General features: G+C 36.9%; 4 protein-coding genes and 1 pseudogene across 13 annotated transcripts; 1 reads left to right on the top strand and 4 right to left on the bottom strand.

Annotated features, from left to right (window-relative positions):
- Window positions 1-2,431: 2,431 nt before the first annotated feature.
- LOC148880505 (Transducin/WD40 repeat-like superfamily protein) lies at window positions 2,432-19,218 on the bottom strand. 4 transcript variants are annotated; one of them, XM_088962429.1, is made up of 7 exons: window positions 18,082-19,218; window positions 15,453-15,741; window positions 7,598-8,086; window positions 6,597-6,818; window positions 6,419-6,491; window positions 4,461-4,571; window positions 2,432-2,968 (listed from the first exon to the last, which is right to left on the bottom strand). In XM_088962429.1, exons 2-7 carry the CDS (start codon window positions 15,567-15,569, stop codon window positions 2,601-2,603), a joined length of 1,380 nt encoding a protein of 459 aa, XP_088818555.1. In that variant the 5' UTR covers window positions 15,570-15,741; window positions 18,082-19,218; the 3' UTR covers window positions 2,432-2,600. The 4 variants fall into 4 exon arrangements, with proteins under 4 accessions (XP_088818555.1, XP_088818556.1, XP_088818554.1 ...); XM_088962430.1 differs by having other exon boundaries at window positions 18,095-19,034; XM_088962428.1 differs by having other exon boundaries at window positions 15,453-15,611; window positions 18,082-18,907.
- A 16,379-nt stretch (window positions 19,219-35,597) lies between these two features.
- Window positions 35,598-103,521, top strand: LOC148880504 (ARM repeat superfamily protein). 5 transcript variants are annotated; one of them, XM_088962427.1, is made up of 39 exons: window positions 35,598-35,876; window positions 35,970-36,183; window positions 36,342-36,437; window positions 36,537-36,654; window positions 36,736-36,909; window positions 52,229-52,399; window positions 53,298-53,353; window positions 53,488-53,577; window positions 53,692-53,840; window positions 59,480-59,562; window positions 59,651-59,779; window positions 59,973-60,032; window positions 65,301-65,469; window positions 70,141-70,280; window positions 70,427-70,528; window positions 73,421-73,601; window positions 82,428-82,528; window positions 82,621-82,773; window positions 82,868-83,024; window positions 83,386-83,546; window positions 83,723-83,804; window positions 83,907-84,078; window positions 88,182-88,257; window positions 88,424-88,597; window positions 88,707-88,775; window positions 89,150-89,254; window positions 90,713-90,802; window positions 92,351-92,562; window positions 92,674-92,884; window positions 92,990-93,172; window positions 93,304-93,399; window positions 93,514-93,581; window positions 93,655-93,994; window positions 97,411-97,626; window positions 97,931-98,614; window positions 98,721-99,130; window positions 100,558-100,819; window positions 101,836-102,003; window positions 102,895-103,521. In XM_088962427.1, the coding sequence occupies exons 1-39, from the start codon at window positions 35,717-35,719 to the stop codon at window positions 103,123-103,125; spliced, it is 6,513 nt and encodes a 2,170-aa protein (XP_088818553.1). In that variant the 5' UTR covers window positions 35,598-35,716; the 3' UTR covers window positions 103,126-103,521. The 5 variants fall into 5 exon arrangements, with proteins under 5 accessions (XP_088818553.1, XP_088818552.1, XP_088818550.1 ...); XM_088962426.1 differs by having other exon boundaries at window positions 59,973-60,047; window positions 82,624-82,773; XM_088962424.1 differs by having other exon boundaries at window positions 59,973-60,047.
- A 1,071-nt stretch (window positions 103,522-104,592) lies between these two features.
- LOC148880503 (FKBP-like peptidyl-prolyl cis-trans isomerase family protein) lies at window positions 104,593-111,439 on the bottom strand. Of its 2 annotated transcripts, none has more exons than XM_088962422.1 (7): window positions 111,115-111,439; window positions 110,031-110,121; window positions 109,740-109,945; window positions 109,068-109,177; window positions 105,727-105,835; window positions 105,561-105,637; window positions 104,593-104,820 (listed from the first exon to the last, which is right to left on the bottom strand). In XM_088962422.1, the coding sequence occupies exons 1-7, from the start codon at window positions 111,161-111,163 to the stop codon at window positions 104,701-104,703; spliced, it is 762 nt and encodes a 253-aa protein (XP_088818548.1). In that variant the 5' UTR covers window positions 111,164-111,439; the 3' UTR covers window positions 104,593-104,700. The 2 variants fall into 2 exon arrangements, with proteins under 2 accessions (XP_088818548.1, XP_088818547.1); XM_088962421.1 differs by having other exon boundaries at window positions 110,031-110,124; window positions 111,115-111,412.
- A 2,559-nt stretch (window positions 111,440-113,998) lies between these two features.
- LOC148880502 (U-box domain-containing protein 17-like) lies at window positions 113,999-115,256 on the bottom strand (annotated as a pseudogene). The gene has a single exon (XR_016109609.1). The product of XR_016109609.1 is annotated as a U-box domain-containing protein 17-like (transcript).
- A 3,006-nt stretch (window positions 115,257-118,262) lies between these two features.
- Window positions 118,263-121,135, bottom strand: LOC148880501 (Protein kinase superfamily protein). The gene is made up of 2 exons (XM_088962420.1): window positions 120,330-121,135; window positions 118,263-119,444 (listed from the first exon to the last, which is right to left on the bottom strand). Exons 1-2 carry the CDS (start codon window positions 120,811-120,813, stop codon window positions 118,855-118,857), a joined length of 1,074 nt encoding a protein of 357 aa, XP_088818546.1. The 5' UTR covers window positions 120,814-121,135; the 3' UTR covers window positions 118,263-118,854.
- Window positions 121,136-133,476: the final 12,341 nt, after the last annotated feature.

Genomic DNA, 133,476 nt, shown 5'->3' with positions numbered 1-133,476 from the left:
ACATATTTGCATTTGTACTCCTTCCAAATTGAGACTTAATTTTTTTTACTAGCAGTCCTGCCAAGGAGTGGCCACATGAAATAGTATGAAGATGAAAGGATAAGGACTTACTGCCTGAGCAAGTGGGATGAAAGCACAGTTCAGATTGGGTCTACCCCTTCTCTATTAAATTTACTTTTGTTTGCTCATACTCATGGGATCTTAATTAGAGGTGACAGGATCTGATGTGCCTCACAAGCACATCCACCGTGCATTGGGAACATCTCCCATGAATAATACTAATAAGTATGGGAGATGTTCCTAATGCACGGTAGGATATGCGTGTGAGGCGTCAGATGTGAGGAGCAGATCAGGTCCCCAATAGAGATGTAAACATCCAAAGAAATGTATTTCATGGGAATGGAGAGATACTCTACCTTTTATAGATCTGCTCATGAAGGGAACAAGTTGGGTAGGCAATGAGAATCTTATAAAGTTCTCGAATGAATGATATGATTGACCAAGAGAGAAACATATGGAAAGAAGATATCATTAGATGAATTCAGTTTGGAAATTTACCTCTGATGGTAATTTCTCTGTGAAAAGTGAAATATAATGAGGAATGCCGGGAGGGGGGGCAGCGATATTGTGGCTAAACTGTTGAAAAAATTTGGAACCGAAAAATTCCCCCAAAGATTAGGGTTTTATGTTCTTGGCTATCAGTGGCAAGCTACCCACAAAAAATAAGCTTAGGGCGAGAGGTCTTGGTATAGATGGTAGTTGTAGTCATTGTGGAGAGGAGGAAAACATTGACCATTTATTCCTTAAAAGTAATCTCTCCAATCAAATTTGGATGACTGTGAATGATGACTTCCCAGCCCCTAATGATTTGGATTTGATAGTGAGAGATTGATTGATGGAACCAAATATCGGGGATCCAATCTACAATTTATGATCGAATGCACAAAGAAAAACCAGCAATTCTGTTATGGTTTATTTGGAAAAATAGGAAAGATTAGTGTTTCAATAACAATCTACTAACTATTATTCTCGATAGAGCTACTAACTATTTGAGGGACATTAAGACTTTAGAGAATAAGGAAAATGATAATATGAAAGTTGGGAAGTCTATTGAGTGGAAAATCCCAAACCAGAGTCAATAAAAATCAATTTTGATGCCTCTTGCAATGTTAATGGCTGATTCCCTATAGCATGTATTGCCAGGAATCATCTTGGCTCAATTCTTGATCTCAAAGCAACTTAGCTGAAACTTGGGCAGCTTGGGAAGTAATCAACACTGTTGTTGACTTCAAGGGTTTCCCAATCATTATTGAAGGTGATCCAAAGGTTGTCACTGACTGTCTAAGGAAAACCGTGAAGCTACCATGGAGACTGGAGAATATCATTGCAGAGTGTCTTAGTGTTTGCTCCCAGATAAACTACAGCATCAACTTTCGACACGCATATCATGAAGCAAATCAAGCAGCAGATTGATTAACTCGGAATGCTTTGGTTAGAGGTTCTATTTGTATTGAATGTATCCCTCGGGATCTTAGTTTTATTTGTTTTTGTGACTCCTGGGGTTGTGCTACCCCTCGTAACTTTCTTATATTTTACCCAAAAAAAGTGATAAATCCACCTTCATCTAATCCTTTTGGGTTGGGTTCAGTTGAGTCTAGATAAGATTGGGATCAGCTTGTGTGTGTGTGAGAGAGAGAGAGAGAAAGAGCATGTCCCAATCCCAACACCTGATAGGCAATTGTGCAAAATCAGTTCTAAACCAGACCTATAACGTCTATAATCTGCACCATGGGTTTGACCTATTGGAATTGACACCTATAATCTAACCTGCAATTTGACCAGTTCGGTTTCGATCCGACCCATTATGGAATCTTGAAGATCAAAGATGAATACTGTTGTTTCTTGTTGGTGGGCTGAACAAGTCCCAATTTGACGCCAAAGAATTATAGAAATTTGGAGCAAAGACAGTCGTTGGAAGCCTGCAGTCCAAAATCTCATTTAGGCCGGGGCCGAACTGGAAAGGCTTAAACCGGACATACGTTTAGTGTTTCTGGGAAAACACCACAAACACATCATATGCAAATGTGTTGGAAGATCTTGGGCTTAGGGGTTCCCATAACCGGGGGGGATGCCAGTAGAGTTCAAAATTTAGATGGCCCTAGCCCTACTAGCCCATACTACCGAAAACTTTTGAAAACTATTAAAACGCATCGGCAGGCCTAACTCACCAAATTCTGATTCTGCACTCTTGACAATAAATGGAGCCCAGAAACATGCAGAGTTGGGGCGATCAATTTTCATTTCCACACCCGAATTCAATCAATTCAAGCACAATCTTGCAGAAGTGTGTTAGGCTGTTAGCTAGGTAGCAGAGTTGGAAGCAGAATGTTGTCAATGCATCCCAGGATAAAATAATCCGAGCATACTAGTCTTGGCAAGGATAGGTAATGCTAACATGTAATCAATATAAAAATGCATGAACATATTACATTGCTAAAAGAAAAAAGGAGAGAATATCAAGGAAGCCACCAAAAATGTCCCCTCTTAAAATTACAAAATCATTATATTTGCTCATTACAGCTGGAAAATAAAAACAACATTCATTCATCTGAGCTATCTTCACTAGAATCTGGGAGCATGGGCACTGAGGCACAACAGAACATCTCTTTGTCCTTAAGGAGAAGACGACGTCCATCTGAATTCCATTTCAGATCAGTAATGGTAAGTTGGGGCAACGGAATATTCGCACAGTATGCACCAGAGGGGGTCCACATATACAGGTGTGAGCTTCCAGTGCACAGAACAAGACGTGCGCATGTTGGGTCCCATGCTGCTGCACGAATAGGTTCTTTCTGTACCAAGATTGCAGCAAGCTCAAGATGACGAATGTCCCATATCCAGAGAACAGTTGGCATGTTATCATTGCGAGTGAAGAGATACTGGCTGTCGGTGCTCCATGACAATAGACCTGTTAATTGGAGATAATTTGATCAAATCACAAATTACTGGATTCAGTTACTTGCAACCAGAGAAAGGGATCTTTGAATGTTAAGTATTTGAGGTCATATCAGTTCTCAGAAAATAATTAACTTTTTCAGTTAAATCACAAAGGCAGTACGCCAATCACATTAGAGTACATCAGGTAGTTGCACTATTTATTGTCTCTCACCAGGAAATCTCCTAAAAGTTTACTGGATTGTTGGGAGTGAACATTAATGGATTTTTGAGTAATCTACCATCTTTTGCTAATCCAAGACAATGCCATAAATTGGATGGATAAAATCACTAACGTGGTCACTTTAGTATAGATGATCTCCAAGGCAGAAATAAAGTACCATTTGCCAACTCCTTGCATGTAGTAGATGTGTGTATGGATTTAATCTTATGCAGTAGGTATATTTCGTATGGTCCATTAAAAGGCAGGTTAGGCTTCACCCAACCACATAAAATGGCAAACATCCTCATCAAAGAACATAGTTATGGTACCTATTACAACTTCAAGTACAGCAGTAGGTATGCCTATTACAACTTCAAGTAGTATCTTATGCTCAGCCAAGGCACCCAGTGCGAGCAGATGGACTCCTAAACAAGGCTGGGTAAAGCCTAACTTCGATGAGTGCTCCCTAGGAATCCAGGACCATCAGGTGTTAGTGGGGCCTTAGAGACTACACGGGATAGGAGTGATTACTGCATCCGTAGCATGTTGGAGAGGCTGTAGCAGCAAGTGCAGAGATATTTTCTCGCCTACAATGCCCAAGAATCCCCAAATGTAGAAGGCACAGAGATCAATGCCTCTGGATCCTTGGCAACTTAGAGATCATATTAGGGAGGTGGAGTTCTATCAACTCGTAAGTAGAGGTGTAAATCGGGCTGTGCCGCCCGTGGCCCAAAATGATGGTCCGCAGGCCGTGCCAAGCCCGACACGATCATGCGGGGCGGGTATATTTATATAAATTATAATTATATAATAATATATAGTATATAATATATTAACAAAATAAATATTTTTAAATTTTATTTTACTTTTATTTAATTATTGTATATATATAAGCAATTTTATACACAAAATTCATATAAAACTAAAATTTTAAGTTTTTTTACAATTTTTTTAAATAAATACCTTTGGCCCGATGCCCAGCCCGACCTGGCCCAAGGCTTGGCCCACGGGCCAGCCCGGCCCGCGGCATGGAACAGGCCCACATGGGCCTGGGCCGTGGGCCGACCCCCAAATTTTTCACCGGGGAGGGCGGCACGGCCCATGACGGCCCGCAGGCCAGCATGGCACAGCCCACTTTACACCTCTACTCGTAAGGTGTATTGGTTGAATTTTCTTTTTTCTTCTCCTTCCTTGGACCTCCCTCTTTGCACCAGAGAAGGTATCATGTAACCGCATTTTCTCCATTGATAAAATCTTTTAATCTTGTCACAAATTAATAAAAGAAAATAAAACAATGGCTTACCGATGCCTTGTTTAGGGTTTGGCTTGTCTACAGGAGGCTTTTGAGAAGGCAAGGTAATGGGTAGGTCCATTACCTTGTACCTGACTCTATAGTGTCCCTCTGGAGCATTTTCTGGAAAAGTTGAAAAAATAAATAAAAAAAAAAAAGAGTGAGATAGAATTTTCACATGCACCTCAAGGTAATCAAGTAAACAATAAAAACAACAAAAATAGCATATCAAAGATCATTGGTTCCCTACATTTTTAATAGGGAAGAAAAAGCCTGGTTACTGCAAATTCAGGTGGACTTCAAGATTGGCAAAAAGCATTGCAAAGTTCAAAAAGTGAGCAAGGGAAGGGATAATAAGAAATGATCAGATGGGGGAGAACACGTCAGATTGTGATGTAACTTTAGTTCGTTGGTTTTATTTCCCATACAATCAACAATATAAAGCTTTGACTACTGTTGCTGATTAAAAAATTAGTAGTAATAACCAATGTACCCAGTACATAAATATAGCATCTGCTAAAACTTCCCATTAGATAAACTTCTAAAAGAACAGGAGGAAGGCTGGTCAACGATAAAAGGAGGAAAGCTACTCAAAGAGCATGGTAATTATTGAGGAAAACTCGGGATAATCTCTTAGCTTATTTATCCTTATATAAGTAACAAGCCAGATTATATATGCTTAAGGCCTCTTGAGTCCTGATTCAAACAATACTAGGAACAATCACCTTAAAATTAGAGTAGTGACAACCTTAGACTTCTAGGTAGGTGTTGGCTGTTATATATCTAAAATGCATCCGTAATTTGACAAGGTTTATCTTGGAATTGTAGACCTTATTCATTACAGGACTTGAGTGATGATTATTGATTGATTAATTACAGCTTACAGGACTTATTTGGGGGTTGTTGCATAGGCAACTGAGCTCAAGTCAACAATGAGATAGAGAGCTTGCCAAGACATGATTGGTAGACAGGCCAAAATAGATAAAAGAAGTATGAGAATGACAGTTCAGTTTGCTACTTTCCTCCAAACACAATTACTTTCAACTTGGAATAGTTGTCTTTATTTTCTTTTGAATTTCTTCAAAATATATATAGTGCCCTTGTATAACATTTTTTAATTTACTGAATGACCAAACCACCAACAGGTTAACTTCCAATCACTTTATATAACATAGATGAGAAGCTGTTCCACTTTTAAGCATGCTTTGATACAATACCTCAATAAATAGATACAAAAGCTCTGTAAAAAATATAGAAAATCATTACATTATAGTTGCATTTCCTGGATAATATTTTTAAAGAAACGAGAAGGGATCGTAACATGGTTTTCTCCAACATGGACATTCTGATTTCAGTGATTTCTGAGATCAAGATATGATTTATGGAATTGATTGAAACCATCATTTTCTGCAAAATTTCAAGTCCTTAAATCATTTTCTAAACTTCAAACTGCATTTTGTTTTTGTCTTCCTTTTCTCATTTGGAGGCTAGATTTGTACCAAGTAACTTTTCATCAGAGCGTTCATTGGTCACCCATCTACATGAGGAAACCATTCCACATTCCAGTTGACTTTCCCTTATATTGTCATTATTTGTAGCTACTCCTAAGTCCTCTCAAATGTGTTACCTTACCTCCTGAATCTGTCCTTTCTAGGCTTGCCACTCATCCATCTCAATAGTACTACTCATTTTATATACAGAATATTCTCCCAATTTTGAAACCAAAATTTTGACATTTTTAAAATTGGATAACTCTCACTCTATAGAGTCCAGATTTCTCTCTTTTGCTGGCCATTTGTTATCCACTTGACAAAAATGGGGACCAATCCATGTTGAAGAACAAACTGATAACTTTTCTGACTTTTGAAAACCACTGAAATCAAAATTGTGTGGGTCCAGTTTCTTAGAAATCATCCCATAGGAATCTGTTCATGTTAGAAAACACCCCCTAAGAAGTGACAAGTGCTCACCAGAATTGCCCTGTATGAAGTCGTCACTTATACGTAATTCCGACATATCGAGTTGCAAGGGTTCATCCACCTCCTGCCCAAATTTCAGAAATACCAAGATTTGAAGTAAAAAAAAAAAGTGCAAGTTCTCAAAAAAAAAAGTACAAGTCCTATGAAATTTTAAAAAATATATATTTACCTTGAAAACAGGGGCACTACAAGGAGCACGGACTGAAGATAAGTGCATGAATTCAGCAAATGTTTTCCATGTCAGGTGATTCAATACCCGTAGCATCTGGTCATAACTCCCCGCTGCTAGAAACTGGCCACATGGGGACCAAGAAACACTTTTCACACCTAATGCACTTTCATATGCTTGGTATTTAAATAAACACCTCCCATCTGGAGAATAAATCAGAACCTGCATAATACCACACTAGCTCTAAGATTTCCGTGCTTCATCATGGCCTAAAGCATTTTAATTTAGAAAATACAAACTAATTTTACACCAAAAGCACCCTGTGCACAAAATCCTGATGTATAAATATACAAAAGACGATATGAACATTTGTACACACTGCACAAAGATCAAACACATTCTTCAGAAAGCATAGCCTCCAATATTTCCTACTTTTTAATACATTCAGCAAAGGCATGTTGGATTGGTGCCAACAATTCAATGGTTGCAAAATATAATACATACACCCAAAACTAACTTGACCATATGACATTTCCCATTTTGTTTGAACCTATCACATTTTCCAAATTCCAACTGCCCAAAGCAACAATAGTAATAGGATGTATGCAATCATCTAAGCAGCTTAATTTTTCATCTAGAGATCTCTCTTTAAGAATGAATATGGCATTAAACAGGATGGAATGGAGAAATAGGATTCATGTAGCCAACCCCATTGGGATAAGGCTTGGATGATAATGATGATGATGAAATGGGGACTAAAGAAATGAATCTGAACTGAATGGATAGAGCATATTTCGCTCCTAGAAATATTCTCTGCAACTGAATGACTAAGAAATTTAAAACAATGTCATATTTATATATAACAAAAGAAAGCACGAGTCCATAATCTCATAAAAAAGACTCAGATATTGTTAATGGCAAATATTAAAACCAGAACTCGTGAGGTAATGTTAGGCCGATAAGTTTCAAAATAAAAAATAGGGTAAAGATCATATTTACACCTTATACTCAAGAGGTGAATCCCAGATCACTATAGCACTATCATCCGGTGACCATTGAATATCAGCTAAATCTAACGTGTCAACAGCAAAAACACCCATCATCTCCCATGTCTGACAAGACAGCAGATTAATATAGTCTTTGCAATCACGTCTAGTGCAGATGGCAGCAAATTTTCCGTCTTGTGTAAAAGAAACACCCTTAGAAGCATGCTTTGGCCATTGTACATGTATGCAGGCTGTGTTTACCAGTGACCAAACTGTTAGACGTAACTGAAAATCTGATGTTGTGAGTATGTGACGACTGTCAGGGCTCCACCTTGCATAAGCAATCCCAGCATGACCTTCATCTATTTTGCAGGTCCATTCAGGCTGGGTTAATGACCATGCCTGTATCATTGGTCTCTTATAAAGACCACATAGTATGTACTCAGAGTCAAGAGCCCATTCGATATAGCTTATCTTATCCAAGCAAGAAAATAACTGTACAACCTGAATCAGAAGAAGGAATATAGAAACAAAATAAGAACTAAGACCTTCAAATAACACCGATATGGAAGCAAGGAAAGAATCCATGGGAACAAAAATCATTTTTCGCATTCCTACACCAATTTCAGAATTTTTGAGTGATAGGTACCTCACAAATAGGATTTGTAAGTTTTCCAGAAATTTACTGTTACCTCAAAATTATCATTTACAGTAACTTTCAGACTATCTGTGTATCATCATCTAAGCGTTGCCTCTGCTATATGAGGTTTGCTACATAAATCCTGTCATTCCAATCTCCTCAGTGTCATATCCATTTTTGAATTATGAACCCTTAAATTTATTTCTTACTGCTTCAACCCATGTTCTTTTTTATCTGTCCCTGGCTCTTCTAGCTCCCCCCCCCCCAACTTGTAACAGATCACTTCTCTTACAGGTACTGTAGATGGTCTTCTTTGTAGATGACAAAACCATTTTAGTCTACTTTTTTAAACTTGAATGGTAATTTTATTAACAAAATGAGAAAATTGTTACAAACATCCCAAGGAGAGGCACGAGATGCAACCTCTCCTTAAAAAAATTACAGATTAAGCAAAAGAGAAAGATTACAATGCAGCCCAGTACAAATTTCCCCTAATAACCCCTTGTTTAGCAAGGAAATCAGCCAACGCATTTGCCGACCTTCCCACCCACTGTAAACTAATGCACATGTTTCTTGTTAACCACTTAGCTTTCTTTAAGAGATCCCTGTAGCACCAAACCCCTGAATCCGAATCAGCCAGCCAACCCACAACTTTAGAGTCCCCTTCAATTATTAAATTTTCCACTCCAAGTTGATGTGCAACTTGAATACCTTGCAGGGCCGCTAACAGTTCAGCCCTATTAGAATCTTCCAAACCTATTGGACCAGAGAAAAGAGCTAATATGTTGCAATCCTTATCTCTCAAAACTCATCCTATTCCAGAGGATCCTGAGTTACCCTGATTACTCTCCCATCAAAGTTCAACTTTACACTCCCCTCAGGCAGAGGAAACCAGTCAGCAACCACCCTATGTTTTTTGGACAAGCTCACCGCCACAACTATCCAACTTCTACAGAGGTCATCAAAGGAAAAGGATTGGAAGGAATCCATAGTCCTCAACCAATGTATTGTTCTTGTCAAAATGCAGTCCTTGACACTTTGGATGTTTCTTTCTTTTTCCTGAAAAATTCTTGCATTTCTTTCTTCCCAAATTGTCGATATGGCCGCTGCTTTGATACATTTCCACATGCTCCACCCCCTTTTTGTAGCCACACAAAGAAAGAAGGTTCAAACAGTAGACAAACATCTGTAGGTAGGGTCCACCTGCGCCCAAACAAAGCAAAAATCCAATTCCAGATAGCTTCAGCAAAAGGGCAAGATAAAAGTAAGTGGAAACAATCCTCACCATTCGCATTGCACAGAATACACCTGTTAGGAGACAAACACATGACTCTGCAAACAATCCAAAGTATTGATTTTTCCATAAACCACCTCCCAGCAAAACACCATAATTTTAGGGGGAACAAGCCTAGTCCAAACCTCCTTGAACAGGAAAACCTTCTGACCAGAAGAAGAACAAAGGGACTTAAAGGAAGCACAAAAGAATGACCCTTTTGGATGGGGGCTCCAAATCCTCCTGCCCAATTGATTGGGGTCCAAAAAAAAATCACCCAGAAGATGAAGAAGATCTGAAACACATGGAAGTTCATAGTCCCTTGAGCCTCTTTGAAACCCAAAATTCCAACTTAGAGACTGAGGAAGGACAGGAAAGGGGAGGAATGAGAAACAACATTCAATTTAAGCATGGAGATGGAATAAAGGGAAGGAAAGAAGTCCATTAGAGCTGAATTACCCACCCAAATATCTTCCCAAAATAAAACAGAGTTACAAAACAAACATCGTACTTGATAAAGTTCAGAAATAAGGAAGGATGTCATGAATTGCTTTCCAAGGAGTGGATGAAGTAGCCTGACGTGATACACCAGTATTCCAGACATTTTCCAAAGAACCATGAATATTATCAATCACCTCATGCCACAGTCTCTCTCTCTCTCTCCAATGGCCATCTTCATAGTCATTTCCCCAAAAGAGCTACAGTCTTAAGGACTAGATTGCCTAAGTTCAAACCACCTTCTTCCTTGCTCCTACACACTACATCCCACCTTATTAAATGGTCCTTTTTCTCATCCCCTGGTTCCCAAAGAAAGTTCCTCATCAATCTCTCCAACTTCTCGGCCTCCCTAACAGGAATTCTAAACACCGAGAGATAATAAAATGCCAAGTTAGCTAAGGTAGCTCTCAGCAAGGTTATTCTACCCCTATAGAGATATAACTCTTTTTTCCAAGCTGCCAACCTTTTTTCAAACTTCTCCAATATTGGATTTGGGTCCCAAAAGCAACTCCCCTTTGGGTTAGCACCTAGAGGAAGGCCTAGCCGCCTACGTAAGACAAAGGCCAAGAAGAGCTAGTACAATCTAAACACTCTGCAATAGAACCAATAGCCCTCTCATCCGTATTAATGCCCACCACACAGCTCTTGTCCAGATTTATCTTCAGATTGGAGATACTCTAGAAGTGTGTTACCAAACCTCTTAGATTCCTCACCTTACCCAGGTTGCCCCCTTCACAGAATTATTATGTCATCAGCAAAATGGAGGTGGGTTACCAAAACTCTATTTCTACCTATCCTCCAACCCTTTATTACATCTTCCCTATTTGCTTTTGTGATTAATTTACTAAAGACATCAGCTACGAGGGTGAAAAGAAAGGGCGAGAAAGGGCCACCTTATCTTGGGCTTCTGCAAACTAGAAATAAATCCCTAACCATGCCATTGACCAACATTGAAACGTGGCAGGAATTGACACAACCCTTCATCCAATTACACCATCTTTCTCTAAATCCACAACTCCTTAGTACCTCAATCAAAAAATTCCAGTCCACCAAATCATGAGCCTTTTCTAAGCCCAACTTACAGGCAAAACCTTGTCGACAAGACCTCCTCACTTCCTCCATACATCCATTAGCTATCAGGATTTGATCAATTATTTGTCTCCCTTGCACAAAAGCTCACTGGGCTTGACTAATGATGGAGGGGAGAACTTTCCTTTAACCTCAAAGACAATACCTTATCCAGAATTTTGTAGATACACCAAGGTAAATTCAAAAAAATTAATCTCTAACCTTACCCTTTCTAGTTTTCCCACTCATCCATCTTAACATTCGCATTTCTATTACACTCATTTTTTTAGATATGGTGTTTCTTGATTGTACAACACTCTGGGCCCATAAGCTCATACAACTTTATTGGCCTTACAACCCTTTTATAAAATTTTCCTTCTGGCCTGAATGGTATTCTCCAACTGCATAAGGCTCCAGATGCACCCCTTTATTTTGTCCATCTTGACCTAATTTTGTGAGTGGCATCCTCCTCGATATGGATTCTCAAACCGAGGTAACAGAAAATATCACATTGAGATATCTCCCCAGGTCTCTAATCCCAAGTGCATCCTGATTTGCACTCCTATTATTGTTAAATTCACATTGCATATATTTTGTTTTAGTTCTACTTATTTAAAAACCTCTTCTTTCTAACTGCCTTTTAAATCATCGGTCTAGCTTTGTTTTTTAGCTTCCTTTCTTGTCTGTTTACATTTTCCAAGTTTTCTACATTTTTAGTCTTCAACAATCTTTATAACATGCATATTCTGCTTTGATTATATTGTGGACCTTCTCTTCATTCCGACAAACGTCTTTTTCTACCTTTATTTATATCATTAGCCACTTTAAGTTACACGCCATTAATCTCTTCATCTTTTGCTGCCTTTTTTAATCTAATGAACCAATTTTGTGTTGCTGATCAAATAAAATAAAATCATTGTCCTTGTACTATCATCTTGCCTCTAAATTGTGTGTAAAGAGACTGGGCCGAATGGGCCCTAATAGCCTCTCATGTGATATCCTTTATTTTATCTTTTATTTTATGTTGATGGGCCTCACTTAATGGGCATGTTATTTGTTCTTGCTTTACTTTCTTTATGTAACTGCCATGCTGGCCGCCCACTTAAGGGTATACTTGTCATCATCAATTTTTAAAGATTAATAAAAAATAGGGTTAGAGGAGAAGGGTGATTATTCGACTTCTTCTTCTCTTACCTCTTCTCTTCGCCATCTTCCTCTCTTATGTAGTTATTCAGATCTGTTCTATTCTGCTAATCACTAAATTTAATCTTGATATTAGAAGACTGATTTACATCTTGGTATCAAAGCGGGTTCAGCTCTTCTTTCTTCTTTTTTCTTTGTTCCTGCACACTCTAAAATCAAGAGAGTGTATGGAGAGATAGGTTCTCTATAGTATAGAGAATCACTTGCCTAGTTGGTATAAGGGTTTGGAGAGTTTAGTTCTGGCCAAATTTTGCCAAGAAGTGATGTTGTTTTGTTGCTGCCCAAAACCCTAGCCAACTGGAGAGTTTCGAGTTACCAGGAAAGGTGAAGCTTGGGTGTGGCGCTCTGTGCTTGGAAGGTGTCTTGTGACTGCTAAAGGAGGGCGATTCAGGTTTGGAAGAGTTTGGGTTACTCTGGTAGGTGCGGCAGTGTCTTCTCTCTCCCGCCCATTTGTTGGACAGAGCAAAACCCTAGTTTTTCAAGCACCCGCTTTGTATCTCGGGATGTCACCTTTGCAGAGTTGACTCCCTTCTTCAGTATTCCTCCTGAGGGGGAGAAATCTAATGAGTAATTTGCTTTGTCTCCAGCTGTTCCGCTTCCCATTCCTTGTGAGTCCGATCATGAGGTGTCCACCTCTTCCACTGGACCTACCCCTGATGTCCCTGCTCCCCCTCCTGCTTCTGCTCTTGCTCTCTAGAGGTGGTACCAAAGGTGGAGATTCAGACATGTGCAGGTTGTTTCCACTCCTTCAGAAGAGCATCTTGTCACTCTCATCATTCCTAAGGAAACAGGTCAGCCCTCTACTGACCCATCTCTGACTGTTCCAGACCTTGATCTTCCTATTTCTCTTCGCAAGGGCAAGCGGAAGTGTACAGCCCATTATATATCCAAACACTTATCTTACAGCCTTCTCTCCCCTTCCTACTACTCTTTTCTTGCCTCTGTTTCTTTCCATGTGATACCCAGGTCTGTACCGGAAGCTTTATCTCAAGCTGAATGGAGGGATGCTATGATGACTGAACTTGATGCACTGCATAAGAATCATACCTGGGACATTGTGGACTTGTCGGAAGGAAAGAAACCAGTGGGTTGTAGGTGTTTACTATTAAATATCACTCTGATGGCTCTGTTGAGAGGTTTAAGGCTCGGTTGGTTGCTAAGGGTTACACCCAAATGTATGGCATTGACTATCTGGAGACATTTGCTCCTGTAGCTAAGATGACTTCAGCCAGGGTTTTACTTTCTCTAACAACTACTTTTGACTGGCCCCTACACCAGTTTGATGTTAAGAATGCCTTCTTGAATGGAAAACTGCATGAAGAGATCTATATGTCTCTACCTCTAGGAGTGTATGGGAAAGAAATGAAAGGCAAGGTGTGTAAACTACACAAATCCCTTTATGGTCTCAAACAATCTCCTCGTGCTTGGTTTGAGAGATTTCGGACTGCTATTGTCTCCTTTGGCTACATTCAAACACAATCTGATCATACACTATTCTTGAAGAGAGATGACTCTCTGGTGACCTTCTTGATTGTTTATGTTGATGATATTGTGGTCACGGGTATGACATTGAAGAGGCCAGCAAACTAAAAGCATTTCACAACTCTGAATTTGACATCAAAGATTTGGGAGATCTTCGGTATTTCTTGGGCATTGAAATTGCTCGATCTAAGGATGGTAATATTCATATCTCAGCGCAAATATGTCCTTGATCTTCTTGCTGAAACTGGTAAACTTGGAGCTAAACCTATCTCCACTCCCATTGATCCTAATCATAAGCTTTCTGCCACAGATGGTGCACCTTTGTCTGATAAAGGAGTGTTTCAGAGACTGTTTGGGAAGTTGTTATACCTTTGTATGACTCGGCCAGATATTTCCTATGCAGTAAGTGTTCTCAGTCAGTTTATGCATTCTCCCAGAGATACTCATCTAGTTGTTGCAGAAAGGGTTCTGTGCTACTTGAAAGGTACTCCAGGGAAAGGTATTCTATTTGTTAAGCATGGTCACATGAAGCTGGAAGCCTTTACTGATGCAGATTGGACAGGATGTATTGATGACAGAATGTCATCCTCAGGTTATTGTGCTCTGGTTGCTGGGAATATTGTTTCTTGGAAGAGTAAGAAACAATCAGTAGTTGCTAGATCTTCAGTTGAAGCAGAATACAGGGCAATGGCTCATGGTGTGTCAGAATTACTATGGTTACGATCCCATCTAGAGGAGTTGGGTGTGGACTATTAAAAACCAATGATGCTCTATTGTGACAACCAAGCAGCTATCAACATTGCACATAATCCTGTTCAGCATAATAGAACTAAGCACATTGAGGTTGATAGGCATTTCATAAAGGAAAGAGTCTCTTCAGGAGAAGTTTGTTTACCATTTATCACATCAGAAGAGCAACTGGCTGATATCTTGACCAAGGGAGTTCCCAGGGGGAAATTGAAACACTATATAAGCAAGCCGGGCATGATTGAAATCTATGCTCAGCTTGAGGGGGAGTGTAAAGAGACTGGGTCGAATGGGCCCTAACAGCCTCTCATGTGATATCCTTTATTTTATCTTTTATTTTATGTTGATGGGCCTCACTTAATGAGCCTGTTATTTGTTCTTGCTTTACTTTCTTTATGTAATTTCCATACTGGCCGCCCACTTAAGGGTATACTTGTCATCATCAATTTTTAGAGATTAATAAAAAATAGGGTCAGAGGAGAAGGGTGATTATTCGACTTCTTCTTCTCTTACCTCTTCTCTTCGCCATCTTCCTCTCTTATATAGTTATTCAGATTTGTTCTATTCTGCTAATCACTAAATTTAATCTTGATATTAGAGGACTGATTTACATCTTTGTGTTAATTTTTTTTGTCCACATAAATTTTGGGACTTATTAGATGTGCTCAGAATGCATACCTAGTGATTATCAGATGTTATTGGTATGGCACAAATAACCAACAACAACAACAAAAACTTCACTACATAACAAAAATTGGACTTAAATTATGTATTGTTGTTCAGGTCAGATGCAAATTTTCTCCTTTTCTTCAACAAATTTATTTTCTATGATAGTTTCACATGAGAAACAAATCAAAGAAATAAAATAAAATGCATAAAAGTCCTGATATAAGCCCATTAATTCTAAAATTTGGATCATAACTTCTTAATGCAACCAATGTTTTGAATGAAGTAAGTACCTTGAGTGAGAGAACATCCCGAATCACTAGGCGATAATCAACAGCAACAGCAAGATAACGTGCATTTGGTGAGAAACAACAAGGACCTGTCTGTTTATAAGCCTCTGTGAACTCCATTAATAACCTCAGCAAAAGTAGTGACACTGAGATCTCAAAGCTCTGGTTTCGAAAGCAACCAGGTTCTAATCATTTTCTGATAAACTGTAATCAATGAGAACCCATATCTTTTTAATGTGATAGATTGGTTGGCCTTGAATTATCCTGAATTACCTTCTCTTTTAGCTGCAATCTGAAGCATGAATTATACTAAATAAGGGAATGTCTCTACAGTTTAGAACATAAGTATGCCCCAGATTGGCTCCTGAACTGATTCAATATATGGCAACCTACATTCTTCAAAACCTAGATTCTTGGAGCACTTGAGTCATTGAGAAAATTTATGGTAAAAGAAGTTTAAATATTTGAATGAAATATATAAAAATAATACACACACACACGCACACATACACATACACATACATACATACATACACATATATATATATAAATGCTATGACCAGAACCATAGGTACACAGGTAGCCCCGGATCAGTAAATGTAAATCACAACCAACATTTTCATCTGTGGTAATTTTTTATTTTAATGGGCTTGCCTATAAATGTACATGAAAGGGATCCATATTGGAAATGATCAGAGACCTGGGAATTAGAACCATAAGAGTAAAAATTGGCATTCGATTGATTGATCGGAATCAATACAAATAAAATGGATGTTGCGAAGAAATAAAATGGGGGGGGGGGGGGGTAATATGTACATGTATACGTACATATTTGAAGATGCATATTGTAGATTGATGTATAATACAGTACAACTTTATTCAATAATAGATAGTGTGGTAGAAAGGTTCATATTTTTCTTTCTACCATACTATCGAACTTCATATACTGCAGATTCTAGTCCGCTCATTCATTTAGGACATGGAATATGAATCCCTTTCATTCCTTCAATTATTGATAAGAACAAAGATAAGAAGTCAAGTTTCATTCAAATTAATCATTATGACTGACTGTTTTTACGTAGATGATAAGTAAAAAAGCAGTAGGAACTAGAATGAACAGTGCAGTAGCAATAAATGCGAGAAGGTAATATTTTATTTACTCCAACATCTTAAAGCACTAAGCTGCCTTGGGAAGAAATATACATAATTCTACGTTATTGGAATAGAAAGATATCCACAAATTGTAACCTCATATTATTGGAGGCAAAATCTTATAACCCTATAAATATGAAATACCAAGAAAAAAGATGTTCACAAGGACTTACAAGCAGGAAAAAAAAAACGCATGAGGGTGCATATTGTGTGAGAAAGTGAAAAGACAAACTGCATGGACATGTAAAAGTGGCATAGTTGTCAAGGCGATGCCTAGGCGACAAGGCGCTCTTAGGGGCTCACCTCGCCTAATCGCCAAGTAGTTTTGTACATTGTGTTATAAAATACTTTTGTATTCTTAATTGATTGAGATTATAATTATAAAATAGACATTATTAAACTAAAATGTTCATTTTGTTTGTATATAATTATGTACCAGTTTCTTTTTATTATTTTCTTTTTTGTTAGGATTTAATTAACACACACATTGCTAAATGCTGCATTGAACTCTCAAAGACTTCAAAACCTGAACCAATAAGTAAGGAAGAACTTAAAATTTTATCAAATCAACACATTAAATTTTTCTTCTTTTCTTTTTTGTCCTGTGGAAAAAATAGGGGTTCAGCCTCTTTTTTTATTTTCTTTTCTTTCTTCTTTTTCTTCTCATGAATATGTTGATTTTCTATACTTTAACATGAAGTTTATACTTTTCTAATGAAAATCATGGATAATTATTGAGGAAATATGGTTATGGAACCTAGGAACTACCCTAGGATATGCGTTTTTTTACTTATTAAAAAAAAAAATCCATTGCCTAGGCAGGCACCTAGGCAACTAGGCAACAAGGTGCCCCTGCCCCCCTATCGCCTAGCCTCGCTTTGGCACCTTGAAAACTATGAAAAGTGGTGTAAACATACTGTGGCACTTAATCATTGGAATTTGATCATTTTTTAAAGACTAGTAGATAGATTTTCCGTGACAAAAAATCATGATGATCTAGTCATATGACCTAATTTCTTCAAAAAAATATCATATAACCTAAAGGCTTTGAAATAAAAAGCAATCAATATGGACCGTAGATATGCTTATTTACTATTTCTAACAGAGAACCTATTAGGCTCCGGATTATTCAACGACAGAAAAAAAAAAAAAAAAAATCTCCATAAATGTGTAAAAAACGTGAAGAATCTAGATATCAAAATGCAGAAAAACATTACTTGTTTATCTATTTTATAATATAAAATTTGTATATTTGTAAACACGCAGGTTTTTGTATCTGATTTTGCTTGAAGTTCTTCCCTTCTCCTCCATGCTATATTTCCGGTTACAGATTTGAAGATATTCACTTCTCCTCCATGTCATCTTCTTGGAAGAAGCACCAAGAAATGACACAGTGACACAGAAAAGCAGGGTTATTAATAATAATTTGATGGAACGAAGATGCACCAAACCAGTGTTACGGAGAACGCCAAAAAATCACCTTAGAAGGATACATTGAACGAGTGCACAGATTTCATGGCTATCGGTGAGAAAGGAAGCTTGAGGGTGAACAGATCGATCCGAAAACCAAGAAAGAACCTGCAAGTATTGTTGTTCACTACCCTCAGAGAGAAATGCTTCTGCTGGGTTACTGTCACTGTCACCTGACTGCCATTACCGCTGTTATGCAAGACTCGAGGTCGGAGAAAGAAGGAAAAGAAAGCAGAGGGGGATCGACGGGAAACAAAGATGGTTTCTCATCTCTACCTTTTGTTCTTCCTAGAAAATGCTTTTTTACATTTGTATTCTCCTACTGTCTTTCCCTTCTCGCTATGCACAAAATCCTCTAGTCAAAAAATCTCAACACTTCCTCTCCCGTGTCTAATTTGTTTCTTGCCAACAATGCTTCCTCCTCAGTTTTCCATTCTCTTCTTCCGTTTAGAGACTTCATGATATCAATGCTTGTGTTCCTATTTTTTTGTAACAGGTAACGAACCTATGCAGCAGAAAGAACCCCGTGGAGCATCTTACCTGCAATTTGCAGAATACTCTTCCATGCCATTCCGGCTAAACCCTTTGTAGCTGACAACAAAAAATAGTTGAAGTTCAGGAAACAAGAAAAGCAGCTCGAGACTCACAGTCGGAAGCCACAATCCTCGATCCTCCTCTAGGGTGCATGTGAATGTCCCGCCCCAGACCCCCAGCGGTTCCTCGATCCTCCTATAATCCGAGCTCACTCAACCCTCTAAAACCTCTTTGCCATGATCTCGATCTAGGGTAAAGAAAACTGTTCCAGTGATACTGAACAATTCAGTCCGAACCAGAGGGACCTTGGTGGGGAACTGGGGATGCTTAAGAATCGATACCGGATCTGCTTAACCCGTGTAGTCCACGGGTAACACGGGCAATTCTTGGCTCCTACCGTGGCCTTTTGCCGGTTGCCGGACTCCGACCACCTGTGATTTTGAGATTTTCATGACTAAAACGTAAATCATAAATCATAAACCCTGACCCAAAACCCCTTTAGTTGGACGCATGCTCAGATGGGTAAATGGGTCGGTTTCACCCAAAGCTAGATGGCTTCAAATTGACTCTATAGATAGGGTAACCAACCCCACCCATGCAAGTTACAAAGTATGAGGATTTACGCCATCCAATCGGATTCAAACTTCAAAGAATTGATTTTGATTGGCCTTGTGTAACGGGGCTTAAGTCACTTCGGATAAACCAACCTATAAATTTCAAAACACTTTGGGATGTAAATACCTAAACCAAACACTTATGGTTATAAAGATCACGGTCTCATTTGCCCATTAAATCACTCAAGTGAATTGATCATTTTTCTTTAATTTAATATTTGATGTATAAATTAGGTAATGTAGAGAAAGTATTGTTTGTAGACTTCAAATTATAATTATATAATACTAATAATAATTATTATTATTATTACTATTATTAAAAATTTAGTGTAAACATTTTGTCAATTAGATTTCTAGTCAATCACATTTGATAGTTGCAATCAATTTTATGTACTTATGACATTTATTGTAAATGAATAAAGTGCATATTTGATTCATGTCATGTGGTGTGTTTTTGTATAATACCTTTAAAACCGGACACTTATGAGATTTGTGTTGGTTTAGAACGTTCACAGCCAGTGGGTCGGTCTAGGGAGACCTATCCTGATAAGGCTGACACTGATGTACCGCCAAGTCGGTTGGGGTGGTCTATCTCTGCCACTAGGGTGAGACTCGAGGTACATGTAGTGTGGGATCAGTTGAGACCTTGAACCAGACCAGAATTCCAGTATTGCCCTGGACTTTGGCGATTAATGGGAAAAAGTGGCATGTTACACCTGACCCCTAAACTCGATTATGGCACCACACTAGGTGGCAGATTAGGCCATCTTTGATATGCCAATCAATGAGACCCTTAGAGGGGGTCAAAACCCGGGTATGTTGAGATGGTTCATGAACTCATATGAGTTGGTGATCATAGTGACAGGATCAGCCCCTTTGTCGGACAAAGGTAATGATCGAGGAAATGCACTCTCTCTGATGGAAACCAAAACTGTCGACAGTTGATTTCAATCGTTGAAATTTTGTTTTGCAAAATATATTTATATATTATAATATATATAGGTTTCCAAAATTGTTTGCAAAATGTTTTAATCCCTAGGGTCCATGTAAGAGGAGAGTGCAGCACTATACCTTGCAGTCGGGGGAGAGGTCCTCCCATGTCGGGCAGTGTTTGATCATTATGGGCTGAGAGGATAAGTGTAAGGCTATTAAGGGTTAAACCTAATGGGTTAATCTTGCATCTGCCCACAGTCATTGGGTGTTACAAGGTGGTTTGGTCCAATGACCATTTAGTGTAAGTGTTGTGCCCATAGAGTTCATATGATGGGCTCAAGGGGTTCACTGGGCTTTCTAGTGAATTCGGCTAGGCCTTGTGACAAAGACTGAGCCGAACCCTTGTGGTTGATGTGTAGATCAACATTTGGGTCCCACGCCATACAGAAAAAAGCTCAACTAAGCAGCAATTTGGAAGGCTTAAGTGAGCACATACACTTAATGGGCCAAAAGCCCAAAACGAGCTGGGCTAATTAGATTAGCTTGAATGGGGTGAATCTAAGATATGGACCAACCTTAAAAGATAAGGGAAAGTCCCTATCCACTCAGTAAGAGTCTAGATTTGAATATGATTCAAAACTGGAAACTCCTAATCAAATTAGGAGGGTTGATCATGGTCTGTAGATTAGATAAGGACTCTACCTTATCACTTAAATGGATCAACATCTCCTAATGGGATTAGGAGTTTATCCCTTTAGGGTTATAAAGGGAGGAGGGGGCGGCAGCCTCAAAACACACTCATCTAAGATACAAATACAACACAAAAGAGAGAAATCAGCATATAGTGATACTGCGCCAATTTCTCTCTGTCGTCGCTGCCATTAGCAGTTCATCTCCACCTACGTGGGAGTCATCAAGAAGCGTTATTGATTTCAGTTCTTTGGGAAAGAATTGAAAAGAAGTTGTGCTCACTTGTCGTCCAGTGGGTTCTTGCAAAAGATCCAGTTCTTGTGAAGAACGTTGTTGATTCTGCTGCGCCCTTTTTAGTGGGAGTAGTCTTTGGTGATTTTTTTGGGCGTGAACACCTTCATTGGGGGATACTAATTCTCCGTATCAGGTATTTCCCTCTCCTACTGCTTTGTTCAAATCTAGTTCGGTTCTTGATTAAAGATTGATCATTGAAAATTAGTTTTCTAAAATAGGGAATGTGATGTCTAGTCAATCACATTTGATAGTAACATTATTAATGATGCACTTTGTGGTTATGTAATTCATTCACATTTATAGTTTTAATTTTTAATGTTTAAAAATGTTAAGTTAATATATACTTTTGTGTCAAGGTAAGTTTGGCATTGCTTAAAAATAGGTGCTTATTCAATAGGACCACACCAATAAGCAATTATTTGTATTTGGAAAATAAATTCAAATGAGTGCTTATTCCCAAGGATGTACTTATTTGATAAGCTCAATTTTTTTGCTTATTTTTAAGTGCTTGTTTCCTTTTTGGCTCTTGTCTAGGCATGTCTTTTTGAAAAAAAACAAAAAACTTATACTAACCTTGTTTGAAATGAGTGTTTTTTTTTTCACCAAAAGCTTACTAGAATAAGCACTCCCAAACTCCACCTATGCTCAACAACATATGTAGGTTCATATATATATAGTTCGGATTAGATCAATGACTTGTACGCGTGAACAAACTCAGTGAAAATATATATATATATATATATATATATTTCATTGCATGAAAGACAAGTGTCAATACTCTATCTATCTCTCCTCTAAACACTTCTCTCTTTTTTCATTGCATGAGAGACGAATGTCAACACTCTATCTCTCTCTCCTTTGACCACTTCTCTCTTTTGGTTTTTTTTTCTTCAACCCTTCTTCCCACTCTCCCTATTCATCTTCCCGTTCTCAATGTCCATCTTCAACCTCTCAACCTCTTTTTTTCTCTCTCACTCCCCGATTTAGCAATAAACAAACGAGATAACTCGCAAAAAGTGTGAAGTTAAACGAGGAAGCAAAACCTGCAAGCAAATGAAACCCTACACCTGAAAAGTAGGAGTTAGAAGGGAACAAACAATTACATTGATTGTTCTCAAACGCATGGAGTTTATTCATCTACGACAAGGATTTTTTGTCTACAGTTTGATTTGGCGAAGATTTGAGCATAAGAATAGTCAACCAAAGGAGCTTCCATCGAGAAGAATTCGACCAAACTCCTTAGAGTAGTAGATTAATGAAGAGGGGATTCACCCCATATTTGCTTTGAAACCCTTTCTCGTTCTCCCTCTCTCTGTCTTTGTTCTTTCTTTCACTTGCAAAGCATCTATAATGGCTTCCTGGACTAATGCAGTGCTTCACCTTTGTTACAAGGGGGTACAGAATGGGTGAGGCCAAGCCGGAGTTGATAGAGCGGTCTGGGAAGCGAAGGCAGAGATTGAGTTGCCATGGTTGGAGGCGGCATTGCGCAGTGCGTGGGAGGAAGGAAAGGGAGTGGAGGAGAATGACAGTTATGGCCTTGATCCAGACGTCGGCAAGGCGGCTGAAACTAACATGTTCGATAGTGGCAACGCCAACGAGGGTTTCCTATTCAAAGCTAAAGTCCTTGAGACATTTGAGTGAAATCACTAGGTGAAGTGGTGGTGAGGATGATTTTGAGCTACCATTACAGGGAGGCATTGATGTCGGGATTTGTTTGATAGAATCCATCACAAGTGACTCTCTCATCGTCTTCTTCCTATTCACTAATTACACTTCTTTTTCTTCTTCCTCTCTATTGATGTTGGAGCTACCGCTGTTGCCGTACTTTATATCTTTGCTTTCATTTTTTTTTCCTTTTGTTCCTTTGCGATTATAGGGACTTCTCGTCTTTCATTTTCCCTCATCTTCCCTAGTCCCTGGCTTCTCCCTCATACACCTTGTGTCAGAATTCAAAAATAAGAGTTACAAATGCTTTTGGATGGTCAATGTCCCTAACATCAATTTAATGACTATTTGATCCTCTCATTGGATGGCAGTTGTCAATATATGAATATTTGCACAACATGGCTGTACACAATAGCACCACTATGGTATATTTGATGCTTCCTTAAAAGACTTTTCGTGGGCCACCGTGGCAATAAGAAGATGACAATGGCAAAGTTCCCTAATTTTAACAAAAATAACTAGTTGTTGTTGAAGCACTATAATGTAATTTTAATCGTTATCGTTTTCAATTGGTATTGTTGAAAGTTGAAAATTGAAAGGCCTTAATGTGTTAGTATGTTCATTGGCACATTGTGATTTTGCTACCTACCATTCAATTATTGAAATTTGCTTTATTTCCTAAAATTGTTCTATACTCAAGTCATGTAACAACTCGCTCGGGCGCCTCTTGCTAGTATTTGACCATATGGGTTATGGTTCCAAAAACCTATAATCAATCCCTACAAGATAAGTAGGGGAAAATTCCCAATTAGTACCTTGCACTTTAGGCCTAGTGCCACTTTGGTCCCTACACTTTAAAGTACAACAATTCAATACTCAAACTTTCAAAACATGCCAATCTAGTACCTAATGTTAATCAACTCGTTAACCAAATGTTAAGTATAATTTGGAAATACATAAATGCCCTTTAAATGTAGGTACTAGATTGGTTGATAAAGAAAACTATATGATGCTTGAAGAGCATTTATGTCATTTCAAAAGCTATTTAACAACTGGTTAACGGATACTAGATTGGCATGTTTTGAAAGTCTGTGGACCAAGTGGCACTAGGCCTAAAGTATATGATATTTAATTGGGAATTTTCCTGAGTAGGTACCAAGTTTTACTCTATAAGTCAACCTACTCATGCTCATTCCTTCCTGTCTTCCCCTTTTTATTTCAAAGGGCTACACAATGGGAAGGGGGCAGAGTAGCTCATCCCCCATCCCCCCATTATGCCCAACAAATATAAAATCGTACCTGTTGGACTCCATCCAATTTGCCATCCACATTAACAATATAAAGGAAACCGACTATATTACCCCTATTGTTTTGGCAAGTGTTGTTCTCCTTTATGTATACGTTTTCAATGAAGTAAATCTCCACCCTATCTGTCCTCTTTATCATCTAACAATGTCTCTAATCACTAAGATAGTCTATGAAGATATGAACAAAATCACAAGAGATTCCTAGTATGGGTATAAGTCAAATACCCCTCACATTTATGTGCGGGCGTAAGAGAATTTTTGCACCATATGGAGAAGGGTGGGCTTGGCTTTAGAGATCTATGTTTTGTCAACATTGCACTCATCATGAAACTAGTCTTCAGGTTATTAACGAAAGAGAGAGGCCTGTGGTTTGACATTCTAAAGTCAAAATACTAGGATCATGGCTCCTTTTGGGTTGTCGAAAGGAAGTTAGGGTGTTCAAGGATTTGGACAAGTATAGTGGACATTAGAAAATATTTTATAGTGGGAGACAAGTGGCTAATTGGAAATGGTTGGAAAACCCATGTTCTCTATGACTCGTGGCCTTTTCAGAATGACGCTTTGCAACATGTGGTTCTAGAGGGGTCTATGGACTAGAATTGTGCAAAATGGCAGACCTAATCAATGGAGAGTCAATGGATGATATGCTTATTTGGAGATGAACACCTCATGGGAAGTACACAGTATATTCAGGATACAAAATCTTGGTTTAGGGAAAGCCAACACTTCAAATTATTCATTTGCCCTTCAGAACTTATCTTGGAAAGAGCTATGGAAGAATAAATCTGTACAACATTGTGTCCTCTTTTTTTCCTATGGTGTTGTTTGAAGGGTGTCTTACCTGTCAACACTGAGTTAGCACTTTGTTCAAGCAAGGTGAATCCATTATGTCCCATTTGTAATGAGAATACTAAAACAATGGAATACATCTTTTTCTTGTGTACACCTATCCAAGTAGTTTGGTTAGGCATAGTTAGTCTCTTCTTGAGAACGATGGAATATCAAAATCATTCTTTTTACAATTGGCTAAATAGTTGAGTGACTTTGAATAAGTAGAGGATCTCTCCCGGTGCTTATGTTCTAGACATGGGAATTATCATCCTGTGGTATATTTGGAAGGCTCGTTGCAAATTGATGTTTGAAGGAAAAATTATCTCTATTGTCATGGTTATCGAGTTATCTCAAGCCTTGTTCAACTTCTCATCTCCAAGTACTACCATTTCTATACCAATGCCAACTGTTGAAGACAATGATATCAAATGGACAAAATCCCCAACCGGTATGTTAAATGTTAATGTGGATGGGACTACTCGTAACCTAGTGAGTGGCATCGGTATCATTGTTCAAAATATCCTCGGTGAATTCTTAGCGAGTAGAGCCCTAAAATATTCCTTTAAAAATGTTATTGAAATGAAAGTCATTGCGTTTAGAGAGGGCCTTATCTTAGCTTCATAGTTGAATATTTCATTTCTTCAGATTGAGGGTGATGCACTCTCCAATGAACAACTCCTATTGGACGGTTCTCATGAGCCTCGTTAGTGAATTCGTACCATCATCGCAGACTATATGACTCTTTTAAACAATTTTACACCTGTGCAAGCCACTCTCACTCTCTGCGCCCCAAACAAAGCAGCCCATGAGTTAGCCTAATATGGTTGCTCTATTGCAAATTGTTTCACTTGGTCTACTTGTCTGGACTTCTAAATCCCAATTGAAAAATAAAACAAATATCGAATTTTTTATCAACAAGGGTGTACCATGTACATGTCACACTAAAGCTATAAAGGTCATATATGACAGGTGAAAAAAACTTCATATAGATACTTGTATTAAAACAAAACCCTACAATGAAAAAATGTGAGGGGGAAGTATTGGGTTTTTCATGGTTCGATTAATTGAATTGTGGGCTTGTTAGCCCTTTTTTAACCAAATTGGCACCATTGATTATTGAAAAGATGGCAAATCACACTAAAGCTATATAGGTCAGTTTAACCACTTGGTTTTCTTTTAGGTTAACCGAAACCAATTTGGTATCATCATTTTTCAAAAAGCATCAAACAAATCGGTACGGTTAATTGGATTTTTTTATTTGTTTTTCTTAGTTTAATTCAATTTTTTTAGTTTTTTTATTGAGCACCTTTGTGGAAATATGCTTAAAGGAGTTATTTAGGCTCATTTTGGAATATGTACAGTGCAAATATGACTTATGTTGTAAGATACAAGGTTTTGCACTACACGTTTATATTTGTACTCTTTTCAAACTTAGTCTTGGGTGTTTTTGAACAACTTAAACAGTCACATATTAAAGTTTAGAGAGATAAGTGTCACTACCCCTTTGGGGATGGCAGCATGGCAGGTTTGGGGAGGGTTTTGTAAATTCTAGACACAACCCGCCTCCCTAAACCTTCCAACCATATCCGCTCCTAAACCTATATTGGGTTGGATTTTGATATTCCAAACCCTCTTCACACATGAAAATGCAAAACCCTCCCCACATTCCAAGGTATGGTGGGTTGGGTTTAGAACCCATATATAATTTCCTAATGTTTCTTATTGTATATAAGCAATAAATAAGTGAGATGACATTAGCAAATACAAAAAAAAAATACAATTTTTGGTTAAGATATGTAAACAAAAGATCATAAACATCAAATATCATTTGCATACAATTCAAAATATTATTAAATTCAACACTTATATACATAAAGTTCATACGTTTTCTAACAATATGCCCATACCTGTATGGGATGTAGAATCTCAAAACCTGCACACACACCCAAATATGGCATTCAAGAAAAACACACACACACATGGTAGTAGGCACTTGACGAGTAGGGTAGAAATTGCCATCATTGCCATCCCTACCACCAGTAAAGTATAGGGTGACAACTTGTAATTTATTTATTTTTATTGGCACGAAACATAAACATATCATGATATCTATAAATTAACTCAAGGGTAAATCTATTAAACTACCCCTATTACTCACGAAATTGACAAACTGTACCCTTACTATTTAGTTATTGTCTTAAGCTACCCTTAAGTTTTCTTACAATTGTCTAACACCTCCCTTGTCGTTAATTTTCCGTCACACTTTGTTCACATGTGCCATCACGTGAGCGTTAATTATTTTAAAATTCCTAAAATACCCTTACTATTCACCATCACCGGTGGCAATTACAATGACGATGGAACACCACGACCACCTCCTGGATGATGGAACACCATGACCACCTTGATGTCTTTAATTCTCCGCTCGCTCATCACCCAAATCACTTCTCTTTCCCAACGTGGTATCACCATAAAAGAGCGGTTCTACATTTGCAACCAAAGATCTTGGCCAGATGATTGTTGCTAAGTTGCAAATGATTAATGGGCATGACCACCAGGGGCGGAGCTAGGAAATTGTTATAAGGGGGGCCAAAACATAAATGAAGTATGGATGGGCCCATAAGGGGGGGGGGCAACCATTGAGATGGAGAGTGGAGAGAGGATAAAATTTACATGGAAAGCTGTTTTTCAATGGGGAGTTTCTAAACCATAGCAGGGCCATGGCTCCCCTTGGCTCCACCCCTGATGACCACATCGTTGATGGAGTTGGAAAAGCTAGTTGAGTGATAGGTTGTTTGGTGGCAAGGCTAAATTCCATTGGCTTCTTCGTTGTGGTTCGATGATTGACGAGAGTCGAAGTCAGAGTATAGAGCTTCTTTATCTGATGAGCTTTGTTAACATCAATGAGAGCTCATTGACATGGTCATTGCTCTCTTCTAAATGGAATTAAGGAGCTTGAGGTCCAAATGAGGATTACAAATCAAACTCTTCGGTTGACTTGCGAGAGCAAAGCTGACTATTCTGCACTATTTTCTCTATAACTATGCCGAGGAGAAGAAGCCAGAGTTAATTTTTTATCCTTTGACCTTTCTCTCTCTTTCTACTGGACCATGGAAATATGGTCGCACCTCTGAAGGGATCCCACTTCCTCGCTTTCAGTCTCCTCATGTGTTGGCTTCTTTCTACCTTGAAAGTCCCCAAATCCATGAGATTGTAGTCCATTCTAAGGCTTTACTTCCATCATCTTGACCCCTCTGTTCAGTTGTCAATGCTTAAATCTCATGGTGCCATTTTTATTCCATAATTCACAAGGTAGGGAATCATCATCTCATGAGACCTGGCATCAAATACTCCGAGACCCGACAAATAAAAGGACTACATCGCTTCCGAGATCCTAACTCTTGAATCCTCCGTGCGCCTTTTGTTGGTATTGAAGGAATGTGAAAGTGGATCAAACTTCCTCAAACAAAAATAAAAAACCAATCGATCATCCCAATACCTTTCATCTCTAAAGGTTAAATCCTTCCCCAATCAAGAATCCGAGGTTCCATCGGAACAATCCAACCCGCAAATTGAACTGTCAACCAATGTCTCTTTTTGCAAACCTAAACTCTGATGACTATGAATGGGCTGAGGTAGTCATCCACTCTGAGCTCGGTGTTGATGGTGACTTCTTGCCCATACACTGACCAAGATGTGCAGCCAGGGGTGGGCCTCTCCGCTCCCCTCCTCCTCCTCTCTCTCTCTAACCCTACTCAACATAGTAGCCAACTTGATGAGTGATTGAGCGCAGAGCCTTGGTTTGATTTCTTCTGTTTTCTCATCATCATCATCATCATCAACTCTCTCTCTCTCTCTCTCTCTCTCTGACAGGGATGGGCACAACCCCACTCCCATGGCTCTTGCTCTCTCTTTACCAATGGCGGCAACTCTCACTCTCATTACTGGCAGTGGCAACTTGTTGAAACAATCATTCATTTTTGATGACCTCGCCATTTGTTATAGCGATTGTGGACTGACGAAGATGCGATTGGCCTCCTAATTGACAGTAGGGCAGATGTGGATTGATGAAGCTGGAAGAGGAGATACATGTCGTTTCAATGACTATCACCGTCAACACCAAATCCTCTCCCACAAAGAGCAATGGACCAATCTACATAGTCAACTCAGTTTTATTTTGAATTTTTGATGAATAGTGAAGGGCAAATTCGATATTTCATTTTTTCTATTACTATTTAATGGCATGTCAATTGTCAAAAAACTTAAGGGTAGTTTAAGACAATATTTAAACAGTATGGGTACAGTTTGTCAATTTCATGAACAGTATGGGTAGTTTAAGAGATTTACCCTTAACTTAAACATACCCAAATGTTTTAAATTAGACTTCTATCTACCTTGTAGGCTGATTCCATTTGACATAAACATACCCTCTATATGTGAAACACAACCATTCTTTTTTGGCATTTAACAAATAGACACCTAAACAATAATACCAATTTTGCATTTCATGAGTTCATCAGGAATTTTGCCTAAATATGTACAATACAAATGCATACAAAATACAAGGCTTTGCACTCTACATATTTGTATTTGTACTCCTTCCAAACTGGGCCTTAGTTGTTTATTTTATTAAGTCTTCCTATGGGTTTTGTCAAAGCTCCAATCCGCAATTGATTTAGGCAAGCAAAAGTAAAGGTCCACACAAGATATTTAAATACGTATTGAATCCATCACTAAAGGCCCGAAGCCCCAACAATTTGAATACCTTTTGGTGCCATGACTTAATCATCACTATTTGGTCTTTTACCTTGTGACAAACTAGGAGTCAAATTTTTAGAATTGAAGATTGTATTAAAATTGTATTCAAATCGCCAATTCCGGTTCAACTCGGGCACTCAATATATAATCCTCACTTTGATTACCAAATCCTTTATCTCTTTCCTTGGTTCATTATATGGGTGAAGAAATTAGTCTTCAATAATGGCTTGTCAAATTGCCTTTTCATGTCAATCTTTGAAAATAAGAATTATGACATAGTGAAGAATGATGAATAAATTGTTTTTCTCCTTCCGATAGTATTAGAGCATATACCAAATCTCAATCATAATGATTAGGATCTAAGAATGTATATATGAACAATGAATGTTACGAATCATTGCTCGATGTAATTTATGGGGTTAAAGCTTTATAAGTGAAGGGCTCCAACAACAAAAGATCATGATAGTAAATATTCTTACATTTTGTTAGTTTTACTATTTCAAATAAAATTAAGAGCAAAAGAGTCACAAGGTACATTTAAGTCCATTTTAAATCACCAGGTTATGTTTAAGTTAATTCATGAAACATTATTTTATGTTTAAGTTTTATATGTTTTTTGGATAAATTACAATGACCTCCCTATACTATGGCGTTAGTAACAATTGCCCTAAGAACTTTCATTTGTGACACCCACCAAACTTTCACTTTGCAATAAAATACCTTCCATCAGTTAGAGTCCCATTAGTTAACTTTGGGGAAAAAAATCAAGTGTTTATTTTTTTTAATCCCCAAACTACCATTTTCTTATTTGGGAAAATTCTGAATCAGTACCTTATACTTTAGGGGTTGTGTCAAGTCAGTCAATGAACTTCAAAATGTGTCTATGCAATACCTTAAACTCTCAAATTGTGTGTAATAGGTCCATATTTGTTGATAGACATTAACGAATAAGTCAAATGATAGAAATACCATCAAGTGTCACATATTTTTTTTTATCTGCAACTTCCACATAAACCAATTAAAGAGTTGAGTAGTTTGAAATGGTAGCACTTCATATGTGACAACTATGGTGGAGAACTCAACAACTTGTTATGTGGATAACGAAAACACGTGAACCATTGCTTCTTCATTTCTCAACTGAGTTTACCATGTTCCGATATTTCTTCCTCATCTCCATGTTACGATTTTTGAAAAACTCACAAGTGATTAGTAAGGTTTGGATAGCCATCGGCTCATGTTCAATTGCAACATGTTTGATCTTGTAACATACCTTAACACTTAGACAAAATGGGTAAAATTGCCAAAAAAAATACCACAAAAGGTAATATTTCCATTTTGAAATTACTTAATGCACACATGGTGTAACTTGATGGTGTTGACTGACGTATAGGCCTATTAGACATAATTTGAAAGTTCAAGGTACTACAGGGACACATTTTGAAGTTCGGTGATTGACTTGACACAACCCCCAAAGTACAAGGTACTCATAAGGAAATTTCCCTTCTTATTTATTTGATCAATTCATGATTCGAATGATTTTTTAAATATAATATCGAAGCCCCTTTGATTGCGCTAACAAATCCTTAAAGATTTGTGGCTGAATTCAATATTTAGATGAAAATAGTAGAGTATCATGTCTTTCTTTATTAGGGAAAGGAGTGGATAATTTTATTCAGTAAGTAAAAGAAAGACATTCATGTCAAGAAGGTAAAACAATAGTTTAAAGAAAGTTGCTTTCTATGGTGAAATGATTATTGTTATCTTAGGTGGTTTTACCTAGAAAAAGTGGACCTATTTTTGGGACAATTAGAGTTTAAAAGAAAAGGGTAAGGAAAATTCCTCATATTTTTTGGATCACTACCCTTAAAGTAAGGTTAATATACTAATATTTTTGGGAAAATTTCCTAATTAGTACTATGTACTTTGGGCCTAGTTCTACTTTGGTCCCAAAACTTTAAAATGTGACAATCCAGTACTCGAACTTTCAAAATGTATCAATTGAGTACCTATTGTTAACCAACTATTAAATGGCATTTGAAAAAGACACAAATGCTCTTTTAGTGCCATATAATTTTCTATTTTTTTAACAACATCCAAACGTTGACAAAAAATTAACTGTCCTAAATCATTGCATATTTTATTAAAAAAAGTTGGGGTGCAAATTACCCATTGAGATATGACCCAACGTTGTTTGAATAGAAGCAAGGATTTGGGATTGTTAATTTTGTTATCAATGTTTGAATGGTTGATAAAGAAAATTAGATGACACTTAGAGGGCATTTGTGTCTTTTTCAAATGCCACTTAATGACTGGTTAACAATTGGTTAATGGGAGGTACTGGATTGACACGTTTTGAAAGTTCAGGTATTGAATTATCGTATTTTAAAGTTCAATGACCAAAGTGACACCTACGACCATAGTACAAGGCATTAATAAAAAATTTTCCCTATTATTTTATTGAAAAAGTATGGGTGGAAGTCGGGTGGGCTAGGGCGGTCTGGCCCGGCATGACACAAAGGCCCATGTGTCGTGCCAGGTTGTGCCAATTTGGGTCAGGGGTTCGACTTTCATCAAGAATAAGGCTTGCTCAACCAACTCAAGTATCTCAATTTGGGAGGCTCGGACGTTGAAAGGTTTCAATCGTTGAAATCAAGTTGGGATTTTGAACTGGCAACCCGGGTAAGTCAAATTAGATTAATTTTTATCATTTTAAAATTAAAAAAATGTCGTCTCTTTTAAAAACCGATTCCCCAACATGTTCACCATTGATGTTATTCAATCGCGTCATGATAATGTTAGCACTGATGCGATTGATGTCGATGGAAGTGGAATTTCCAACATCGTTAATGATACTAGGGGAAAAATGAGGGCCTTTAAGTTGAGTAGCCCGGTCTATAAATTTTTCAAATTAGAGGATATTGAGGGGAAGGAGAAAAGGGTCGCTTGCCAAAAAATGTAGGAAAAATTTAGTTATCGTTAGCAATGGTGGTACGGGTTAATTGAACAGACATCTACTCATACATGAGAAAGAAGAAGATGAAGAGAGAGAAACAACCCAAACACATATTGAGAGGGCGAGTAGTTTTGGTACTTTTAAATATTCACAAGACAAAAATGAAACAAGAACTTGCTAAGTATATTTTACATCCAGAACAACCATTTATATTAGCTGAAGATCCAAAGCTAGAAAAATGATTACATAGTTTTATAAACCCACAATGTAAAAAAGTTTATAGGAATATTATAAGAACTGATGCTTTAATTTTTTTTATTCATATAAACAAAATTTAATTTCTTGTTAGCAAAACTGAATTCTAAAGTTGCAATTATTTTGGATGTTTGGACTTTCAAATTTAATATTAGTTATATTTGTATTGTCGGCCATTTCATTGATGAAAATTAGCTTTTGAATAAAAGAATTTTAAGTTTTATTAGGCTTGAATGGCCACATAGTAGCCCAACTATTACTACAATATTTTAAATACTTTGTGTGCTTATGGATTATTTTCTATTAGTTTTGATAATATTAGCAATAATGATTATGCAATAAATATTTTAAAATCTCAAGTAATACCATGCTTAAATGGTAAATTATTTCATATTAGATGTGCATGACACATCTTAAATTTATGTATTCAAGATTCCTTGAAAATTATTTGTACTCACATTTAAAATATTAGAATTTGTATTATATATATAAAAAGTTTAGCGGCAAGAAAATAATAGTTTAAATATTTATGCCAAATTTATGGTTTAAAATATAAACATTTTATATTAGATATAAAGCATAGGTGGGATTCTACCTATGCTATGTTATGAAGTTGTATATCTCATAAATAAATTCTTTATGATTTTTATAATTCAAAAATGCCTAATGATATGATATTTGAAGAAGACTTGGAAATGACAGTCTTAATAAGAGATTTTTTAAAATATTTTTATGATGCAACTAATGAATTATCTATAATTTATTATCCAACTAATTGTAATATACCTTATCAATTAATGATAATTAGTGATTGTTTTGCAGAATATAGAAATATCCACAATTTTAGTGTATTGTTGAAATAATGGAAAATAAATTTAAAAAGTATTAGGATAATATTTCTCCCTTATTTTATTAAGTACAATATTATTCCCTAGGATTAGGAAAGATTGTTTATATATTTTACTTGAATCATATTGTGATAATATGAATATTGATGTAAGAAATAAAAAAAGAAGAAATTAATAATCTATTATTTGAAATGTACATTTTGTATGAATCTAAAGTTGTAGGATTCCTACAACTTGTTCTATTTCTAACCTTGAGCCCAATGGTAAAAGATAATTTTTTTTTATTTAATAAGTAGAAGGCAAGAATCTGCTAGTTCTACAATAAGTTTATTTACTGGATTTAATTTTTATTTACAATATTTTTTTTTCTAATTTAGGTGAATGGTCAAATAATTTTGATATTTTAGCATGGTAGAGTGAACGTTCAAAAAATTATTAAGCTCTTATCGCTTTGATACATGATCTACTAACCCCTCTAGTTCTCGATGACAAAATAAGCTGCATGAACGATGAAAGCATAAAGATGTACATCTGCTTCAAGGATTGGTTATATGCAGAAGATTTATTACAAGACAAATGAGGGCATGATACTATACAAGATATTTCACCCAAAGCAAATGATGAAAGTCATGAATGATGATTCATGAATTTGGCTACTTGTAAATAATTTTTTTGTCTTTTCAAATTATTGTAATTGTTTTTAATTGTATTTAATTTATTTGATATATATATTTATAAATTTTTAACAATGTATTTTTGTATTTTTAATTTGCAACCATATTGTATTTTTTATATTTTATTAATTTATTAATTTTCATATTTCATTTATCCAAATATCCAATGATCAAACATTTTATATATAATTTGTACCATTAAAATTTAAATGAAATAAAATTCCTATTTTTATTTCAATTTGTTATTCCATCTTTCTTATTTCAATTTGGTTAAGTATTTTTTTTTTCATTTATGTGTTAGATAACTTATAATTTTCATTTTTTAAAATTTTAAATGGTTTCCAATTCCCAAAGTTCAAAAGAGTGTTAAATATTTTAGTTTTACAATTTTATTTAGAAAAGAAATAAAAAATTTCAAAAAAAAAAACAACGTAGTCCAATTCGGCCTAGGCCCGTAACATGAGCCCGCTTGGGCCGACCCCAAAATTTTCATTAGGGAGGGTGACACAGCCCGTGACAGCTCACGGGCCAGCACAACATGGCCCGCCTTTTGAGTGCGCTGCCCACTGGTACACTTCCAGAAAAGGGAAATAAGTGTTTAGAAAAAGAAACTAATTAGTAATGGCTTTGGCACATGGCACCTAATAATAATCTAATACTTTTCTAATTAAACAACTACCATTTAAGTCATTAACATACAATTAAACTGTATACACATATATTATAATTTATCAATGCACATGTATAACACACCGGGCCAGACTCGAGTTACGCAAGACATCAACCCGAACCCAATCTGAAAAATATAAAAACCCGCATTTTCAAGCCCAAGGCCCAAAAAATCAATTTAACCCGTGAAAAAATCGGATTGGACCGGTCGGGTTCGGATTAAGCCGCGCCCAATTTGCACCCGTATGAAAAATTTCGTTGTAAGAAAATTAGGAAATGACAAAATTCTAGTACTATAGTCATGTGCAACTGTTTAATTTTCTTCACCGTCGAGGATTTTGACTATATTAGGATGAACGTGGGTAGCCCGACATCCAAACCCGCGAGTCGTGACTCATGAATCATGACAACTCCTCCCCCCAACCTTGGTGACAACGGGATTCGATCCTAAATCTCCCGTGCGGTTGGCGCCGTTATAGGGTTTTAGGGGTTTAGGGATTAAACAAACGGTCTCCTTGCAAAAGCTCCTGATTCTTCGAAGCGTTATTCTTGCAAGAGCTCCTAAACCTCCAAAGCAATATTCTTGCGAGAGCTCTTGAATCTCCAAAGCGGTATCAACCATGGCTACAACGATCGCTTCTCAGTTGCAGGCAATTAAGTCTTATATAAAAGCTGATTCAGAACCCACCAAGAGACCCTTTACTCGGCCTTCCATCATCTTCAATCCCAAAGAGGCTGCCGACACCGACCTTGACACAATACTCTCTATTGCGCTCACAGGTAAGCTCGACTTACTCATCATTGTCTAGTTGTTATTTTTTTTATAGTATTGGTTGCTTTAATATATTATGTTGTTTTAAATCGATTTTGCAGGTTTGGAGGTTCTAATAGACACGGACGAGCGTTTTAGATGTTACAAAGATGCTTTATTTAGTCAAAGGAGTGGAGAATTAGATAGAGAAAGGATGAATGCGGAAGAAAATAGCCGCATTGACACATCGATTAATTCGTATTTGCGGTTACTTTCCGGGCACCTTCAACTGCATGCTGCACTGAAGACACTTGAGTACTTAATTCGCAGATACAAGTAAGCATTAAATTCTGTTATTCTATGTTGAATTTACCATTTATAAGTTTTAGCGGGTTGAGTTGTGTGCCATCTAGAAAGAAGTTACTAGTGGATTACAGGGTCATCTTCCTCGCAGTTATGTTTAATTTGAATTATTTTTGTACTTTGGATTACAGGGCCCATGTCTACAACACAGATGAACTGGTCCTCTGTGCTTTGCCTTACCATGATACCCATGCTTTTGTTCGGATTGTGCAATTAGTAGACTTGGGGTAAGGAAACTATTCCTTGTCAAGAATGTGTCATTTAGAAAGAAGTTACTGGTGGCCTTTGCAATGCTTATTCTCTTCCCCTCCCTTTTCCATATGCAGAAACAGTAAGTGGAGATTTCTTGAAGGCACTAAAGTCTCAGGTGCACCACCGCCAAGGAAGATTATAGTTCAGCAATGCATCCGTGATATGGGGGTTTTGGAAGTTTTATGCAACTATGTGAGTTTTTCCCATCTCACTTGATTATGTTTCCCTTTTTTAATTATGCGGACATCGCATATTTAATTGTTTCTATAACAGGCGATGCCATCAAAGAAGTCCCGGCCTTCAAGACCAGTGGTTAGCTTTTGTACTGCAGTTGTTGTTGAGGTTCTAGGTGCCATTCCATCAGTTGATAGTGATAAAGTGAAGAGAATCCTCCCTTTTGTACTTTCTGGACTTAACCCCACTACAAAGGGAAGTCGAGATCTCAAGGTAAAGCATAATGATTTCTTTGTATGTAAGTTGTAGTACAAATTCTTATAATCCATTATTGTATTGCTTATATACAGTCAGGCTATTATTATTTTTTTTCCACTTTCCATCAAGTAAGCCTTATAAATTACTAAATTGGAAGTTATAAGAGAAAAATGCCACACATGTTTTCAACCATGGAGCAGTGCCATAAAAGGTGCACACTTAGACTCATAGGTACGTCTTGTTTTGTTAGAGCGGACCCTACTTGAGCAAAGCTGCACCAATCTGGAGTTTTGCTATATTTTGATGAACGAACCTTGATTTTGGTGTTGATTGTGCAATTTACTAGGTTGTGGTGCATAGCTGTGATGATGCTTAGAATCTAAACAGCCTTGCCAATAGAGGACTTAAATGTACAAGGCTACAGCCTTCATGCTAATAACAAAATACTCTAACCAATTGGGCTAATATGCTTTTTGAATTAGTCTATTTTGATTTGGATGCTCTTGCATTTTAAGTTTTTTTTTTTTCTTTTCTTTTTTTTTGTTTTTTTTTTTTCAAAATGGCATTGGACTTCTTTTAGACACACACCTTAGGTTGTAGAAGCCCTTTGTGCTTTAACTGCACTTCTTGCTTTTAAAACACTGACATGGAGAAGGGATGGTTGCCTAGGATGTATGTTATATAATATCACTAGTTTGAGATTGACTTGATATGACAACATACTTTTACAGTTGATAAGACATTTGGTGTAAGGTAGCTCACTACAGAACTGAAGTCACCATAATGGTTAGATAGGGTTATAATATATATATATATTGTCCTCCTTGCCCACTTGAAGATTACTCCAGCTTCCCTCGCTAAGAAAGAATCTCCATCATTTGCTATCTAAAGGTCCATCCCAAGCTTTTTGCCTGCAGTCATCCTATTATCAGTTTAGAGTCTCCCTCCAACTCAAAATTTTGAAATCCCCATTGCTTGACCAGCCTCAAACCTTGAAGTAGGGCCATAGTTTCAGCACAACCTTGCTTCTTGTCTGCAGCTTTCAGCCTGCCCTCCCCGTCTCTGAATACTCCCTCAACTCTAGAGGGCTCTATGTTGCCCAATGAGCTTTCACCAAAGTTCAATTTTACTCTTTGTTGTGCTGCGGGTGTCCATTGCACATGAACCACAATTTTTGCAGTTGAAGAATTTGCCACTACCGATCGCCCCTTAAAGACAGGGCTATAATTTAAGGAGGAATTAACAAATGGGTAAAGGAAAGAGGTTTCCTTTCTTTCCTTTTTTTTTTTGAAACAGAAACCGTGGTTAATAATTGTGCAAGATGGATGCCAAATAGAAACTGATTGATGTGCAAGATGGATGCCAAATAGAAGCTGATCAAAAAGAGATGGATGCCAAATAGTAGGAGGAGAATACCATAAAACTGTGCCATCATTTTTTTTTTTGATAAATGAGAGTAGTTTTATTAATTAAAAAAATAGTAGTACATTGAGCCTAGGAAGAGGCACGAGGTGTTGCCTCCCCCTAGGACTGAGTTATAAACACTAAACAAACACAAGCCTGAAACACAGTTACAAAGTGGCCCAAAACAGATCTCCCCTTGACACCCCTTGCTTGGCCAAAGAATCGGCTATTGCATTTGCTGATCTGCTGACCCACTGAAACCTGACTGACATATTCCTTGTCAGCCATTTAACTTTCTTTAACAGATCCCTGTAGCCCCAACAAGCTGTCTCTGGACTTGTCAACCAGCCCACTACTACCTTGGAATCCCCTTCTACTATCAAATTATTCACTCCAAGTTGACTGGCCATCTGTATACCTTGTACTGCTGCTAGTATCTCTGCCCTTACAGAATCACCAACACCCACTGGTCCTGAAAATAGAGACAACATGTTGCTATCTTTGTCTCTCAGAATCCTTCCTATTCCAGATGGCCCTGGGTTACCTTGGCAGCAACCATCAAAATTCAGTTTTACCACTCCATCTGGTGGGGATTCCCATTCAGCTTGTGATTTGTTCTTTGTGGAGACTGTAGAAGCCACTGATGCCAAGTTTCTCCTGAAGTCATCAAACGAGTAATCTGCCAACAAGTGTGAAGATTTTAGCCATGAGACTGTCCTTGTCATTATGCATTCCTTAATTTCAGCAAGACTTCTTTTCTTTTCTTGAAATATTCTAGCATTTCTCTCCTCCCATAAAGTCCACAAGGTAGCGGCTCTGATACATTTCCACATTAGCTTCCCTCTTTTTGTCAATCTCCTAAAAGCAGCCGGAATGAACAGTAGCTTTACTTTGGAAGGCAAGTTCCACCTGCACTGAAATAGTGCAACAACCCAGTTCCAAATATTGGTAGCAGAAGAGCATGATATCAGTAGATGGTTACAGTCCTCACCCTTCACTTTACACAAGAAGCACCAATTTGGGGACAAACACAAGTAAGGTTTCTTCTTTTGCATGTTTTTCATCGTATTGGTTTTACCCAAGTAGGCTACCCAACAAAATACTGCTATTTTAGCAGGAATTGGCCTTGACTAGACCTCTTTAACGTGGAACACCTGAGAGGAGGGATTGGAGTAGAGGGCTTTAAAGAAAGAAGCACAAGTGAAGGAGCCAACCGAGGTTAGAGACCAAACCCTTTTGTTCAGGTTAGGGGGGGGGTCCAAGCACACTAAGTCTAGAAGCAACAAGAGCTCTGAAACACAAAGAAGTTCTTCATCCCTTAACCCTCTTCGAAACCCAAAATTCCAGTTTAAATCCAAAGGGCCAATCAGGGGGAACATGGCTTCTTTCTAAAGAAGGAGATGGAATAGAGAGAAGGAAAGCGGTCTTTTAGGGGTTGAGTGCTCACCCAAATATATTCCCAAAAAAGAATGGAGTTTCCAGAACAAGCATCATACCTTACAACTTTGAGGAACTTTGGGAGAATGCCATGAATAGCCTTCCAAGGTGTTTTGAGCGAAGCCCTTCGGGATACCTCCGCGTCCCAACCTGATTCAGAACAGGATGGAGATCACAACCTTCATCAGATCACAACCTTCACAAAAGATTATTATGTCGTCTACTAAATGAAGATGGGTTACTGAAACTCTATCTCTACCTATTCTCCACCCTCTTAAGGATCCGACCCTATCCGCTTCTGAGAGAAGTCTACTAAAAGCATCAACAACTAAAGTGAATAGGAAAGGTGACATGGGGTCACCTTGTCTCAGACCCCTGCTAGCTGGGAAGAAACCGTTAACTACTCCATTGACTAGGAGTACAAGCTTCTTATGGTAATAAGGTCTCTCTGTAAATTCCATCTCGATTGATTTCTGAATTTGTATCTGGCTAAACCATCAATAGTAGTATTCAAATTTGTAAAATCCACCTCAAACTGAAGAACAAGGGGCTAGTAAGCAAGATCTCTACTAGTCTACTGGGCATCTGCATTTGGAGTAGACAGTTGTAAGATTTCTTGGTTTTCTTGTTGTATGGAGCTCACAGTAAGTTTGTTTTGAAGAATGCATTCAAATAATCTAAGCTGGCCATTGGTAATCATTTTATTTATTTATTACTAGCTTGAGTGATCTGTTGTTGGTCAAAAAGGATTTATTTCTTATGTATTAGGTTAGGTATTGTGGGTTTCATTGCTTTAGCTAGATATACTCAGATGATTGTAATGCTTCTTTTGGATGTATCTTCTTTTAAGATCTATGGGAATCAGACCTGCTGCCTGCAAATGGGTTGGGTCAACCTCACATACTGGAACCAATATGAGGATTGACAGTGGCCTATAGGAATCTGTGTACCATCTTAATGAGATTAAGGGTAAATTTTCTATTTTTTTGATAAGAGTAATTTCATCTTTTGATAAGTATAATTTCATTTTTTTTGATATGTATAATTTCATTTTTTCCCAAGTATAATTTCATCTTTTTTGATGAGTACATACTCACCTTTTGGATAATCTGTATAATTTCATATTTTATTTTTTATATGAAATTATTCTTACAAAAAATGAAATTGTACTTATAAAAAATGACATTATACTTGTATAAAAAGAAATTTTACTTATGATAAAAGGGTCAAGTTTCTGATTTACCTGTGCAGATATGGTGGGTTCCTAGAAAGCTAAATTTAATTGTGGGTGGACTAGCTAAATGGGGTGTGGACTCTTGTCATTGCTATGATAAAGTTAAAACCCTATGCATGTCTGTTTTTCATGTCGAGGATGGGGCTTTATTATTAGTTTTTTCTATAGCATTATGCATCCTTTCATGTACAGAGACTGATGTCTCTTTAAGACAACTAAAGTTACCTTAAGGAGAAAGATAGAGACCATGTAAGTTACCATGTTGGTTATTCATCAAAGAATATAGAGACCATGTTGGTTAATTCTGGTATTGAAGTATAGTTTATTTGGTAATGAGTGGAGAAATTTGGTTAAAAGAGTGGTTTAACCAGCCTTCCTAGGCAAATGGTTCTGGTTATTCAATACACAAACTCAAAATCTGTGGTGGAAGTTAATAGTGGAGAAATTTGGTTTCAGCAATGATGGTTGGGACCTGGGCAGATCTTCTGCTTCTTATGGCTGTTCCATCTGGAGAGGGTTAGAGAAGGTGCACTCAAGCTCTTTGAGGGGGGTGAAATTAAAAATAGGTGATGGAAGTAGGGTTTGTTTTTTTGGCTAGAAATTTGGTGTGGCAACAGGGCACTGATGGAGGAATATCCATCCCTATCTTTAATAGCAGAGGCTTGAGACAAGATTTGATGAATGTTTTCCAGGCTTTTCACTCAAATGCTTCTTTGCGAAGAACCTTAAATGCCACATTTATTACCCTTATTCCAAAAGTTGACGGGGCCGTGAATATCAAGGATTTTAGGCCAATCAACTTTTTGCACAGTTTTTATAAAATCCTAGCTAAAGTGTTGAGTGAAAGAATGAAAGGGGTGTTAGGCAGTGTAATTTCTAATAACCAAAATGTCTTTGTCCCGGGGAGGCAGGTGTTTGACTCGGTTCTCATTGCTAATGGACTTATTGACTCTAGAAGAAGAGAGGGAACTACGGGTTTGATTTGTAAACTTGATATTGAGAAAGCCTATGACCATGCTAACTCGAGATGCCTGGATTTTGTACTCGAAAGAATGAATTTTGGGCAACAATGGAGAAACTGGATAAAAGTATGCATTAAATCCCCTAATTTTCAATCTTAATCTGCAGGGTTTTTTTGGCAGTTTCAGAGGCTTGAGATAGGGTGATCCCCTCTCTCCCTTGTTGTTCATCTGTGTCATGGAAATCCTCACCCATTTTAGCAAAAAGGCCGCAGCCTCTAGTTGTTAGGAAGGCTTTGCAATTTCTCTTGAAAGCAAAGTTCAATCGAAGATGCAAGGTGTATCAGAAAGGCAATTTTAAGAGATGTATCAGGATACACGTTGGATACACATAGATACAAACACAAATCAAGATACACATAAATATGTTAGGAAATTCAAATATATCCTAAAAATCAAGGTTTAGAATGTTGATGTCGATGGAAATGCTGCTTACCAAAATATAGGACATATGTTGGAAATGTCGAGGGGAAATATTGTAAAAATTAGCGACATTGTGGAAATATTATGAAATATGTGGAAATATGCAATGATATTTTGTAAAATGATAAAAGAAGCATTAGTACATATTTCTAGACTATTATCTTATTCCCAACCATTATATAAAGCTAAGAAACTAAGATCAATAACAAATTAGTAAATGACGCTTTATTTATTTATTATGCATTTTGATGTTTTTACAAGGTTATCTGATATTTTCTTTTCTTATTTTTAATTCTGATTTATTATAAATTCTAATATATTTATTTCACACTAGTAAATAGAAATACATTTATTCTGATTTTTTAAATAATAAAGTTATAATACATTATGTTTTATTATAAATTTAATAAACTGATTCTCCTTTTTGTAGTATTAAGATTATGATAAATTCTGATTTCTTATAAAACTTAATGAATTTATTATGATTTTTAATACCAAACTTATAATAAATTATGATTTAGTATAAAATTTAATAAATTTATTCTATTTTTATATTAAATGTAGAATATGATTTATTATAAGATTTAATAAACATTTTCTGATTTTAATAAATCTTTTAAAAAATACTAACTAGTTAATATTTTATTACTTGAAAAATATTTTGTGTTTTATATTATAAAGTAATTAATTTATTCTTTTGTTTTTATATTTTGTTAATTCTTTTTTATAAATATTTTATTTGAAATATTAAATATAAATTATTAATGGAATAATTTATATTAATATATTGTATTATAATAATATAATGTACTGATATATTATATTATTAATGTACACTAGTGTAAATCTTGTTGACATAATAGGAAAAACTGTCTTTATTTTGGTTATTCGGACCAATTTGGTCGACATTTCCGAAATAATGTAATTTTTATATTACCATCCATTTTCATGTTGGTGAGCCTCGACATCGACATACGTCGGGCCACATTGGTGACATTTGAAACCATGCTAAAAATACATTACTAACAATGATTACAAGTTTTAAATGATTGTAACTAAGTCATTTAAATGTAAAAATCCATAATTTAATAATTTATTTAGTGATGGAATAATATGAATTAATTTATATAATGATTGGGATACAATTAATAAATGCTGAAAAATGATGGAATAAATAAAATGTGAGAAAACAAAAAAAACTAAAATATGAATTTGTATACATCAATTTTCAAATAACCAATATAAATATTATGTGTGTACATCAATTTATCTTAATATTTAGTAGAATATAAATTTTAATAATTAATTCTAGCATTTATTAATAAATATCCTTTAAGAAAAGAGAAAATTTACTTAAAAATATTAACGCATACAACCATAATAAACAAATGGGCATGGCCTAGTGGTAAGTTATGGTTGTCAAAACCTGTGACTAAGTTTCGATTCTTGCCATTGTTTAAAGGTTGTAGTTTTTATACCAACAAAACTAAATTAATGAGACAGGATTGTTAATTAGCTGAATTAATAAGAGAATTTGAATTAGGTGCTAAAATTCAAATTCAAATTTAAAGTATGAATAATTAACTATCTAGTGAAAGAAAAGTTAGAATTAAATCATAGTTTTCAAGGCACCAAGGCGAGGCTGGGCGTCAGGAGGCACCTTGTCGCCTAGTCGCCTAGGCGATGGAATTTTTTATATAGAAAACATAGATCCTAGGGTAGTTCCTTAGGTACCATAGCCATATTTCCTTAATGATTATTCATAATTTTCATAAGAAAAGTATACTGTTCATGTTAAAGTATAGAAAATCAACATATTCATGAGAAGAAAAAAAAGAAGGAAAAGAAAATTAAAAAAAATATAGGGTTTAGGTTTTAAAGTGTTTGAGGGTTCAATACAACATTTGGCAATGTTTGTATTGATTAAATTTTAACAAATAAGAAAATAATAAAAACAAATCAGTTTATAAACACATAAAATGAATATTTTAGTTTAATAGTGCCTATTTTATAATTATAATGTCAAAAATAAAGAATAAAAAAATATTTTACAATACATAGTACAAAACTGCTTGGTGATTAGGCGAGGCGAGCCTCGAAGGGCGCCTTGTCGCCTAGGCGTTGCCTTGACAACTATGAATTAAATATAGAAGTAATTAATGAGATTAATGAATGAAGGGTACTTGGAAAAATCGTGTATCGGGCTGTATTTCTAAATGTTTCGTGTATGAGGCTCTTGTCGGAATGATACATATCGGCCGATACGGCCCGATACATTGCAAAATTTTGAACCTTGCCTGAAAGGGAAAAGGTTAACATCCTCTAGTTTGCAGATGATATCTTATCTTTTGTTGATGCCTCTCTGAATCGGTTGGAAATGGTACTTGGAATTCTTAGTTGGTTTGAAGTGGTATCTGAGCTGAAGGTTAATTCGAGCAAAAGTCAGATTATCCCAGTGGGCCATGTCTCAAATTTAGAGGATTGTGTAGAGGTGATGGCTTGCTAGGTCGAGTTCCTTCCGGTGAAGTATTTGGGGCTGCCTCTTGGGGCAAAATGGTCTTCTTCTTCGGCTTGGGTCCCAATTATTGAGAGAATGGAGACAAATCTGGTGGCTTGGAAGGCAAAATGTCTGTCCTTTGGGGGTAGAGTGACTTTGATCAAGAGCACCCTCTCTAACCTACCTACTTACTTTCTCTCTCTCTTCCCTATCCCAAACAAAATAGCAAAAAGATTGGAACAATTACAAAGGAGTTTTTTGTGGAGAGGTTGGGAAGATGAAAAGAAAATTCACCTTGTCAAGTGGGATCAGGTGTGCCTCCCTAAGGAGGAAGGGGGGCTGGGAGTAAGAAATGTGAAAAGATTTAACTCGGATCTTCTTAGTATGTGGTTATGGAGATTTGCTTTTGAAGGGAATGCACGGTGGAGAAACCTAATAGCTGCTAAATATGGGGTGGAATGGGGTAATTGGAGATCGAGGGATCCTTCTCTAAGCTGGGGCAACTATCTCTGGACAGGCATAAAGAAGAATCTTGCTACCCTCTTAGAAGGGATCAGTCTTAAGGTGGGTAAAGGAGATAGAATAAAGTTTTGGAAGGACCCCTGGTGCTTGGAGGGCCCTTTGGCAGATGCTTTCCCTCTTCTTTTCCAATGTGCTGTTAATCAAGACTCATTAGTAGCTGAGAATTATAATTTTTTTGGAGGTACCATTATTTGGACCCCCCTTTGCAGAAGAAGTCTGTTGAGCTGGAGGAGTCTGTGGAGCTGTTGGGGCTACTTCAAAATCAGAAGATAGATATGAGCTTGGAGGATGAATGGAGTTGCAAATGGAATTCAGATGGTTTTCTCTATTAAGTCCTTGGTTCTAAAGCTGAACAATTTAGGTCAATCGGATTTTCCTACAAATAAGACTTGGATTCCAATTAGCCCCTCCAAGGTTAACTTCCTTGTATGACAATGGCTCTTGATAAATGTTTAACTAGAGCCAATCTGGAGGGATGTGGCATTCAGATTTGGACCCCTCTTGTGCTTCTTTTTCAGAAACGACAGATCACCTATGCATTCTCTGCTCGACTTCCTCCATGGTATGGGGACATTTCCTGAAAGCTCTGGGTATTAGCTGGGTTATGCCAAGATCAACCAAGGATCTGGTCTACTGTCGGAGAGTTGAAGGCCTCAACAAGAAAGGAAAATTAATGTGGAAGACCATTCCTGTAGTTGTTTTGTGGTCTATTTGGGTTGAGAGAAATAATATAATTTTCTGTAGTAGAGATAAAAGCCCTGAAGAGTTAGTGCAGAGAGCTGTGGGCAAGTTGATCTCTTGGGTGTTGGTTACTAAGGACTTTAAGCATCAGAATTTGGCTCACTTGTTTGGTTCTCAGTCTTGGATGAGTCTGTAATCTGATTTGTGCTCAGGCAGTCTTTTTGGCCTGGGTTTTGTTGTATTTTTCTCCATTCTGTCTGAATAAATTTACTTTACCTTTTCCAAAAAAAAAAATCATTAATAGCAGATGACAGGAATGCACAGGTGACTGACCTATGGGAAAATGCGGGGAGGGAAGGAATATGGTGCCCAAAGTTCATGAGGCAATTGAATGAATGGGAGATTGAAGACCTTGCCGGATTGTTGCAACAACATCTAGAGCATGAAGTGTCCCCCATTCCCCAAACCAGTATGATGAAAGAATTTGGAAGTGGTCTAAGGATGGAAAATTTACAGTCAATTTACAAAAATCTAGTTGAAGGGAGGGAGCCTAATTTTCCATGGAAGGAGATTTGGATGTCTCGTGCCCCCACTAAAGTTAGTTTCTTGGTGTGGTCTGCTATGAATAGGAAATGCCTAACTAGATTCGAGCTAGCTAGAAGGGGCCTGGGGTTGGAATCTCTGGAGTGCTTGATGTGCGGTCAGGTAGAAGCATCAATGGATCATTTGTTCCTGCATTGGTTTTGCTTTACAACCACTTTTGTAAACTTCTCAATGTTAGTTGGGGTCTTCCAAGGCATTTGTGCAATATGCTGAAGCCCCGGAAGCTGTTGGGGCTGAACAAGAGGGGTAAAGTGCTGTGGGGTACAATTCTCCTAGTGATCAGCTGGATTATTTGGAAAGAGAGGAACCATAGGGTTTTTGGGTCAGAGGTGTGGTGTGTCCGGAAGCGTGTCGTTAAGCACTTCAGAACACCAGTTTAATATTTATAATTTTTCCGACTCTCAAACAACTACTAACGCAGTAAAGGGATGAGAATGGGTCGTATCCACATGGAAGCGAGTGAAAAATTAATATACACTCGAATTCGGACAAGAGAACACAAGAGGGAAGTGTAGAAATATAATAATTAATTAATTAAACTGAGAAAAATAGAATTCGAACATTGCAAAAATTAAAGTGCACAAAAATAAATAAATAAAAGAAACTAATTAAAATGTCTGTAATCCGACCAGAGGTAGCAGTCTCTGGATCTCTCCTTCGACCCTCGAACTTCTCGAGCTAGGCCTTCCGTCTTACCTGGCCGAATTCCAAATCTGCAGAAAAGAAAATGAAGATCAAACGGAATGAAAAGAAATTGCAGAAAGGAAATAACGAAACTAGAATTGAAAGAACTAAAATTAAAACTAAAGCTAATGGTTGGGATCCGAATCTAGAGGAGGCAGTAGTGGTGTTGGCGAACTGCAAGCAGGAACCCGTCTTCTTGCCTAGGCGTCCTCCTCTTCCTCTACCCTTGAACTTCTCAAGATCAGCCTTCCGTCTTACCTGGGGGCAGAATCCAACCCCTTCTACAGGGCCCCTAGGACCCTTTTTATAGACAAGGGTGGACACAACTGGAAATAGGGAGAAAGATGGGGGGCGGCAGCTGGGATTTAGCAAAGTTAGTGATGCCCTAGGGTTTCTAATGGATGGCTAAGATGGTTTTGGGGTGATTCTATGGCTGAAAATGGAAGGAGAGGACACCCAATATTATGTAGGGCTGAGATTTGGGCGCCCAGAAATGGAGGGTGTAGATTAGAACATCTAGGATTGAAGGGTTAAGATTGAAAGAATATGTGGTGCCGTAGATTGCATGGTTGGGATATAAGATGGAGGGAGTGGCTGGCATTTAATGGTGAGGATTAGCAGAATAGGAGGCACCCTAGGGTTTAGAAGCTACAAAGGAGAGTCCTAAAATGGATGGTGGAGATTAGAAGGAGTGGATGATGGAGATTTCACATCTGGGGTGGCTAGGGTTTGCTAATGAAAGGGGAGCATGGTAATACAGTAGGATGGGCGCCAACTAGGTTTAGCAGATAGGAGGCACCCTTTTGTTCTCAGTTCTTTACAAAAACACCCCCTCTCGGTTGAACTTCACACTAGCTTCTCAAAAGCTGTAATTCAGCCTTGAAAACTTCCCAATTTTTTACATAAATTGCATAGAGACCCTCAGAGGTCACATAATTGATTTTAATTGGGAAAAATGTGCACTTTGACTACTCTAAGGCCAAAAATACCCCTGAATTGATGTCCTTAAGGCATCAAAATGCAGGGTTATCAAGGAGCTCTGGTGATGATGTGTTGTATAGGTCTACAACGACTATACACTCTTGGCTGTTAGTAAGGCTGTCAATTGGACTGAATTTGGTCGAATCCAATATTGGTTCATTTACAAATGGACTGGACCAAATCCATACAAACCAAGTCTAATCCAGCCCAATAAAATGCAAATGGACCGAATTGGGTTCAATCCAATCCAAATTGAATCAAACACCAAAATGACACGAGAAATCTAGAAAATATATAAAAAAACTCAATCCAATCTAGTCCAATTAAAATGCAAACGGTTGGGTCCAATCCAATCCAAAGTGAACTAATAAAAGTACTTTTGTAAAAGTGCTTTCATAAAAGTACTTTGTTCGTAAATGTGCTTTTGTAAAAGTACTTCTATTAAAATTCTTTCGTAAAAGTGCTTTTAGAAACGTACTTTCATAAAAGTGCTTTCGTAAAAGTGTTTTCATAAAAGTGCTTTTATAAAAACATGTTCATAAAAATGCATTCGTAAAAGTACTTAATTACTTTTATAAGAGTGCTTTCATAAAAGTGCTTTTGTAAAAGTGTTTTCAGCTTTGATCAGTTTCAAATTGGACAAGGATTTGGCCTCATGATCAGATTATTGGGAATTTGGTTTAGGTCCGATTCAGACCGATAAGAATATGGACCAATTTATTTTGGATTGGCCCAATCCAATAATTATAACGGACTGTCCAAATCTGATTTGATAAGTTCTGGATCGAATTGGATCCAATCCAAAACCAGTCCATTGACACTCCTAGGTCCGTCCAATTTGTCCAAATTGATTTTGGTTTGGACAGGGTCCAATCCAAAACCGTTCCATTGACACCTTTAGTTGTCAGTTCTTAAGCAGTTCTGAGGTTTCCCACATCATCAGTTTTTTGATCCTAGTATTTTTTTTTTTGCTAATATGTAAAGCTTACACCAGAGTATTTCCCTTTGGAGGGGTCTTTTTGGGTTTTGTTTAGGGGCGTAGGTTTTATTTGGCCCCAGAGATGTATAGTTCCTGGTTGTACATGTTTCCTACGAGGCTCATACATGTACTTTTGATTTTTTGTTTGTTATTTTGATGTTTTATTTTTTGGATTGGGTGTTATTGGAAGTTATGTGTGGTGACAATGGTGTTTAAGGGAGGTTTGATAAATTTCTTGTGTTCTTTCCTGCGGTGATCGCTAGAACTGCGTCTTGTACTTCCTTTTTTTTTTGTTTAAATAGAAACCAAGATAAACAAGCAATGTGCAACAGAACAACCTTTACCCTACCACCACAGGTATAGCCTTTGGAAAAATAAAAAAGCTTCAGTTCAAATCAGGCCTGTACATTAGAACTTGTGGAATCATAGAAGTCTACATAACTACAAATCAACTAGGGCTGTACACGGGTTGGTTTGGTTCGGTTTTACTTATTTACACCAACCGAATCTTTACTCTCAGGTTGACCAATGGGTCAACTGAAACTGATTGAAAAGGAAATAAAACCAACCTAAGCTTTTGTTTCCAATTTGGTTGGTTTAATCGGTTGAATGAGGAATGAAAAGGTGTTTGGATTTTCACAAGTCCCAACGTTAAGCTTTTTAGTTTAAGTATTTTTATATGCATTTCCCAAACCTCAATGTTCAAAATGCTACTTTTAGTATGAGCCCTAAAACTATTTCCGAGTTTTGGTAGAAGCGAGGGAGGGATGACACTTGACAAGTTTATATACACAGTCACAGTACTTAAATAAAGGCTGAACAAATACTGATGGCACTGGTGGGATGGCCCTGGATAGTCTGATATCATAGGACTGACACCTGGTTACATATATCAGTTCGGTTGCGGGATTATATACACATAACCTGCAACTGAGCTGAGTCGTCAGGTTTTGCTGTTTATCAAACTGAAAATGAACAACTGCATTTTAAAACCAACCATCTTGTGTCGAGTTGGTCCGGTTTGGTCGGTTTGAAAAATTTTGTGAACAGTCCAGGGCCTTCCGGAATTGGTGGAGTGTTTAGAGATGAGAATGGTAATATAAGTGGTTTGTATTCAGGACCTATTGATCAAGTTGACTCAGTAAGAGCGGAATTTATGGCTTCTATTGTTGGGGTGCAAAAAGCTAAGGATATGGGAATACAAGCCTGATTGATGAAGGGGCCTCAAAAATAGTCATTGGTTGGTTGAAAAAAGGAGAAGGGGTTCTATGGCAATTCAGAAATGATTTCAGAAGATTCAAGATGATATCAAGAAATATGCAAATCCATGTAAGATGGGTTAGGAAGTCTGTTAATGGGTTGGCGGATGGATTAGCTAAGCATGAAATTCATAGGGAGCATGTATTTTGGGCTCAATGTTAATTGTGTGTGGGGATTTGTGATGTAAAGGGTCTTTTCCCTAACAACTTCTTGTTGTACATTTTTGCTCTTTAATCTTAATAAAATTTCTTGAGTTGCTTTGTGAACAGCCCTAAAATCAACTAAAATATACTCCATACAAAACAACCTGGCTACCCTACATGGAAGCCACCTGCCAATCTTTTGAGAATAGAGCACAAGTATTAACACTTCAGATCTGTAGATCTGGATGTGTTGATGACTACATTCTACTGGTAATTCATCCCTTCAATATTGTTGTGTTCTGTATTGCCTAAAACAAATTCTATTAGATTTTCTAGAGCAAATTTCCCAGGATCTGTATGTAATGAGAATCAACGGAGGCTGAAGTGTAGGAAACTTGGTGGTTGGCCTTGTCAGTTATTATCTTGATGGCTAGACCTGATTGAATAAATTCCAATCTGTATGTGTTAATGACTGCATACTACTGATAATTCAGCCCTTAAACAGGGAAACTGGTGTTGGAACTTGGAAGGGGTCTCTTGTTTGTTGATGACCATGCCTACTTCGTTTTTTAGAGACCAGAGCTCTTTTGCATAGTTGTGCATTTTTGTACATCCTGTTAGATATGCACCCTTTCTTACATATTTGTTGCAATTCATATACTTATTTTGATAGTCCATTCGTAAATGTGTAATTCATTTATCTACTCAATACATAATGGTAAATGGACAGATTCTGCAGAACTTTCTTCAAATTGTTGTATTTCACATTACTGAATGAAGAAAAAATAGCCCCCAAAGGGCACCCTATTAAGAAAGTGGTCCTTGGACAAAGGAGAATACAATGATAAAGAACAACTACAAACAAGATTATCCTGTCATGGATGACTCTATTCACTTCAGCCTTGTGAACCTACTCATAGCTAAACTATTAATTAAAGGGGTGTTCTACAAAATGGATGCTTTTGTTTTCTTTTGTTTTTTGGAATTGCCACATCAGCAAAAGAAAAAAAAACGAAAACATGTTCTTGAGCTCTGTTTTTCTTTTCAAAGGAAAAAAACAAGTTGGTTTTGTTTCAAAAACAATATGTTTTTGGAACCATCAAAATAATGGTTTTAAAAACAAAACCAAAATTTCAAGTATAGAAATTATATAACTTTTGGAACATGATATTAAATAACCAGATGTAAACATGTTTTTGGTTTCAGTTTTGAAAACAAGCAACATATACCAGGAACATGTTTTTTTTTTGGTGTGTGTGTCTCTATACCTTATTTTTCAAAAAAAAAAAAAAGGAATGGGGAACTACGAAGCTACTATTCTTTCCACTAATGATTTCAGTTTTGCCCTAAATGTTTTTATTTGCTCTTGTTGATATATCGCTTTTTTTTTCTATCATATTTATAAGATTCGGAAAAATTAAGCTCATAGTTGCTTCTTCTGAGAAGGCCTTGTTACTTTTTATTTAGGCTGGAGCTTTGATAGTAGTTGGTTTACTAGCAAATAGGACTGTGTTGGCTCCTAAGCTCGTCAACAGTTTGATTCGTTCCATTTCTGAGGTAGCTCGAGAGGATAAAAAAGAGTCAGCTAACTTGCCATGGCTCCGAATGTCTCTTATGACCATAATCAGCCTTGTTCAGGTATTGCTCTTTACTCCACTAGGCATTTCTTACCTATGGTTATCCTCAAAAGCATGCGTTACTAGTTTCATATTTATGTGTTACCTTTTTTCTTGATCACCATATTGATGTGTTGTCTTTTGTCATTTTCTCTTGTACATTGATTAGTTTAAGCACTAGCTGATCAAGTTGATGATATCGTCCTTTGATGCATTCAAGATTTACTGTGTTGCTGATAAAAAAATGCATTCAAGGTTTAAAATATCACAATGTATCGGTTTGCATCATATTTACTCAACTCAACTCAACGAAGTCTTGTACCAATTCCCAATGATATGGTGTCATCTTTTTGAAACTATATACAACCATGAGATTTTACTTTCTGTACGTATATGCATGCATATACACACACATAAATTTACATACAACTCAAATCAACAAAGCCTTGTCCCAACCATATGATATTAGCTATATGAAGCTGCATACAACCATTAGATAATACTTCCTTTTCCTTGTTCTAGTGCTGAGCTTGTATAGCATTATTTTACCCTTGAGAGCTGGTTTTCTATCCAATTATCATTTCTGGGCTGGACCACTTATTGTGCACTCTTAAGATTTTCCGGACAATGTTGCCCAGAATCAATGTTTCAATTTTCAAATACCACCTCAAGTTTAGAATTTTACTTGTTTATTTACTTATTTTCTTGTTTTCATTTCCCATTTTCACTTTTTTATATCCTTCGGTTTCCATTTTTTTTTACTTATCTTTCTGAGCTTGAAATATTATTTAATCCTTTGATTTTTTTTTGTTTTGTTTTTAGACTTAAATTCATGATTTTTGGATTTACTGGGTATCTTATTTTTTAAAGAGTTAGCCCATGTATTTCCTCATCCTTGTATCATTTTGTTTCCTCTTTAGATGCAATCTGTTCAGTTGTTTCCAAAGAAGGCCTTGGAGATTCTTAAGGAAATTAGGTATGGTTTACCTTTTTGTCGTTTTGTTTGCTTTTGACCTTTTTGATGTACTTTATGTGGCTTCTACTTTCTCATCCTCTATTCTTGTCTTTTTGTTTTTCCTTTTTATTGTTTATTTCTTCTTTTTCCCGAAGGGATCTATCTGGAGTACTTGTGGAGCTGTCAAAGGAGTTCAATATCCAGAAGTTTCTTTCTATTTATTTGGAGTCGCTAGCTGACAACAGGTGTTTTAATCTTTGCATTTTAGCAACTATATTGGAAATATTTCATTTGCATAATTGTATTGTGGAATGTGACCTGATTAATGTTTTTTTTTTTTTTTTTTTTTTTTTTTACAGTTGTTCTGATGATTTATCCTGTCATGCCTTAATATCTACAATTGAGACAGTTCCCGTGAAGCTTTTTATCAGTAATATCGTCTCTAAGATTCTTACTTCCTGCTTGAGATTATCTAAGGGAGGTGATATTTCTGCGATAGGTGAAGCAGGTATATTTGAGTAAAAGATTTCAGCTTTTGATTTGATGATTCATCTTTGGTTGTATTTCCTTATGGTAATATTTGTCCATAATGGTTTACCATTGATTTTGCTGATGGTTTTGCAAAACAGAGACTCGAAATGTATTAGGCAATAATTACATAGGGAGGGCTCTGAGTTTACCTTCTAATATATATCCCCTTTGGCCTCAAAACCATATGGGGTTTCTTAACTGAGAAACAGAATAGAGACAAAAATAAGTAATTTACTAAAATATTAAGATATTTACTTTTGTCTACAAAACATATATTTTGAAGTTGATAGTAATACCCTTATTTATAAACAATAAATACAATTTTACCATCTCAGTTTTATTTTATCTTATTTTTTCTGAACCCATTTTCAACTTTGCATTTCCACTTTAACCTTGTGGTAAAAATAGTTTCACTTCGAAAGGTATAAATTAGGCTATTAATATTTTGAAGTCGTTAAAGAACCCTCTTTTTTAGAGACTAAATACAGTTTTACCATCTCATTTTTTTATTTTACCTTTTTTTTTTCCCGAACCTGTTTTCGGGTTTTTAACCCTGACTTAAGAATTTGTCCCTTAAAAGGATAACTAAGGGTATTTTGTCTATATTTCATAAAAGAAGGTTTGGAGAAAGGGCTAAAATAAGCTTTTTGAAATATTTTTAATGTTGTTTGAGCACCTTCTGTCACTAAAATTGAACCCTATACTACAAGCACTGAATAATTTAGTAGGTTAACTTGAGGAAGGTCTTAGTATTTGATTGAAATCTTAGGGGAGGTTTTTTTTTTGATAAGTAAAAGGAAAATTCATTAAAATAAAATAAAAATAGTACATTCTTGATAGGTGTTAAAGCAGCACTTGATAACGGAAACGGAACAAAAACAATTACAAATTCAACTCTCCACCTCATGGTTTTGTAACCCCGTTGTTTCCATAGTTTTTCTCCTAGACCTTTTTTTTTTTGATGGGAAACGGTAACTTCCATTAATTCTTTAAAAACGTAGTACAGACTATCACCTACAAAAACAAGGTGACCCCTCATCAAAATTACAAACAGGCCCAAAAAAGGTTCTTCCTATTAACTCATTGCTTTGCTAAAGTATCGGCCATTGCATTGGTTGATCTCCTAGTCCATTTAAAACAGAATTCAAGCTCCCTTGTTACTTGCATAACCTCCCTTACAGGTTGTCTAAGGGACCAGACATCTAAGCTGTTTGCTTGCATCCAACCTAATACCAGTTTTGAATCTTCCTCCACTTCCAACTGCTGAAAACCCAGCTGTTTAGCCAATTTGAGTCCCTGTAGGAGTGCTAGAACTTCTGCTCTAAGAGAGTCCCCCAAGCCTACCGAGCCATAAAAAAGAGCCAGGACTTTTCATCTCCCATCTCTAAAGACACCCCCAATTCCAGAGGGGCCTGGATTACCTACAGAGATGCCATCAAAGTTTAGCTTAAAGAGGGGGAGGGGAGACCATTCCTGTTACGATCCATTTGTCCCATGTTGGCAGTATGGGATGCTAATGTGAGGTTTCCCACATCGGTAGTATGGGATGCTGTTATGGGGTATATATGTGTTTGGTTTCCCTCCCTCTAACAGCTAGTTTTTAGGGGTGAGTTGTCCTAAAGCACATAACAAATCCTCTTGAGTTGCTAAAGAGGGCAGAAAGAAGCTACTATTGTACTCCACCCTCTAATCAAGGCATCTACAGAGATGTCCTTGAACAGGTTCAGCGATTTCAGCCAGTGTATATAACCTTGATGGTGGTCCCTTCTATGACTTAATTGCTGTTTTTTCTTTCCCTTGAAAGATTATGTTATTTCTCTCTTCCCCCACTGCCCAAACAACTGCTGTCCTTCTTCTCCACATTACCTTTCATCTTTTCTTTGGTCGACGGAAAAAGCTAAATTCAAAATGATCCACCACGCTTGTAGGAGGATCCCATCTGCTCCCAAAGAGGAGAGGAGAACCAATCTCAAATGAGAGTAGCAAAAGGATAAGAGATTAGTAGATGATTTACCATCCCACCAGTCTTCAAGCAAAGGCTACAAACATGAGGGGATAAACACCAATTTGGTCTTTTTCTTTGAAGCAAATCCAAAGTGTTGATTTTTTGGAGAACTACTTCCCAACAAAAGATCCTCACCTTTGGAGGTACAAGAGCACTCCACACTTTTTTTTTACAGGAAAAGAGTAAACTAAATTGGAAGAGTCCATTAAAGCATTGAAGAAAGAAGAGCAATAAAAATAACTGGAGGACTCTTCAGACAAATCCTAATATTAGGACAAAATTGGTCCACAACCACCGAGTTTAGAAGAGAGAAAGATCATCTGTCAATCCTATTTCTGACTCTTTCAATCCTCTTCTGAACCCTATACCCCACGATTCTCCAGAAACACGAAAGTAGAGATTGACTTTAAATTTGTTCAAGGATAGAGAGTAGATGGCCAAGAACCTATCCTTTAGAGGCTGGTCCCATACCAAGTGTCCTTTCAAAAACAGGACCTTATTACCTGAAGAAGCGTCATACCTGATGAAAGGAGAAAAGGCGGGGCAGGATACCAACAGTGTCTTTCCACAGAGAGGAACGAGAAGCCCTTGGGTTGAGACCAACATCCCATCCATTAGCTGCCAATCCATGTATGCTTTCTATCACTCTGTCAAAAACTTTCTTGCTCCTTGGGAAACCTCCACAACCACTTACCTAAAAGTGCTATGTTTCTTAATCGGACATTTCCAATCCCTAACCCCCCTGTCTTTTGTCCTATAGACCACTTTCCTCTTCGCTAGGTGATCCTTTTTTTACTCCCCAGGTTACCAGAGGAAATCTTTCATTACTTTTTCCAACCGATTTGCAACCTTAGTAGGCAGTTTGAAGGTAGACAGGAAGTACACTGGCAAATTTGCTAATGATGACTTAATTAAAGTGATTCTAAATCCTAAAGAGATATAATTCCTCTTCTAACCTGCTAGTCTCTTTGTGAATCTTTCCAAGACTGGGTACTAGAAGCTTTCTGACTTTGGGTTTCCTCCCAGAGGTAAACCCAAGTACTTTACAAGCCAATCACTCCACTTACAACTTAACATCTTAGCCAAGGAAGACACCTCCTCATCTGACCTTCTACCAACAATTTCAGATTGACCATCTTCTCAGGCTCTCCCTTACAAAAGAGAATTATATTATCTGCAAATTGTAAATGAGTGACAACTACTTCTTGCCTCTCTACTCTCCACTCATTAAAATGATTTTTGTAGTCAGCTCCGGAAATTATAACACTCAAAAACATCCACTATTAAGGTAAAAAGGAAGGGAGAGAGAGGGTCCCCTTGTCTTAGACCTCTCTTTGCAGGGAAAAGGTCCCTGGCTACCCCTCCCCCCTGTTCGCCAAAATAGAGTGGTGGCGCGAAGACATACAACCTTTACTCATCTACACCACCTTTCTCCAAAACCTTAGGCAATATTAAAGCCCATTCTGCAGCAGATTTGCCAACAACTGGACTAGTTTGTTCAGCTTCCATTCCTTGTTTTCAGAGATTCCCCAATTTCCTTACTAACACCCTTCTTCTACCATTTCGGGATCCCTTAACAGTCCAGGAAATCAGCCTCATTTTTGTCTGCTCCTCCTATTATGCCCTGTCACTTTCTACCATCAACCCTTTCACTCTTCTTCTACCCAATCATTTTCCTTCTCTTCTCCTTCCTTCCATTCCTCTCCTCCCTCCCAGTTGTTTTTTCTTAGGCTCTGTTAGGTGCGTTTTTTTGTGCGGTCTTTCAGCTGCTTACAAGCCGAGAAGACTGAAAATCGGTCTATTCCTGTTTGGCACGCGGAAGATCTTGCCGCCAAAAGATGGGGTGCTGAAAAGATGCGGGGAGTCCATTTTGGGCTGATTTTGGGAAGTTCCAAATGAAGCTTCCTGCATCTTCCGTGTTTTAATCTCGTGTGGAAAGACCCGAAACGACGCACAGAAAGATGCGTGTCTGCCAAACAGTCTTCAGGCTGCCCGGATCCTATGCCAAAAACTGAATGCGTCTATTGACTGTCAGAGCTATGAGAAGATCTTCTCAAAAAGACTTGCCAAACGGGCCTTTATTCTTTTCTTCCCTTTTGCTCTATTGCTTTCCTAACCACCCTCTCTGCCCAAAAAAAGCAGGCCATGTGACTTACCCACTTCCAGCTGTCTCTCCGGCAGCTTATCAATCTCCACCCTCTTCTCCCCTCTACTTCCTTTGGAATTTCCCCCCTTCTTGGTTTCCACTTCCACCTCATTCCCCTCTTTTGAACCCACTCCCGAGCTTTCCAGCTCTCTCTGTTTTCCCCTCCCATTCCCATTCTTCTTGTCTGCTTAAATGCTAACACTCTTTTTTCTATTGTAAACTTTGATCTGCTGCCCACCGATATCTTCCAAGTCTTGAATCTCTCTCTTTCTTTTCTTTCCCTTTCATTCCCTCCTCAAGGCTCCACCCCTATTTCTTTCTCTTCCCTTATCTTGCTATCTTCTTCCAGGGGTTTGCTTCATAGAGGGGGATCGAGCTTACCTCAGTGTATTCACGCAGGCGATCATTTCTAAATCTCTCGATCCAGCCTCATCCTTTTTCCTGTTTCCTATTGGCGTTGGTAGCTCCGACTTGCCAGTGCTCACTTCCACCCTGACTCTGTGCTGCTTCTGGAAAAGAGTTTTGGCTCGCATCTGAATTGTCCAACCTTGATTAAGGTCGAACTGTTGTCATTTCACCTCCTCAGCAATCTCTGAAAGTCCTCTCATCTGTTGTTCAACTGTATAGTCCTTTCCTTGCAAATTGTCTTCATCTTTGGTCGTGATAATCTCTTTTCCTGCTTCTCTCCTAAGCTGATAAACTAATTTACTTGAAAGGAATACAACAAAACTGACCAACTTCTCTCCTAGTTGAGTACTTAACCATAAATAATATGTGCCCAAACGATAACTGATGAAGACTTTGACGAAAAACACTAGACCTATGGGAGGTCAATGTGAAGGGTCCATGTGATTGGCTTTGATCAATGGCCATTATTGATAGTCCACAGTTTCCTGCACATGGAAGTCTTTTTGATGAAGGCCTTAATCTGATCTGATGATTCTCTGATATTGAGGGCTTCTTGTACCCTCTTTGGACTCTTAACATGTCAAAGAAGTTAATAATCATCAGCTACATGAATCCTGTTTCTCACCATTCCATTCTGTTTAATGCCATGTCCATTGTTAAATTATGAGCACTTAAAACCATTTCTTACTACTTCGACATGGCCTTTTTGGTCTACCCCTAGCCCTTTTTAGCCACTTGTGATCGCTTTTTCTTATGGGTACTGTAGGTGGTTTTCTATGCATGTGACCAGATCATCTAAGACTACTTTCTCTCTTTCATCACTTATTGGAGCTATTCCTAGGTTCCTTAATTAGATATAAGTTAACAAGGCTTGTAAATTCTGCACAGAAGTTGTATTTGTTATGCTGAACTGCCTTCTCTTGCATTATTTCTTTAATTTTCTGAGAATTAGTCATAACTTGCTGAATTCCATCTGCATCATAATGCTTTTGCTTTATATATATCTTTGGTGGATCTTTGCTTTTGCTTTATGTTATGTTTTGGAAATAATTGTCAGGGAGCTGGGCCAAAAAAATACTGATTGTTATCCAGAAGAAGTATCCATCTGAATTGCGAGGAGCTGTTTACAAGTTATTGGAGGTCTGTTTAACAGATGACTACCTATTTTTTCTTCCTCTGCTGTTTGATATAGTTGTAATTTGAAATGTTACATTTGAAACATTTATAGGATTCCAAAACTCATTCTATGATGGAAGGCTCAATTTTTGAGATTTTGTGTTTGTTGCTGGATGGGAATTTGCAAGGGCCGGTGGAGATATCCGATTCAAAAATTTGGTTCTCTTTGGAGCATCCAAAGGTATGTGATATTGCTACTTGGTAGAGATTTGATGTTGTTGTTTGACGTATTTTCTGATTTCTTGTTAAACTCTCTTTCTTCCTTACTCCTTGTTTGAAAGACTTGTACGAACTTTTTTTTTGTGTTCCTATAACTGACATGTATTTCCTATCAAACTTGTTATGCTGTCTGATTATTTTCTGATATGGCATAGGCTGAGGTTCGACGAGCCATGCTATCTACTTTGGGCAAATCTGGTCTTTTGAAAGATAAGGTTGTTGATCCACAGGTATTAGTAATCTTGCTTTGATAACTTACATTTTCCATTTGATCTGCAATAACAAAATATATTAGTAAAGTATAAGGGTAAAATTTAAATACAGGGCCCTTGTACTTAATAGAAAGGAAGCAATTTCTAAGGCTACTCAACTCATATGTATCTCTTATGTACAAAAAATATACAAAAACTACCCTCACCCTAGCAAATGCATGAGTTCCTGCTCCTCGTTTATTTTGTACAATTTTAAGAATCTCCGTTGTCCAATGCGTATCCTTTGACAACAAGTAGAGTGTGGATTTTGAAAGTCCAAGCCTTAACACCAGTGGAAGTGATAGGATCCCTGTGCTTGCAATCCCTTTGAACCAGCTAGTCCTGATTTTTCTAGGACCCTGGACCTCTGTTATATTTATAGTCCCTTTTCTTGCAATCCTTTTCAACTTGATAGAGTTTACTTCTATGTGAGGACTGGATGGGCAATCAGGAAAAGGGCTATCTTTATCATGTGAAGAGAATATCTTGCAAGGGAGAACCATCATCTGATTGTTTGGGCGGGGATATTGGTGAATCAGTGTTACCAAGCTCCGAGAACCCCCTATTTGCTAATGTTGTTCATTCATTAAACCTGATAAAATATATTCTTAAAAGGCTAATAAAATTATAAAATCATTATTTTTGTGTGAGAATTAAGAATTTAAGACCCTAACATGGACTTGTTTGGGCTTGCCTCGAGGGGCGTGGCATAAAGGTGACTCGTAGAATTAGGAATGTGATATGTTTTACATCACATTGGCTATTTGAAGTAATGCAATTGAAGAAAAAAAGAGATTGCGGGTTATTGAAGGAGACTCCAATGTCGTTGTGGGTTGGTAAAAATCCAGCTTCAGTGATTTGGTGCTACAAGGATACTATGGGGAAAGCTAATTGGTTTTCAAGGAACATGACTGTTAATTATCAGTGGGTGGGTAGAACAGCTAATACCATAGCGGATGGGTGGGTATCAAGGGAACATTTATTCTGGGCAGCTCTGTAAACTTTCTTTTACTAGTCTGAGGTAGTACGTTGTTGCTGTTGTGGAGAGATACCAGCTCGCGCTTCTCCTTTGGGCAGGCTGTATTGTAATATCATTCTGAATATCATGAATAAAATTTCAATCATTTATAAAAAAAAAAGAGATTGTGGGCTTTACATGCTTGAATATGTTTTATATGTTTGAATTTATTTTTAAAATTTCATTTGAACATGCTTTATATGTTGTGTATGTATTTTAATTTTAGATAATAGGTTTTTTTAAAACCATTAATTTTAAAAATTAAGTTTATATTTCTTCTTCTTCTTATTATGTTTAATATTTTTGATTTTTTTTTTATTTTTCTAACATTTTTTTTATTTTTAGCCTTTTTTTTGTTTTTTTGTGCCTTGCTTGAAAAAGGCATGCACCTCGCCTTGCACTTCTCGCTTCGGGCACAAATTGGCCCTTGCGCCTTGCACTTTTATAACACTGGATACAACTATGATCCTTCCCTTGTCTGTCGGTTGAAGAAGTCCCTATATGGACTCAAATAGGCTCCTTGGGCATTGTTTGAGAAATTTCAGGATGTTGTTGGTGCATGATATAAACAAGGTACTTTAGACCACCCTCTTTGTCCGCCAAAAGCCTCAAGGAATCACAATTCTTTTGTTGTTTGTTGATGATATGTTATTGACTAGAAATAATGAGGATGGAATTCAGGAACTCAAATCTCTTCTTCATAATTTGTTTCATATAAAAAACCTATGTTCTCTTATTTCTTGGGATTGGAGATTCAATATTGTGATCGAGGTTACTTTGTGTGTTGGCAGAAATATGCTTATGATCTTATTAAACTTGCTGGTATTATGGACTCCAAATAGGTTGATATTCCTCTAGAGCTCAATGTTGAGTTGTCTAAGACAGAGGGCAACCTTCTTCCTGATGCTACTCAATATTGGCAACTTCTTGGTTGTCTCATTTATCTCACCATGACTCATCCAGACATCTCTCATGCGGTTTAGGTTGTGAGCCATTTGTTTTAGCTCCTTGTCAACCCCACATGACTTCTGTACATTGGATTATTCGTTATGTTCGTGGTACTTTATCTCATGACTATTCTTTTCTTCCTCTTCACCTATTCAGTTGAGGGCCTATGCTAACGCAGATTAGGTAGGTTGCCCCGACACCAGATGATCTACTTCAGGGTGGTATGTTTTTATGGGAGACTTCCTCATTTCTTGGAAATGCAAGAAACAACAAACAATTTGAAAGTCATTTATTCTTTCATAAAAGTGTTTTTATAAAAGTGCTTTCATAAAAGTTCTTTTGTAAAAGTGATTTTATTGAAATGCTTTCGCAAAAGTACTTTTATAAAAACGATTTTGTAAAAATGTTTTCGTAAAAGTGCTTTCACAAAAAAGTGCTTTCACAAAAGTGTTTTTATGTCGGCTTTAGTTTTGATCGGTTTCAAATTGTACAAGGGTTTGGCCTCATGATCGAATTATTGGGAATTTGGTTTAGATCTGATTCATTCCGATAAGAATATGAACCAATTTATTTTGGATTGGCCCAATCCAATAATTTTAATGGACCATCCAAATCCGATTCGATAAGGTCTGGACTGGATCGGATCCAACCCAAAACTCGTCCATTGACACCCCTAGTTTTAAGCACTTATGCTAGTATGTATGCCATGAAAAATAAAGTGGGCATACGATAAAAAAAATAGTGGGGTATAATCATATAAAATAGAATAGTGGGGTATGCTGGTATGTAGTTGAGAAAGTGCAGTGCAAGGTGGATAGCACTTTGGTCAAATTGACCAGTCAAAAATCTCTTTAAAGGTTTCAAGTTTAGCCATTTCTCTAGTCTGTGGAATAGTGAGACTAAACTACCTCTGTCAGACGGTCAGTCTATCCTGCCTTCTTCTTTTTTATGTTTGTAAAGAAGATATTTAAAGAGTTGGAGGATGGAGGAAGGAGGAAATGGAAACACAGATATCAGGAATAATTTGGAGTTAGTAGGGAAACAAAACTCTCAGAGATAGGTTGAGATGAGTTGGTTGAAGGAAATAAAGTGGATGTAAACCTTAATATCAACAAGAGTTCTATTGTGAAATGTGAACAGTGCCAGAGATAATGAAAGAATTGTGGTTTGTGACCGAAAGGAAGTAGATATAAACCATATTTTAAAGTAAAAGAAAAAAATTGAAGAAATGCTCTAGATTAAAATTTTTTTAACAGGTTGAAGATAGTCTTATTTGGGATTGGATTGTATAAGAAAGTGAAGAAAATTAAGAAAGGTATAGGATACTTGCTATTCGCTTATTAATCTCCTGGCCATTTGCTTGCTCTATTTGGGATTGGTTTCTCTCTTTGATTATAAGTGGACCCCCTGCCATATGTACAAAGTATGTTTGCTTCTTCTTCTGTTAGGTGGCCAAAGAAGAGGAAAATATAATGGAGATGTGCAAGAGCTGCCATGTGCTGGACAATTTGGGAAGTGTAGAGATAATGGGCTGAATGGGCCTTAGTTTCTTTGTTTTTATTTAAGTTATGTTTATGACTTGTGTTAGTAGGCAGTGGGCCTTAGTTATGGGTCTGTTTCTGTTTTTTTATTGTTGTTTATTGCTATCTTTAGTGATGGACGCCCTACTAAGGGCACTCATGTGATTGCTCGTATTGTTTACAACAAAAGAATAACAGAGATCATTGGGGCTGAAGAGAGGTTTTGAATTACTCTCTTCTTCTTCCTCAATCACTACCCTCTTTTCAATCTCCTTCTTTCTCCTTTTTTTTTCTTTAAATTCAGATTCTTCTAGATGTGATTTACAACTTGGTATCAGCAGTGATTTAAAAGGCGCGCCTAGGTGCATTTTGGGGTATGTGCCTTTCCCAGATCCTAGGCGCACCTCTTTCAAAAGCCGCGCACCTGGTGCGCCTTGGCGTGCGCCTGATGCGCCTTGCGCCTCAGCCTAGGCGTGTGCCTTTTTAAAATATCTTCTTAAAAGGCAATGAAAGTTGTAAGAAGAAATGAGGTAGTAGAGGGAAATGGGGTTACATCACCCGGGGTAAGAAGAAACCGGGGTAGTATAACCCTACCTATGAAAGGTGGATGTAGGAAAATTACATAGTAGTGGGTCGGTTAGTGAATTCCATGCAATCACCCTCCAGTTAAGAACCTGTTCTTGCTTAAATGGCAAGAAGCAGCAATTGTTAAATAATCAGAATGGTCGACTTCTGTCTCAAAATCCTTTTTCTTGCAAGCTGCAGTTCCCGCCTCCATCTCTTTCTCTGTAAGATCCATTGGATCTATTGCCAGTTCTGACTCTCGCTCCTTCACCATTTCAGGTTCTGGATTTGAGTGCTTCTTGTTTCTGGCTCTGCTTGTGGGGTTTTCATATCCTCCAATGTAGAGTAGAAACTGCAAGTTGAGTGCATAACTGTTTTCTTGTTGTTGTCATCATCATCATTGCTCGAATAGTGGCTAGAAGTGTAAACAGTAAAGGGGCTGGACCTGCAAGGTTTATGGGGTGCTTCTAGTTGATTGAGATGAGCAGAGAGGGGCTCAAACATTTGGGTCCATTCTCTCCTTAAGCTTCTCTTCTTCACCACCAACGGTCGAACCCTTCCTTGTAGTTGGGCAAGTTGATGTTCAAAACCAGGATTCATAACTGATTCTGATACCATTTTATTGCATCTCGGTAAGACATAACGTTATTTTTGTGCACTTTGAGGGAGACGAGAGACCTCTTATTGTAAGGAATACATATAAACTTCTACTACTCCATGTCTCCTTAGGAACCAATACATATGTGGTACCATACAACTCTAATAACCGACTCTAACAACTACTAACAATATCGACCACCACTAACAACGTGATTTTATGTATAACAACTCATGTAACCCAACCAATGACTGGTGAGCCCAACACAGCCCATATGACACATAACACTGTCACATAAGAATTGTGGCGCACAGAAAGAAATCTCATCAGCTTCAGTATCTCTCTCACCTCCCTCTAGGGTACCCATCAGTGCCACTTGCTTCCCTTTTTAACTACGGTTGCTTTCCTTTCAATTGGTCTTGCTCTAATGTTTGTTTTTATAGTTATGACTTGTTATGTCTTAATAGTTCTATGTAGGACTTTTTCTTTGGGTTTCTGGGTTCCATGCATTGTTTCAGAAGAGTTTCTATTGGATTAAGTGTTTTCCATCATTGAGTTCTAACAGCCTTTTATATATGGTACAGAAACTTATAACCATTCAAGAGGCAATACTGCACCGCCTAAATGATGATGACCTAAGTGTAGTCCATGAGGCTCTATCTTTGGATGGTCTTTCTGGAATTGCCAATTCTAATTGCCTTCTTGAAGCATTTCGAAGTATAATTTTGCGGTGTATTGACATTTTAATGAGCAGTGAGTAGTTTGTAACCTCAGTTCTTAATGCCAGTTTATTTTTCTCCTTTCTATATGAGCAGTGAGTTGCCTGCTACTTTGACTTAATTTATTGTGGAAAGACGAGTTGTGGTGCTTGAGATCTAATTTCTCCTAGTTTTAGGTTTTTTTTTTTTGTGGTAAATAGACTCAATATATGATTCCTAGATGCCTATACATGCCTAGCATACCAGTTTGGACACAATACCTTTCTTGTATGGCATTGGAATCTAAATTGACACTTCTAGACTCTTTAGCATTAATACTTTAAGAATATCTAAAATGACATGTTTTGGGAAATCATATCATTCTATAAAAAATCTGTATATTGTGGAAACTTAGTTATATTTGGCAAGATGTAAGCCTTGAGAACTTACATGATTCTAAAACTAGATGTTGTAGAATGAATGAGATTGTTATTGTTACAAGGTTTATCTAGATTTGGATCAGGGTAAAGGAAACACTTTATGCTCTGAGAAGACCAACAAAAATACTAAAGCAGCCACAGGTAAATCTTTTAATAAATGTTTTAGAATTAATCAGTTATGTAATATTCTATATGAAATCCTGATGATTGTTTGGAGATGGAAGGCGAGGTAGAATCCAACGAAGGTGGGCTTATTGATGTTATCCCATTGGATTAAATAGTTCACATTAGATAAAAATAATGGATGTTGAGGTGGTGGTTGAAAGAGAAGTTCAAGGGTGGAAGAATTTGGGTTTGTTCTTTTTAGGCAGTGAGGATGAACAAAGTAAAAACAAATATGGATTAAATTTGATATACTGTTTTCAGAGATTAATTTTGATATATTGTTTTTGGAGATTTTAGGACAGGTGGAAGAGTTGTGGAAGTTTTGTTTGGGGTGTTATGTCTTCTTGTTTTTTATTTTTTGATCAATAACTGTGAATTGGATTGAAATAAAAATATGAGAAATTACAAAGCAAAGGGGCTAAACCATCTTAGCTCCCGAGTACAACCATTGAACACCAAAATACAATTACAAAACAGCCCAAAATATAGAGTTTCTGTTCACCCCTTGCCTAGCTAGATCATCTGCCAGTGAGTTTACGCTTCTCTTTACCCATTTGTACTGAATTTTAATGTCCTTAGTCAGGCGCTTAAATTTTCTCTTTTCATTGCTGTAATTCCATACCCTAGAGTTATCCTCTTTTAACCAGTTGACCACAACTTCGGAGTCTCCTTCTATGATCAGCTTTTTAAAATGCATATCCTTGACTCTTTGTACCCCTTCAAGAGCTGCTAGTATCTCCGCCCTCAAGGAATCTTCCACCCATATTGGTCCAGAAAATATCGCTAACAGATTCCCTTGTTCATCTCTTATTGCTCCCCTATTCCGGATAGCCCAGGATTACCCATACTGCTGCCATCAAAATTCGGTTCAATAAAGCCATTAGGTGGAGGAATCCAACAAGAGTTTGATGCCTTCTTACTTGGAGTTAATTCTGCAATCTCCTTCCAGTTTCTTAGCATCTCATTGACCGAGAATTCTGCAAACAATGCCAAAGTTTTTAACCAATATATCACTCTAATATGGATGATCTCCAATATTACTTCCAAGCTTCTCTCCTTTTCTGGGAAGATCCGCGAGTTTCTCTCCTCCCAAACGGTCCAGCAAACTGCAGCCCTCATACATCTCCACATAATCTTGGCACTTTTTGTTGGCCAATTTGGCATGGAAATGAATAAGCTTTGCACATTCAGGGGGGGTGTCCACCTGCACCCAAACAAAGTACAGCATTCCCAAATGACTTTAGTAAAACTGACAGGAAACTAGTAAATGGTATGTCTTCTTGTTAGGGGAGGATGGCTTCAATCCTTTTTTTTTTTTTGGAAAAAAGATAAAACTTTCATTAATAAAAAATTGAGGGGGGGGGGAGGGCTGTACATGAGGTTGTACAAAATCAGTTACAAAGGTACTAAGTCAGCACTATAGCAAGAAAATTATAAACTCTGTCCGGCTGTTCATCTTTGATTTTCAAAGAGAATCAGCTAAAGGATTCAACTCCCTCAGAATCCATCTAAATTGCAGCTAAAAACTTCAAAAATCTCCCAAATCTTATTTTGCAGATGGACAAGTCCCCAAGGCCTCCTCTTATGACTGCATGTCCATCTGAGCATGGTGAGACTTAGCCAGTCTTAAACTAGTAAGCAGTGCTTCGGTTTCAGTTTCTGAAGCATCAGGAGTGCTAGCTGGTGCACTGAAACCCAAAGAATGTTTCCTCTAGAGTCTGAAATATGCCTCCAATGCCAGAAAGTTCTTTATGGCTATCAATTCCTCTGAAACTGCCATCAAATTTCAAATAGAAGTCACTAACGGGTCTGGGCTAGGGGATGTTCTGGAGCTGAAAGGCAGGATCTCAAGAATGTAATATTTCAAAGAGATTCCCATTCAGCTGCTCAAGCTCACATGTTTAAAGAGAGGGGAAGATATCAGCTCAGAGGCCGTAGTCAAAAACACTTTCCTTTTTAGACTTTCAAAGCCTCCTAGAATGATGGCTTCAATCCTTCAAGGAGACATAAAAGGTTACTTGCAGTTGGAATGCTCTTTAATAGAATTGTACCTAACAGATAGCTTCAATCCTTCTACAAGCATGATATAGTCAGATCATACTGGATTCTTGTACCCATATCTGTGTCCCCTGAAGTTTAGGAAATGAAGAGTTGTATCTCTGTCTCGGGTATCGATGTCTGTGTATCATAGCTGAAAATATTTTACTGTCTATTTTGCTCATATTACTGATTACCCTTGATGACACACTTTTGGATATGAAAGTGAGGATGGAATGATGGATAGAGAACATAATTGGAATGTTGAATAGATTAATCAGAATATTTTGATAATGGAGAGTATCATGCTGAAACTTAGTGATAAATTTCTGTATAATAAATCTCTATATATATATTTTTTCTGTTTGGTATAGTACTGTACTCTCAGTACAGTATTATACCATTAGAAAATAGATAATGGTATAATACTATACTCCCAGTGGGGTATGCCATGAGTGGAGCCTTAGCTCCTCCATTCTCCAGTTACATCAAATCACCCTAGTTGACATCCATGTTGTCATTAATTGGTGCTACTTGCAAGTCCTCTCTATTGTGCTCAGTTCTGTTTCTGTTCTTTCTAGTCTTGCCACTCATCCTTCTGAATATCCTCATCTCATCTAGTTTCATTTTAACATGTTTCTTGATTGCCCAACACCCCACTCCATATGGCACTTCTGGTAATATAATTGTCTTATTGAACCATCCTTTTAGTCTCATTGGTATGTTGGGTTTAACAAAACATCAGATACACCTCTCCACCTCCACCGCCGTGCTTTGATTCAATGGGCAAAATCCTCCTTAATCTCTCCATCACTATGGTTGATTGATTTAAGGTACTGAAACATCTCCTAAGTATTAATTTTCAAATGGGCCATCTAGGAACAAAAATTTGAATTTTATGCAGAATTGGAACCAATGCTATTCTTTCATTAGGAAAACCTTTTGGTGATCAGCATTGACCAGATATCCTTGTTAAGAGGAGTAGGTGAATTAATCACTAGACTCCGAAGCAATGGTATTAAGGCATACTTCATCCAACACTTTAATAGGTGAATCACATCAAAAGGCTTCTAATCCCTCGGTTCTCTTCTAAAACCAAATTCCAAAGACAAGCCCAATGAATTGAGTAGCAAGGAACAATATGTAAGTTTTTATAGGCGGAAATAGAGTCTAGGGTACAAAAGGCAAAGAGGAGTATTCTCCACTTTCTTGACAAATCTTCCCTAAATATTGTAATATTTCAGAACAATGGATTATATCAGATGAATCAAGAGATAGACTCCAGGAGCACTGAAATGGAGTTTCAAGGAGAGGATAACATAGCATGTCTTGCAAGATCAACGTCCCATGCATTGTTCTATCTCTTTGCCTGTGAAGCCTTGAAAGCTTCGGAAATCCATCATAAATAAACAATGGATTATATCTGATGAATCAAGAGATAGACTCCAGGAGCACTGAAATGGAGTTTCAAGGAGAGGATAACATAGCATGTCTTGCAAGATCAACATCCCACCCATTGGCAACTAGAACTTCGATAATTGGATGCCTTTTATGATGGATTTTCAAAGCTTTCAAGGCTTCACAGGCAATCTCTGCAACCATTTTTCCCCCAAAGAAGAAATTCTAAGAGATGTCTTATCAAAACCTTGATTTACAAAATTTGATTATGAATTCCACATCAGAGTTTCTTAGAAACAATTTAACAAAACTTCGATTCATGAATACTTTTTTAATTATAAGTTCATCATTACCAATCGTAAAAAAAAGTGATGCAAAATGCTGAGTATCTGCACACTTTCCAAGTGTCTGCAGAGCCAAACCCTTTAGTCTTTCTATTGATCAAAAAAAAAAAAAAACCCTTTAGTCTTTCTCCTGTAATACTGGCTAGCACAACTGCACAACTAAATGTACTATGGTACTAGTATAGTCACATTTTTTCATGTTTATAGTTTGTGAAAAATTATTTACTTAGAAACAACCATTATAATTTTAATTTCACTACACTGATTTCATGTGTACAGTGTCCAGTTAACAGATTTCTTAATGTATGCTTTTTTTTTCACATTCCTTGTTTTCTTTTACAGGTCCATCTGCTCACACTTCTCAAGCCTCTGATGTTGCTCTGTCATGCCTTGATTGTGCAATTCAGTTCTTCCAAGATCAGCTAGACTATTCACGGGAATTTGCTACCTTGTTGTTTCCATTACTTCTAATTCTACCCAAGGTGCCACATTTGCATTCATATTTAAAACTTCACTCACATTACTTTACTAATTAAGTTTATTTATTTGGCATAGGTTCTCTCTGTCTTTTACTTTCCTTGTGTCTTGTCCTTTTGGCATTGGTTGTAATTTTTCCCCTCGTTTACAGATGTGGAGGTTAAATATGAAGGCTTTGGAGTTGGCTAAGAGATCAAAGTGGCCATTCTACCACAATCTTGATGGAACATATAATATGATCTCCACACAGAAGGTGAATTTCTGTTGTGGATATAACATGCGTTTTTTTTTCATTTCTTCTAAAGATAAGTATCTGTGTGGTTGCCAAGTTTCTTGGTTGAGCCACCAATCATTTCCTACTTATCAGTATGGAATCTCTTGTAAATCTGTAATGAAGCATTATGAAAGATTCACATGTCTTTGATAATTGGTGGTTGTGATTACTATGGTTCAATTTCACATTGTATAAAGGGGCTGAGTTTATCTTCTCTTGAAAATTGAAGTCAAGAGGAACACATTTTTTTTGAAATTTACACTGTTTTTCAGGAATCTGAAACTGACTGTCCTTTTTTATATGGCCGTGGCTTGCATTTGCTTGAAGCATTTACATTTTAACCAAACACCTATTCTCTTTTGCACCTTTATTTTGTTGCTTCTTGCTGCTGCTTTACAGGACATGCATGACATTTCCTCCATCTTTTTTGCCTATTTTTTTATTCTGTTTCATTGTACCTGACTTATATATTTTAGTTGAAGCCCTTGTATTATTAATGTGGTTGAGAAACAAGTATGTAAGATTTTTGATGCATCGCTATCAAAATTTTAAAAGAATGTATTTAGTGATAAGCATTTTTGTAGTGACAAGCACAAGCATTCATGTGCTTGCATTTGCATGGAAATTTTTGGCATTCTGTGGTGATTGTGAAGTGTGCATGAAGTGCTTGTCAGTTAAAATGTGGCTACATTTACATGGAGACATTTTGAATGTGGTTCACATTGATGGGAATACTTCATGACTCACTTCATTAAGTGCACTTGATCTTCACTGGCCTTCACCAGTGAAGGTCCATGTGTCTTTATCTTGTTTTTGGCCAAAGATGTTCCCATGTCTGTTTTTATTTACTTGTGTAATATGTGCATATATTTATTATTATGGCAATATTTTATTGCAAAGAGAGAAAAAAGTGAGGAGTACAAAGGGCGGAGATTATGGCTATGATAGAAGGAGTACAAAGGGCAAGACTGCTGAATATTAGAAAACTAATTATTGAAGGAGATCCAAAGCTGGTAGTAGGATGGTTAACAAGTAAAGAAATGAAGCTGTGGGACTACAACAGTGAAAGAAAAAGTTTAATTGGCTGACCAAAGATATTGAAGTGAGAATACAATGTGTCAAGAGAAATGTAAACTGCTTTGCTGATGTATTGGCAAAGCAAGGGGTGGGAAGAGAAAATATATTCTGGGCGCAACTGTAAAAGTATAATTTTCGGGTAGATGGGAGAGTTTATCTCCCAGTCTTTTTTTCTGTACTCATATTTCTTAATATTAATGAATTTGCAGTTATTGTTCAAAAGAAAAAAAGAGAGAAAAAAGTAAGAGGAGTCTCTGCTAGAAGCAGCGAGCTACAAAGAAGGTACATAAATTAAGGTTCGCATCAGAAACCTAATATTTGCTAGTAAAATAGGCCCCTGCTACAAAATATTTTTCCAAAACACTCTCTATTCAAGTGGTAGTTGAAAACACCAGATTAGTCAGTTCTTTGTTTGGTTAGTATTTTTTTGGGATTGTCAGGAAACATGTCTAAAAAATGAGTGTGGTAGAAATTTGAATGTTGAGATTTACGAGTGGAAAAATTAGAAAGGACAGGGTCAGAAGCCAACTTATTTTGGAAGGTTGTTTGGTCATGTGCGGAGAAGACCACCTACAGCACCAATAAGAAGAAACAATTTGTTACAAGTTAAGAGGCTAGAAGAGCTAGGGGTAGACTAAAAAGGACATGGGTTAAAGTTGTAAGATAAAGATATGTTTAAGGGTTCATAATTTAAAAACGGATATGACATTGAACAGAACAGAATGGCGAAATGGGATTCATGTAGATGTCTCCATATAGTTGGGAGTTGAGTCAAGGTTTAGATGATGGTGAAACCTTTTAATTATGTTTCAAGCTTCCAAGCTTGAACTAGTTTGACGATGCTGATTTCTGAAGCGTTAGACCTCCATTTGGGAAGAGTGCAAATGCCGGTTTGATGCATTTATGCACTGTGGTTAAGGTTTGCAGGCATTTGATAAGAATCCATTTGTGTATTGAAAATGACAAGACACGAATTCCAAGACTTGTTTGCATTCAAAATGAGAACTAAGTTTGCATCCACAAATGGATGCAAGCTTTTGCACTCAAATTTGGCCAATGTAAAAAAGTTCATTCCAGTCTTGGAATTTGTGTTTGCATGCATCACAACCAAAATCTTTGGCAAGAGTACGAAATTGTCATTGCAACTGCAAAATTAAAGCAACTTTGCATTTTTATGAACCAGACATTTGTATTTGCAGCCTTCCCAAATGAAGCCAAAAGCCAAAAGGAAGAAAGCACATGAGTGGGGAAGAAGTGGTGAAGTGAATTTGCATGTTAAGAAATATTAACCAGTGAAAATTTAAAGAAAAACTAGGAAAGAGATGCATAGGAATGAAAGACCTTTATCTCCTTTCTATCAACTTTTTGATTGCTTGCGAAGTGACTGGTATGTTTTGTAAGTACTAAGTAGTTGTTAATTTGGATGTTGAAGTGCAAACATCATGGATTACGGATAATTTGGTTTCTTTCTTATAATTGGTGAAAATCTAAAGAAAAACCAGGAATGAGATGCATAGGAATGAAAGACCTTTATCTCCTTTCTATCAACTTTTTGATTGCTTGCGAAGTGACTGTTGTATTTTGTAAGTACTAAGTAGTTGTTAATTTGGATGTTGAAGTGCAAATATCATGGATTACGGATAATTTAGTTTCTTTCTTATAATTGGTATTATCTTGGTATTCTTGGATACCCTGTGGTACCTACTTGTTCATTCAGAATTAAATTTCATGGTGGTGTTAAAATAATATACTATGCTCTTGCTGATTTTCAATTGAGATTTTGAATTTATGCAGAAATTGGAACGTAGCACTGTAGCTTCAATTAATATGGGTACTATTGGGGCATTGGCTGAAGCTTTCTACAAACAACCTGAAGAATATATGCCCTGGCTAGCTGATTGTTGCAATGCTTTTGATCTGTCAAGGACATTGATTTTCTTTGTTATTATGCAGTCATTTGTGATCCATAGGGAAAGTAAGTATGACATTGTTTTTTGCTATGCATTTTTACCTTTGATGCTTGCTTTTATGTACACTACCTTATATTTGGATGGTTTTCTTTTTACCATAATGCCATTGAATGTTCTCATCATATGTGTTTATTTTTTTTTTTGTATTATCATTGTCTTTTAGTATTGTCCATGTTTTCATTAATATATGCTGTAGTTTTTCTGCACCATTTCTTTCTTTATGGAGCTTCCATTTTGTTGAGAGTTTTCTATACTACTAAATTTCCTACAGAGTTTTTTTTTTTTGTGGACTTTATCATTTTTTAAGTACAAATGTACAACAAAAGCACCAGGGTTTGTTAGAGCCTGAGTGTGAGGCACACACCTGATCAAAGTGAGGTGTCACCTTCAAAAAAAAAAAAAGAAAAAAAAACTTAATATATAAGAAAATAAAAGAAAGTGAACGCAAGCTAAGTTAGAATTTGATATATTAGCTTTTCAAGAGGAAATGAAATGAAGACAGAGATCAAAATATTTATGGCTGAAGGAGGGTGGTAAAAATACTAGTTTTTTTTTTTTTCCTTTTTCTCCACAAAATGGCAAATTGGTAGAAGAAGGGAAAACATGATTAAGAAGCTGGTTATTGATGGGGAAGCCTAAACTGTACCTTTATCTCTCTAATCCCTTTGAAAAAATGTGCTGACGTTCTTAGGGACTTTAGGCCGATTAGCCTAATTGGGAGTATTTACAAAATTTTGTCATAAGTGTTGGCCAAAAGGTTGAAACCAATTATAGGCAGTGTTATATCTGCTTTTCAAGGGACTTTTGTTGAAGGACGACAACTGATAGATGGAGTTCTATTAGAAAATGAGCTAATTGATTCGTGGATTAGTAGTGGAAGAGCTGGATTACCATGTAAAATGGATTTAGAAAATAGTTTATGACCATGTAAATTGGGATTTTTTTTGGTGTATTTGTTAGGAAGAATGAATTTTAGCTCCAGGTGGATGAACTGGATGAAGGTGTGTGTAATCTACTACCTTGTTCTCTGTTTTGGTTATTGGCATGGCTTGTGATCATTTCATGGGTTCAAGGGCTTTGAGACAGGGTGACCCTTTGTTCCTTCTATTAGTTTTATGCATGATGGAGGCTTTGGGTAACATGGTTTTGAGAGCAGCTATGGGTGGTTTATTACAAGGTTTTACCATTGGGAGAGAAGAATAGAGATTCCTTTTTTACGGTTTACTGTGGGAGAGAAGAACTTGATGGCAACCCTGTGGTGGTTTGAAGTGGTTTAAGGGTTACATCTAGAATGTACATAAAAGCGAGCTGATGGTATTGGGGGAGGTACGGAGCTACAACAATGGGCAGTTTATTGGGGTTTTAAGGTGGGAAAGCTACCAATTGAATATTTGGGAATGCCCTCAGGGGCTAAGTGCAATACAAAATCCATTTAGGAACCCATAGTAGAGAGGGTGGAGAAAAGATTGGGTGGTTGGTGAGCAAAATATTTAACTAAAGGGGGCAAACTCACCTTAATCAAGAGTGTGTTGTCTTCTTTCCCTGTGTATGTAATCTCATTGTATACAATCCCAGCAGGGATAGCAACCACAATTGGAAAAATAATGAGTGTTTTTATGGAAAAGCTGGAAGGATGTTAAAAAGATTCATTTGGTAAATTGAGGAAAGTTTGCAAACAAAAGAAAAATGGAGGGTTGGGAATATGAAGACTAAGAAAACTGAATATTGCACTACTAGACAAATGGTATTGGAGGGGCAGCAAGGGTGCAGCTTGTGGAGTAGAGTTATTCTAGCAAAATGTGACACAAATGAGGGATGGCAACCAGGTAAATCAAATCAGTTGTATGGCTGCTAGGGTATGTGCCTTGCCCATGTCCTAGGCATATCAAGATTTTAAAAGACAAATTATAAAATCTTTTTTTAAAGGGATTAAGAACTTAAGACCCTGATATGGATTTGTTGGGCCTGCCTTGAGGGGCATGGTACAAAGGTGGCTTGTAGAATCAGGAATACATAATGTTTAACATCAAATTAGCTATTTGAAGTAATGAATTTGGTAAAAAAATAAAGAGATTGAGAGGTATCCTTTGCCTCTGTCAAGATCCTCGCCATGTTCAGTTTTTCCCAAGATCAATTTTTATCATTGTACTTCAAAAATCTTCCACACCTATTGCCTATCTCTTCGAATGTTTAGATACTCTACATGTGTAACGGAATGCCATTGACTGAAATCCACACTGTCCGTCACCTTCTACCTCCAGAACTTCACCTGCCGCTGGGAACCACCAATCAAGTCGCAGATCAAGGCTTCTCTTTCTTGAGCTCTCTTACTCTAATACCCACTTTGTTGCTTGCCTATTGTGGAACACGAAAAGTAACTGTAGAGAAGATGGGCCATTCGGCCCATATCCCACAGTTGTGCTGTTTATTTTTGTTTATGTTCTGTTCTGTTAATGGGCCTTTTCTTATGGACCTGTTAGCTTTAGTTTCTTTTGTTTTAATTAGCTAACCACCCCACTAAGGGCTTACTTGTTATTTCTTTTAATTAGTGATTAATCTTTTTAATTAAAAGGATTAGGGAAAGGAGTGAGAGTTTGAACAACTCTTCTCTTTAATCCCTTTCTCTTCCATCGTTCTCTTCCTCTTCTTCTCTTCTTGCTGTCTTCTTTCTGTTTCTTCATCTTCTAATCAGATTTTATTTCTTTATTTGGGGCTGTTTGTCTTCTTGGTATCAGAGCAGACCCCTTTTCTCTCTTTTTTTTTCTTTCTTTTAATCCCATACACAGTGTTTATGGAGAACTGAATCAATGATTGATTGAAGAAGATATTTAGCCTAGTTGGTAGTGGGTTTTTGGAGAAAAGAAGATACTCTGTTCACCTTTCAAACAGTTTTTGGAATTTTGACCAAAACCCTAATTATTTGGAGATTTCTGATTGCGGGTCCCACATGAGGCTTCACCTTGGTTCTCAGTGGTTGAAGGGGTCCTTTTTGGTTTTCTTGAAGATCGATCCAAGTAGAGTTTAGTTCTGTGAAGTCTACAAGGAGCGGTTGCTATTTCTCTGTTTCTCCTGGGTGCTGGGTAAGTCACAATTATACTGTTGGGGATCTGTGAAGGTTGGTACTTGGTGTTCTTCTTTTCTGTCTTCCTAATTTGTCATTTGAAAATTGTCTTGGTTTTTTTTTTTTTTTTTGAGGAAAATGGATAGTTCTGGAGTTGAAAATAAGTTGGGCTAAAGCCCAGACAGGTTCCAGGAGCACCCATAGACTCTTTATTGGCTGTGACCACAATTAAGCTTGATGGGAGTAACTATCTAGCATGGTCACAATCTGTAAAGATACATGTTTGTAGTAGAGGCAAGTGGGGATATATTTCCAGTAGCAAGAAAGCACCAAAAGAAGATGACACATCTCATGAAAAATGGTTGCAAGAGAATTACACTGTTATTGGGTGGTTAATGAATTTTATGCAACCCCAAATTACTTAACACAATCTGTGTATGAATTATGCTAAGGAGATATGGGATAGTGTTGCTGAAACCTATTCACAAAATTGAGTGTGGCCAAAGCATATAAGTTAAGAAGTGATGTGAACAATTTGAGACATGGGGAGAGACCTTTAGTAGTCTATTTCTCAATGCTGATATCCTTGTGGCATGAGATAGATCTCATGGAAACTGTTGTTTGGGAAAGTACAAAGGACACGAAAACATATAGGAAATTCGTTGAGAGGAATGGAGTCTTTGAATTCTTGATAGATATGAATCCATAATTTGACATTACCAGACGGAATATCCTAGCTAAAGACAATGTATCTTTTTCTCAAGATTATGCCATGGTGAGCAGTGAGGAGAGTAGAAGGCTGGTTCAAGTTCAAGGGGCAATTCCAGTTGACCACTTTGCTAATGTGGGGGTGAAACCTAAGGTGGCTGCGGGGAAGGAGGTTATATGTGAGTATTGCAAGAAGTAGAAACATACCAAGGATACATGTTTGGAAGTTGCATCCAGACCTTCTTCCACCTTGTTTTAAAAAGAGGCAGAAAATGGGAAGACTAGGAATGCCAATGCAGCTATAGTTCGAGATAATGACAGGAGTGCAACTGATGAGAAAGCTGCTAGTGAGCAGTTAGCTTTTATGAAGGCTGAGTATGAGAAATATGGGAGGATGATTAGTCATCTTTAGAGTGCAGCTACCTCCTCCAATTCTTCAACAATTTCAGGTAATCGTAGAATCCCTTGGATTATAGATTTTGGCGCTTTGATCATATGACCAACATTTCTACTTTATTTAGTTCTTATGACTTACTTTCTATTCGTGATAAGAATACCCTTGTTGATTGTTTTCTTGCTTCCATCTTTGGCAAGGGAGTCATCAAGGCCACCGACTCCCTTTCCCTTCTATCCTTCATGTCCTTAAGTTGCACATTAATTTGATGTCGGTGAGCAGCCTAATTAAATCCTTAAACTATAGTATAACCTTTTTTCCCCTTCTTATTGTGTTGTTTTGGACCTGAAGTCGTCTCAGAAAGTGATTGGGAGTGGCCATGAGGCGAATGGAATATATCTGCTGGATACTCCTAGACAAAGCCAAGGACAACCTGAGAGAGTTGCTTTTGGGTCTACTTCTTTAGAGTCTTTAGTTGTGTCTTGTGATGTCATTTTCCTTTGGGTCATTTATCCTTTTCTGCTTTGAGTCATTTATTTCCAGAGTTGTTCAAAGGAATTAACATGTCTAGTTTGCATTGTGAGTCATGTCAATTATCAAAACATTGTAGAAACACTTATTCTTAGAGTAATTAGAGATCCACCTTTCCTTTTCATATTGTGCACTCTGATGTGTAGTAGTCGTACGACTTGCCTTCTATGGGTGGCTATTGATATTTTGTCTTGTTCATTGACAGTTTTTCATGGTATGCTTGGTTATTTTTTATGAGATCTAGTGATGAGGTTCCCAAACTTGTGAAACATTTCCATGAATTTGTCTTTATCCAGTTTGATACAAGATTCAAGATATTTCAATCCGGTAAAGCAACATAATATTTTGAGAAAAATTTGACTTCTTATCTCACTGACTTTGGGGTTATCCACCAGAGCTCTTGTGTTCGTACTCCAGAACAAAATGGAGTAGCTGAGAGGAAGAATTGTCATATCGTTGAGGTTGCAAGGAGCATTTTATTTGCTTCACATGTTCCTACAAAGTTTTGTGGGGACGTTGTTCTTACAACAACATACCTAATCGATTGTATGCTACTCCAGAGTTTTGGGCTTTACATTTCCTTTTAATCTTCTTTATCCAAATAAAAAGGTTTTTTCTCTTCCCCTTCGAGTCTTTGGTTGTACCTGCTATGTACACATTTCTAGTACTTAGAAACATAAGTTTGAACCAAAGGCCCACAAGTGCATTTTCCGTCGTCATGCCTCTACATAGAAGGGTTATTGTTGCTTTGATCCTAGTAGTGGGACTCATTTTTTGTCTTAATGGATGTCACTTTTGTTGAGTCTACTCCTTTCTATGGTTCATCTCAGGGGGAGCATCGTTCAAAAGGGGAGTATTTGTCACAGTTGATTGCACTCCCCCTTCCGGTTCCTGTTGAGTCGTCTTCACTTGAATCTTCTTCTCTTGAAGTCCAGAGGGGAACAATCATCCCCTAGTCCCTCCACTATTCCTGTTTGTCCACCATTGCCTCCTCATCCTCCTACTATTCACAGCTGGAACCAGTGGCAAAAGACTAGGAGTGAGTAGATTGCTTCTCCAACATCACATGAGCCTTCTACACTTCTAATTACTAGAGAGACAAGAATTGTTGAGCTCACACCCTTGCAGCCCCCCTTTCCTGACCAGTGTTTTAAAAGTGCAAGGGCCAATTTGCGCCTAAGGCGCAAGGCGAGGTGCACACCTTTTTAAGCAAGGTGCAAAATTACAAAAAAAAAACTAAAAATAAAAAGTAAAAAAAAAACGCGAAAACATTTAAAAAATAGCAAAAAATTCAAATTATATTTAACATAATGTTAATAAAAAATATAAACTTAAATTTTAAATAAATATTTTAAAAAACCTATTATCTAAAATTAAAATACATAAACATAACATGTAAAGCTTATTCAAATGAAAATTTAATAATAAAAGCAAACACTTGAAGCATTTTCAAGCATGTAAAACCCACAATCTCTTTTTTTTTTCTCCTTAATTGCATTGCTTCAAGTAGTTAATGTGATGTAAAACATATTGCATCTTGGTTCTTTGAGTCGCCTTTGTACCACACCCCTTGAGGCAAGCCCAAACAAGTCTATGTTAGGGTCTGAAGTTCTTATTTCTCACATAAAAATAATGATTTTTTAACTTTCATTGCCTTCTAAGAAGATATTTTATTGCAATGAATGAATGGACAACAAAAAACACAATGTTAAAAAGGTGCACGCCTGGGCTGAGGCACAAGGCGCATCAGGCGTGCGCCTTTTGAAAGGGGTGTGCCTAGGACCTGGGTGAGGCGCATACCCCAAATTGCACCTCCCCTTGCGCCTAGGCGCGCCTTTTAAATCACTGTCCCTGACCTCGATGTTCCTATTGCCATTAGAGAAGGTAAACAAAAATGTACTGCACATTGTATTTCTATACACCTTTCTTATGGTCTTATTTCCCCTTCATTATTATTCCTTCATTTCCTTTGTTTCTTCTCGCCCTATGCCCAAGTCTATATCAGAAGCACTCTCTACCTTAGAATGGAGGGATGCTATGAAACTCGAGATAGAGGCACTGCACAAGAATGACACATGGGAAGTGGTTGATTTGCTTGAAGGGAAGGAGTCAATGGGTTATAAGTGGGTGTATACCATCAAATATCATGCTGATGGTTCCACTGAGAGGTACAAAACCTGGTTGGTTGCAAAATTCTATACACAGATGTATGGGATTGACTACTTGAAGACTTGCTCCTGTTGCGAATATGACCTCTATAAAGGTTTTACTATCTTTGGCAGCTCATTCAGATTGGCTCCTCTATCAGCTAGATGTGAAAAATGCCTTTTTGAATGGAGAGTTACCTAAGGAGGTTTATATGTCTCTCCCACCAGGGATGTATGGCGCAAATATGCATGGTAAGGTGTGTAGGTTGAAGAAGTCTCTCTATGGGCTCAAACAATCACCTAGAGCCTGGTTTGAGAGGTTTAGGATTGCTCTTGTTAACTTTGGTTACACACAAACTCAGTTTGATCATACCCTCTTTCTGAAGAGGAGAGATTCATTAGTGGTATATCGTATAGTCTGTGGATGAAATTGTAGTGATTGGCATTGATGTGACATGGATTGATAACTTGAAAATCTTCCTCAATACAGAGTTTGAGATCAAAGTTTTGGGGGAATTGAGGTATTTCTTAGGTATTGAAGTGGCTCGGTCTAAAGATGGCATCTTCATATCCCAATGCAAGTATGTGCTAGGCTTGCTCAATGAAACAGATAAAATGGAAGCAAGACCGGTGGCTGCCCCTATTGATACGAGTCACAAGCTTTCTGCTTTTGATGGAGAACTGTTGAAGGATAGGGCGGTGTTTCAAAGGTTGCTAGGGAAACTGCTATATCTATGTATGTCTCACCCTGACATTGCATATGTTGTTAGTTGCATTGGCCAGTTCATGCATGCCCTTAGAGATACACATATGGCAGCAGCAGAGAGGATTTTATGTTACTTGAAGAGTACTCCAAGGAAAGGTATTCTTTTTGTTAAGCATGACCAAATGAAACTGGAAGCCGCTGACTGGGCAGGTAACATTGATGATAGGAGGTCAATTTCGGGGTATTGTAGTATGGTTGCTGGTAATATTGATTCTTGGAGGAGCAAGAAACAATTAGTTGTTGCCAGATTTTTAGCACATGGAGTTGCTGAGTTGCTTTGGCTTCGGTCCCTGATAGAGTAATTGGGTGTTGAGTATGACAGACCACTGATGCTGTATTGTGACAATCAGGCCGCCATTAACATTGCCCACAATCCTGTACAGCATGATAGAACAAAGCATATAGAAGTTGACAGGCATTTCATCCGACAAAGAGTGACTTTTGGAGAAGTTTGTCTACCTTTCGTTGCATCTGAATAACAATTAGCTGTTATTCTTACCAAAAAAGTTTCACAAGGCGAAGCTACAACATGATACAAGCAAGCTGAGCATGATTGACATCTATGCTAAGCTTGAGGGGGAGTTTAGAGAAGATGGGCCGAACGGCGCATAGCCCTTAGTTGTGTTGTTTATTATTGTTTATGTTCTGTTCTGTTAATGGACCTTTTCTTATGGGCCTGTTGGCATTATTTTCTTATGTTTTAAATAGCTAGCTGCCCCACTAAGGGCTTACCTGCAATTTCTGTTAATTAGTGATTAATTTTTTTAATTAAAAGGATTAGGGAAAGGAGTGCGAGTACGAACAACTCTTTTCTTTCATCCCTTTCTGTTGCATCGTTCTCTTCCTCTTCTTCTCTTCTTACTGTCTTCTTTTTGTTTCTTCATCTTCTAATCAGATTTTTATTTCTTTGTTTGGGACTGTTTTTCTTCTGTAACAACCCCCCATTCAACCTCCTCACCCCCAATGCTCTCTCTTTCCCATTCGAAACCCAGCCCTCCACCCAAGCTTCTACTTTCTCAACCACCACATCTTTCCCATGCTAGAACAGAACACTCTTATCCTTTCCTGCAACTTACCAAGCCTATATTTATCTAGCTTTTCCATTTCTTTTTTTTTTATATTTATTTTAGTGCATTTTATTTATTATTAGAAAAGCGTATCACATTGGTACTGTTTTTTGACAACTATTTTTCTGTAACTGATAGTTTTGTCTTTGCTTGATAGATACTAGTGGCTTTTTAGCACTACTTCAAGTTTGCTTCCCAGTTATTAAACAAGAGTGGAATGAGATTGAGGCTAAGGGTGATTTTGTACTTGTGGAAGAGGTAATGGAATTGGTACTTGAACTTGTTTTGTAAAATTGAATACTGCTATTCTGATGTTGCTTACTTTCATTTTTGTTTTATTGTTTTATTAGCAGTTCAATGTGGAAAAGTTGGATAAGGGTTGCAGTGCATTCTTTTGCCAGCTGTTTGACTGCAATTTTAAAGCATTAAACGCAAACCTTTTGATTTGCATATACTGGACTTTGCTAAAAGGATTTATTTCTACTGCTCCGCAAGACACCTTGGTCTGTCATTCTTCCTATAATCTCCCTTACTCCCCTGTGGTCACATGTGTACAAGAATGATTAGGGCTAATTATATATCTTCTTCTCCATGCAGGCTGATAATAGGGAATGGCTGTTTGCACTTCAGGATCTTTTTGTTTTCTTTACAGCTTCTCAATTGAAGCATGTTTTTAAGGAACATCTTCATTTCCTTTTGACGAAGTGCAACGTTTCTCCTCTCCACTTCCTATCCAAATTTTTTACAGAAGAAGGTTAACATTATTACTTTCTCTTAGCCTGTTTATCTTTGCTTTTGTGGTGCATCCTTAAAAACATCAGATTGACATGTTCTTTATTTATTTGTTTATTATTTACTTCTACATATTTTTTTGTATGTTATTTATAGAATTCAAGAACCAGTTGTGCTTTTTTATCAGTGATGTTTTTGGTTGAATATTCCATATAATTTTTTTAGTATGCTTTGGTTCATAAATTGCTATGTGGAAGGTGAATGCATTGTTGAGTTTTGCCTTTTAAACTGGTGATGATTGAATTTTTATGACTTAGTTATGGGAATGTCTTGTCCATATGTGGTCTCTTATTTGTTTGTTTTTTTTTTTTTTTGCTTTTTAGGTGTCTCTATAGCACTTCAGGTTGAGAGTCTTCATTCTTTTGCGGCAATCTGTTTTCATTTTGCATCTTCGGAGAAGAATATAAGAAATAGCCACTTGCAGCCAGAAGAAATCCTACTTGGTTTTCCTTATTTTTTTGTTCCATTGTCCAGTGACAACCAGGTTTCATTTTGTGCTTTCACCGGTCACTCTAGTCTAATCTGGTTTTATGTTTGAAGATGTCTTCAAAATTCATTTTTATTTACTTGGTCCATTTAATCTTATATACCTTCTGGTACACCATTATCCTCTCAAATGTTATTTCTTGAATCACAAAGCACCATTATCTTTTTGCTCAGGATATGCGAGTTGCTGCCATGGATTGCATTGAAGGGCTCTACAGGCTGTGGTGCCATGTTGATGTTTCTAATGGTAAAAATGGTGTGTATTCTCTATCAAGGAAGAAGTTCTTATGTTCCCCTTTTTGGTTTCTACTTTCTTCTTGCGTGAATATTGGCACTTTCTAATATAGTAAAATGACAGGTGGGGATACTTTGTTGGCTCATAGCAAGTGGGTACCTCTGAAGGAGCTTTTGGGGTTAATGGTTCAGCAGAAGAGATTGATTTCATCTGACCCAGTCTTTCTTCCATCGTTTTTGACTTCTATCTTGAGCTCCAGCAGTAGCCTTTTAGTGCCAGATAATATTGATGAGAGGTGCCTTTTAATGTTTTTATCATCAAAATTATCATTCCCATCTATTTGTAAGCCGTCTATTATGAAAATTATTTAGTTCTGTGAAAAGGAGATGCTTTTAGGTGTCATTGTTTAGTGTCATGGTAACGTATCAGGCTGTGTCAGAATGCAGGCTTGAGACTGAGAATGTCAAAATGCCAAAGGTTGGGTCCATATCTAGTCCACCTTCCCAAGACCCTGGATATTTGGGACCCGTTTTGCATGGATGTGTCTAGCTCTGTGACTCAGCAAGATGAAAGAATCAGGACAGATATGGACCCAAGACCCTGGGTATACATTTAAAGAGGTCTAGTTGTTTAACTTTGTTCTTAAATAACATTTTACAGGAAAAATGACATTTATTGTCTACATTAACTGCTCATTAGGTGTTCATTTATGGTAATATGGATGCATATAGAGGAAAATATTATGTATTAGAGAATCATAAAAAAATGACATTTATTGTATACATTGGCTGCTCATTAGAGTCCCTGTTTCACCTTTCTATTCCTTTATATACTTTGTTGTTGTTATTTTTATTTCATTCTTTCTTTTATTGACACTTAGTAATATCATGTATCTTCTTGATCATAGGCATTCAGCTTGCAATTTTTCTGACATGCTGTTGTAGCTTTAGATGTGGGAACACAATCAACCCCTTGGTTTTGATCTCCTGCCTGGCTTGTTTCTCTATTTCATTGGATAAATTATTTTGGTGCTCATTATAAGAGTAAAGAACCTTTAGTGAAATATTTAACTTGCTGGATCATGTTTTGCATGCTATTTTACATTGGTATCACTCATGCATATGCATGAGAAGTTCAAAGGACATATATATTCCTTGATGTGAAGGAAGGATTAGTTGGAAGTAGGATGATGAATATCTTTCTTTTTCTGAGGAAGTATCTTATATTATCAAAGGATAGATTTGGATTTATACAAGGGGCTCCATGGTTGCCCAACAAACAAAGAAACAAACAACAACAGCTGTTGATAGGTCATATACAATGGTACAGGCTGATCTTAATTTTGATAGATATGTTCATTTTCCCTTCCATAATGTCCAAGTAATTTCAAAAGGAACGATGCTCTATTAAGCCATTTCCCTTTTGGTCGGCACTTTTAATCTGCTTGCACAAGCTTGGTTCTCTAATCATAGCTAGAAAGATTCAGCATATGCCAATGATATTGAAGAAATTTACCAGTAGGGCTTGGTTAAGGTCACCATGAAAAAAAGGTTGATTGATATATTCATGGACCCATTTGTATAAGCTGGAGGAAACAGTTTGAAGAAGTACTCCCTTCTAATCTATTGATCCTTTATGGGGCATTTCATGGTAAGAGCTGTCCAAACCATGAATGGACTCATGAAACACCATTAGGATTGAACCTCTACATTTGTTGCAGTCAGAGGTTACCCCTCTGTCACCCTCACTGGAGCCCTCAGCTTCCTGAAGAAAGAATGAACTCAGGAAACACAATTAGGTGCATATCCATGTCCTAGTTGGATAATGTAGGAATAGTTGATTTCATACCACACCATGTGGATGCACATTTTAGTTATCTTTTATGAATGCATTCTTAGTAGTGGCAACAAAAAATAAAGAAGGGAATATGAATTGCTGGTTGTCAAACCAAATCCTGCCAAATTTTTATCCATGATCGAACATCTACTTTTCAATTTGCTTTTTGATAGATTCATGGCACTTTCTTAGTTCTTACCATGCTGCAAGCCTATAAATATATTTGCTCATCATAGTTCCCATCCCATATTTCTTCACTCCTGATTAGTGGAGTTAGATGCTTGCTAATGCTTACTATAGTACAAATAGGACAATTGGCTGGATGAGTAGTGGACCAGTTTGGTTCATTAGTTTTAAATAGAGTGTTCATCAGTATCTTTTGACCATGGGAGACCCAAATCTAACGAGGGACTGACAACTCCATCTTCAACAATAAGCAAGAATGAAACAATTCAACTAGGTTGACATTGACTTTTGACTTAATATTGACTACACTAGTTTCCAACTGTACTAGTGGAGTACCACTGATTTTAGAATTGAAAATTTGCTTCCACCAATAATCCATAACCAAATCCAAAACTTTTTGAGACTAGTTACAATTGCCTTAAGTAGTAGGTGTGAAACTAGGGCCATAGTTTTCAAGGCGTCTAGGCGAATCTGGGTGCCATTGGGGTGCCTAGTCGCCTAGGCGGTAAAAGTTTTATAATATAAACAACTGACTTTTGGCTAGTTTCCTAATTTTATATACCATTCAGCATGTATGTTAATTGAAAAAATAGCAATTCTCTTTATTAAGAACATTAAATTTCCTCTAAAAATGTGGCAACTCATCACATCTAAAAGATAAAAATCTTTTACGTGTATTCATTTCTTTATTTTCAAAAATAATACTACTATAATAAGTATTTAATAGAGCAAATTCATATTAATTAGCAGCTAAAGAAGGTTATTAACTTTATATGATAAATATTCAAGATGGAAAGTAAAATAAAAAAAAGGATGGATTTTCTGTTTTATTTAATTAGAGAGAGAGAGAATTGAAAAAAAGAACTTTATTATTCTATTCTTTCTTTCCTTTTCTTTTTCTCTCCTCAAAACCCTTTGATCTTTTAAATTTCAATAGTAAAACATTAAAACAAGTATAAATGATATATGTATATATACATATATACATATATATATATAACATATACATATAATAATAATAATAATAATAATAATAATAAAATGTAGTAACACATACATTAATAAGATGCATCAATATAAATGACATTATAAAAGGTGCCCGCCTTGTCATTTTTGTCGCCTAGGTGGGCGCTTAGTTGCCTAGGCGGGTGCCTAGTCGCCTAGAAGGTTGCCTAGTTGCTAAAAGTCAAGGCGTTTGGGCGAGCTGCCCAGCCAAGGGTGTCTAGTCGCCTAGGCGATGCCTTGACAACCATGACTAGAACTTCTATATTAATAAATCCCTATCTAGTTGATCATATGATGAATAATATTTAACAACCCATGGCATTCATATATCTAAGGGGAATTTTAGTTGCATGCATTTTCAGATGCATGAGTTCCGTAGGTGGTGGTAACCATGCTGAAGTCCTCTATTTAAGTTTGGGCATTGGGCCTGACTATCAAATTCATCATTTCACCAAAATTAGTTTTAGCTTTTGTCCTTTTCTGTTGCACTCTTTTAGCTGTCCCAGGCATATTGTGATGATGCATTTTGTATTTCTAGGTCACTCTTATGAAAGTTCAGTAATTTGATTTGGCTGTTGAAGAATAATGATCATCCAACCATATTGGGTTGGCCACGTGAATCCTATTTTATCATTCCACTCTGTTATGTATCCTCAAATTTTGATGATTAGTGATAATAGCAGAAAGCTTGGGAAAATTGTTTTGTAGTGTAGGCACTGTATGAAACATTTTGTTTATCACTTGATTTGTAAGGTTTTAGTTCCATCTGGAACCTAGTTAGTTCTTTTTGTGAGCCGTGAGCTTCTATGTATTTTTTTAATATGCCTTCAAGTGCATATACCATGTACAATAGGAATTAAGCTGCAGTCCTGTGCCTTTAATTGCATCTATCATTTTGGTTCCTTGATCAGAAAGTGCTCTTACTGATTCTCTGGAAAGAGAGGGAGTTGCTAGACAGTATTTATAATGGGGATATCCTCCCCTTCCTCATAAAAGGCTACTTTGTTTTTAATCATGGGTTATTTGTATGTTGGGGTAGAATTACTGTGGTCTACGTTTTGTCTATCAACTTGACAGCTCACTTTGTTGTACTATCACTCCTTTATACCTTTTGTTTGTAATTGATTTTATTATTTGTGGTCTTACAAATTTCTAATCAGTTATTGGTCAAAGTGAAAAGCCACATGATCTTTCCTTTTCTGCTTGACTCCTTTAAAAAACATCTACCAAGAATTTTTGGTATAGGTGGGATACGTGGATCATGAAGATATTGGTTTAGTTATTTCTGTTTTGTTATTTTGGAAGAATTCTATTTATTGCCAAGATTTTTCATGGTTTATTGTGACAAATTTTGTTGAATAACCTTCTCAGGTTTGATAAGCCTACAAAAGTGTTCATCTCTCATTTCATCTTGACATCTGCGCTTAAACTTTCTGCATATGGAAAGGTCTGTACTCAAATTGTCATTTCCGATCTAATGATTTTGTTCTGCAGTTGGTTAAAGGCTCTAGAAATTAGGATAATTGCATCATATGGTTTCTTCAGTGGCCTTCTGCAAGAAAAGTCTCAAATACACAATATAAATGCCATATTCTTATTTTTATATTTTGCAGCTTATGGTTTTATCTTTACTCAAAGGAATGGGCACTGCAATAGTGGATGTAGAAGGTGTTAAGTTATTGCTGTCTGAACTTTTGAAAAGGCGCAGTCAGTATCATCTTGGGGTTGACAAATCCTGTTTGGAATTATCAAAGATTGAAGTTGAAATTCTTTGTCTTTTACTGGAGGTGGATATAATGGAATTATTTAATGTTTTTTGGGCCTCGATTTTTAATACATAATTTTCTGTTTCATTGCTGTTGTTTCTAATGAGACTTCCATACCTCATTTTCTTAGGTATGTGCTATGCCGAAAGCTCCACTTGCTCAAGATATTCTCATAGATTTTCTATTGAAAGCTTTGCAAGTAAGTAATTGCAGTTGAGTGATTCGGTGTTCAAGATAGTTTTTTAAAACCTGGCCTGGAGGTTGAACCATTCAAGCCTTGGTGTGTCAACATTATAAAAAAATTCCAAAAAAAAAAGACATAAAACTGGTAATCCATTGGACTGGTCAGATGGGTACATGGTTCAACCAGATGTTTTGACTTGTTATTGGCCAAGTCGATGCTTTTTTATTTTTTTAATAATTTAGCACGTTAGAGGTTGAACTGAACTGGGATTATGGTAGGGTCACTGGACCGACTGACCTGACCAATAATTGGTTGAAAACATTTGTTTAAGGTTTTTTTCTTTCCTAACCTTTTGTGGTATTAATTGTTGTTGTAATGTCTCTTTCCAGGTTGGTGGTACTAATTCAGAAGATCTGGCCATTGTATTGCCTTGTGTCACTGTCCTGCGAAAGATGAGCTCTTCACTATATAGGGTTTTGGAGGCAGAGGATCAGGTCATTATCTCTTCAATTAGTACCTATGAAAGCAGTTTAATCCCATAGATATTTTCATTGATATATGAAAGTGAAAAAGGAGTAATAGAGTATGCAATATTTTTCAAATATAAATGTTTGTATTTATCTATATTCATTTTAATAAATAAATAAATTACTAACCTTAGTCCTTTGAAGCCTTCAAAGGATCACTGCACTCCTAATGGATGGGGAGTGCTTGAATTTGCTAGTTTGTGTCATTATCAATTGTTACAAGTTTAGGATGAAAAACAATGGATGGGATGTTAATCTTTGTTATCCCCAAGTGCAACCCTCACTTTGGTATTGTTAAAACCTATCCCCACTTTCCCACTGTGCAGTCTTCTGTTTGGGAGAGTGGGCACCTTATAAAGTCCTGAACTGGTAGTGGAGTGATAACCCTTTGTGTGCTACCTTCCCAATCTTATGGTTTCTGATTATCTTATCGCACTTGAATTTGATCAAGCCCTTTATTGGCTGAAAGGAAGAATTTTGTATCTCTTTGATGCCCTGTAGAAACTAATAGAAGCTGATTATCTATCATTATTGGATTTCTCATCCTTAAATCTTTTTTCTCTTAAATATTTGTCCAATCCATTAAGTATAAAACGGTTGCTGGTTTATTCTCAGAAAAAAAACTTGGTTCTCCATTGCCTGACCTAGGATATGACACTTTGTGTGAAAAAGAGCTTAATGAAGATCATCGAATGTAATGGCTACAGAGAAAAAATTATTTGATGGAAACGTTTATATCTATCCACTTGTCTTGGAAATGTTTAAACAATGTTAGAGATGTGTCCTCTACTTTAGGGGTTGTATTTATCGTACATATATCATTCATGTTGGCAATTTTGGTGGAGGGTATAAAAGGAAAGGAATTATTTAATCTTCAAGGTGGAAAACATCTTATGAAGCCTTGAAGGATTGCATCCTCTGCTTCACATTGCCAGGTTATTACTTCTAATGATTTCTGGAGGATTCTACACAAGATCCTTTGCTCATCCCCTGGTCCTCCTATTGTTCAAAGCTGGCTCCTCTTTCTAATTTATGGGAATTGAGGTTTCACTATACTGACAGTTTCATTGGGAACTGGTGATTGGCTCGTAATGTGACCGAAGCCAGATATTATAAATATTATAATTTATTTAATGCAATATCGCCTAAAATGCATTTTTACTCTTGTGGTGGGTTTGATAATCCTTGTTTTCTGTTTTTTTTTTCTCCTAAAATTGCCCTTTAAGAGCTTATTTGTGATAATTTAATGTTGACCTTTTATTTGTAATTGATGTTCTTTGAAGTACTCAAAATGACTACGTATCTTCTCAACTACATCCTTGTTTCCAATTGGCTCCTTCCTTCTTTCCTTGCTAAAAGCATTTTATTCTTTCTTGAAACGTGGAAGCTCACTTGTTTTTCATACTTTTTTCTTATTCCTTGCAGGATCATCTATTCCAGGAGCTTATTTTTCTGTTTCGCAATGATAATGGCGATATACAGAATGCAGCCAGAGAGGCTATTCTTCGATTAAATGTTTGTCTCTTCCGCTAAATTTGACATTTTAGCATAGATTGGACCCCCTTATTTTCATTTGTCTTATATGAGAGTTTGGTTGTTTCTCTTATCTAGCAGGCTAAATTTGATATGCCATTCAATTTATTTTATTTTATCATGGGTGCATTTCAGTAGTATGTTTCTTGATACATCTCATGATATACTAATTATATGTATCACTGTGTTGGGGTTTAACCGTTGACATATAACAGATCAAAGGTTTCTAAGGAGCAAGAAAAGGGAAGAAAGAGGAACCCTTCTTTTCTTTTTCTCCTTTTTTTTCTGCTATTACTCTTCTCATTAATGAGAAGCAAGGGTTCCATCCCTTTTTTATTTCTCTTTCAGTTCTATTCTCTCCTTTAAATAGCCTATGAGTAAAAAGTTAGTCTTCTTTTGTTTCTAATATTTTTTATGCAGTTGCTTTGTTAAGTACTTACTATATTGTAGTATGATGCTTGAAATATTAGAATTAATAATAGATTTGAAACTCAGAGAGGGACAGCAGATTTGAGGGCTATCATACAGTTTAGGGCGGTACAGTGGCTGAAATCTCTGGAAATATTCACAGATTACACTGTGGATGACATGTTGAGGAAGTGGGGTGAAATTGCAAGTTGCACGCAGACCAAGTCAGAAATGAGTGTGGTTTGGACCCCCCCACCTAGTGGATTCTTGAAATTAAACTTTGATGGATGCAGTAGGGGAAACCCGGGACAATCAGGGATCGGGGGTGTTTTTAGAGATGAAAATGGGGTCATCTCTGCTATGTTCTCAGGCCCAATTGTAGTGGGTGACTCCCTTAGAGCTGAGATATGTGCAGTTATGGAGGGAGCCCGGAAAGCTAAGGAATTGAACATCAAGAAACTTATAATTGAAGGGGATTCAGAGGTGGTGATAGGGTGGCTGACCAAAGAACATAATGATCTTTGGAAGTGTAACAATGAGAAGAGGAAATTCAAATGGCTGGTGCGGGAGATGGAAATTAAGACATGTTGGATTAAGAGATCAGCTAATTCCCTAGCTGACGGTTTAGCAAAACAAGGGGCAGAAAGGGATTCTTTGTTTTGGGCTAAGTTGTAATGTTAGTGTCCTTGTATCTTTGCATTTTCTTCTTTTCTTTCTTGAAGTTCTTTGTGACTCTTGGAAGATAAGTGTGTTTGTCTTCCACTTGTAAATTTTCTACTGATGAATTAATGAAAGTGTTATTGATAAAAAAAAAAGATTTGAAATATTATTTTCATTTGGGTATTGATTTGCTATATTGTGATATAAAGTACATTATTATTTAGTAAAAAACATTGACATTTTTCAATTTTTATGCTTGCTGGTTTATTTGGAGCTTTACCTAGAATTTAAGATTTTTCTTTGTCAGTTCCATTGCCTAGGTGGAGGTGACCACGTATCACTTAGAATTATTGGTTCTCCTTGACTACTATGGGGTGGAATAGGGTCATTTTGTACGTTATTCTGATTAAACATTTGGATCTGACATGTGATGATTTACAGCTTTGCCTTCAATTTTTGTAGATATCTTGCATAGCCGTTGATAGGCTGCTTGAGCTCATTCTTGCACAAGAGGAGCACCTTATTGGTTCATCAAATGGAAAGAGAAAGAAGAAACATACAAAGCATCAGAGATATGACTTACATCCTGATCATTTTCACAGGGGGGGAGATGTAGTTTCTTTACTTGTTTCTCTTCTTGATGTTTTGCTTCTGAAGAAAGATATAGACAACAGGTACTTTCAAGTGACTATATCCATGTTCTTTTCCAAGAATTCATTAACATGCATAGTTCAAAGTCTGTTTTCATGTTCTCAGACTGATTCTATCCAATTTCTGATTGGCAGACATTTTCTGATAGGGCCTCTATTTAAGCTTCTCAAGAAAAGCTTTACTGATGAGTGGCTTCTCAGGCTGGTTGGCCAGGATCAAGAATGGATTGAAGCCTCAACTGGCGTTTCCCAGACTGTTTCCAGTCAAATGTGTTATATTCAACAGACAACTTTGTTAATTCTTGAAGACATTAATGCTTCACTCCTATCTAATATTCCTCTTCAGGTTTGTCCTGTATTAAAGCTGGTGGACAACTAGAGTTATCTTGTCTTAAATTGCCGTTTTTGGGTATCTTTATCTTTGTAACATGAGAATGTGAATAAAATGCAGGGTGAAATTCTGAACAAAATTGACATAAAACTGTTGGTTGAATGTGCACATACTACAAAAGATGGAACAACTCGAAATCATGTATTCTCATTATTATCTTCTATTGCAAAGGTCATTCCTGATAAAGTTTTAGATCATATTTGTGAGATATTTACCATCATTGGGGAGTCATCTGTTACACAGGTTGGTAATTGTTTCTGTTTATTGTAGACATTTTTTCTGTCCAAATGCATAAGCAATTCACTACAATCATTTTATGTTACATGTCATCAGTTTCAATTTGACCATTTTAATTTGCTTTCTACCAATTTTAGTGTGATAATCACTCACAACGTGTGTTTGAGGACCTGATATCTACTATAGTTCCATGCTGGCTATCTAAAACAGATGATGCAGTGGAATTGCTTCAGGTATTAAACTATTTTGTAGTGGTATGGTTAAAGCAGTGAACATCTCTTCTCTGCTATTGGTGAATGCCATGCTTTCACATAAGCTTCTCCTAATTTCCTGAATGCATCTTCCAGATATTCACAAATGTGTTGCCTGAAATTGCTGAGCACAGAAGGCTGACAATTATAATATACCTACTAAGGTATTTTACATTAAATACTGTAGAGTTTAGTTACTTCCCTCTAACATCTACTTACATTATTCTTAATTCACAGGACATTGGGTGAAAAAAGTAGCTTGGCTTCACTGCTTGTCCTTCTTTTTCGTTCATTGGTTTCAAGGACAAGTAAGTCATGCTATGATGGAAGTATATGTTTTAGTGCCATGGCTAGCACGGAGTGGGAGTACACATTTGCAGCACAGGTGGTCGAGCAATATTCATGTATTATATGGCTTCCATCTCTAGCTATCCTTATTCAGCAAATAGGAAAGCATAATGTGTGCCAACAGCAATTTATGGAATTGCTCATTGCTTTACAATTTATTCTGCACAAATTAAGAGACACAGAATTGATATTCAAGATTGAATCTGGGGAAGATTCAAAGAGTATTCAGGTATTTCATCTTTGTGTGACGTTTTTTGGTAATAAAATAGAATTTATTAAAAGAAAAAAGAAAGGATACAACAACTGTGACCAGAAATCACCTGCAAAAACACCACTCTCCACCACTCTGCATCTATGTTTTATTGTCTTCTTTGAGACATATACCATGTAAACAGTGTTGTCAAGGCACCAAGGCAAAGCTAGGTGGCAGTGGAGTGTTTAGTCACCTAGTTTCCTAAGCACCCACATGGGAGTTGCCTAAACAACAGATTTATTTATGTTATTTCAGTTGGGAGGGGGGATTTAAATCCTAAGCTAATTCTCTTCGGTTCGTAGCAATGGATTATCTAGAAACTGTTCCAGGTTGAATGAAGCACAGATAAAAATATACCTCAAGGCTCACATTCAAGTGTTATTTCAATTCTTAATATACATTTTGTATGGTAGGGGTGTAAGTTGGGTATACAATTTATGAAATTACACAACATCAAGCATGGGCCCTTGAGCTGTGCCCATTCATTTTTTTTATCTTTTTTTTTTAATTTTTTTTTTCTGAAAAGCAACAAAATAAAATTCATGGTCAAATTTTAACAAATCCCCATCCCAAAAATACCCAAGCTGCAGCCCTACAGTAAGGGACTAATGGTTTGACATCATTTTCCTGCTTAAAGAATAAAATCATGTTCTGCATGGTTATTAAGGAGAAGAAGAAGACTAGAAGGTGGTATAAGGAGGTGGATCATTTGTTTATGTCTCATAGAAAAAGAAGACAAAAATCAGCGAAGTGGCAGAGTCCCGGTTATCATCAGAAAACAGAAGGCATAAAAACCTCAGAATTGAGAAGGGGCATAGAGACTGTTTCTGTACCAGTTAAAGAAGGAAAAGAATTTAGAAAATAAGAAGGGGCATAGAAGTGGTGGAGCCTCAGATTTTATCCTCGAGAAACAAGAAAATGGGGCCGTAAAATGAATATACCTGCAATCTGGTTGGTCTTCCTTGTTTCCAAGTCAAGGTCTTCAACTTCAAGTTCATATTGCTACAAGGCTTCATGTCTTCAAAGTCCTCAATCTTTGTTGATTGAACCCTAACAAAATAAGAAAATAATAGAAACACACTGGTTTATTATGTAATGAAAAGAATGATATGGTGCACAAAATATCAAAATGCTATAAAGATTTGTATCGAAAAGCTTTGCACTTGCGTGATTGGAGCCCCGATATGTGTTTTGCTTTGACAATAATGATTGAAGAAGTCTTTCTAGAAGTTAAACAGCCCAGAATGGCGAAACAGGATTCATGTAACCACCCCCATTTTGTTGGGATAAGGTTTGGATGATGGAGTCTTTCTGGAATTTAAATGGTGCTACCTTTAGGAACCAGTGGTCTTTTGTGGTGTTTATTTATGATGAAAATGGTTATTGTGACATGCCCCTACTGTTTTTTATACAAACCTATGATTACTTTTAGTTGCTGAACTACTTTTGATAAGTCTTGTTCGTGTCGATTACATCCATGGAACGTTGGGCTCAAAGTTCTTATGGCTCATTTGAGATGGGCTGAAGCTTTGGTTGAGCTGCTTTGGAGTAGCCACTTAGGCTACGTTCGATTTCAAGGAAAATGTAGGGAAAGGATGGGAAACCTTTACAACCCTTGTATTGGTATGGACATTAAAGAAAACTTGGACAAATAAGTTATCATTCTTTAGATGAAGTGGAAAGAGATAGTTATCATTGTCTTTCAGCAAAATGGTTTTATGGAGGAGGATTCTTGTTTAATGAAGAAGTAATGGAGGCTGCAACTTTAAACTGTAACATGAAATGCCCATGGGGTGTTGAGAATGGTGGAATAGTTCTTGTTTTATTAGGAAATGGCATCCTCAAGTGGTGAGTTCTTGTGGCAAGTCAGCAACATAAAACAACAATGAAATACAGCAGTTGAGGAAACTTATTAAGTAAATTTCAACAGGCCTACTGAAGGGTTAGCAAGGTAAAGCAAGAAGGGGTAGGGATTGGAGAAAGAAGTGGCTGAACCATTAATTCCTTGTACTTGTTCTGTTTGGCCTTTTGCTCTTTTTACTCTTGGTCTTTGTGTGAATGTGTTGGGTGTGCAGGTTTGCATTGTGGTGTTTGGTGCAAGTTTGCATCATAAATTGCACATTTTATGAGTTCAATTTTTTCTTGAGCTTATTCTGTTATTGTAGTTCACACTCCTAAAGTCTATAAAACAATCTCTCTTTTTTTTTTAGCAATAACTGAAACATTTTATTAGAATTAAGAAAGAAGATACAAGTACAGAAAGCATGGTTTTCAAGGTGCCAAGGCGAGGCTAGGCGACAGGGGGAGTGCCTTGTTGCCTAGGCGATGGATTTTTTTTTGTTCAAAACATAGATCCTAGGGTAGTTCCCTAGGTACCATAACCATATTTGCTTAATAATTATTCATATGTCTCATAAGAAAAATATAAAGTTCATTTTGAAGTATAGAAAATCAACATATTCATGAGAAGAAAAAGAAGGAAAATAAAATTCAAAAAATATAGGGGACGAACCCTTATTTTTGTTATAGGAAAAGAAGAAAAGAAAAGTAATGGTAGTAGTAGTAGTAGTATATGGAAGAATAAAATGTGCTGACTAGATAAAATTTTAAGTTCTTCCTTTCCTTATTGGTTCAGGTTCTGAAGTCTTTGAGGGTTCAATACAGCATTTAGCAATGTTTGTGTTGATTAAACCCTAATAAATAAGAAAACAATAAAAAGATTATTTTAGTTTAATAATGTCTATTTTATAATTACAATTTCAAAAAAGAATGAACAAAAAAGTATTTTATAGTAGGAAGTAAAAAACTGCATGGCGATTAGGCGAGGTGAGCCTCAAAGGGCGCCTTGTCGCCTAGGCGCCCGCCCAGATGTCACCTTGACAACTATGACAGAATAGCCCAGAACATTTGATCCCTTCCAATCCTTTGTTTGGCCAGTGCGTCTGTGAAGGAACTAACACTTCTTTTAACCCACTGCAATCTCACTTCAATACCCTGGGTCAACTACTCAAGTTTCCTACTTTCATTAATGTAATCCCACATCTCATCATCCTTCTCTAACCAGCCTATTATCAATTTTGAATTGTCTATAAAACAACTTCACAATGTATTATTTTGTCTTTCAACCTCAGTTTGTTTGCTTTTTTTGATGATTTAAAACAAACTTATAATCTAAATGGCTGTATTCATGCATATTTATAATGTTTCCATCAGGTGTTAATTTTTTACAATATTTTAATATGATATTTCTGAAATTTTTTATATGTTTACTATATTTGGATGAATGATTTTTCCACCAACACCATCATTTTAAATTACTTTTATTATGGGGAACATTTTTGTTTGGCATATTTTTCAATACTTAAATCTTATTAATTCTTTACTTTTTACAGAGAATGCTTGGAATACTTATGGAGCAGGTTGTTTCTTACACGCAAATTTTCAGCAGTAGAAGCAAGGAAATAAATATTCCTATTGCCATAAGGAAAGAACTAAAAGAGTATATAGATACTGTTCTTAGGGAAATTACAAAGAGTTTGATTCCCTCAGCATATTTCGAAGGCATTACTTTGTTGCTCAGGCATTCTGACAGAAATGTGAGAAAGAAGGTATAGTGGCATTATTAAACTACCTACTTGAGTCATATTCAGGCTTTATAGTGATCATATAGCGATCCCAGGTGTCCACTCTGCTAAAGTCAATTTTGTTGGATGATCTAACCAGCTCATCTATTTCATAATAAATATTAGATCCATACCACTTTACCAGTAGCTAATTGTTCTAATGATTTACTGTTTATGCTAGGTTCCCCTGTTTATGTAATTCTTTTCAACCTGTTTGTCTGTGAATTATCCCAATTAGACTATTTAAAGCTGCTTTATGAAGCTGGAAAATTTATACTTTTCTGTGCAGGCTCTGGGTCTTTTATGTGAGACGGTAAAAGATCATGACACGGATAAACTGAAGCATAAGGAGAAAAGAAACTTGAACAAAAACTCAAGTAGTTCTTGGCTTCATTTAAACAAGAATGACTTGGAGACATTTGACAATATGTGTTTGGAAATGATTCATTTGATTGATGATCGTATGGACGATGCGGAAACCCCTGTCAGGCTGGCTGCTTCCTCCGCACTGGAAATTTTAGCAAACAAGTTTTCCTATAATAATTCCATCTTCAGCACATGCCTTAAATCTGTAGCAGAGCACATTGGTTCATGCAACTTAGCTGTTTCTTTTAGCTGTCTTCGAACGACAGGTGCTTTGATCAATGTGCTTGGTCCAAGGGCATTATCTGTTCTCCCCCACATTATCGCAAGCTTGTTAAAGAGGGCTCGTGATGCCTCGAGCTTGTCTCTAAAATCTAAACATGGGAAGGATACCATTCTCGTTGGATCTTCTAGTTTCAAGGAATCTCCTCTGATGTCAATTCTTGTGACCTTGGAGGCAATTGTGGACAAGCTTGGTTCTTTCCTAAATCCTTATCTTGCTGATATTATTGAGCTGTTGGTACTGCATCAAGAATTTGCTTCCGGATTGGATCTTAAGATGAATCAAAAAGCTGGTGTAGTGCGTAGACTTGTCATTGAGAAAATCCCAGTAAGTTTTCACCCACTGAAAATCCCTACTAAAGCAACAAGCACTGTTTTTCCCCCCTTTTAATAACTTGAGAAATTGTTTATCACATCTCATCTGAATTATACAGGTTCGCCTTACTCTTTCACCTCTGCTGAGGATATACCCTGAAGCTATCAAGCATGGGGAATCCAGTTTGGTAGTCTGTTTTGAAATGCTAGCAGGACTAGTTGGCATGATGGATAGATCATCTATTGGATCTTATCATGTTAGAATATTTGAACAATGCTTACTAGCACTTGATCTTCGTCGACAACATCCTGTATCAGTAAAAAATATTGATTTTGTGGAGCATAGTGTTATCAATGCAATGGTTGCCCTAACAATGAAGCTTACTGAGACCATGTTCAGGCCTCTATTTATTCAGAGTCTTGAATGGGCAGAATCAGAAGTGGAAGAAAGTGGCTGTGCAGAAAGGAGGAATTTAGATAGAATTATTTCCTTTTACAGATTGGTCAACAAACTTGCTGAGCAACAAAGGTGAGTCTTTCAATATTGAATCTCATCTGAGTATGCCAACACTTATTTTCTGTTTGTGAGTTTTGATTAATACCATTGAACTTTTTTTCAAGAATAGGATGCAAGTAGTCTTATTGGTTTTTTGGGCTTGTACTTTATAAGGGACGGATAAGGGTAGGGGTGGCAATTGGGCGGGCTGGGTTGGGTTGTGTTTGGTTTGGGTTGAGTTTCAACCCAACCCATCTAACCCGCCAACCCATTAGTGACCCAGTTATTTAAAATTAAATGGGTTGGGTTTGGGCCAACCCAAACCCGCTTTAACCCAATCTAACCCACCCAAACACATTAATCTTATATTTATGGACTTAAAAAACAAACTGTCTCTCTCTCTCTCTCTCTCTCTTTTTAACAAATAAGTTGGTTGTAGCTTGGTGGTTATTGTAGTTATTATTTACATAAGTGGTGAAGGTTCAAATCACATTACATGCATGTTATTTTTACACAAGTGGCGAAGCCATTTGACTATGTTCGGATTCCGGGTTTGACCGAACCACTTAGGTTCAAACCGGTCAGATCAACTTAAACCACTTAGGTTCAAGGGTTGTTGAACCATTTAGATCTGGATCAATTTGGTTGGATTGGACTGGACCGGTTCAGTCAATGGTGGATTGACTTGAACCGGACTATATGAGGTTTGTGCACGGGTTCGAGAACAGACCGGCTGACCCGAACCAGGTCAATGTAGATAAATCGGTTCGGGTCATGTGGATATTGGTCGGATGGACTCCCAAATCGGAGGCCGAATCATCCCGCCCAAAACCGTTTGGGATCTGGACTCGGGTCAAATTGATTTGGATTTATGTTGGGTGAAGTGTATTGATTCATGACAAAACTAAATTATTAATAGAAAATTAATGCATTAATTATAAATTATTTAATTCAAATGGAGAAAATTAAAAAAAAAAGGCTAAGGAATTAATACTTATGTCTATAATGGTTAACCCAATGGTTGGTTATCCACAACCCAACCCAACCCAACCCATTTAAATGGGTTCGGTTGGGTGATGGGTTGATCACACAGCCCGCCAAGTAAATGGGTGGGTTGGGTTGAAAATTGCCACCCCTAGATAAGGGTACTGAATCTGAGGTTGGTTTGTTGTTTAACCTAGAGAACTCTTTTAACTATCGTCACATTCAATCTGATTGATTGTTTTTACACAACTACTAGTTGGGCAATTTTTACACAACAACATTTTCCCTGTATGATCACTGTCCTTCATGTTTAATTTAATTTCTTGGGAACTTCAAATCAAGGTGCAATGCATCTACAGTTTAATTGAAAAAACTTTTAATTTTACAAATTTGTATATATTATATATATATTTCAATTTTAGGGGTTTGGCCTATGGTGAATTAGTCTTGTAAATGAATTTTGATTTTTATTGCAGGTCTTTGTTTGTTCCCTATTATAAATACTTGCTCGACAGTTGCACACGCTATCTAGTGTATGGTTCCAATACACCATCTGATGGAATTTCCAAAAAGAGAAAGAAGGCAAAAGTTCAGGAGGAGAACAGTAGTAAAAAAGCAGGGAAAGAAGTGTTATCACCTGGACAGTGGCATCTCAGGGCACTTATCTTATCATCCTTACATAAATGTTTTCTTTATGATACTGGGAGCCTGAAGTTTCTCGATTCGTCTAATTTCCAGGCAAGTGATTAATATCTGCTTTTTCATTTTAAATAATGATGATAACTGAGAAACAAGTGGACATACCTTAGTATTTTTTTCTAGCATTTACAAACAAATACAATCATGAGATATTAGTTTTATTTTGGAAATAGGCAAATAGCAGAAAAGAAGAAGACATGGGGTAGTAATTTTGTTGATTACTGCTACCCTCATGCAAAAAAGGCTATTTAAAAAGTCAAAGACAACCCTTATTACATGTTGAAGGAATTCTAATTTAGTTGATTTATTATTGTGATTCATTTAGTTAACATTCTCTGTTTTGAAAACATAAGCAGTGTTTTTCTGTATAGCCAAGGGGATCTGATAAACTAAATTGATTTGCCAGAAAAAGTACTGAGGCTTTTGGTTAGGATGTGCACTTAAGGGATACATATAATTGATTGGTCAAGCCCTTCATGTGCTTCATGTCTTTCTTCATTTTGAAAGGCTGTTTCTTGGTTTTGACAGAGGATCCCCTATGTAATTGTATTCAGTCCTGTAAACTATATCCCTTTTATAAGCAACACAAATATGAATATTTTCCAGTGCTCCTACCAGCTTCTGCATTTTATAAGACAATAAAAAATAATAGATGTGCTGAAATAGTTCAGAAGTAAAAAGATTCTATTTTAATTGATTGGAATATGAAATCTTTTCATTTGGGAGACCCTCTGGATGTTGATCTTTGTATGGATTTATTACTCCAATTTTCATATGTTGTGATTCATCTTATTGAGTTGATTATCCGCATATTATTTTCTTTCTTCTCATGTGTTTTTCTGTTTATACATCTGTTCATAGTCAGTTATGGTGAGTCTCGTACTGGTTCCTTTCCTTGGCATCAACGAGGGCCATGGATGCTGTCAATATATACAAATGAATAAAACTAGAACAGGAACGATGTGAAGAGAGAGTGAAGGAGCATCTCTCTCTTTAAATCCATCTTTGATTTGGTTGATTTCAGGCTTTATTTATAATGACATGCCACTTTGCAGATCCTGCTGAAACCTATAGTTGCACAGCTTGTAGTAGAGCCACCTTCTTTGGAAGAGTTGCCAGATCTGCCATGTTTGAACGAAGTTGATGACACATTGGTTTCTTGCCTGGGACAGATGGCTGTTACTGCAGGCTCTGACCTTTTATGGAAACCTCTTAACCATGAGGTGAGTGAAGGGTTTTTGTACTTGTTATTTTAATATCAATTGCAGGTTACTTCTGGATACTAAACATTCCCTGGAACACAAGTGCCATTTTCCTTGTTACATAGGAATTGATGCATGCCTTGTTTTTATTGTCCAACAGAAGGTCACAGAATGAAAATAACTATCCTAATTGTACATCTTGCTTTTAATTACATATGGTGTTGCTTAATTCATGTTAATGGTTTTCAAAGAGAGGAAAAGAAATAAAAAAACATAGAGAATTTAGGAAGGAAAAAGAATAGTGTAGAATGTGAGGCCCAAGGTTCACCCTACTCTAGTTATTTTGTTAGGAAATAAGATGAAATTATAATAATGCGAAGGAAAGTAGATTCCGGTTCCTTGAAGTCATCATTCCAATTGGTGTTGTAGTCCTGAACCTTTACAGAGTTCAAAACCTTGATTCGATAAGTAAAGAACTTGAAGATTTTCTTTTTCTTTTTTCTGGGTAAAAAATTGGGGCTAGTGGGCTAGACCCCTTCTCATTTTACTTTCTAAGGTTTTTTATTTTTTTAATTTCCTTTTTGAAGAATACCTTCTCCTCTTTTTATCTTGGAAAAACAAGGGTTCAGCCACTTTATTTTCCATGGTTTCTTTGCTTTCTTCTTTTTCTTCTCATAAATTCATTGACTTCATATTATTTATGCTCGTTTCTTCTCCATCTTCTAATTATTCAATATCTTCTTGACATCATCAATCTGGAGCATTTACTCATTGCATTGGACAGAATTAGGTGGCGTACTAGAAAAATATTTACTATACCATTAACCATCTACCACCATCGTATGGAAATTCTGAAGTTTTAATTTTTGTTTTTTGTTTTTAATCTTGATTCCAAGTTCTTCTAAAATGCAGGTGTTGATGCAGACCCGGAGTGAAAAAGTCCGGTCACGTATTTTGGGTCTGAGAGTAGTGAAGTACCTACTGGAGCATCTGAAGGAGGAATACCTGATGTTCCTGCCTGAGACCATCCCTTTTCTCGGAGAACTGCTCGAGGATGTTGAGCTGCCTGTTAAGTCTTTGGCCCAAGATATTCTGAAGGACACGGAAACACTGAGTGGTGAAAATCTTAGGCAATACCTATGATGCTAATAAAAGCTTGATTCTGGTTTCCTCCTGCCATTAATCTGGTATTATTAGCAAGTCTCTGCAGAAGTATCAGCCAATACCACTGATGTTAACAAAGTGTAATCCTGGTTTTTCCCCCGTATGGCTGATATCATTTGCAATTGTCAGCAGGAAAGCCTAAGGAGGATGCAGATGGTAAATATTGTAGATATATACACATCACCAGATCTTGCGAGGTCTGGACAACATTTTGGGAAAAAAAGATGCGTATCTCTATTATATCTTAATCGTTTTGGGGGAAAATAAATATTTTTTGGTAAAATATTGTATCTTATTCTCATTTTGATTGGTCCGTTTAATACAATGATCTTGCATCTAATAAATATTTAAAATATAATCGCTCTTTATTTTTCAGTTTTTTGTTTAATCAAACTTGTAAAAGATGGGGCAGTGGTTACAAAATGATTGGTTATTTATACCCGGAATTCAATTTCATTGTTTGGAACAATAAGCAATTGTAAAATCTTGAGCTGCGAGAATATGGGTCATATGCGAGAGCGGGTAATTTGAGCATTAAGCTATTAACCCCCCAACCAAGACGAGATCGGCTTCGGTCAGGGTAAGCTCGTCTTCACACCGGTCCAACAGCCTCTTGCAACTTTGTATCGGGAATATCTCCCCATAAAGTAAAGTACATAAGTGTGGAGATATTCCCAATGCAAGGCTGTAAAGACTGCTCGAAATAGCTGGTTCACAGGGAATACTGTTTCAGGGCTAAGTTGCAACTGCAATAGCAATGTTTTATGGGATCTCAATTTTTAATTTTCAGGGATAACCGAGGCTGCCCTTGGTGTAACAAGTTTTAAATCTTAATAAAATCCTGTTCATAAAAAATACAAAGAAAAATATAACAATGGGTAAAGGGCTAATGGCCCTTTTGACTGTTACTTATCATCATAGTCAGTGCCAAGCCTTTTGTCCGTCTAACCAAGTTTCAAAGGGGCCAGTTTAAGGCCGGTCTATCCTCTTAATCACTTGCCAATCCGAAACATCCTTTATAGGGGCATATTGGAAAGGCTCTGATACTGCCGATACGGGCCGATCAGATATAAAACTTGTTCTTTTTGACCATATGGGTTCAATGGGTCAGATATAATTACTTAAATTTATTTGTATCTTCGCCAATGGACAGTTTGAACGGTTTACCAGTTCATCTGTTAGGGGCTTTGGTCATAGGTAACGCTTTTGTAAGTATTGCCGGATTAGAGGAATGGACCCATTTTCAACTCTGGGTATCTGGTTGAATGGTGTGACCGGGTGGGTCAGAAAGACGGGAACAATACATATCTTCTTTAGGTCAAAGTGGAGTTTAATTTAAAGAATATCGTATTATTAATCGAAAGTGGATCCCCTCACCGTCAAAACAATTTTTTACTAGTGGAACAGGGTAAGATTTGATAAATGTGGGAAATGTGGGAATGAATATGAAGAAATGGCATACCGAATACTCTGTAATTTGTTGTAAAAGTTGTTTGTACAATTCCAGTGAGTGTACACGGATCAGGTGACTGGAAGCACCGCCTATGAGATTATTTAATCGCACACAACATCTGAATAAAAGCCTATGGTCCTCCTCCGACAATCTTTCACGCTTAGTAGCTCCACATCGAAAACCTCAAATTGTTTTGAGCTGAAGAAGGTTGATGGGCCCACCTGCAGAATTCAAGATCATCAAGTTTCAGTTTATCAGCCCCAAGCTTGATACCACAATATGGGAAAACTATACCAGAAACGGTTTGAAAAATTGCAACCATAAGCCATGTTCAAGTTGACATTGCCTCCTTGGAGATAGTATAAAAGTGGAATTAATTACCTAGGGATTAAGGGCACAAAACCATGGGTTTTCTTTTTTATTTTTCAGGCTGGATCGATCCAGCCCTTAACCCCAATTTTAGTCCAACCCTAGCCCAGGCCAAATCCACCCTGACGCACAGGCATGCATGCATATGCATAAAATGTATTATATTCTTATTTAATGGCTCAAATTGCTGATGCTAAACAGGTTTGGGGTAACTTTTTAATACAGTAAACCTAATAGCTCAGATTGACCAACCCGAGCCCCAGCCCATCCAAGCCCAACCCGAGTATGTCGAATTTCAGTTCAGGCTGGGTCTGGGTTGGGCAAGTCAGGCTTAACCACAGGCTCAGTCCAGGCTTGGGTGTGGGTTGATCTTAAACCTGAGCCAGCCTGCCCAAGTTGCACCATCAAGGAAAAAAAACTATTCACTAATTCAAGACACTTAAGTGAATTAAGATACCAAACATCTTTATATTTTGGTACATCCAGATTCCAAATTACAGCTTATGCATAGGAAAACGAGGGAAAAGAAAAAAAAAAGGGAAATTAACATAGCAGTATATATATTAATGAGATTGGGAACCAAGAAGCTTACTGGTGGTCCAAGTTCTGGAGGAATGATTATTCTTCTCTTACCCCCTGGTCTCATGTCTCGAATTCCTTCTTCGAACCCTGCATCATTTTTATCCATGTCTATCAGCCAATATAATCATGTAAAGGGGAACATAAAAAGTAATTACATATATTAGATAAACTACCACCTGGAACCAATGAATTGGTGGCCATCCGGATCTTGGCTGGAGCACCTTGTAAGTAGGTGCTGTCAATTCGGCGTCCTGATTCATTATAGCCAACATAATGAAAGGTAACCTGCCATTGGGAGAAATCAGTTCATATATAATAGTATATGGTGACCAGTGAGATGCTTATATATATATATATATATATATGTGTGTGTGTGTGTGTGTGTGTGTGTGTGTGTGTGTGTGTGTGTGTGTGGTTGATTTTATTTGTGTTGTTCTTTGAAGTTTCTGAATGTTTTCCACCTTTTAGTTCTTCTCTAGACAGCATCTCCTATTTAAGTCACAGAAAAAAAATGTCATACAACCAGACCATCCACCAGATAAACCTCATGATTTGCCATGTGTTCACTTTCTGTTCACATTAGCCCTATACCACTCATCCCCATATATTGGAACTTGTTACTAATGGATGCCAGCAATTGAAGTTTTCAAAACTCTAATAAAAAGGGAAATTCCTAGGAAGAACAGTCTTAGTTTTTCATATTTTTTTCCGAATTAGTGGTTGAGTATTGTATTAACGTGTGTGTGTGTCTACCAGCTCCTCTTGCTAGAGAAAAGCTATACGTGGGATCTGGTTGAAGGAGCTGTTCAAGAGGACAGCAACAGGCCAACAGCCTCAGCCTCTCTAAGCATAAATCTGAAAAGGCAGCACTCATCATCCAACGGGATCCATCTAATGATCACTTTACAGTGTGAAAAGACAAGGACTCGTTAATCAAAGACATCCATCTAATTACCACTTCGCAGTTGGCCTCTATTAACAATCAGTCTCCCAGCCTGATAAGTAGGTGAACCTTACATGCCTTGTAAGAGGGTTGATAGTTCAGCTTTTAGTGAAGTCCCTTCAATGGGTTCCGAAAAACATGGATCTATACTTCATCAGAAGATAGGATCAGTAAATCCAATTTATGGTTTCTTTTGTAAGTAAAAGATTCTATTCATGAAACTTATAAAGTCAAAAAAATATCTTATGCTCAAATCGTCATCTAAGCCTTATCGCAACTATATAGGCCCAGCTACATGAATCCTGTTTCACCATTCCATTCTGTTCAAATCTTCATCATCATCAGAAATTTCTTCTGGACTACTTAAAGCTATTGTAGATTCAAAATAGTATGAGAAGATGAGTATGGCACTATGCTCATCTTTTTTCAGTACATAACCTACCTCCCTTGTGATTCTGGTTAAATATTTATACCACTCCTCGGGTTTACCAAATAACTTATACTCCCTTTGACCACAAAAGTAGAGGGTATCTGTTATCCAAAGAGACGGAATTGATACAAATGGATATTTTAATGAAGTGCCCTTAATAATAAAAGTAATAGTTCTGAATCCAAAATATATATTTTATAATTGACAGAAAGTACCATTGTTTTTAAACACTAAATACAGTTTTACTGTATTAAATTCTTATCTTATTTATTCTTTTACTTGAACAGGTTTTCAATTTCTCATTCCAACCAATGATTCTATGGTAGGAAAAGTTTGTCCCTTCAAAAAATATAAACAAATTTTATTTCCATTCATATAATATACATGAAGGTGGTAAAAAAGGAGTAAGAAAGTAAGAAACTTTTCATTAAGAATAGGAGTAAGAAACTTTTATAAACAAGTTTTATTTCCATTCATACAATGATTCTATAACAGAAACTTTTATTAAGAATAGGAGTAAGAAAGTAAGATACAAGAGGAAGGAGAGGAAATCAAAATAGTTGGCCACCTTTTCATTAATTTGGGTTCTGAACCTGTGAATATTAAGAGTCAGATTTTTTTTTCTTTGAGAGTGGAGGTGATGGCCTTGCTTCAAGGTGTAAGATATGCAAAACAGTTGGGGTTACACCAAATTGAGATTGAGGGAGACTCTAAATTGTTGATCGAGTGGCTGCAATCTGGTAAGTTGGGAGCCTGGATTTATAGACAGCCCATAAGGGAAATCCACAACACAACAAGGGAGATCGGTGCATGCTTCAAATGGACAAGGAGATCAGCTAATGGTTTAGCTGACACGTTGGCTAAACAAGGGACTGTGAGGGAGAGTATGTTCTGGGCAGTTTTTAAGAAAGATAACTGGGGCTCAACACCTACTTAGGGGTTGACAGCTGCACTTAAATCTGGAAAGTTATTTAATGTTATTGTTTGCAATAAAAAAAGACTATCTCTTCCCATCCCTTGTTTGGCAAGTGATTCAGAAAAGGAGTTTGCACTTCTCTTAATCCATTGAAACTTAATTTCCATGCCTTGAGTCAGCTGTTTAAATTTCTTTTTTCCATTTAAAAATTTCCAGAATCCCATCTCTTCACCCAATTACCAACATCAAGATCTCTAAATATGCTTCAGAGAGATGATTCGTTAGGAAATTGAGGGGAAAATCTCTTTAGGAGATTATCCCATTGACTACTACTTGGACTGTTTGGAGAGAATATGATGCCAGGATTTTAGAATACTGAAGTTCTTCTCTGGAACTGGTTCTAAGACAACTAAAAGATGTGAAATTTTCTTCTTATTGTGTTGAGTCATATACTTTGTGTATGGTGCATGGATAATAGTCCTGTACTTATTGTATTGGGTCCCAATTGTAGGACATCTTGTTGTACATCTTTACAATCTTTTTGATATTAATACAATTGATACCTTCCATTTCTGGAGAAAAAAAGAAGTTTCTACCAGTTTAAGTTTTGAGGGATGATAGTCCAGTGTGACTGCCGTGTGGTTATTAGTTGATCCATCACCCTCACTATGGTTCCACAGGGATTGCTTCTCAGCATTAGGGACCAACATTTGGATCTGGCCTCCAAGGTTGGTCATCCCATTCCAATGGAATACAAGGTCATCCAATAAGTTGGTTGACGAGCTTGCAAAGAATGGAGAGCCAAAAACTTAGTTGTATATGGGTGATTCCTTTTAGATTATTCTTTTTGTTGGTTTGCCTATACCTCTCTTTGATAAATTACAATTGTTCTCTCTTTACAACTCCCTTCAGTTCTTACTGAAATTTCCATTATTGATAAACTATAAAGAAGACCTGCTCTAACAATTTAAACAAACTCTAATATATTTTCTACAGATAATTCATTTAAGGAATACACTACTTTTAACAAGTTGGGCAATTGACGTCAAATCAATTATAGAAACAACAATGGAAATAAAAAGAAAAAAAAAAAAGAAACAAATGTCATTCAATTTATTCTAGTAATCATGTTCCTAGATTTACAAGTCATTTCCACAGAAAGACGGTAATATTCATAACAAAAAAGAGGAAAAGAAAGTGGCATTCGAAGTCAATGACAGAAAGAAACCTGTTGACCAGCCTTTGGGCATTCACCTTTTCCAACTTCGATATCCAAGTATATAAGCCCAGAATCGCATTTTATATAATCATCAGATGTTACTACCTTAACCTCAAAACCTGTTGCACTTGAAATGTTAGTATAAACATATGGAGCTCTGCAGGAAAGTTCTAATCATTGTTGTGCATGAAAATTCGAAAGTAAGCGTGCAAAAATTCCAATGAAGCACCAGTACTCAAGAATGACAGTATGTGTAACTCGTGATGCTTGAGGATGTCCTACTGAATTTAATTTAGCACATACTAATCACATGTATCTGAATCAACCTGGACAAACCAAGTCACTTGACCTATCCCCCCATTCCCTACCCCCAAGAAAGAACACAAGAATCAATTTCTCAGCTTCCAGAGTTCAGAATTCAAAGTCTTGGTGCCAATTGCATTCTTTAGATTAAGGTTTTCAGTATGTATTTGGATCAAGATGATGGAAATAAAGACAACTAAGGATGCAAATGAATGGAGTGCCAAATCAAAGAAATGATCATAGTGATTTCGTATGGTAGTATTGCTAATATGGTGTAGACAATATTGCACACCAATAAATCATAAAACAGAAGAAACAACACCTCAGTGTCTCAGCGTACATGATAGAAAACCACAATGTAAAATGAATAAGTTGTACCTTCTCTAATAAAATTCGGGAAGTCATTAGGTGCATTGTTTGATGCTTGTATCCGTCTATTTTGTTCAAGCAAACGCCTTTCATCATATGGGCTCTTAGTCTTTCCAAATGCAGTGGCAGGAAAAATGCTAGGTGAAACCAAAATGAACAGGAAGCACCTACGTCTCAAATTATCTTCATCAAACAGTCCCAGTGTATGCCATTCTCTGCACTTAAAGAAATGATCAATAATATTTGTTAAGTCATTTACATCAAGCATAAAAAAAGGAATGTGAAATAAGGTTCTCTTACTTCTCATCTTTTGGTTTGGAGCAGCAAAGCAGCATGTTCTTTTTTCGGATATTGTAGGTTCTAACTGCTAGATTTGGCAACAGAGGTCTGCCTGCTGAGAAATTATTAGAAAATAAATAAATATAAAGCAACAACTTTTGAATATACAACAGAGAGGATAATTTGTGTTTTCACATGTCCCAATGAATATTTAAAAAAAATGGAGCTGAGATGTGAGAAATTGACAACATGTTTATTGATACAAGTATGTCTTGATCCAACAAACCAAAAGTAGAACCCTTATTGTCCACGCTCCGCAGCTCACCCCAACGACTAAAGAATCAACTCCTCTGATGAATTAAGAAACTGTAGGCTGTAGAGAAAGCTAACCATGATCGAAGAATTGATTACGAAAATTCGGAGGATCCCATTAGTTTATAATGCCCTGTTTATATAAGTATGGCCCAGTTCAACTAAAACACAAATGGGATATTATTACTTCACTAAGTAAAAACCCTAAACCACAAATTGGTAGGCTAACTACGAAGATTAGTAGGAACCCTTCTCATCCTCAGCTTTGACTAATACATAATACAAACTATCAGATCGAAACTTGGGAAAAAATAAAACTTGGACAGGTACGAAGATTAGTAGGAACCCTTCCTACTACGAAGAGTAGTAGGAACCTATCTGCCATCCCTTTCCTTATCAGTTGAAAACTTGGACAGGTACGGTCCTAATGCCAAGGTGTTGAGCGATGAACTGTGAGATATAAATATAAAAAAAAAAAGGGCTAAAGCCTATCGCTAACTATTGTTCTTACCAGAATAACTACTGTCACTGCAGAAAGTTAAGTCAGAAAATGAGGAAGCTTCATTTGGAGCCCAGCTCGAGCTCAGATGGGAAATGACAGATACCAACAAACATTAAAGAAACCAACTTACTTGGAATCAAAATATTTCTCTTGCTTCTGTATCTTTAATTTAATCTAAGTCTAAATATTGAAAATACGCCAAATCGCCTCCTTCTAGGAAGAAGGGAAACGAATCTCGCTTTTCTTTCTTGGAAAAAGAAAATGAAAGGAATATGAAGGTGAAGGCATTACATATAAATGCAGGCGAATGGAAAAGCAAAGTGGTCGAGAGCATTTGCATGGCTCCTTTGCAAGGTTTCGAGTTCTACAGCATCTGCTGGGGCTTGCGTTAGTCCTTCTGATTGAAGATAATGCCGGGTGCTGGAGAAAGGGAGACGAACACTGAATAACTGACGCAGTGAGGCAGTGAGGCAGTGAGACGCGAGAGAAGGGAGGGAAGAATGTACACTTCTACTTCCAGAAACGAATCCAGATTCTCTATCTTCAATTTTCAGCGAAGTGGACATTTCTATCCGATCTTTGTTTCTTTTTTGGTAAATTGTCTATTAGTATATGTACTTTAGGGTAATCTCACTTTGCTGGAGCTTTAAAATCCCGAATTTCCAAAAAAACTCACTTTAGTCCAATAGCATTCGGTGGATAGTAAAATTATCAAATTGCCCTTTAATATTATAAACAATTAAATACGTTTAGGGTGTGCTTGGTTTGAAGGAAAAAGTAGGAAAAGAAAGGGAAAGGTAAGGAAATCTTTACAAACCTTGTATGTACCTTTTCCTTCAAACTAAACATAGCTTTAGGGAATTGACAAATTGATCTATTCCATGTATTGATAGATGAAGAGCCCGGCCTAGTCCAGTCTTAGTCGGGACCAAAACACCAAGTTTGACTTTTTTAGATTGAGCTTGGATTTTCTCAAAAAAAAAAAAAAAAAAAAAAGTCGGGCTCAAGCCCAAGTTTGATTTGATAATATTTTGTTTATAGTAATATATTTTATATAATAAAATAATATATTTTTTCTTTATTCATCTTCTCTTTTCTCAAATTATAGTGAGATCTTTTAGTATTTTTTTAGTTTTAAAGTCATTTAATATAAATAAATTTGTTTTGTTGTTAAATAAAGAAAAAAAAAATATTTTCTCAGTTTCTTGACTAGGCTTTAGGGTTTATACGAGAACCGGGCTTGGGCCTGAATGTGTTCTATTGGTATAAAGGCAAGCCCGACCATATGTTGCGTATATTGGGGGAACTTGCTCCAAATGTCCAAGATTGTTATTGAGTCAAGGGATTCTTGGTTATGACTTTGAGATGGCATTGGGGCATCTTCCAAGGAGGTGGACTTCTTATGAATTTGGGGACTTTGTTCACCATTATTCTATTTTAGTCTCAGAGGAAAAAGATGATGAACAATGTCTTATTAATTTTGGGATTTTGAAAGTTTCAAATCACATGTGACATTATATGTGGCCGAATGCTAATATACAATTTATCTTTTTAAATGGCACATTAAGCTCTCTTTTCCCTTTAATCAAGATGTGGATTAGTGATACCCTCGTCTTTTCTAAAAAAAAAAAAAAGAAAAAAGAAAATGTAGTGTTCAATTCAGGTTGCTCGTAGTGCTTTTTAACCCTTTTAAATTTTTGTTGTTTCTTTGAATTTCTAAAAGCAAAAAAATTATATATTGCTATTTATAATTGTATCAATATGAAATCATTCCTATTCAATCTGATATATAATCTAATTCAATTCTACTTAGTTCTGTATGGTGGTACTTCATGTTTTGTACTTTCAATAATATAGAAGTAAAAAATATGTGGTATACTTTAGGTTCCGTACTTTTATTTAAAAAAAAACGTTTAGATAAATTTTTTTTAAAAACATGTTTTTCAAATTAAAAGTAAATGATGACATTTGGATACAACAAATTGTTTTATATGTATACATGCTACATGACATTATATATGGATGGTATGTGGCATTTAAATATAAGTTAATAATATATGGATGCCATTGGGTCACATGGCATTTGAATATTGGATCAATGACATGTAGATGTCATGTGGCACTTGAAGGTAAATCAACGATATTATATGCCATGTGTCACAAAATGCATTAATCTGTTTATACTTTTACGTGGCATTCATATATGCTATCCCATGATGAAATGCATAAATATTTTATGTGTTGTCCATGCACGTGTTTTGAAAAGTATAAATTATGTTATCAGGCTAAAAGGCATGGAATACCAAAAGTTGGCTTTGTGCCTTTTTTTTTTTTTTTTTTTTGGTAGTTTTACTTCATATTTTTAAGGAAAAAAACACCCTAATAAACATGTTCTAACACTATTTTTATACTTTTAAAAGTACTTTCAAAAGTACCACCAAACAGGCAATACTTGCATTTGCAATTTCTTAGCGAAGGAGTCATTGGTTATTCATTCAAATTCCTAATTAAAATATAAAGTATAAACGAATGAATCTACCTATGGCGGATTTGTTTTATTGGATCTGATTGCAACCGTAAAAGGAAAGAAAAAATGTACACATTTGGTCTGCTACACTGCAATACAATCCTCATAATCTAGAGTGAACTTTTTCCCTAAAAAAACATTAAGAAATGGGCCTAGATTTCCTATTCACTTTTCTTACCCACTCTCTACCCGTCTTAAATTGCACTCATACATCTCTTAATTCATAATAAAAATGTGTGATTCCAGGGTGGGTAGAGAGCCGTAGAAACAGTGAGAAGAAATATCAGGTCCGTGCAATTTCCTTTCATCCTCTGGATTCATTTGGGGAGCTTCTTCGCACACTCGAGGAGATTAGGGGTTGGTTGCATCACTATAAGGGGGCTCAAAACGAGACCTCTTTCTGTTGTTGGAAAGAGAGGCTAATCTGCCCTTCAGTTAACTATTTATAGAGGGCAGCACACTAGAATGGAACAAGGTTCAAAGTATTGATATGTATTGTATGGGGAGTTCTCTGATATTCCCCTATAGAGGGGATGGTGTATCGGGGTTTAAACTGGACCTTCTAATCTTTATAAAAAAAAAAAAAAAACACCTACCGATACACCTCCACCAGCATATGATATTTTGAACCTTGGAATGGAGGATGCATTTGGACAGAGAAATGTAAAGTGGCGCTCTTTATGGAATATACCCTTATATAAGGACTGACTGTTACAATCCAATCAAATAAAATGATTACAAATGACTCTTTTTTATGAGAAATATATGGTTTGTTCCCCTAAAATTTTAGGGTAAATTTTTTAAATTACGTTAATTGATTAATTCTACCCTGTTTAAAAATTAATTCAGTGTTTCTGACAATTGACGAAAAGGTAAAATGTCTGTTATACCCCTATATGAAATTACATTTTTATCCCTGTTTTTAACTCAACTCCCTCCCGGACAGGCTGCCATCGCTATCGTCACCGACGGCAGTTGCTGCAAATACTGAACGACGGAGGTCCAGCGGAAGTTGACTTCGGTCGACGACGAACGGCGCTGGAACCACCACGGACTTCTACTGAACGGCGGTCGTGCTCGTCTGAGAGAGCGCAACAAGTGGCAGGATCCCTCCTTCTCTCACCAACAATCCTCTATTACGTACACTATCCGCGCATAGTTGCACAAGCGTCAGTACCGCGAACTCTTTCCCTTTCACCAAACCTCGAACTCTACCCTCTGGAATTGCAGCTAAGCTGCTCAGAACCAACATCGCCTTCTCCGTCAAACCGCTCCCCTGCTCTAAAATCAAGTCCACCAGCGGTTTCACGGCTCCTGCATTAACGGCCCTCTTTTTGTTCTGTTTCATAGAACAGAGCTTGTAGAGCGTCGTAAGCACGTTCTTCCCTCGATTTGATCCATTCAAGAGCAAAGAGACCAACGGCGGGATCGCTCCGCAAGCACCGATTAAAACCTTGTTGTCTTCGATTAACGAGAGGCTTTATGGCTCCGGCATTCGTGATGGGGGACTTGTTCCCTTCGTGGAGAGAGAGGTTTAACAAACCAGTTACTGCGTGTTCTTGTGCCCAGGGATCGGTACAACAAAGGAGAGGTATTAATGCTGGGATGGCGTCGGATTCACCAATCAGTGCTCGGTTTTCGAATCTATTCTTCACCAAGAAGCGCAATTTCGCTGACTGGGCGTTTTACGACGATTGAAGACTGTCCACGCAGATCTTCACCGCTGGTTCAAGATTTTCCGAAGAAATGCTCTCGAAGATTTCCGATGATTCTCCCGCTGCAAAAATCCTAACCATGGCTCAGGTTCCAGATCCGAGGATTCGCATTTGTGTTGATCTTCAAACGATGGAAGAGAAGACAACCTTTGCAGCCCCCCAGAAATGCCGCTACTACAAGCCGAGAGGGATTAAAGTTAAAAATTAGGGATAAAAATGTAATTTTGCATAGGGGTATAACGATCATTTTACCTTTTTTTCATCCATATTTCAGTAAAGGATAAGGGTAGTTTAAGAAATTTACCCAAATTTTTATCCAAACCCCCACTTAGGCTACGTTAACCCTCTTATAAATTCTCTCACCTATCACTATAGACAACTGTACAAAGGCGTAACTTTTCTTTTTATAATTAGGTTCACTCTCATTGGGCATGTCAGCTCTGGGCAGCAACAACATCATTGACACTGATTCCTCTGGTTGTGATACGGGTCAACATGTTGTTGCAGCTGCTACTAACACTGTGACCAATTCTCCTGTGAAAGATTCATCAGCTAAGGCCTCATTATTTTTTTAAAATGAAAAATCAATACATAGCACAAAAATCAATGTTGCCTGTGGCATGAAAAATAATCATGCCCCCGTTTTGTTCATTTTTATTCTTTGAAGAAACTCTACGCCTACAAAACTGCTGCTATAGATGTTTACTAGTGGACTACTGTGGAAACTTACCTTGATAGACATCGACTATTTTAGAGACGTGGATTAGTGGTTTATGATAATCAACATAGAGTTTTTTTTTAGAATTTCATCTTTAGTAAGAATGAGAAATAATGAGAATTGAAACAAGGAGGGCCTAAGCCACTGCTTCAAGATTTATTTATCACCCTATTATTTTAAATACATATTTTGTGTCTTCTAAGTAATGTATTCATTTCATTTGTTATTTCATTTCTTTCTCTCTCACAAATATGTCTTGCTATCTATTAGAGCCCATCTTGGTCCTGCTGCCATTTGTCCCTCTCACAGCACTATTTCTTGGTCCAAACCAGCCCTTAATCATTTGAAGATTAATACTGACGGGGCTTGGGCCTCTGGCAATCAGGCTTCTATTGGTTTTATCGACAAAGATCATTGGGATGACATCAATTTGTCCACTATGTCTCTTGTATTTTTGTTTGTTTCAGACTTTCAGTTCCTCTATACCTTAGCTTGTATTTGTTCTTATGGCCCATATACAGAATGCTATACAGATTCTTTGTGCCTGAACTAACTTTTCATAGTCCATACGGATTACTTAATTGTCCATATATTCAATTCAAGTTGCCAATGGTAAAAGAAAAATTCCCTTAAATAATTCTGAGAGAGAACTAGAGAAGAATGGTTGGGACATATTGGTCATTCATGTAAATGTCAGTGGACCACTTGTTGTTTAAATGCAAATTACCCATCTACATCTAGTCTAGATTCTTTCAAGGGGAGAAAATTGAAAAGCGGGAGAATATATTGGATCTGGGTTAAAGGAGTACGGATGTGGACTCTTGGAATGGATGAGACCCTACGGCTGAATGGGGTCCCGGCCAAGAGAATGAGCCAACAAGTACTTTGGACCGGGACCAAATTTGCTGTGTGCAGGGTCCAGAAGCACAGTTAAAGCTTAAGAGAATATATGGTTTCATTCAGTAGTCCTTTTTCTAACTTCTTTTTGTGGTTGTGGGTGGGGAGGTTTAACCAAATCAGTTTTCACCAATCAATACTATTGGCTAGGTTGGTTAAGAACTTTGGGCTGGTTTTGTTTTGTATGCCTTTTGGGCTGCAGTTCATCCAAATTGGGGTTAATCAATTGATAATCAGATTATTTTTATTTGTATAAGTATATTATACAATACTATTGTTTGTTAACTGTCCAAGACAGAAACAAAATTTCGTTTAAGCTGAGGACAGTTTTACAAACAATGCCCAGAGCCTCCTGCTTCCTGCAGTGCTAGGGCCCTGGAGACTGGAGAGCTGAATTTGTTGGTTTGTACTGATTACTGACCATCCATGGACTTTGAGAGTACGGGGCAGAGTTTTTTCTGTAAAGGAATGGAGCGAAGGTTGAGACTTAAGCCTACTAAAACTCCAGCAAAGCCTGACCCACAAGGCGGCACCCGGCCTTACTATATGCCAACACAACAACACCCCATACCGCGCTAGACATCATCGCCTATACAGCACTGGACCTCTTGGTCCATGTTGTCTGGTTCTTTTCAGTTCATGTTGCATAGAACCATTGGCTTGTTCTCACTTCTCAGACATGCCATTTGGGAAGGGGGGGGGGGGGTCACTGAGTGAGCAGTGTTACAAGGAGGATTCCCAAATAGCTCTTATCATTGGGGCAGGATTCAAAACCTGGCTTTGCCTGTTTTCACTCTTTGTACTCTCACTTTCTCAAACAGCTTGTAGTACATCCCAGTGAATTTCAAAATTTACAACCTTTAGCTTAGCTTCAGAAGGCTATCTAATTGGAAAAGATGAACACTTACCAAGCTGTTCTTTGTTCGTATATATCATTTATTAAACCTTAACCCAAGTACAGCACATTGAAACCCACTCACACCCACCACCTTATGCCAGCGAAGCTAATGAAGGGGAAGAGAAAGGAAGGGAATGGCAGAAAAGGAAAATATAATAAATTAGGTATTGCATTCATGTTCTCATATTCTTGGTATAAAAGTTAGTATTAAAATAATGAATTATGATCTGAATATGTCTTATAAAGCAACCAAAAAGACCACAATTCAACCAAGCCATTAACAAAGAATATGACTTGAAGTTTAAAATATTGTGATTAGGGAGACATGTGGATAGTCAAATGGGAGGGGGCAATTGGGATAAAAGAAGGAACAAATAAAATATCCTATGCACTATTACATACTGTGGATAACAGTGTATCAGGTTTTGTATGTACCAATCTTGACAAAACTGGAAGTTTAGAAGATAGTTTTTATTACAGACCCAGAACTGCCTTTCCTGCATTGATGCTGTTTTTAGTGTCTATAGATTCAAGAATGGGTAGCTACCCGAGACAAAACTACTGTTGGTTTAAAGGAATTTGATCATCAAGTTTTTCTGATAGAAACTCAGACACTCATCTATCAATAGAGTCAATGTCCTGCGGCATTAGATTTCAAGAAAAAGAAACTACACTGCACTCAACTGAGAGAAAAGAAATGATAAAAAATACTTTAACTAAGAAGAGGAGTAACTTTGGGTTAGAGAGTACAAATTTTCTTGATGTTCACAAAAAAAAAAAAAAGGAAAGAAAGAAAAAAGTCCCCAATGAACTTGATCCTACTTGCCGTCAGTAAACCTTTGAAAGCAATTTGACCGAACTCCTTTGTCCTGGTAATTTGATCAATTCCCTCTCAAGGGATTTTGTTCTTGAGTAATTAATGGGATTCAATTCTTTGCTTTATGATGGGTTCTTCCTCTGTCCTGTAGAATTATTCATCAGTAGCTTTCCAAGCTGGGATCACAATCCTTTTGTGTTCTTTACTTGGAAAACCAAACAAAACCTTGAACATGACATGTCCAATCACCAACTCTACCATCACCCTCAGACTGCTTAAGTTTTCCATTTTTGCTCGAGGGGAATGCCCAACCTTCCCTGTCACACTAAGTCATCATCGTTTTGGTGGCCAGTAGCCACCAACTCTGTTGAGATTAGATTATTGAAATATTAGTTTTCTACTTCAAACCATCTCTAATAGTGATCAATGGTCATCATCGTATACTAAATCCAACGGCTCTCATTGTCCAATTTCTTCAAGTTTTGTAAGAACTTGCTTGATATCCGGTCTCAAAGTTGGGGAAGGAGAACAACAAGCCATTGCTAACTGAAAGAACATGAGAAGGTGCTCTTCCATGACTGACTTCTGGTCATTGCTTTGGTTAATAAGTAAGCTGGGATGAAATACATCTGAGAGCCTATGATCAAGAATTGCATTTCTCATGGCATTTGGCAGATACAGATCCTGAGCTGGTGATGAGTTTGCAAGAATGGGCTCCTTCCTTGTAAGTAATTCAAGTAAGATGACCCCAAGACTGTAGATATCACTCTCTTTACTTACGTCCTTCATCTTGATCAGTTCGGGGGCTTTGTATCCCTGAACAGCAGAAGCATCAAGCATTTCCTGGCCTGCAGTTGGATTCAAAAGGAGATGAAGGCCAAAATCTGACACATACGGTTGGTAATTTCCATCTAGCAAAATGTTCTTTGACTTGAGATTTCCATGAATAATGGGTTTCTGCAATCCAGTGTGAAGATAATCCAGTCCTCTGGCAATACCAATGGAGATCCTACAAATGACGCCCCATTTGTGTGATTCACCATCTCCACCTGTCAATAAAGAAAACATAGTTTGTGCATTTAGTTTTTTTACCTGAAATAGAAGATTATAAAACTGCAACTTGGTGATGAGAAAAACAAAAGTTTGAATAGGAACTGAATTTGGTTTAAAATGAAGAATTCTAAAAGTTTCAGAGAAAAAAACTGAAAGAATGATGGATGGCAATTATATCTCATTCTTTTACAAGATGTAATGAAATGTGGCTACTGAGGATGGAATTCTGAAGTGATTTCTTTACGTGACTAAGTGCACAGGAAGAACGAAGCAGGATAATCTCAGACAATCGATGCAAGTTTAATTGGAGACTCCTATAATTTGCTTGGAAAATAAACAAAATATTGCAAAAAGTGGGATCCCAGTAAATATATTTTGTGCCTAAGTCAGTGAGATGCAATCAATCATGAACCTCAAATTAAGCTTGATTTCAGCTTTTTAATTTATGGAATCTCGTAAAAAGAAACCAAATTAATTTAAAAATGGATATACACATTACCAAAATGAGAGCAAGAAGTAAATGAACATGTCGGTTGAAGACTATAAACTACAAAGAATAAGATGGGGAAAACAAGAAAAAAGGAAATTGAAGAGCAAATAGTTCAAATTGCAATACCACACAACACAAAAATTGCTTACGAGTTACAAATGCAAAGAAACAGAAACAAAATGAAAAGCTTTGAAACACATGAGACCCAGAAATGGAAAAAAGAAACAGAAATTTAAGCCAACTCTTCATCAAGTTGAAAATTTTCCCAATTCGAGGTTAATGTGATGCAGATTTCAACCCCGAAATGTTTTTTTTTTTTTTCAAAATCTCTAAACCCATTTCCCCAAGATAAAAGAAAGACAAATTTGGAAAAGAAGTTGAAGAAAATCACCTCGAATGAACTGAGCCAGAGTACCGCGGCTAAAGAAGGGATGGACAAAGAGTTCCTCTCCCCTCGTTCCCGCATAAAAGGCCTGAAGGGGTACCAAATTCGGATGCCTTATGTACCCCAGCATCTGAATTGCATGAAGAATTTCCTTCATCCTTGCTGTGCACGCCGGCCGGAGAAACCGAAGCAACTTCACTGAATCATGCCTCTGTAAACTAGCTTTGTACAGTGTCCCGTAACTCGATTTCCCGACGACTTGTCCGGGAGCGTCCAAGATATCATGAATGGTGAGGTTCTCACCACCTGGAAAACCGATCAAATCTTCTGTTTCTAGAATGTACTCTTCCTTGTACTCGAGGTTGTCCTTCTCTCCGGTCTGACCTCTCTCCCATCTCTTTCGCCAGAAGTAAATCAAACATATCAGAGCAATGAGAAAGGTTGTAGAGATTAAGCTCAGAACGACTTTGAGCTTGTACTTGTGTTCCATGACATTGGAGGAGTAACAGTTTCTGAGCTCCTAAAGGAAGAAATCATGTAATTTCTCAGTTCTGCTATTTTAGGATAGAGAATTGGAGAGCGAGAGCTCGTTCATGCGTACAAAGAATCAAAAGAAAATGGATAAGCTCTGCTTTGAGGTTTTTGAAACCCTAAAAATCTTTGATTTCCCAGAGACCCAGAGATAAAAAGCTTCGATTTCTGTTAACTGATCTGCTTTTTGAACGGAGATATCAGACTTCAGAAATCAGAATCTTTTAGCGCAGAGAGAGAGAGAGAGAGAGAAGATTGAAGTGAAGGAAAACAAAAAGAACAGCTACAATACACGTGGCGAAGTATAAATGGTGGACAGGCGACCTGATTTATCTAATAAATCAACGGCGACGCACGTGAAATTTAATTACGTTGATTGGCAATGCCGTGCGGTTACCTGCACCTAAGGGTCTCACTCTGCAACCGTCAGATTCACATCTCCCACCGCCGATACTAATTCCACGGTTGATACTCAATCCAGCCGTCCACACGATCAGAGCTGGGACCAATGGTAGTGAGTGAGGTGGGACCCACCTAGTCAGTAGTAGTTACTGAGTCCTGAGCGACCCACTGACAACAGGTGGATGTGGTTGGTACTCGGTAGATTGCTTTCGCCGGTTTTTCTACCGAGCGGTTGTTAGTAGTTAATCGGTTCGTTCGATGACCGTTAAGTGCGATTCCGGCGAGGTGAAACTTAAGCCATGTTATCTCGGTGCAATGAAATGGTAAGTACCGTTGGATTTAAGAGAGTCACGGTGTTGGAATCACCATCACACGGCACGATTTAAGATCCCTTAAATAATCAAATCGGTCAAGCTCACGGGCTCGACATAAGCAAGCTGGACGACGCACTCCTCCAACTCCCAGTTCCAGAGAAGAAACAGTTGTAATGCATAATCAGAATAAAAATAGCGAAATTCATTTTTAAATTATTTTGAATGCCAATGAGTCAAAGTGTTCATTAATAAGATGGGACATGTCACACCGTAATACTTTGACCTTATATGAGGGAGGTATTGGATAGCAACGATATCCTCACGTGAGGACGACACTTTTAACATTGAATTGGATAAAAAGTCTTTAATTTACATCCAAATTTGGCCGAATGGCAACTGGGCGGGGCGGGGCCCGATTTTTGTATGCCCGTTCCCGATCCCGATCCCGATCCCGAACTCAAATGCCCCGTCCTCTCCCCGTCCCTAACTCTATCGTAGTTAGAAATTCTAACTTCATCCCCGTTTCCACAGGGAATAGGAATGCCCGAATTTGTCCTGTTCAGCTCTGGTCATTCTTATTTTTTTTAAATTTATATAAACTTAATTTATATAATATAATATAATAACATTATATATATATTGTTATATAAAATAATTGGGGTGGGGTGGACAAATACCATACCCACCTCAAACCCCGACCAGTGGTCAATCCACCCTTACAGTCCAAGGGACGAGTTAAATTGTCATCTCTAAAGTTTGATAACAATAAATCAACCCTGTTTTGCATTGATCAATAAAATAAATAATTTTTAATTAAAATTTTTAAAATATAAAAATAAAAAAAATATTGATTGGCTACGTTAGTAAAATCTTGGACCAACAATCATCAAAACCCATGTACAAATATTAAGGGTGCTTGTTTTCAGTAAAAGGGGGTGTGTAAGTTGGTGAATTGTGTTTTGTTATTAGTGGGTCCCATGTAAATAAATTTTCTGATTGTGTGGAAAATTGCTAATGCAGGACAATATTATCCTTTAAATAAAGACATATTTATGGATAAAAAGGTCATTATACAATTTTACCTAAAAATAAAAGGGAAATTGTCTAAAACTCACCCTAAGTTTTCAACATTTCTCTTAAATTCATCACAACTTTTCGAAATGTCTAAAACTCACCATGTCACTAACTTGACGTTAAACAAACTAATGGGTGTTAATATATTACCATTTTAACCTTCATGGAAAAATATAAAATATATACATATATTTTAATAATTAGATATGAAAAATAGAAAAAAATTCAAAAAATATTTTCAAATATAAAATACATAAAAACACAAAAGTTTCAAAAAATATAAACAATTATAGAAATTGCAAACAAAATAAGAAAATAAAAATTGTAGAAAAAACACCAAAAATTATAGAAAAACATAGAAATTGCAAATAAATAACAAAAAATACAGGAAATTTTATAGATTGTAGAAAATAGAAAAATGTAAAAAAACACTGGAAATTATAGCAAAACACTAAAAATGAAAAAAAAAAGCATGAAAAATAAAAACTGAAAATACCCTTTTCCTCTAACTTGCCATCCAAGGATAATTTGGTCATGAAATTTGTTATTTATGCTGATGTAGACATCTCTGTTAAGAAACATTAACAATGCACTAATGGAAGGTATGTTTTGGAAAATAAAACTCACTGGCCCGGTGACTTTTAGACATTTTGAAAAGTTGTGGTGAATTTAAGAGTAATGCTGAAAACTCATAGTGTGTTTTAGACAATTTCCCAAAATAAAAAAAAAATATCGATAATTACACACATCTCGATAAATATTTTTCAAAAAACAATTACCCAAATAAATGCATTTATTTAGATAAATGACTAACCGAAAAACAATCTAGTCCTTAAGAGGGAAAATCTTTTACTCCGTGACCATTTTAGGCCAAACAATTTTTTGAAAATTTAGGTTTTGAACTTATATTATGATAATATTGGTTGGCTCGGGTTTAACATCTACCATGAAAAGGACCAATCTCACCTTCTTAAGAGCAGTGAAAAGGAGTAGGTCTGTACCCTTTCACAACCTTGGATAATGACGCCTTTGAATGAGGTGGGTAGAATGAACTATCTAAACCCAATCATAGATTAACACGTCAGCATGCCTTGTCTGTAATAGATGGGAGGAGCCAGTATTGTGACCTCATGCCCAAGCTTTTGCCCTAATTTTGTTTGAACCACATACATGCATGGTTCATGGTTGCTTGTCATTTTCAGAAATGATGAAATATGTTAGATATGAACTGCATTTGTATGCGAGTTTTGGGTTAAATAGATGAATAGATGAGTTTTATTCAAAATTGAAAATCCAAATATATACCATCTAGAAGATAACAATTACTATCACACCAGTAAAAATATATTTAGTTTTCTGATGTGGCAGGTATTTTTGTTTTGATTGTTTTAAAAAACAAAACTTGTAAAATTCCTTTATAGCTTTTTCTCAAATTTCTATTTTTCTCTTATTTCCTATCAAACCAAACACAGTCTTAGTGCTTGAAGTGATAGAGAGACTATTTATGCATGTTTTCTGATGACCCTACACTCGATATAGGCCACTATAAGTGCATATTTTGTTTGGGACCCACCATCTATGAAATAAATCTCACCATATGTAATCTAGATTTTTTTTAATTTGATTTGGGAGACTAATTTTATATTTATCTACTTATGCCTAATGTAAGGTTTAAAATTTCGATACGATACGCTCGATATGGGGCGTATCGTGATGTATCTTTGAAAAATAGATACGAGATACGCATAGAAATCGGACGTCTCATCTTTATTTCATGCGTATCGGACCCGTATCGGGGTGTATTGGGGGTGTATCAGAGCATATTGATGAAAAAGATACGACAAAAAACTGAAGAAAAAAATAAAGGGGAAAAGCAAGTTTCTTTTCCCTGAAATAAGCCTTATTTCACCCTCAAATGACTCTAAAACTCCAAATCTCATTCCTAAAGTGCTAGATTTGCAAAAAAATTGCAAGAAACAAGTGTGAATTGTTAAGTTTTTTGAAAATTTTTCAAATTTTGAAAAATATGGCAAAAATAGGTAAGTTTTTTCAATTTTTTATAATATCTTATGATTTCTTTTTTTTTTTAATGTTTAAGTTTATGTTGATCTACATTTCTTACATTCAAAATCATAATTTTTTGTGTTATTAATAAATTTATGGAAATTTCATGAAGATATTTGGGGAAATATAAATTAATAAAAAATTTGAAAATGTAATTTGTCTTTGCCTATAAACGCTAAATATGTTTTAGATCTATGGATTTATCTATCATATCCATAGAACAATTGAAATTTCTTCTTTAGTATTTTTGTTATTTTTTATATTTTTACAATTAAAAAATAAATAATAATTGATTATATTTTATCATTTGATCACAACAATTGAATATATTATAATTCTATGGATGATCTATTATATCCACAAACCAATTGAAATTTCTTATTTAATAATTATTTTTTTATTCTTTTATTTTTAGAATAAATAAATAAATATATTTTATCATTTGATCACAATGATTAAATATATTATAATTCCATAGATGATCTATTATATCCACAAAGCAATTGAAATTTCTTCTTTAATAACTATTTTTTGAATATATATATATATATATATATATATGATGTTTATTTACTTTTTATAATTTTTGGAAATGAATAATAAATAATTATTGATTATATTTCACTTAGAATTTGTGTCAATGCATGTTTTATGGTTGGATGGGAGAGTTGGGTTTTTTTCCCTCCCATAAAACATTAAAACTTTAGAATTATAATTTATAAATTATAGTTAATCATAGGATTTTTAATGAAATTATAATTAAAATATATTAATTTAATGTATATACACCTCATTGAGATCTTATATTTAGTGTTATTGATGTATTTTTATGATTTATTAAAGTATTTATAGTGTTTCCAAGCGTATCTATGCGTATCCAAGGCGTATCTCGATACGTTTCTTAAAATTGCCTTTTTGATACACTTGGCGTTTCTGATACTTTGAACCTGGCCTAATGTGATGTGATTTGTCAAATTCATCTTGTTGTCTCTACTTAGCATGGGACCCAAAATAAATGTTTTTTTCCATATAAAACTAAATTGCATTTATTTACAAACTTGGGTTGGGTTTGATATCACCATATCATTGCTATTCCTACCAAAGTTGCTCTAAGGGGGGAGGGGGGGGGGGGTTAAGTTCTAGTTTAAGTGACTCTCATTATGTGATGTGAAAAAGGCATATCTCTCACCAAACTTATATTGATCAACCCAAAACTTTTTATGTAAAAAACGACAATGGTACCTGTTGCAGCTCGGATTAGCTGAGGGCAACGGGATAAATTCACTCCCAAGTTTAAAGGCAGGCTAAGGGCTTTGAGGGCTCTGAAGAGGGTAAGCTGAGGTCGAGGACTGTAGGTCGAGGTGAGATGCTCCCTTCTGAGTACAGTAGAAGTCGAGGACTGTAGGCCGTCACCTCGATAACGAGGTTCCTGGAGATCCAAGGTACTACAAAACAAGAGGTCTTAGATGCCTCGGGTGGAGACCTGAGGCGGAAGCTCCGATGCTCAAGTTAATACGACGTGTAAGGCAGGAGGAGGTGCAAACAAGGCCTCAATGGTATTCCTCGAATGCACTGGGTCCCTGTGAGTAAATGCTAAGGAAGCGAGGTAGGTGTTGGAAGTAAATGAGAGAGTTGTATCAAAATTATGGGATCTGGATCCCTTGTCAAGGGAGAGTTACCTCATATTTATACTTGAGCGAGCTGGAGGCAGGTGGAGATGAACGCACCAGATGAGGGTCGTACGAAATCAAGCGATAGGTCCTTACGGGTACACCTAACTGCTCCACGGTTGGTTCTGTACGAAGGTAGTAGGGCTTCCCCCTGCTTTGGTTGGCGTTGTCAAGTGTTAGTGGGCTGGGCCTGGCTTGCCCACATCAGTGCCAAATATTATTCAATACAACTTTGGTGTGTAATTACTAAAGAGACATACATTCAAGTCTAATAGAAGATATACAATATTATAATCATTTCAGTCCATTATATTATTAATTATGATATTCTATTTGTTTTAATCTTAATTTATTAACAATACCAAATATCTAAATAAAAACAATTAAACTTGGATATTATAAGCAGTGTTTTCAACCTACCATTGACCCCATTGTTTGAATTATTTGAACCATCACTCAGTCAAGATTTTAGGTCTGATTTGCATGAAACCCATCATTTGGTCAAAGACTATCCAACCCAATTAGTTCAACCGTTGACCCATTCAACCTAGGTTGCACACTCAATGTATGTGCAAATTCCCAGAGGCCATAACTTTGCACTCGAATGTCTGATCGGGATGATCATTTTTTTGGGTAACTTTTTGAGATCTATGCATTCCACGGTCGGTTACAAGTTGCACACTCAAGATATGTGCAAACTTCTAGATGTCATAACATTGCACTCGAATTTCTGATTGGGATTATCTTTTTTTGGGTAACTTTTTGAGATCTATGCATACCACGGTGCCTTTCCCTATTATTTATGTAAAAAAAAAAACCTTTTTTTGCCTTAAATCACAATTTTAGCCTTTTTACAAATAAAAAATAAAAAATTAAATTAAAAAATATAAATTAAACATAAAATATTATTTATATATACATATAATACATATAAAAAATAATTATACATTTGTTATGATAAAATATATATTTATACATACCTATGTGTATGTATGTATGTGTTGATGTGGCACAATTTGACCCATTTGACCTCGTCATTTGAACTGGTGACCCATGACCTGGAGGCAAAAATGGTTTGGCCTTTGAATAAGTTTTTAAAACATTATAAATACTTATGATCCAATCTGATTTATTTGCAGCCTCATGATTATTTTTTTTTACTATTGGCGACTAGCACCTTATCCGATCAGTTTGCAACCCTAAAAGAATTTCTATCTCAGAGATTTTTGCACTACTAAAAAAAAATGAAGCATGGTCTATGTTATTCTCAGCAATAAAGATGTCTTCAGTGCTGGATCAAAAAATTTTGGGTGGCATTAGACCTTGCATTTGCATTCAAGGCCAACTACCATTTATGGGGATCTAAGAGCTCTTGAGAATAATTAATAGGGTAAATTACAAAGACCCCCCATGCTATGGGTCTGTGACAAAGACCCCCTGTACTTTGTTTTGCGATAAAAACCCTCTATAATATGACCATAAGACAAAGACATCCTTCTGTTAGCTTTTCCTTAAAATCCGTTGTTATAATATATTTTAATCTCCATATTATCTTTGGAGAAAAATCACTGTTCATCTTTAGCGACCTCATATTACTTCACATTTCTCTCTCTCTCTCTCTCTCTCTCTCTCTCTCTCTCTCTCTCTCTCCCTCAGATTCCCTTACATCCACCATCAGCAACTTCACAAGCTCATAGTGGGGTTGACACAGAATGGAAACCGAGTTTTTATCGTCGTGTCCCTAATCCAGTCGTCATTCTTCAACTGTGCGTGAGATTCCAAATGACGAAGGAAACCATAAATTCTACGTATCCAAGCAACGATGGCTCCAATACCTAAATCCATAGATAATAAATCCCAAAATCAAAAAAAACAAAAGCTATCAAGATTTACATTCTAATCCTCAGATGGAAAAAACAAGAAACTCCTAATAGTTTCCTCATCTCCTCCGCCTAAAGCTTTATTTGCCGTATAATGCAGCTCATGAGGTGATGGGGGAATCCAATGCTTGTCAACGTCATTGGCTAGTTTACCTACATTTTTCTTCACGGAAACCTGTTGACTCCGCTTCGGCTTCTGTGCTTAGAAGCCTCTGTCATTGTAGGCACCGCTGAAGATTTCTTCTCCTTCGAGATCAAAGAGAAGGGGAGAGATGTTGATGAAGACTTCTTCTTTTTACCAGGAGAGAAGGAAATCAAAGACCAAAGCTTCTCTTTAATGTTCCCTCTCCCTTCACTTTTACTTCGGTAGAGGAAGTCCTTCAAAAAGACCCATCTCTTCGAGTTCCTTTCGGAAGAGGATGACTTGGACGATGAAGTAGAAATGGAAGGCGTAGTTCCCATCGATGGAGTTTCAGTCTGTATATTCTCAGAATCCTCCAGGTCTAGAGGATGAAGCTTGCTAGCATGTCGCAGCCCTCCTGTGCATAGATCCATTGCGTAAGCTCAGATCTCTCCCTCTCATCAACGGCTCCTCGCGTTTCTCAAACTCTATTTCTCTCGACTACTTACCTTCCTCAACCTCATCTTCGACTTCAAGATTCAGTAGCGGAGCTAAGATCTGAGGCCTCTGCAAGTGAGAAGACAACTTCATCGACCGGTAGGCTGCTAACAGGTTTGTCTCACCGCTCACAGCTTCGGCGGTGTGGACTTGCTTCGCTCTCATTGCTGTCGTCGGCTTCGGCTTCCCCCGCGTCTGCTTCACTGTGCTCGTCTTCTTCATTGTCGTCGGCGGCGGGGGGTGCAGTGTGTTTGGAGTTGTGGCATGTTTGTGCTAGACCGCTTATATCATTGCCGAAGAAAGGGAGTATTGTCGTGTACCTTCCGCAGGGGCACCTAGACCGAAAAGGACTGCTACTGCTACTGGCATGTTGTGGCATGCTTATGTGTTTGTCGGCTAATTATTCAGACAATGAGATGTGGCAGGTCGAGATGAACGAAAAATAGAGGAAAGTGGGAAGAAGAAATGGGAGGAGAGAAAGGGGAAGGGGAAGAAGAGAGATCGAGGGAGAGAGAGAGAGAGAGAGTGAGAGAGAGAAATGTGAAGGGATCTGAGTTAGAAGGGATTACTGTTGCTGTTCGTGTGTCTTGAGGTTGGGGATGATGAACAGTGTTTTTCTACCGATTGTCCAAATAACTATTAGAAGGGTAGTATGGTGATTAAAAACTATTATAACAGTGGACAGAAAGCTAAAGAAATGGGTATTTTTCTCACTGTCGTAGTACAGGGGGGTCTTTGTTGCAATAGAACGTATAAGGGGGTCTTTGTCACACACCCCATACTTTAGGGAGGGTCTTTACCCTGATGAATATAATGAATTAATTCTTTTAAGGGTAAATTACAAAGACCCCATTGTGCTATGATCGTGAGACAAAGACTCCCCTTGACCGTTAAGTCAGATGACAAAATGTGTTAAATTACCAAAATACCTCACTAAACTTTTTTCTTCTTTTTTTTTGCCCTTTTTCTCTTAAGAACTTATTTAACATTTTTTTGCCCTTTTTCCATCCAACTAACTAGTCTGGCTTTCCCATTCAGAAATAAAATAGAACAAATAAACAAAATGAATATTATCCATTAAAGAAACACCAACAACAAAGATCAAACACGACAAAGCAAAAAAAAAGTTCAAAAAAAGCCAGTACCATTCAACTTCCTGCTCATCCATAATTCTCATGAATCCTGCAAGAAAGCAAGTAAAGGCATAACTCAATCGAAATTTTACATATCAAATTATCAAGTTTATCCTTCAAACTTCAAACATTCTACTAGAGATTGAGGAACTCAATGTAGAATATCTTTTCAAAACTAAGTTGCCCAAAAACACCTAAAAACTAAAATCAAAACAACAACACAATCCAGATTCGCCTTCAACATTCTAAAACATAGTGAAAGAAATATAGGAAAGTGTGTTTACCGATACCCTTTTCATTATGTCTTCAAGACATCAACTGGAGACAGAGAGAGATGGAGGTGAAAAAAAGTAATTTAAAGAAACAACAACTCAGAAAAGGAAAACATAAATGATGTGATGGGCCAATTTCATAATGCCCTATACTTGGGTGATGTCAAGGAGCGTGTCAAGATTTTGGAGAATGGTGGCAATTTGCCCCTTGCATATGTTATTGTTGTTGTCCATGGTCTCTAGGATGTTGTTGAACGTCTTGCAACTGAATTGGGAGATAATGTTCCAACCTTGCCAAAGGGGAGAGTACTATCACTTTTGATGCCTCCGTCACCTATTCTCTATAGGAGATTGGTTGTTGAGGGTTATGAAAGGTATCTTTGAGGGTGGGCTAAATAATGGAGGGAGGGGTGCAGAGGAAGATGATGAAGAGGCTGTTGATGGTGATTGGGGTGAGGACTTGGATATTATTGATGCAAATGGCATGCAAAATGGTGACATCACTGTGGTGGTAGATGATGGAGAAGGGGAAGAGAGAGAAAGAGAGAGGAGAGAGAGGGAGAGAGAAATGTGAAGGAATCTGAGGTAGAAGGGATTATCGCCGTTGTTGTTTGTGTATCGTGAGGTCGGGGATGATAAACATTGATTTTCTCCCTTATCTAAATAGTTATTACAAAATATTATAATGGCCTTTTTAGATGAAAGGCTAACAGAAGGGAGTCTTTGTCTCATGGTCATAGTACAGGGAGGTCTTTGTTGCAAAACAAAGTCCAGGGGGTCTTTGTCACAAACCCCATAGTATGGGGTGGGGGAGGAGGGTCTCTATAATTTACCCTTCTTTTAATCTATAGTCTATAGACGAAGACAGCTAGATAATCCATTGTATCAAGAGAAGATTAAAGTGGAAGTTTATACCCAAAATGGGTAGAAAAACTCTTCCTAAACCCATGACATAATTCTTTAATTAACGAAAGGACCCTTGCACCAAAAAACTTACACATGAAATATGAACGATATAAAACCCAAGATCCCAAAATCCTTCACATCCCTAAGCTGTGTTTGGCTTCATAGATAATAGGTATTGCCTTGATTTGATAGAAAATAAGAGAGAAACAACAAGAGAATTTCACAAAGTTAACAACTTTTCCCTCAACTTTCTGTTTGTTTTTCTCTCTTATTTTTCTATCAAACCAAACATTACTTAAAGGTTTCTCATGTAAGAGACTAATGTCTCTAGAGTTTTCCCAAAAGCACATTTTTATAGATGTATAATGAACCAATCATGAAAGGAATTTATTAGATTTTATTCACAAATCATAGAACTCCATTAGGCATGCAAAAGGTCATGGTTTTTAAAAATGAACCAGAAACAGAACCGGTTAGGGGACCGGTTTTCGATTAAACGGTTCAACCATCCGGGTCGAACGGTTTGACCCGTGATGTTATAAATAAATTAAAAATGAAAAAATGTTTATAAATAATAAAAAATAACATAAAATTAAATAAGAAAACAAAAAAATACAGAAAATAAAACTATCTAAATAAAAAATAATACAATACAAAATACATAAAAAATATAAAAATAAAATACAAAAAAAAATTCTAAAAATTACACGAAAAACACAAAAAAAAATCAGAAAATTAAAACAAAAAATTGCAAAAAATACGAAAAAAAAACTCTAGAATGTTAAGTCCTAAAATGCAAAAATCCTTGACCTAAAATCAAGATTCATAGAGATAGATTCCCCTGGCACCAAAATAAAAGAGGAGAAATATGAGCATTCACTCTAAAATGTTAAATTACTATGCAACCCAAGATTGATCTGTAAAAGACTTCAATACACATTAATTTTACCTAATTGATAAAAAAATTACACTAATTTTTACCTAGAAGTGCTGCAAACTCACCTGCCATAAAGCCAGAAGTGCTACAAATTGCAAAAAACGCTAGTCGTTGCCAGTCGCCATTAATTGCGGTAGGTCGATGTGTGTCGCCGTCGAACGTCGGAGGTGCTGGTCGTCACAGGTGGTCGGTTGGGTGTGAGGGATGGCCGCCACTGCAAACTCACCTACTGCAAAGCCTGGAAGTGCTGCAAATCGCAAAAAACACCGGCCGCCGCTGCAAACTCTCTGTCGTCGGTCGCCATTAATCACCTTTGGTCGGTGTGTATCACCGTCGAACGCTGGAGATGCTAGCCGCCGTAGGTGGTTGGTTGGGTGCGAGGGAGGAGGGAAGAACGAAAATGGGGTTCTAACCCTACATTTGATTAATTGATTTGGGATGGGGATATTAAAGGAATTTTATTTTTTGTTTTTATTTTTTATTTTATTTAAATCATTGAAAATAGAAAAGAGAACCCACGAACCGCTACCTGGGTCGAACGATTTAGCGGTCTGACTGCCCGGGTTAGCAGTTTTTTGAGTTTTTTTAAGATTTCCAGATTGTAGTATAACCGGACCCGGGGGCTTGATCGGTTACCGGTTTTTCCGGTCCGGTTTTGAAAACCATGCAAAGGGTAACCTAATGCACAAGGATCCAACCAATGCAGAGTTAGGGGAGGGACATATGTACCCAGCCTTACCCCTGTAGATTCGCAAAAAGATTGTTTCCAAGATTTGAACCCTTACCACCCTGGTCAAAATGGAGTAATTCATCCCTTGTTTTGTAAGAAATAAAATTATTTAATAAGATTTAAAGAAAAAGTAAAATAAAAAAAAATGTAACCCCCACTTTATATGAAAGAGAAATAAGGTAGAAAGAAGGTGGTATAAATTTTGCATTAGTTTTTAAAATGCAAAATTTGCATTAGCATTATTAATGAATGCAAATCTTATATCAGATAATCATGATTGCAAACTGGATGTAAAATTCATATCTGGTTCAGATTTACACTGCAAATAAATAGAGCGAAAGGCAGCAAATTTAAACAAAGTGGGTTAAAAGGCTGAACTGAAGTCTAAAAATAACCACAAGTACCAAAACGAACTCAAACGAACCTAGAAACTTTTTAAAAAATATGCCAATGGAGAGATGAAGGAGACTATCATGGTCCCGTACCGGTCCACCCATCCAAGTGCCCGACCATAGATTAAATATGATATTTTAGTGGGGCAAAATCCAAAATTTCAAGGGCAAACCTACTGTGGCCCACCAGAGGCAGTGATGGCAAGAGAATATGTGATTCTAGATAATA

Source organism: Nelumbo lutea, chromosome 1, assembly GCF_056320005.1.
Source record: "Nelumbo lutea isolate HS-2025 chromosome 1, American lotus-T2T, whole genome shotgun sequence".
In the NCBI taxonomy this organism is placed as follows: Eukaryota; Viridiplantae; Streptophyta; class Magnoliopsida; order Proteales; family Nelumbonaceae; genus Nelumbo; species Nelumbo lutea.
This window is presented reverse-complemented; position numbering and strand designations above follow the sequence as displayed.

Coding starts and splice junctions, on each gene's coding strand:
- LOC148880505 (XM_088962428.1), bottom strand. Junction 6,819..7,597: donor ATTCACCTCTTGAGTATAAG/GTGTAAATATGA, acceptor GGTATTATGCAG/GTTCTGATTTATTCTCCAGA. Junction 6,492..6,596: donor GTAGTGCCCCTGTTTTCAAG/GTAAATATATAT, acceptor AAATTTGGGCAG/GAGGTGGATGAACCCTTGCA.
- LOC148880504 (XM_088962423.1), top strand. CDS start 35,717: ATGGCTACAACGATCGCTTCTCAGTTGCAGGCAATTAAGTCTTATATA. Junction 92,885..92,989: donor TATCTAATATTCCTCTTCAG/GTTTGTCCTGTA, acceptor AATAAAATGCAG/GGTGAAATTCTGAACAAAAT. Junction 93,995..97,410: donor AAGATTCAAAGAGTATTCAG/GTATTTCATCTT, acceptor TACTTTTTACAG/AGAATGCTTGGAATACTTAT.
- LOC148880503 (XM_088962421.1), bottom strand. CDS start 111,163: ATGCAAATGCTCTCGACCACTTTGCTTTTCCATTCGCCTGCATTTATA. Junction 105,836..109,067: donor GCCCAAAGGCTGGTCAACAG/GTTTCTTTCTGT, acceptor TCCCAATGGCAG/GTTACCTTTCATTATGTTGG. Junction 104,821..105,560: donor CTCCAGAACTTGGACCACCA/GTAAGCTTCTTG, acceptor TGAATTCTGCAG/GTGGGCCCATCAACCTTCTT.
- LOC148880501 (XM_088962420.1), bottom strand. CDS start 120,813: ATGGAACACAAGTACAAGCTCAAAGTCGTTCTGAGCTTAATCTCTACA. Junction 119,445..120,329: donor TCTGGCTCAGTTCATTCGAG/GTGATTTTCTTC, acceptor CTTTATTGACAG/GTGGAGATGGTGAATCACAC.